Here is a 144179-nt window from a genome sequence, read left to right on the forward strand (position 1 = left end):
TGATGGTAGAAGTGACAGTCCCTGCTTGGCTCAAGTCAGAGCTGACAGCATCCCAAAGTCACATGGGAAGTTGGTGATACGAATCACATGTATGCACAGGCGTGTGGATACATACATGTGGACACCTATGTGCTCACACACTGGCACATTCGAAAGCATATCTAGAGAGTGGAGACCCTCCTTGAGTTCTGTGCCGTGTTCTTACCAAGCTGTCCAAGCCTGAAACTGTGGCCAGGCAGTCAGACACAGGTGCAGGTGGCCTGGGGGTGCTGGAACTGGCACCCCGAGTCTAAAGTGGGGGTGATTCTCACTCTGGAAAGCTCAGTTGCAGACCTGATGCTGGGTGCCTTGCAAGGAGATGAGGGCCAAGCCAGGTCCACTGGCTTGGGAGCCTTTCACTGCTGGGACAGGATAACCCCCTCCTCTCCACGCCTGTCACACCACGCAGCAGGTGCTCATATCTCTTAGCTCCCCAGAACTTAATCATCAGCTCTTTGAGGAAAACGACTGTGCCTTCTCGGTTTTACTGCCACTGCCATGTTTGGTGGGTGTAAGTACACGTGCTTAATGAATTAATAGCTAAATGGCCGACTGCCGGGTGCTCATCACTCAGACCGCGATTTCTGCCCCACGCCTTCCGTCTGCATCCCTCTTTCCTGCACAAAGCGGGGTAATTGCTCCGCATAAGCGCGGCTCTCTCCCAGGTGCACTCTGTGTTCTGCTGAAGAACAGCGGCTGCCGGCTGCACGGGAGAGTCATGCCCATCAGCCCCGTGCCTAAGGAGAAATGATCTATTTGACTTCATGCGACCAGCCGAATGCCTGAACTTCCCAGGCTTGGGGCGTGCCTCAGGAAGGAGCTGTTCCCCCGCACAATTCTTCCTGTGCTTTCTGTCTGCTTTCCAGAAAATGGACCAGTGCTGTTTATAATAAAGTCAGGGACCACCAGAAATCAGTACGGACAGAATGCCTGGCACACAGCAGGGACGTCTGAGTGACAGCTAAGCAGTCCCTCGCTCAATCTTTTCTGCTTTCCACTCCCTTGCCCCTCCCGGGACAGGAGTGTGCCTCTCTCTGGAGCTTGCAGTCAACTCAAGACAAGTCTGAAAAGGGAGAGCCCAGCTTGGACATTCTAGAATATTCCAACCTGCCTCCAGGTGACTGCCTCCTGCCCCTTTAGGCTTTGGGGAAGAAGGCATACTTTAAGGATATTCTCTCTCTCTCCCCTCTCCTCCCTTCCTCAGTTCCTTCTACCCCCTCTCCTCTCTCCTTTCGCCTCTCTCTCCCTCCCTCTCTTCCTGCAGTAGCCCCGCCTTTCTTCTCCTGGAAAGGGCTCCACTTTGTGCTCTGCCATCCTTCACCTCTGCTCTGTGGTCATTTCTTCAAGGTGGTGTTGACACCCTCCTTTCTTAGACGGTAAGGCTCCTGATCTAGTCCAAATGTCATAAGAGCTATTAGAACAGTGGGGAGAGATCTCTAAGGAAAGAAACCACAGAAGTGTTTGTCAAGACTCTGTTGCAGACATTTAGCTAAGACTCCTTCCCAGTGATTCTGTGCTGCACACTCAGCAGGTCTTTCTTAAAGCACAATTTCCTTCCTCAGGCAGCAATGGACTTAGTAGGGGAGCCAGGCAAGTGGGAGGAATCTACAAAGTGCCTCAGAAAACTGGGCATCCCTGCTTCTGTAGAAGAAGGCTCCTATGACATCAATCTTCATGTCAACTTGATTGGAATACAAAGTATCTAGAGCGTTGGTGGTTTACAACTGTGGGTGTGTCCGTGGGGGTATTTCCAGATGGAAGAAGATCTAGTCCAAACGTGGGCAGCACCATGCCATGCCAGGGGATCTTGGAATGAATACAAATGGTCCGAGGGCATCATGAGACACAGTTCAAAGAGTGGAAGCCCTGGTCACATAGCCCGACCAGCTGAGTCCCAGCCTTAGAGCGAGTGTGGAAGGAGAGCACTGACTTCAGACGGTTGTCCACACTCATGTGCATGTGCACAATAATAAGATATTTTTAGCCAGGTATGGTGGTACACACCTTTAACCCCAGCACATGGGAGGCAGGGGCAGTTGGATCTCTGTTGTGGAAAATTAGTTTAAGATGTGTTACATTCGTTTATGCTGTGGACTATTTGTTTAATGATGCAAAAATGTGTTGCATTCTTTTATGCTGCATTTGTTTAACTCTGTGAAGCTGTGTTACCTTGCCTGCCTCAAACACCTGATTGGTCTAATAAAGAGCTGAATGATCAATAGCAAGGCAGGAGAGAGAAATAGGTGGGGTCACCAAGCAGAGAGAAGAAATCTGGGCTCCAGAGCGAGAAAAGGAGGAGAGGAGGATGCCAGGGGCCAGCCACACAGCCACCTAGCCACCCAGCAAACCATGGAGCAAGCAAGAAAGGAGGTATATAGAATAAAGAAAGGTAAAAAGCCCAGAGGCAAACGCAGTTAAAGAGAACAGGATAATTCAAATTAGAAAAAGCTGGCTAAAAATAAGCCAAGCTAAGGTCAGATATTTATAAGTAAGAATAAGTGTATTTATTTGGGAGCTAGGTGGTGGGCCCCCAAAAGAGAAAAACAAAACAACAACAACAAAAAACCCTACAGATCTCTATGAGTTTGAAGTCAGTCTAGTCTATATAGTGAGTTCTAGGACAGCCAGGGCTACACAGTGAGATCCTGCTTCAAAGAGCCAAATATAGTGCTGGGCGGTGGTGGCACACGCCTTTAATTCCAGCACTTGGGAGGCAGAGGCAGGCGGATCTCTGTTCAAGTGTTCAAGGCCAGCCTGGTCTACAGAGCGAGATCCAGGAAAGGTGCAAAGCTACACAGAGAAACCCTGTCTCAAAAAACAGAAAAACAAAACAAAACAAAAGCCAAGTATATATAATTAATGAGTAAAGAAGAAAGCCAGCTGATTCCTCTAGAACTCCTCCTTTCTCTGCTTCTGGACCCGTCCAGATGTGTGAGCAGCCTTGAACTCCTGCTGCCAACCAAGGGCTGCTCTAGCCACACACTTTCCCCATCGTGTGGACTCTTCCTTGAAACCATGAGCTAAACTAATGCCCTTTTAAAGTCATTTTTTAACATACATTTGGTCACAGCAAGAATAGTAACACCATTTCTAGCCAGCTCTCAGGATGTGGATATATGATCCTGATCCAACTCTTAGAGAATAGGAGATAAGAGGGGCATGCTGCCACCAGAGCCACGCTGGTGTGGGTGGCCTACGCTGCCGCCTGGGGCCATGATGTCATCCAGACCCACGCTGCTGCTGAGAGCCATGTCTGGGTTTGTGGTCCAGCTGCAGCTGGGGTCTGGGTTTATGTCTGTGGCCTGTGTCACCTCAGGGGGCCATAGAAACCATTCATGACCGAATCAGAGGGCCATGCTGAGCTGTCCCCACACTTTGCTGGCCCTGGGAAGGCTGGCCCTGCCTCCTGCTGGACACTGCAGCAAGAGAGCTGGCCCCGATCCTCACAGGGGAGCTGGCCCCTACACTCAGGAGAGACGGCCCCACCCTGACCGGGCGAGGGAGAACCAACACTGATAACATGGACATAGGGGAGCTGGCTCTGCCCACCACGCCCCCCTGAGGGGGCGGTCCCAGTGGTCTGGACTGACCAACTCAGCTACTACCCAGGCCCACAACCAGTCCGTGGGTTGGCCCACCCTAACATCTACCCCATCAAGGACCTGCTGGAGTCCTGTGGAACGATACAGACAGGACCTCCATGGCTGGGGCAGCCATGGGACATCCCAGAGGAGTTTCAGTGAGGATCCAGTGATGATGGTGTACCAGAAACCAGAGGAAACCAGGGGCCTTGAACCAGATCAGTGACTCATTGCAATAAACATTTGCAGTAAAGCGGATGAGACAAAAGGGTCCACTGTGTGACACACCACAGCTCCCAGTGCCACCAGGACGAACGAAGAGGGGTTGGGGAGGCTGGAAAGATGGAGGAGGGGAGGGTTTTTTGTTTTAGTTCTTTATGGTTGTTTGTTTGCTTGCTTGCTTTGTTTGGGTTTGTTTGGTTGATATTATACATTTTTCTTTGCGGAGGCTCTGCAGGTGTGAGAGGAGAATATGGGGAGACTGAAAGGTAAGCAGAATTGGGGTATATGATGTGAAATTCCCTAAGAACAAATAAAGAAATTGTGTTTTTAAAAAATAGGAGGTAAGGCTTACAAAAGTTAATCAAGGTGAGATGAACAATTTAAATAGACCTATAACCCCTAAGGAAATAGAAGCAACCATTAAAAGTCTCCCAACACCCCCCCCCCAAATACCCAGGACTGGATGGTTTCAGCACAGAATTTTACCAGACTTCCAAAGAAGAGCTAATATCAATACTCCTCACATTATTCCACAAAATAGAAACAGAAAGAACACTGCCAAAATCATTCTATGAGTCCACAGTCACCCTGATAACCAAACCACACAAAGATTCAACAAAGAAAGAGAATTACAGATCAGTTTTCCTCATGAGCATAGACACAAAAATACTCAATAAAACACTGGCAAACTGAACCCAAGAACATACCAAAAAATCATCTACCATGATCAAGTAGGCTTTATCCCAAAGATGCAGAGATGGTTCAACATAGGAAAACCAGTCAATGTAATCCACCATAAAGGCTGGCCCTCTCCCCCACACTGGCAGACTTCTGGGCTCAGGTACAGGCCTCACCAGGCAGAAGAACAGATGAGTGACCCACCTGCCAGCTGAACTGCCCCATTCCCTAGATTCAGTTCCCGAAGACCCATTCCATGCCCCCACCCCACCCCACCTGTCCTCTCCTGCTGCTATGCCCTTGACCCCAACTTGGGCAGATTTCTGATGCCCAAGAGCAGACCACACCATTCAGAAGAACAGGTACAGGCCAAGCAAGCTATAAAAACACATAGGGGAACTCAAGCAGAGACTCCTTGCTGGACCAGAGATCACGCCTGCCTCCAGAACCCCAAATAGGCAGCTCACTGGAGGACCTCCACCACTCACACAGTGCCCTCAATCCTCACTCCCTTGGTCAACACCATATCCAAATGCCCAACTGGGGCAGAGACTCCCTGCTGCACCAAAGGGCAAGCTAGCTGCTAGAAGTCCAGCTCACAACTTGGACAGAGACCCCCTACTGGATCAGAAATCATACTGGTCACCAGAAATCCAGACCACAAAGACCAAAGACCAAACAGAAACCAAGGAACAAAACATCCATCTTGCTGTGAGATGTCTTTCTGTACACTGTGAATGTATGTTGTTATCATTGGTTAATAAATAAGCTGCTTTGGCCTATGGCAAGGCATCTTAGAGGCAGGCAGAAAATCCAAGGAAAGAGACAGGAAAGAGAAAAGCAGAGTCTAGAGAGACACCAGCCCGCCACCCAAGGAGCAACATGCCAGCAGACTGGTAACGCCACAGCCATGTGGCAAAACACAGATTAATAGAAATGGGTTAATTTAAGATATAAGAAGCTAGCTAGCAAGAGGCCTGCCATAGGCCATACAGTTTGTAAATAATATTAAGCCTCTGAATAATTATTTTATAAGTAGCTGAGACCATAGGGCCAAGGAGGGCCAGAGAAACCTTCCGGCTACACCATCCAACAAAGACAAACTCAGAAATCTGCATTTAGACCTATTATCATCCCAAACCCAGGTGCCTAAATGCCAGAGTAAGAACATAATCAACAGAGCCAGGGCAATATGGCACCACCAGAGCCCAGCTATCCTATGATAGCAAGACCAGAGTATTCCAACGCAGCTGAAGCACAAGAAAATGACCATAATCTACCATATAAACAAACTGAAAGGAGAAAAATGATACAATCATCTCATTAGATGCTGAAAACACCTTTGGCAAAATCCAACACCCCTTCATGGTAAAAGGATAGACCTAAAATACCTAAACATAATAAAGGCAATTTACAGCAAGCCTATAGCCAACACCAAATTAAATGGAGAGAAACTCAAAGTTATTCTACTAAAATCAGGAATAAGACACAGTTGTCCACTCTCTCCATATCTATGTATATAGTTCTTTAAGTTCTAGCTGGATCAATAGGACAACTGAAGGCAATCAAGGGGATACAAATTGGAAAGGAAGCAGTCAAAGTATCGCTATTTGCAGATGATAAGAGAGTATACCTAAGCAATGCCAAAATTCTATCAGGGAACTCCTACAGCCAATAAACACTTTCAATAAAGCTGCTGGATACAAAATTGACTCAAAAACAGCAAAACAAAAACAAGAAGCAAATAAACAAACAGAACCAGTAGCCCTCCTATATACAAATGACAAATTGGTTAAGAAAGAAATCAGGGAAACAACACCCTTCACAATAGTCACAAATAATATAAAATATCTTGGAGTAACTATAACCAAGCAAGTGAAAGACTTATATAACAAAAACTTCAAGTCTTTGAAGAAAGAACAGATAGAGAGGTTGATCGATGGTATTGAATTGAAAACCTAGAAGTAAATCCACACACCTATGAATACCAGATTTTTTATAGAGATGCCAGAAATGCACCATAGGAAAAAGAAAATCATCTTCAACAAATGGCGCTGGTCTAACTGGATGTCTGCATGTAAAATAATGCAAATAGATCCATATCTATCACCCTGCACATAACTCAAAGCCAAGCAGATCAAAGACTTCAACATAAAACCAAATACATTGAGCCTGATAGAAGAGAAATTGAGGGATAGCTTTGAACTCATTGGCACGGGAGACAACTCCCTGAACAGAACAACAACAGTGCAGGCACTAAGATCAACAATCAATAAATGGGACCTCATGAAACTGAAAAGCTTCTCTAAGGCAAAGGACATCATCAATATGACAAGATAGTAACCTACAGAAGGGGAAATATTTTCACCAACCCCATGTTTGACAGAGGACCAATATCTAAAATATATAGAGAACTCAAGAAACTCGGCATCAATAAACCAAATAATCCAATTTAAAAATGAGGGACAGATCTAAACAGAAAAATGTCAACAAAGGAATCTTAAATGACTAAGAAACACTTAAAGAAATGTTCAAATCCTTAGTCATCAGGAAAATATACATTAAACCACTTTAAGATTCCATTTTCTACCTGTCAGAATGGCTAAGATCAATAGCACAAAAGGACGGTTTGTGCTGGAGAAGATGTGGAGCAAGGGGAACATTCCACATTACTAGTGGGAGTGCAAACTTGCAAAGCCATTTTGGAAATCAATATGGCGATTTCCTAGAAAACTGGGAATCCATCAAGACCCAGCTATTTACCACTCTTGGGCATATACCCAAAGGACACCCCATCCTATCACAAGGACACTTGCTCAACTATGTTCATAGCAGCTTTATTCATAATAGCCAGAAACTAGAAACAACCTAGATGTCCCTCAATCAAAGAATAGATAAAGAGTATTACTCAGCTGTTAAAAACAACAGCATCATAAAATTTGCAGGCAAATGGATGGAACTAGAAGAAAATCCTGAGTGAGGTAAGATCCAGAAAGACAAACGTGGTATGTACTCACAAGTGGACATGAGCTGTTTAGCAAAGGATAGCCAGGCTTCAATCCACAGGCCCTGAGAGGCTAAGTTACAAGGATGGCTCAAGAGGGGACACATGGGTCTCCCTGGGAAGGGAAAATAGGATAGATTTTGTGGGTGGACTGGGGTGTGGGTGGGGATGGGAACAGGAGGGATTAGTCAGGGTGGGGAGGAGTGGAGGGAGAGTGGTCTAGGAGAGAAGACTGGAATTGGAGGGCGCTGTGGAAACCTAGTACAGTGGTAACTCCCTGGGATCTACGAGGGTGACCCTAGAGAGGACTCCTAGCAATGGGGGATATGGAGCCTGACCCAGCCGTTTTCTGTAACCAGGCAAGGCTTCCAGCAGTGGGACTGGGACACTGACCCAACCACAAGATCTTTGCCCTACAATCCGCCCTGCCTGCAGGATGTGCTGGAGTAATGGTGGCACAGAACTTGTGTGAGTGGCCAACCATGACTGGTCCAACTTGAGGCCCACACCACAAGAGGGAGCCCATGCCTGACACTGCCTGGATGGCCGGGAACCAGAGGCTAGACAGTCCAGAGACCAGGATAGGAGTAGGAAAAAAATTCAGTGAAATGATTCCTAGTGATGTTCTGCTATAAATCGGTGCCTGGCCCACTTGTCACCAGAGAGGTGTCATCTAGCGACTAATGGGGCAGATGCAGAGACTCACAGCCGAACACTAGGCAGAGCTGGGGACCCCCACAGAAGAGGGGAGTAAGGGTTATAGGAGCCAGAGAGGTGGAGGACACCACAAGAACATAACCCACAGAATCAACTAAGCAGGGCTCATAGGGCCTCACAGAGACTAAAGTGACAATCATGGACCCTGTAAGTCTGAGCTGAGTCCCCTTCATATGCCTTACGGTTGTGTAGCTGGGTGTTCTTGTGGGACTCCTAACAGTGGGATTAGGGGTGTCTCTGACTCTTCTGCCAGCTCTTGGGACCTTTTTCCTCCTACTGGGTTGCCTTGTCTAGCCTTGATGTGAGGGTTTGTGACTAGTCTTACTGTAACTTGTTATGCTATGTTCAGTTGATATCTCTGGGAGGCCTGCTCTTTTTTTTTTTTTTAAGGGAAATGGAGGAGCAGTGGTTCTGGAGGAGAGGGGAGTTGGGGAGGCCCTCAAGGAGTGGAGGGAGGGGAAATGGTGGCCAAGATTTAATGTATGAGAGAAGAATAAAAAAGGAAGAAAAAATAGGAGGTAATGAAGAAGAAATCCCTGGTTTGGCTAGGAGGGAAAGAGGTGAGTTTCCTACTACCCCACACAGAAACGTCCTACTGTCCAAAGTCCAGCACACTTAGGGGGTTTCAAGTCTGGCATAGTGGTATCCAAGCCAAGAGGGCAGGGAAGAGGCTCTTGTAGGCAACAGGAACAGTCCAGAAGGTCCAGTAACGGACCTGTAGGCATTGAGCCACTTCAACACAGTCTAGAAAGCCATTAGGAGGCTGCAAGGCCTGCACAGGAAGGACAGTTTGGGAACCATTGGTTACCAGGAGGAAATAAATGAGGTTCCATGGGTACAGGCTGAAGGAAATACTTATGCTCAGATTTGTGCAACTGCCCCTTTACACTCTACCCTAGCATTCTCCTGACTTCACCATGATCCAGCTTTAGTGGAGAATATGAACCCACCATGGTCCAGCTCTGGTGGAGAATATGAATCGATGCCCAGATTCCTGATCATCTGCATGGGAACCAAGGTATTAGTGAGAGCCTCAGGCTAGAGACTACAAAATACTGAAGTACCTAACCTACAGCACTACTCCAAACATTGACCTCTCCTGCAGTTAGCAGAAGGGCTCACCACTCAGGATTGTACTCTTGGCGGGCCTTGGCCAGCATGGGAAATAGAATAATGCTTTGGCTTCTGATGAGGGAGGAATTTTATCAAAACAGGTCTTGGCTCCTCAGCACGTGGCCAGAGGTGGGATTTGAACTTAGCTTTAGGAGCCACCAGGTCAAGTACAGTGTCCATCTATGCCCACTGCATCTTAGGTCAGGGTCCATGCTTCTTAGCATTGCTAGCATATTCTGTAGGAGTGGACTTCACCCCTAGTTGGCGTGGCTGCTCTCTAAACCAACAAGTCACAAGCTGGAGCAAAAGCCCCAAGAATTCCCACACAAAGAGAAAACAAAATACATGAGAAAAATGAAGCCTCCCTGAGTTGTGAAAAATTATTGTGTTCTGGGTGTGAAATCCTTGTCTCTCAACTGGTGATGCTGTTTTGGAAAGGTTGTGGGACCTTTTGGAGGTGGGGCCAAGCTGGGGAAAGTGTGGAGGGGTTCAGTATCTAGCCACACCCACTTTCTGGCCTCTCTCTTCTTCCTGGCTGCTGATGCAACACAGCCAGTCATCTCAACCTCCTGCTGCCACCGTCCATCAATCTGCTCCTGCACCATGGCTTCTTCACCATGATGGCCTCTGGCCCCTCAAACCAGGGGCCGAAATAAACGCTTTCTTCCTCAAGCTGCTTCTTGTCTGGTGTTTGGTCACAGTAATGAAGCCTAATAACCCACAGAGACTGGAGAACCTTGAGGCACAACACTGGGCACAGCTGGCCTCCTCGGGGTTCAGTCACAGTCTCCTTTTCTGAACAAAGTCAAGGGTCTTCTCTCAATAAAGACTTACATCTCATGGAACAGCTACTGCCATAGTGCAAGCATTTCATCTGTTCGCTTTCATCCTTCAGCAGGCCCAGGCTGAAGGCAGTGACAGCGAGACGCAGAGAAATCCATTTGGCTGCACACAGGCTGAACCCGGCTGAGCTGGAGTTGAACCTCCTATTGTCTGGTCCTCGCAGAGTGGATACACAGCCCTGCAGCCTACCACCTCTCCTGGGTCTGAGACACAGGAAGACAAGTGGCCAGCCTTTGCTTCTCCACTGAGGCCTCCTCCCAGGGGAGCACATCCCAGGACAAAGAGGCTCAGCCTCCCTGAGGAAGCAGTTCCAGGTCTTCAAGCCTTATCCTGGGGCTGCTCTGAGAAGGTCTCTGTTCTGCAGCACACAGTCGCTTCTTGCTATAATTTCGATTCATTGCTTCCTGTTGAGTCTAGTTGGAAAAAAAAGTAAAAGAAATGAAATTAAAGTGTTATTTTTAAAATATATCTCCACCCTTCATCAAAAATAGTTTCCCTTTTCTCTTGACCCTTTGGCAACAGAAATTCATTTCTTACCTCCAAGATAAATCCCCAACTGCTATAAATAAAATATTTTTGACTACAAAATAAAAATTATTCATTGCTCAAAAAATCATTTTTCCTCAGGGATAATTCATGGAAAATGGTCTATCATGCTTTCCTGGTGGCTGGCTCCCTGTGTGTATGATTTTTGTATTGCTGCATATACTTTCCCACATGCTAAATTTGAGGGTGTAATCACATTCCATGTCCCCTCACATATGTTTATTTCTAGTGCTGGGGTGGATCTAGAGCCAACTATTCACAAATGAAATTTTCATTGTGAAGTTTTCATTGTTTTATCTTCGAAGAAAAGAAAAACAAATTGCTCTGTCTCGCTGACATGAGACGGTAGACCTTGACATTTTTAAAGGTTACTCGCAAGTCTTTGACAAACCTCTGCTGCTAACATGTAAGAAAATCCACACTGCCTCCTGGTTACCCTCCAAATCATATTTATCAAAAGGCATGCTTCCTGTCTTCAAGTCTCTCATGAATTCTCCTTCTGTCCAGATCGAATGCCTTGTCAACATTACACATTAGAGACCTTTCTGGCATTCCCCACTTTAACTCAGGCTTCTAATCTCTGGCCAACCGCACTGACTTCCTCTTGGAAGTCAACATGGAAGCCACTTGCACACATTTTCAAAAGGGGCATCAAATGATGGAAATGTGATGAACGAAAGGGGGAAATTCAACACATTGTTCATAGAAATACCCATTGTCAGTTGAATTGTGGTGCTCACAGATTCATTTGTTGGAGTCCTCACTTCCAAGGTGATTGTTTGGTGATGGGGCCTTTAGGGCCGTACTTGTCGAAGGGAAGTCCTGAGGTAAAGCACAGACAGAAAGGACTGGTGTCCTCATAGGAAGAGGCAGAGGCACAGACTCGGTCAAGAAAGGTCACATGAGGACGCAGACAAGTGCCTACAAGCCAGGAAGAGAGGCCTCATCAGACACCAGCTCTGGTGGCTTCCTCTTGGACTTCCGGCCTCCAGAACCACGAGAAAATAGGCTTCATTGCTTGAGCCCTTTGGTGTTCCGTCAGTCCGAGGAGGCTAATCTAACGCCGCTAAACTTCTTACCCAGATCACTCAACCAGCAAAAGTAGGAGTGGAGAAAGCTTGGGAAACAGGTTTGAAAAAAGCTGAGCAATCGGAGGAGCGGCTGTTAGCAAGCCAGCTCAGGTTGTTGATAGGTTTTCTTTTCTAGAGCAATTTTAAATTATAGCAGAATTGGGTGGAAAACGTGAAGATCCCTCATGCGCCCACTGTGCCCACACACAGACTCCACCACCATCAACATTCGTCTACACAGTTCTTCTGCTCCAGTCGATGAACCTGCGTAGACATGCCATTACCTCACTAAGCCCATAACTTTCACCAGGTTTATTCTTGGTGGCGTACCGTCTGTGGATTTGGACAAATGTATATAATATATACTTACTGTTATAATATCCTGGTACACCTTGATTCAAGCATGGAAATGCAACAGTCTCCAGGAAATGTCCACATCTAAGCCACTCTTACAGTTAATATGAGGCCAAAGGCACAGTGGTTGTCAGTACGTGCAGCCCAGGCTGAAAGCAATCCTACAACTTCACCAGATGCATGAATAATGGAAGGGCTGGGTCAGATAAATCCTTCTAAGGTAATGAGTAAAAAGCCAGGCAAACAGGCAACAGAGGGAGTTAATCTGATTACTGTGGATCCCACTAGGGCAATGGTTGTCAACCTGTGGGCCGAGACCCCACAGGGGTCCAACAACCTTGTCACAGGGATCACATATCAGATATCCTGCACATCAGATATTTATACTATGATTCATAACAGTATCAAAATTACAGTTATGAAGTAACAATAAAAATAATTTTATAGTTGCAAGTCACCATGTCATGAGGAACTGATTAAAGGGTCACAGCATTCGGAAGATTGAGAACCACTGCTCTAGAGGAATGCCAGGCAGTAGAAACTACCCTGAGATGACCTAGTCATTGCAATTAGCAGAAGAACAAAAAGCCACGAATATAAATATTCAAATAATTTAAAGGAAAATGTATTTATTAACAAATGAATGACTCCTCAGAAAAATAGAAATTGTTTTAAAATCTCAAATGATAAAGAGAAACAATGACTTACAGAACACAGCTGAGTGACCAAACAGAGGGTCGGGCTGGGCAGGGTAGGTCATGACTGTGGTCCCAGCAGGCTGAGGCTGGAGAGCTGAGGGGCCGTTAGGCAACAGCCTGTGCCCAGGCAATGCTGACAACCCATTCCCAGCAGGCCAATTAAAATGCAAGTAATACCAGGAAAAGGAGATTTATTCAGCCAGGCGGGATATTTGAAAGGGAAATTCCAGAAGACAGAAGACTGCAGAAGGTCCTGAATCCTTGGCTTACCATTAAAATGTGCCGACGGTGGAAACCTCCAGGGACCAGGCTCAACGGAGGAGAAGGTGGGAGCTGGAAATTTTAAGCAGAGAAATCTCAGTGTCCTAAGGCAGCCTAACTCCACTGCAGTCTGTCTCCCTGGCTATAGATAACAATTATTCTTGCTGGTATTATATTAACTTATTATACTTTTTAAAGAAAGAAAGAAAAAGAACTGCCAACCAAGAATTAGGCATGCTCCACTACTACAAATCATGCTTCAGTCCTTGTGGCCATGTTCTCACACACCCATAAACAGGGTTCATCTCAAGCATGCTAGAGCCTTATCGTACTTAAACCACTGTGAATGTGAGGTACCATGACCATGGAACAAAGCAGAAAACCAAGCAGATGTGGCCACTGACAGAAGTCATTTAACACAATTCAGGACCCACAAGAAATGAAGGGGACACCCTTGGTGTGAGAGAACGTGTCTCAGACAAGCTCAGACTCAGTGATGAAAGACTGAATTCTTTGTACCACACATCAGAAACAAGGCAGGAAAACCCACGATGGGACCACTGTGAGCGTGTGTCTAATTCTAGTCCAGGGATCGTAGGAGGTTGAGTAAATTTTGGCCCTCTGCTTTGGTGATGGGACAAAGAGAAAGCTGCTATGTTGGAATCATCTGAATGAAGAATGTCCACGTTGTGTCTATCAATAAACATAGGCTACATGAACAGAGGGTAGAGCCAGAGCTGGGTGGGGGAAGTCTAGGGGATCTTGCATGGAAAGTTTGTGGAAAGGGCCTCTAGTAAACCAGAGGCTGAGGACAGTTTTCCAGGTATTCAAATGTATCTTTTGTGCCTGTGATTAAAGAGGCATCAGCAGCAGTCTGCAGAGCCACCCAAAGTATCCACAAAGTAACCACCTGCCCACAGCAGAGAGGATGAAGTCAGCCCATCACATAAGAGCCCTCTCTCCCTTCCCTCTCTTTGACTCATCCCTGATTAGGTGGGAATAGTCGAGAGGGTGTTGAAGGATGTAAGAGTAGAAACCAATTGCATCCATGATCCAGAAGGCAGGAGGATGCTGCTGCAGGCATCAGCTAGGGAAGGACATTTGACTGAGGATGAAGATGAGAGAGCTGATTCTTACCTTCAGCATTTTAATTTCTGAACTTAAACATTTGAATCTATATATTTGCCTTATGAATCCATTTACTTAAGAATAAAAATAGTTACAGCACTTACAACGTGAAAAACACTATACATTAAAGAAAATATTGGCAAGCCAGACTTTAAGAGTTAGCATCACTGTTTTGCAGAAGCCATTACTGGAATGATCATCTGATGATGGGTCAGAGCTGAGAACCTCAGGATGAGCTCATGTGCCACGCAATACAAGCATGGATGCAGACATACTCACAGCTCTGTGTTCTGCACTGAGAAGGTCTTAGAAGCAATGACATCCCAGAAGGGCATACCTAGCATTCCAATAATGGATGCCTACAATTTTTTTCCAATCAGTGGAGCCAGTCCTTTTAGAGATATAGGTAATTCTAGGAAAACTCAAGAAATACACAAGGTGAGTCACGAGCATACCACAGTTTCAGAAAGCAACAAAATTCTAAAGCAAATCCAAAAAGTTACATCCCGACCTAGACCAAAGGGAGCATGCCAAACAGATGTGGGGTCTTCTAAAAAGGCCTGAGACTTAAGCAGTAAAATAAATGAAACAGCATTGCTACAGCCCAGACAGAAAACAGCTACAGTCTCTGGTGACAGGAAAATGGCCAAGAAGTAGAAGGATGAATCTTCCATGTAACAGAATTACAATGTGTGCAGCCTTTCATCTTCTAGGAGGTGGAGGGCAACTGTGTTACTTCCTGTGGACTAGGCCTGGTAATGCCCTTCAAAGGGACACTATAAAAATAGGTGGACTATAATGAAAGGTTACTTTCTTAGTCACTGTTATTTTGCTGTGAAGAGATACCATGACCAAGACAACTCTCTTTTACATATAATTTTTTCTTCCTTTTTAAAAATATTTATTTATTATGTAAGACTCTTTTTTAATATTTTTTATCTTCTTTCTTTTTTAAAAAGATTTATTTATTATGTTCTACCTGCATGTCAGAAGAGGGCATAGATCTCATTATAGATGGATGTGAGACACCATGTGGGTGCTGGGAGTTAAACTCAGGACCTCTGGAAGAGCAGCCGGTGCTCTTAACCTCTGAACCATCTCTCCAGCCCAACCAAGACAACTCTTATAAAGGAAAGCATTTACTTGGGGTCTTGCCTACAGTTTTAAAGGGTCAGTCCATTATCGTCTTGGTAGGGAGCATGGTGGCAGGCAGAAAGGCATGGTGCTATAGCAGTAGCTGAGAGCTTTACATCCTTATCCTCAAGCAGCAGGTGGGGAAACTTCAAAGCCCACCTCCAGGTGACCCACCTCCTCCAACAAGGATGTGTCCTATTCTAGCAAGGTCACACCTCCTAATCCTTCCCAGCAGTTCAACAACGGGGAACTAAGCATTTAAATACATGAGCTTATGGGAGCCCTTCTTCTTCTTCTTCTTCTTCTTCTTCTTCTTCTTCTTCTTCTTCTTCTTCTCCTCCTCCTCCTCCTCCTCCTCCTCCTCCTCCTCCTTCTCCTTCCTTCTCCTTCTCCTCCTCCTTCTTTTGGTTTTTCAAGACAGGGTTCCTCTGTGTAGTTTTGGTGCCTGTACTGGATCTTGCTCTGTAGACCAGGCTGGCTTCGAACTCACAGAAACCTGCCTGGCTCTGCCTCCTGAGTGCTGGGGTTAAAGGCATATGCCACCGCCACCCGGCTTATGGGGGCCATTCTTATTCAAACCATTACAGTCACAATGGGAAATCCTGGGAGCAGAGGCTCAGTGAGACAACCATAATTACTATTGGTGGTGGTGACTCACGTCCAGTGTTCAGCTTTGGTAAGATGTAATGAGAACTCACTTTGTGTTCATAATCTTTCTCCTAGGGAATCATGGGAAATATCACAGAAATCCCAGTCAAGTGACATTCTGCACAAGCCCTCAAACAGTGCTCCTTAAAGCTACTGAGGTCACCAAAATCAAGGATAATCTGATACTGTTCTCAAGGAGGCTCAGAATATAAGTGAGCTGTAGTATTCTGATGGGCTCCTGAGACAGAAAATGGCTGTTCAAACAGTATGCATAGCTGGCATGGTATTGCAGGCCTGTAAGGCCAGCACTTAGGAACCTGAACAAGAGAAAAACCTGGACCACAGAGCAAGACTGTCTCAAAACAAAACCTTAACTTGTTAAGAATGACTTACCAATATTAGATCATTAACTGAAACACATACGATGTTAGCATTCAGGAAAATTAGCTATGGTATATAAGTGAGAATGAATTGTACTGGCTTTATAATTTCCCTCAAGTCTGAAGTTTTTATTTCACAAAGACATGAAACCTCTCCATGTAGGAAATGGGAGAATGACATAGTAAAACTTAAAACTATGATAGAGTGAGGTACTAAAGTTGAGTAAATCACAGGGCTATTCATCAACACTGTTGATTCATTCATCAGGGCACCTGTGAGAACCTGGTGCCTCCAGTCTACAAAAAGCAATTCTTGCCCAGCTTGATCATCACTCAGGGATTTTAACACAAAATGACTGAGCTGTTGCAAGGGATAAGGGGGGAAATACTTTCTATAAACAAGGAAAGGAAAGAGAAAGCATAGACGTAGTTCAAAAATGAACTATGTAGCTAGGGGCTGGAGAGATGGTGCCTCGATGGAGAGCACTTGCTGCTCTTGCAGAGGACCAGAGTCCAGTGCCCAGCACCCACACTGGGCAGCTTATTACAAAGGGATAGGATGCCTCTGGCCTCAGTACCTAAACACACACACACACACACACACACACACACACACAGGAACACGCAGGCACACATGCATGTATGCATACAGGCACACACGTACAAATCTTAAATATGTAGTTATACTAGGAATATGAAAAAATATTTAAATTTTAAAAATGAATAAGGGGACTGGATTCAGGCAAAGAAAATGAATTAAAATATTATTAAAAATCACAGAGGGTACAACCCAGAGACACACAGAGATGGAAAAGAAGTGAGGTGTCCAAGAGGAAACAGCTGTGCTAGTGAATGAGCACCTGGAGGGAGGCAGGAGGATCAGGAGTTCAAGGTTATCCTTGGCTACAAACGTGAAAAACTAAACAACCACAAAACAAACAATAAAAAAAAATAACAAGAGCTACAGAATGAGAAGAAGGGAAAGCAGGAAGAGCTAATATTTGAGGTGATGTTATCAAGTGAGTTTTCAGAACTGAGAAATAAAAGACAAATCCTCAGGGTGAAGGATTAAACAGAGCTCTATGCAAAATAAAATTGAAACAAATACACACCCACAAACTTAGTAGCAGAAGTCTGAATGTCAAAGACAAAGAGGAAAAATAAATAAAATAAAATAAAAGCTGCCTACGAGGAAGCTGGCAGGCATGTTAAGTGAAATAAGCCAGGCACAGAAATAAAATGACAACTTGTGGCCCTAGCTTGTGGACTCTAAACATTGGGCTCACAGAGCACAGAATGGTGATTGCTGCGGGTGAGGGACATGGGGACGTGAGAGAACTGTGATGTCAGTTAAAGGGTGCAGAAGTCCATATCAGGGACAACACAGCACAGTGACGTCAGCTAGCACCAGCAGACTACAGACCGAGAAATGCTAAAACAGTAGATAGGAAATAAAGACTCACCACAAGCAAATGTGAGGCAATATCTACATTTTTGATGGCTATATAAGATTAGAAAATTAAAAAAATAAAGTAACATAAAACACTTTCTACAAATGAATGCCACTCGGGTAGCAGACCCTTGTCACAAACACTGTCAGAAGCAACACAATCATGTCTTCCCAGGACTTAGGGAAAGTGGCAGCCAACTTTGTCTTCACTGTGCAGCCGATGTGTCAGATTTCTGCTACTCTAACAAAGTACTCGAGACAGTCAGCTTACAAGGAGCAAAGGTTTATTTTGACTCTGATTTCAATCCATTGCTGGCTGACCTGTGGCTGTCGAGCCTGTGACGAGGCTGTAGATCATGGTAGGGGTGGGACATGGTGTGGAGCAGAGCAAAGGGAGAACAAGAGAAGACACTGGACGCCCCACGTTTCCAATGACCTACCTTCCTCGTGTTAGGCCCCACCTCCTAAGGTCCCCACTTCCAGAGAGAACTGGAGTCACTGAGATCAACCCTCTGACATGTGAGCCTCTGGGGACCCTGATCCAAATCATAGCTTGTTAAGCTGTCATTCCAGAACAAGAGGTCCTCCTCCTAGAGGAAGGGTCTTGCTAAATTCCCTGAGCTAGCCTTGAATTCTCTTTGTAGCTCAGGTTTGCCTTGAATTAGCAACCTTTGTACCTCACTTTCCAAATGCTGGATTTCCACTTATGTGTCACTGTGCCTGATAAGTCTCAAGCCTCCAAAGAAATTCTTTCCATTAATCTCTGTCATGTCAAACGTATCAGAGCAGTTTATCTGACACCCATTCCCACTGCTTTCTTATACTACAGAGGCCGGAACAAAAAAACCGAAAAACCACCACCCCCCACCCCACCCACCCCACCCCCCCCCCCCACCCCCCCACTGTGTTCTCAACTCCTTTGCAGTCAGTGATACACACGTCATGTTCCGGAATGGGAAACAGTCATGAAGTTTAGAGGGCAAAGTGAGCTTTCCGAGGGCAAAGCTGTGTTCAGGTCAATGAGCGCTTCCCAGAAGCCCTGGGGTGGAGGAACCTGCCTCACCCATGGCAGCTGTGACAGAGACTTGCTCTCCAAGAGCTGAGTGCTGGCCAGCAGGGTTTGTTCTTCACACACCAACCGGGTAACTGAGCACATCTTCAAGCTGCCTCTGCCTGTACAGCATCCAAACCTCATTCCGCAGTAATCCCAGAAGTCCTGCGACCTCTCTGAGACCCTGTAACAAACTGTGCTCAGATTTCAACTTTCAGAAGCATTGTTACAGCTTTCCCTTGATGTGATAAAATACCCATGAAAAATAACTTAAGGAGAAAATATTTTGACTTATGTTTGCAGTGGTTCCCCTCTCAATGGCCACTTGGTTTTATTGCTTTGGGACCTGTAGTGGGGCAGAACCAGGAGCCTGTGGTAGAGAGAGCCGCTCACCTCATGCCATCTAAAGCTAAGAGCACGTGTAAAGGCCTGGAGACAGCCCGCACTCTTCAAGACTGTGCCCTTAGTGACATTCTTTGTCCAAATGGCCCCACCTCTACAGTGTCTGCTGACGCCCTGTAGTCCACTCAGCTATGAACACACCGAAGGTTTAGCCATCATAAAATCTGAGCCCTCATGATCCAGTCACCTGGAGACATCGCTGCTCAGAGAACCAAACCTCCACCACAAGTCAGTGTACCCGAGCTATAGACACACACACACACACACACACACACACACACACACACACACACACAACCAAACCACCGATAAACAACAGATTTGTCCCCCACGTGGAAGCAGGATATAGACTTTCAAGAAAATGCATCCGGAGTTGCCTTCCTTCATGGATTTTGAGGCACTGAGGATCAGGATGGCATTGCTGGATGAGGAGGCGCTGGTCCCAGGGCACAGAGTAAGCAATGTTCCCTCCAACTGACTGACTTCTGAGGTCATAGGGTCAGGAGAGCTGGGCTCCTGAGCACTCACTATCTATTCTGTGATCGACTTCTGAGCTGCCAAGCTGAGCTGAAATACCTAAGCAACTGACAGATTCCAAGTGTGAGAGTGATTCATGCTGGGGAGAGGTCCCTGAAGTCCCCCTTCTCTTGAAAACAGTGGGCCTTGAAGAACCATGGCACCTGTGCCAGCACCCACTCCTGAGCAGTGCAGAGACAAAGGGAAGCACCAGGTTCTGCAGCAGGAGATAATGGAGCCCCATGCTGGTGGGCAGAACTGTGGCCTTCCCCCCAAATGCCCACCTTTCAATGTCCAAGCCCTGAGAATATTTTCAGGATGAGGTGGGTTATGTTTGTAAATGGATTGAAGATTTTGAGTATCCTGGATTACCCAGGTGGGTGGAATACAGTCACACAACCCTGAAAAATGGTGATGGAAGATCTGAGAGAGTCCAAGGGAAATGTGGTCGCAGAAGCAGCTCAGATTCAGTGCTGTTGCTTAAAAGTTGGAGGAAGGAAGCCAAGAAACAAGGCTTGCATGTGGCCTCTGGAAGCTCGGAAGACCAGGAGGCCTCCCCCGGGACCAGCAGAAAGAAGCACCCAGTGTGTGTCAGACTTTGCAGCTTTGATGAGCAATTTTGTTGTTAAAGCCACTAAGACTGTGGTAATTTGTTATAGCAGTAATTTAAAACTAATTCAAATGCCTTCAAAATTGCAAGAGAAAATGATTTTAACCCATTACCTAAATTCAGACACACTACTGGTTAAGTATGAATTTAAGCCCATTTTCAGACAAATAAGGTCTCAAAAAATCTGAGCTCCTAAGCACCTTTTCTTGGGGAAAATGTGGTCTCCCAAAATAAGGGAACAGACGGAGACAGAAGGCACAGAAGCAGCTGGCTTACCCTGGAGCAGGTAGCGTGGAGGCCCTCAAGAGCAGATGTGGGTGTGGAGAACAAGCCTGTCACCCGGGGCCTGGAGGAGGCCGTGGGAGCTCTGATGGGCCCAGCAGGGTACTCGGCCTGACTCTCACGAAGGCTCCTGTCACACAACGGATTTTCACTATTGTGAAAGGTCGGGGGAAATCAGTGACAATGACGTAGAAGCCAAGCAAAGAGCAGAGGCAGCGTCAACTCCAGGCAAGCAGGTTGTTTGGAGAAGAAAGAAATGATTGCTCCATCCCTGTTGTCATGACAGTGAGCTCTACTTGCACATTAAAAATAGTTTTACCAATTCTTTGAGAATTTCATACCCCCCAAACCTCCTTCTAACTTTTTTTTTTTAAATCATCAAATCCAATGTGTGCTTCCTATATACTCCTGGGTGTGGGGCCATCGCTGGAACATGGTCGACCAACCAGGGTCACACTCTTAAAGAAAACCAGCCCTCACTCTCCCTTAGCAACGATCAGTTGCCAATAACCCCGTAACTAGAGTGGGACTCCGTGACTCCCTCCGCACTCCATTCTGGGATTCTGTCAGGCCAGATCCCCGCACAGGGCTTGTGCATGCTGGTAGAACACTGTGACGGATTTGTATGTTCAGCCGCCCCGCTGTGCCTGGGAAAACACTGTTTCAACGTGGTCCTCTACCCTCTCGGCTCTTACTGACTTTTGAGCTCCTCTTCTGATATGATCCCTGGACCTTAGGAGAAAGGGCATGATTGATTTGTGTATTGTAATGATCCAGGTGTGGCCTGGGCCTCTGGCTCTCTGTTTCAGTGGGTCTGCTATTTGGGCCTTTTGTTGGTGGGTTTGATGGTGTACAGGCCACAGAGTCATGATGAGGTTAATTGCAGTCCTTGGTCTATGGCACACTCTAAGCAGAGTCCAGGCGTGACTCTGCTCTTTCCTATCTGATTAGTGATTTGATTAATTACTTTTAATACATAATAGATCCCCTACTTCCCTAAGCTAGAGCGAAAACCTGGAGAATAACTCCTATCTGGCACTATGGTCCACATCCTGTCCTGAGACCAACTCTTCACCCCCACTGTGATGCTCAATGTCATGAGTTTCCTGTCTGTGGTACCTTGCTGTCTCCTCGTATGCAAACTGAGCACCTTAAACCCTTCACCAGTCTGACAATGGTCCCTGATGGGCTGGAAACAGACATACAGGAGAGGTTGTGGAAATCGGCCACCTTGCCCCTTCAAAGCTGCAAACGGCACAGTCTGCGAGACTGTCTCTGACAGCTCAGGACGAGACTTAGCCCAGGCTTTGTTGAGGTGAAATACCGTTGTTTTTTGTTTGTTTGTTTTTGTTTTTTCTCTCTTCCCTAACTTGAAATGAGAGAGAACTGGCCCCAGAGGGAGGATGGAGATGCTAAAGATGCTAACAGTTGGTCTCTCCAGCTCCGGAGCCTGGCAGGGTGGGCTCTGTTAGTTACTTTGCTTCTTGATGTTGCCAGATACTTGACCCAAGTAACTTGAGGACCGGTTTGTTTGGGCTCCTGGTTTTAGGATGTAGCCCATCGGGGTACAGAGGCGCGGCCCACGGCTCCAAGGTGGGCACAGCTGCTTGCTCACGTCACAGCAGATCGGGAGGAATGGAAGGGGAATGCTGGCACTCCGCCAGCTTCCTCCTTTCCTCTCTTCAATCAGTCTAACCCAGCCCCGCCTCCGCCCAAGGAATTATGCTGCCCACCTTAGAGCAGATCTTCCTTCACAGTAAATCTTCTCTGAAAGACCCTATGGATACACCCAGAGGCTCAGGGTGGTTACTGACCTTAGCAGCCTGCCAGTGTCTCACAGGTGCCAGCAACATGGGGATGATTCTTGCTAGGCCTGTGTTCTGGGAGCAGCCATGCCATGCTGCCTGACCCCTGACCTGCTGATCCCTGATCAGTGGAAGCTTTAGGACTCATTCAAGTGTTTCCCAAAATATGTAAATCAAGCCCTAGTTTTTAGGGTTGCTAACATGTGTTGCCCTCAAAATAAAACCTTGCCATCAAGACACTTTGGAGAATATGGATCAAAATAAAAACACAGGATTCTTTTCTACACTTTCACAGAACTTGACTTCCTAGATGGCAATATTTTTCAGTTTAGAGTGTGATCTTCAGAAAGTTATCTAGTTTGCTGAGACTCACTTTCTTCCTCCACGACACAGAAATACTGATGCGCAGCCCACAGAATGCAGGGAGGGTGTCACGATGAGCTTGAAGGCTCTGGCATCCACTACACGAGGAAGCCTCTGCAAATCTGAGTTTCCATCTCTATCATCTTTTGCTTTTCTTTTAAATTTTCTTCTCGGTCATTGGATCACCTTCACTTACATCTGTCTTTAAAACTGACTTTAACGGTTGCATGGGATGGCATCAGGGTATTTCTCTACAGAGGAACTCCAGGCCTCGGATGGCATCAATCACAGCACACCCAGGGGAGGCTGTCCACTGTGTACAGCTGTCGAGCAGCCTCCAGTAGGAGCTGTGAGTCTCTCCATCAGCAGAGGCAGATGTTCAAGCAAACAGCACAGACGTATCACCACCAAAGCGGACATGGCAGCTCCTGACAGTCAGAGGTCTCTCTACCCTCTCTTCACCTTCTCTGTGCCCAGACTTCCTAAGCTAAAGTCCTGGGCTTTGCATTGAGAATCTCCATGTACTCTTCGTGTAACCCATGCCAACCCCGGTTTTTAAGGTTACCGACTAGACACGGTCGCCACTCCAAGAGGTACAGCCTGCACACAGAGTAGAGCTTTTACTGAGCAGAGAGTGATTTACAATAAAGCACACTTTACAGCATGTTGGACAAACTCGGGCTTCACAAAGACCACATTCACAATTACCAGTCACGTTTGCTCGGAAGCATATAGGGACCAGGGCAGGGAGCAGACGGGCACCATCGGACCTGAGGCCTAACTCTGTGATATGGCACTATCTCTAGCTGCCCTCAGGAGGGCGTGACTGGAGCTTTTCCCACAATTCCCCGGGGAAGACACACTGTAAGAACCTGCTGCCTGTCCTCAGACTAGTAAACTCTTTATGGTCACATGGAAAATGTAACTCACAGCTACCAGCTCAGATCACAGAGACCAAGACAGATGCAGAAGATGTGGCCCCCAAACCCACTTTATATTTAGAAATCTCCTTCTGCCCTCTCCAAGACACTAAAAAAAAAATTCTGCTGTTCTGTTTTTTGTTTGTTTGTTTTTGTTTTGTTTTGTTTTTTAAGTCTTGGGAATTTTCTAGCATTCTTGTGGATAGACTAGTCTAAGAAACTTCCATCGTTCATTACAGGGAAGCAGAGGTAACCAAGTTGTACTTCAGTTAGCAACTGAGAGTTCTAAATAAGTCTTGGAGGAGCCTCTCCTCCCTCAGACCTCAGTTTCTCACCAAGACAGTTTGTCTCTGAGACTTCTCTGTGACGAGACGGAATCCGAACCAAGCACAGCAGCCACAGAGGCTGCTCTGGACCTGAGGGCCCAGAACCTCTTTGTCCCGCCGGACACAGTGCTCTCTGGGTGATACTGAAGCCACTGAGACCACACGCAAGGTGACGAGAACACTGGCTTCCTGGAGTGTGGTTTCTCTGACACACGGGCCCTCACGGGACAAAGTTGCTTCAAGAAGCCTGTAGGTTTTGGAAAACGACACATGAATTTTTCAGGTGATGCTGACAGGGGAATCTTCCTTCAGGAATTGGTGTGAAAAAAATTTCATCTTTCAGACAACAAAGAGAAATGTCCTGTCTAGACAGCTCGGGCAGATGAGGTGTCTGAGTGCAATTATTTCCAGCTTATTGGAAAGCAAGTTCCCTCATTGCCCGTGAAAACAGAACAGTGCTTCGCCGCATCTCATTTCTGGGGGCTGGAGGGCAGGGATCCTACCTCTCAGCTCGCCAGTGCTGCTCATCTTGATGGTTGCCACCTGGGACAGGGCCGGGCCCCACCCACCATTGCCACTTGAAGGAGTCAATCTTCACCTTGCTCTCCTCTCTTCTCTTCAGCTGTGCTGAGGGACCCCGTTCATCATGGAGGAGTTCAGTAGCACTGTGATGTGCCCCGTTTCTTGCTCATTATCACAATCTAAGTGGACACATGTAGTTTAGGATTTTAAAACCACAAACGCACAAGCAGGCACACAGAGGGCCAAGTTACAGACAAATTCACAGAACATTACAGGCATTTTTACAAATTGATGGGCTAACAGGGTGATCTTAGTTCATTTCTGTACTTTCCTGAACTTTTGAAAATGGTAACACTCATTAATGTCTCTTTATTTTAAGAAACTAAAATGGGTCTATCTGGTCACAGATAGAGCACTGCCATTGAAGATCTGTGATTACACTTGGTCTGATAACTTTAGAAAGCCTTTGCGTCCGTTCTTCCTGACTTGTGAAGCTGTTTTCTGGGCACATGGGTCAGGCCCAGCAATAGCATGACTCGGGTCCCCCTGCGGGTGCTCAGTAGTAGGAAGGACAAGGTGGCAGGTGCTGGGCAGCGAAGTGGTGGACTGAGCCAACCTCTGTTGGAGCTGAGGCGGCTTTCAGAGATCTCGCTCAACGATCATTACAACACCTCGTGGCATCTTCAAGATGGTTTGCACATCAGATGGAGAAGGAGGCTGGACAGGTTCCTAGGAACTCAAGCATCTCCCTGCTTCTGCGGGACCTCCCAACACTGTGAGCATTAAGCCGGTTGTGAGCGAGTCCTTCCCCACCTCCTCCTGCTTCTCCTAACTCATCGCCACAATGGGTTCCACAGAAGAAAGATCTGTCTTCCCAGACTTGATCTGGGAAGAGGGCAGGTGGTGATTGGCTAGCGGAGCCCTCCGACCATGGCTCTTCTCTGTCCATGCCACCCTGAAGGAAGGAATTGGGGAGGGCAGCCTGTCTTCCTGAGGTTTGGGTGGCCTGTGGCACATGCTCAGTAACGCCTTTAGCTCAACTCTAAAGTTCTCATTGAGCCAGCAGTAGATGAAGGGGTTGTAGCAAGTGCTGCTCATGGCAAACCAGTGGAAGGCAAAGTAGAGGGCGTTGTTGGTGTGGATGGCCTTGCTGGACAGGAGGAGGACGTAGCAGTTGAGGGGGAACCAGCAGAGAGCAAAGAGGACCACCACAAGCACCAGCATCTTCACAGTGGTCTTCTTCTTGCGTCGCAGGGCCAGGTACTGCTGCGTGGTCACGTCACCAATGGTGTTGCACAGCCACAGCTTCTTGGCCACACGGGCATAGGCCACGGAGATGATGAAGAGTGGAAGGAGGTAGAGCAGGATGAAGGTGGCCAGGTCCAGGTACTTCCAGAAGAGATCAGCTGGCTCTGGGAAGTCCGGCAGGCAGAGGGAGCGCACAATGTCCTCACTGGACCAAAAGGCAGGGAAAAAAAGATGGGGACAAGGCAGACTATAAGTAAGGAAGTCAGTATTACCACTTCCTACCGAGGAATGCTGGCCTCCCTACCCCAGGCTGAGGCACTTCTGTTACGGTCTTTTGACACTGTGGCCTAATCATCCCATCATGCTTCAGTCTCCCCACAAGGTAGGGCATTTTACAGAGGGTGGGAGGACTCCAGACCCTGTGCCCCCTGAATTTGACATCATCCTCTGCACCCAGGGGGCCCCACAGGTATTCATGCAATGAATCAATGAATAATGAATGAATGAATCAATGAAGGAATGAAACAGCAGTGTTCCTGCTCAGAAAACGAGCACTTTCTTGGGGAAATCTTAGAGTCCTCTTTGTACTCAGCTCTCACCCCAAAGAGAAACTGACAAATCATTAAAACAGATGAAAGGTAGGGAAAATACGTGGTAAAGTAAACATGTCTCTAGCTGTGTCTGTGACTTATTAACTTTTTACACATTCTAGAAAAGAAATAGAAGAAGGGAAGGATCTGATTCACAGGGAATTAACTGAAACCACTCAAAGCTCCTGCTTTGTTCACGGTCCATGCATATGAACTGTAGGTCTGTGATGATGTGGACACATGAACTGCAGGTCTGTGATGTGGACACATGAACTGCAGGTCTGTGATGATGTGGACACATGAACTGCAGGTCTGTGATGATGTGGACACATGAACTGCAGGTCTGTGATGATGTGGACACATGAACTGCAGGTCTGTGATGTGAACACATGAACTGTAGGTCTGTGATGATGTGGACACATGAACTGCAGGTCTGTGCTGTGGACACATGAACTGCAGGTCTGTGATGTGGACACATGAACTGCAGGTCTGTGATGTGGACACATGAACTGCAGGTCTGTGATGATGTGGACACATGAACTGCAGGTCTGTGATGATGTGGACACATGAACTGCAGGTCTGTGATGATGTGGACACATGAACTGCAGGTCTGTGATGATGTGGACACATGAACTGCAGGTCTGTGATGTGGACACATGAACTGCAGGTCTGTGATGATGTGGACATATGAACTGCAGGTCTGTGCTGTGGACACATGAGCTGCAGGTCTGTGATGTGAACACATGAGCTGCAGGTCTGTGATGTGAACACATGAACTGTAGGTCTGTGATGATGTGGACATATGAATTGCAGGTCTGTGCTGTGGACACATGAACTGCAGGTCTGTGATGATGTGGAGGCAGTGAGTCAGGTCTTCAACTCAGACAGATCTCAAATTTCAGAATGAACAAGCTCTTCCTTCCATTCAGTCTGCATGGAGACAGGCTATAATGAAGTAGATTGTAGTTTCTTAAACTGAGTGTTTGAAAGAAGGAGTTTCTCGTTTGGTGAGAGTATATGTTAAGGACCAAACTGGGTATTGGCAGAGACGCCTGTCTCAGAATCCTGCCTCAGCAGCATATACTCATGTTTATTTTGATTCTAAGTTCTGCAAGACTTGGAATCTTGCTCATTTAAAGCAAGGCAGAGTGGAGACACATCTCGGTCTGTATGAGCACACGCCTCCTGGTGGCAGAACTGATAACAACTTCCTTGTCCTTGCCAACAGCCTGGAGAGTAAGGCAGAGCTAAAGTTAAGAAGGGGGAGGGGGTGCACAATACAGAGACTAGGCATGGGCTGGGAGCTGTAAGAACAACTCGGTGAGGCAGGTACACCTAACAGGAAGAGTCATATCAGGGGGCTCCAGTCGGGTCCCTTTGATTGTGGTCCAGGTCCATTCTGGAGAAGACCAGCATGGTCCCCCGCTGCTCCCCGGAACATGTCTCACCTGTACTTGAAGGTAAACAGTTTCTGGCAGATGGCATGCGGCAGCGAGAAGAAGGTGGCCATGACCCAGATAACAGCAATATAGATGACGCCCTTGGTGATGGAGATCCGAGGCTTCAAGGGGTGCATGATGACCTAGGAAACAAGTGAAAGGCGTCTCCGCTCGAGCTGGAAGCAGATAAGAGGGCAGGCAGCAAGACTCACGGGTCAACTAAGGCAGGTCTTATTGACGGAAGGTTGAGCACCCTTTCCATTCCTTGGCGGCCCCTGGGCTGCACCAGGAAGCTGAGGCATTGAAGGGAGGTCCCTCTCACCACAGCTCAACTCCAGGGATGGGAAGAGGGCTTCGCGTGGACTCCGTGGCTCCAGGCAGTCCCAGGGCCTCTTGTGAGTGAGAAGAGCAGGGTGCAGGGAGGAGGGTACAAGGTTGGGAGAAGAGCCCCGGGCTCGGCCCACCTCCTGGAGATCTGACCCATCTTTCAGTGGCTCCAGACCCTGGGTGCTATCTAAGGTTCTGACCACAGGGAGCAATTTCTTGTCACCCACTGCAGAAAGCTGATTTGATGCCACCACTAAATCCCAACACAGACTGGCTTCCATGCACTTAAAGGAACCAGTACCCCAGGGGTGGGGCCAAAATGCATCTTGGAATTGACACTGTGCCAGCCAATCAACTCTCTAAGAAGCTTAAATAAAGATGGAAGTTGAAAGCATTTTCATTTGTGAGGCTGGGTCCTGTGGCAAAGGTATGCAAGAGCTCTGACTGAATTACTGAAGGTTGGCCAGGGATAAGGAGCAGCTGTGTGCAGACTTTTCTCAGCTTGCTTTGATGCACCTGCAATGTATGAAGACCTGATTCTAACATGATCATGGCATTTTGGAACTAGAGAGATCTCAAATTTGGGCAGTCCATTCCTCGTCTGATGGGCAAACTCCTTCAAGAATATCCTTATCAAGTTGTCATCCAGATGCACTTAGATGTGACTGGTGACATGAGACACTGTGTCCTAGGCAGCTCTGTCCACTTGGACCATTTATTTCTACTAGAAAATCATTCCTCACACTGAATGATGCTTTGAAGTGTGAGTCTTTGAAGCCATTTCTCTGTTGGCCATTAATGCTTCTCGGGTCATCTCAGAGCAAACCTTCGTTCTCTTTGTCCTGAGAATACTTACCTTGTGGGTCTGCTTAAATCATCACAGAGCAGGATAGACTAGTAGTCAGACCATGTCTTGGAGCCAGACAGATGTTGGTCCTCATTTTAGTTGTTCACATGGTCATGGGAAAGCTATGTGTGATACATTTCTGAACCTGTTTCCTGATTTAACATGGTCTAATCCAGCAGTCCTCAACCTGTGGGTCATGACAGGAACTGAAACACCACTCAGTAACAAAATTAAGTAGCAATGAGCAGAGTAGTGGTGTCACAGACCTTTAGTTCCAGTACACACTAGGGAGACAAAGGCAGGCAGATCTCTGTGAGTTCAAGGCCAGCTAGGTTTAGAGTGAGTTCTAGAACAGCCAGGACTACACAGGGAAACCCTGTCTCTGGAGAGAGAATGAGGAGGAGGAGAGAGGAGGAGGAAGAAGAAGGAGAAGGAGAAGAAATGGAAATAATTTTATGGTTGTGGGTCACCACAAATGAGGAACTGTATTAAAAGGTCACAGCATTAGTTAAGGCTGAGAATCACTGGATAATCAACAATGTGCTCATGGGTCATGGAGTTGGTAAGTGCAATGTACCTGGCCCAGAGATGGCCTCTTTCACAATGAATGTTCTTGGGTCCTCTTTGAGTGCCTATCACCACGGGGCATTAGTCCATATGCTCACTCCTGTGCTCCCACACTTGCTCCTGGTACTGGGACACCCAGGCTTCTGCTCCTCCCACAGTCTGGGCCAGAGCCTCTCCCTCTACCACTTGACAGCCTTCTCCGACCTGTAGTTATTCACTTCTTCCTTTTCATCTGTGATTTTCTGGGTTTGACTTTCTATCACCAAAAAAATTCATTAAATTTAGAGGTGGGAAATGCCAGCAGTGAGTCTTCACTCCCAACAACAAAGTGGAAATAACCTTTTGCAACTACCAGTTTAACATCCCTCATGTCCTCGCCAGAACTGATCCTAAGGAGCTAAGTGTATACACTGACAGCTGGGTTGAATGAGTCATGAGAGTATTCCCTACACACGCCAGGCAGGCACAGCCGGAGAGGGGAGGATGGTCCAGGGTAGGCCCTCACCTGATGCCGATCCACAGCAATGGCTGTCAGTGTCAGTGCTGAGACATGCAGAGAGCAGTACTGGGCAAAGCGGCTGACGTGGCACATGCCCTTCCCAAACACCCAGGTGCTGTTCACAAAGCGGACCTGTGGGTAGAATACAGGCGTCAGGGGTGGACAGGCCTTGACTGATACCCAGTTCCACCTCTCAGTGGTCTCTGCAGAGCATCTCTTCAGGAAGCCTCTCAGCTCTCCCAGCCAAGGAATCTTGCAGCTACTGTGCCAAAGCACGGACCACACGGCTCTCCCAGCCTAACCCACTCTTGCTCATCAAGTTCACCAAACCCACAAGATGGCCCTGGCCCTCAGGAATCAGAAGAGCTTGGGAAGAACATGGGCTCTGGGGGCTGGCCTTTCCCCCACCACTCATTGCTCTGCGGCCTTGGCAATAAACTCCGATAACCTCAGTTTTCCCACTTGCAGAAAATGGTTTCAAAATCCTTACCTGAAAGGCTTATTATGAAATCTGTAAAGATGGGAGAAATTGCCCAGCAAATTGTTAGAAGGTGATTATTAAAAAGTGGAAGCTGACATTTTTAAATGTAATAAAATTCTTGGCTGAATGGAACCCAGCCTAATGGGGAAACATCTCCAAAAAGTCACAATATACCAAGTTGACTATGCTTAGAAGGTGTGTGTGTGTGTGTGTGTGTGTGTGTGTGTGTGTGTGTGTGTGTGTGTGTAAGTGCTCCAACTCAGAGCCACACACAGCGTGCAAGCAATCAACCACTGAGCTACACCCCAGCCCCATGTCTATGCCCATCTTGAGACACCTGGAAAGGTGAAGGTTAGGGTGGAGAGAAATGGGACCCTGGGGGGTGAGGACAAGGTCCTACTTCAGCAGCATGCAAAGCTCTATGCTCACTCAGGCCTGGGGCAGCTCCTGTGAGGAATGTCTTGTGCCCAGGAGAGATGGAGCATCAATTCTGACCAAGGCATGTCTGATCCAGGAGGGGACTGAATGTAGAGCATGCCCAACAGAGGGTCAGATACAGGGCAAATGGGTCACCAGGTGGGGGGGGGGGCAAAGGGAGAGATTGACAGCAGAGACAGAGGAGGCGTTCAGCTAAGCAGGAGTTCCTCACCACTTGGATTTACAGTGGAGGGTCTGCCACTTCCTGCCGTCACCTTAGTGGACCAGGAGGTGACAGACAGATCAGAGGGTGGACCAGCCCTGACTGATACACAGTTAGGCCTCTATTTGGTATCTGAGGAGCATCCTTTCAGGAGGCTTCTTAGCCCTCTCAGCAAAGAAATATTCCAGGTGCTGTGCTGAGGTCTCGACCACGAGGCTTTCCCCAGCATGGCTTATCATGGCCACTCTGGGGTCTCTGAGTCTTCACCCTTTGCGTCTGTGAAGCAGGCTCACACTTTCACATACAGTGATGAAAATCATGCCTGATAGAAAACAGGTGTAGAGTAGGTACAACATGCCTTCATTAGCAAGTACCTTAGCATCTAAACTGCCATCACGACTACGCGGGGGACGTGTAAGATGAGCAAGGACTCGTATGTGGAAACCAGGATAAAATCCATCAACTGTGGATCAGGGGCTGTTGGGAAATGTGGAGTGGGGTGTTTGCCTGGCATGTGTACAGGAAAGTTGGGTCAAGTTTGGCTACATCTCCACAGGGAGACAGAAAATCCAGGGCTTTGTCCTGTGGCTGGGAGGAGCCATTGAGGCTACGGAGCAGGACATCCATAGCCCCTCTGCCTCCCACCCACAGTCAGCAAGTGAGCAAACCTAAATCTGACGGGCCACCCCCTTGCTACCTCCCAGGAAGCCCCCCCACTCTTGATCTTGCTCCCACACATCGGGCAGAACCCTGCTGCTGGCTGTGAGACTCACCAGACAGACACGGATGCTTCGGGAGGTCCCAGGCCTGACGCACCTGGTCCAGCCTCTCTTTCTGACCCACCTCAGCTTCCCTTGGCTCACTCTGATGTGCCTTTTGTTTCTGCCTCTCCACCTTCACCCAGCCACTCAGTGTCCTCTCAACACAAGGTGAACTTGAGTGGCTCCTCTCCTGTGTTCCCTGCCCCCTCTGTACCTGTCTGTACCGGTCGTTCACCTCAACCCAGGAGATCTGGCTCTTGCAAAACTGTTGAAATGTCACATCCTTTGCAAAGTCTCCTTTGACCCTCTGGTGAGTCAGAATGAAGGCCTGCCTCCTCCAGGCTCCGCTACACTGTCTGCGTGTCTCTGTCATGGGAACCATCAGCAAGTGTTTGTTACCATCTCAGTGAGCAGAGCCAGTCTTTGTGATGACTGCAGTGAGGACAGTGGCTGGAAGAGGGGCCCAGGAGGAGGTTACTGTCACCAAGCAGCCAAAGGCAGTGCCTCACCCTGTGGGAAAGCTGTGCTGAGAAGGTGGAGGGATTTGAAGACCCCCTCTCCCAGTACTCATCACCTGTGTGCACATGGCGACACCCTGGAAGCTCTAAAGGAGCTTGGACTGGGGAGGTTCCACGGGTCAGGTTCAAAGCCAGGCTGCTCTAGTTTGTCATGTAGGAAGGGCAGAAAGTCCCTTCTCACAGGAGGTCCCTGGAGCATTCAGCTCTCAGTTGTCACTGCTTCTTGTCCCCTTGTGTCTACGTATATCTGACCCTGCAGCCTGCCCCTGAACAGCAGTGACAAAGCCCTGGAGCCTTGCAGCTCTTATCCAAGACCCACCCCAGTTTGTCCTTTCTCTGGTGAGAAGCCCAGGGAGAAGCCATGAGAGCTTTCCTAAGCATCAGGAAGGCACAGGGGCATTATTGGGAAGCCCTTATGTCCTTGGTCGGTGCCTAGAAGCTGAGTGGCCACCGATCGGTCAGTATAGGCTGAAGACAGTTGGTGTCTTAGAGCGGTGGAATCAGAACATGGGTCATGAGTCCCCCCTCCCACTGGTGGCTTAGTGGACACAGCAGTGGACTTGAGTGCAGTGGCACAGTTCTCCTGGTCTGCAGGTGGCTGCGGACAAGAACTGGACTGCTGTGCCTTGGTTTCCTCATCATATTATGTGAATATGCTCTCATAAGAGAGAGTGGGAGAGAGAAGGAGAATGCTTTGAAGATGGAAAATTTGGAAGGACATCACATGAGCCAATGGACTTGCAAGAATCCATCTATTCATCTTTTCGTTGTCTATTATTTGTGTAGATTAGATGGATAGATAGATAGATAGATAGATAGATAGATAGATAGATAGATAGATAGGGAGAGAGAGAGAGATTCTGCTTGGCTAATGACTCTAATAACAACTCATTCTGTACGTTGAAAGGGATGTGATTCTGCTATAGAGATGAGCTGTCTGTCCCTGGGATGCTCAGGCACACCCTCACTGTTTCAAACCATCCACGAGCTCCTGATCACTAAGGACAGAAGCAGCGCCAGTAATGCTGAAGAGCAGAGGCTTGGAGAGGGAGCCACTTGCTTACCCTGTGCAAATGTCCCAGGCCCCAGGCTCCAGGCCACCTCCATGTTATTCCCTCCCAGCACAAGCCTCCCACAGGGCCTCCCTGTCAAGCCACCAAGGGAACACAGCTTAACCCACCAGCATGGAGAAAGATGTTTCAGACTCTGTTAACAACCAACACTTGCTGCTTCTGATAACCCAGCCAGCAGCACCCATTACGTGGGAGACAAGAAGTGACCTAATAACCTCTGCTAAAATTTCGGGGACCTGGTTTACTGTTTGCTCATTCCAAGTGCCGGTGACCAGTGAATGGTCAATCCTTCAGAGCCAACTGCAGACACTTGACTGTGAGTCAGTGCTACCAACTGCAGAAACTCTGGCTTGGAAAGGAAGGGGGAAAGGAAAGAAGAGGGGGACGTCAGGGGTGGAAGGAATATTGGTGAGTGACAGGAGAGAAGAGACGCGCAAAGATTAAGACATGAAGACAAGACCAAGGCTGAGGTGGCAGAGGCTAGGAGGTAGAAGGAGGAGGGTGGAGAGCCTGGGGACAGTAGGACTGGACGAGACAGAATGACAGGAGAGAGGGAGAGAGAATAGACCCGATGCTTCAGGAAAACAGAGGCAGCCCTGGAGGGCCTATCCTTACCAAAGTGAAGGGCGTGTTGAGCAACGTAATCATGATGTCAGCCACTGCCAGGTTGACGATGAAGAGGCTGGTGGCGGAGTGCATGCGCTGGTTCTTGAAGATGACATGACAGACTAGGACATTGCCAAAGAGCGAGAAGATGATGATGAAAGAGTAGGCCACGATGAGCAGGGCTTTCACCGTGGGGTTCTGGGACTCGGCCCCGTAGCGTCTCCTGCCCACGAAGTTCTGCCAGTCGGAGAAAGTGTAGTTGGTCCAGAAGTGCGAGGCATTGGGCCCGGTCAGGGATGCCTCCATGCTGGGATGCTCAGTGCCGACCTGCGGCTGCTCAGTGCCTCGTACCGAGGACAGGAGAAAGAACAGCAGGACAGGAGGGACCGTCATGCCCAGCCACTGCGGCTCTGGGCGCAAGGGTCAGACTCCCCACCGGGCTCGGTGCGTGAAGGCTGGGCGCGGGGCACTCAACGCACCGGGCTACAGGGCTCCGCAAGGCAGAAGGAACCAGGACGCGAGGGGCGCGGAGCACAGAGGAAGCCCCGATCTCTGAGGAACCTGGGTCCCGACTGGAGAGGCAACGGAGATCTGCGGGAAGTCGGGACCGCAGAGGGAACTCCGGGACGCAGAGGGACTCGGGATCGTGCGGACTGCCACCCGTCTCTGTCACCCCAGCCCTCGTGGCGCTCGCCCGTGTCTCACAGCACTTTTATACCTCTGCTCCCGCAGCGGCCAGAGCGCCTCCGCCTATAGGGCTGTGCAGCGTCTCTCCGTTCCCGTGACGCGCTCGGCTCCGGCTGCCCCTCTCTCCGCTTGCGCTTGCCGCACCGCAGTCCCCAGCGCAGCCTGCACCGGCCCCCCAGCACTGCAGCCCGGACTCGGGCCGCCCCCTCCCTCCCGCTCACCAGCCTTCTGTACAGCAAGCCAGGGAACAGGTGTAAGCAGCCTTGGGGACTATGTGAGGTCACACTGCAAGGCTGGGTTTGTGCAGTCCAAAGGATCCACCACCTTGGTTTCCATCTGAACTGTAGCCTTGGCACATCCCCAATACTGAGGTGGCTCCTGATCCAAGTGGATCCTGGGATGTGGCAAATCCTGAAATAGACCTGGAATATTTCCTCCCTAGCTAGCCCTTAGACACACTGGAGGGCGTAGTAAAGGCCTATGTTTCACTGACAGCCCTTGGGAATGTGACATGGGTACTGATGGCTTTAAAGGAAACTCCAAACACTTCTTGACACATCCAAGAAACGGAAGAAATAACACACAGTGGGCTCTGTGTCCACTCCTCTGCAAACGGTAGCTTTGCTGCCATAGAGGTCGGGAAGCTGCCCTAAAAGGGAAGCTGCCTCTCAACCACCCACCCGCTTCTCCTGTCAGACTTTTTAAATTCTGTTAAAAATTATAGTTAGCACACAGAGTGGGGGGTTTCATTATGAGACTCTCACGCATATATATATCACACTTCATTCTTGCTCACCCTCCTCCTGGCTTCCCATCACCCCTCTTTCCGGTCCCCTTCCTCTGGCAAAATAGTTCTTCCCACTTGCACATCATCCGTACTTTGATTTGCTCTCTCGTCCCTCACGGCTCTCCAGGGCCTCTAGTCCCCTTTTTGCTTGTGTATCTACCTAATCTTGACAGACAGTCCTCAACTCCTCATTCTGCCAGTTAACCCCCTGGAGATTTTCCAGTGTGTCAGTTGGCTCCGGTGAGCAATCCTCAGGTTGGGACTGGAATACAAACGTCTCCAACACAGGTGCCCTTGGGTCACTTGGACCCACGAAAGCATGCATTTTGTCTCACTCAAACCCTGAAAAGCCGGCCCCTTCCATCAAGGCTTCAGTCATGGACCTTCTCCTGGAACCGTGGGCATTACCCTGTGCACTTTCTGTAGCTCCAGGGACACAGGCCAAACTGTCTTGCTGATAAACAATTTGAAATGGGTCTATTAAATGTCACCATCCTAAAATACAAGATGCACTTATCTGGGTTGAAAAGAGTCAGGGAAGTCCATGCTGAGTGACACTTAGCCCAGTCCTTCAGGAGACAAGTCATGGCAGAGGAAGGTGGGTAGGAGAGAGTTTGGAGGAGGCAGTAGTGTGATACAAGGTGGACCTGCAGACATGTGGAAGAGAGGGCAGGGACCCAAACGTAAGGGTGCGCTAAGGATAGGAACCATTTCCTGAGAGTGATAGCAATGAATCTTGAGCTCGACATGATCTGATCTGCATTTTGGAAAGGGCACTTCAGCACGTGGGTGGGTGTGTGCAAGGTGTGACTTAGAACAAGTGTGGAGGCTGTTCAAGTGGCCGAGGAGTGCAGCTGTCATCTGGCCCTCAAGGTGCCGGCAGGGGTGAAAGGATGACAGACTGGAGGGAGGAATCAGGATGGCTGTCCGATTTTCAGTTTGGTTGCAGTAAGTCCAACATAAAAACCATAAAGAGGGTGAGGCTGGAGAGATGGCTCGGTTAAGAGCACTGGCTGCTCTTCCAGAGATCACGAGTTCAATTCCCATCAACCACAAGGTGGCTCACAGCCATCTATAGTGGGATCTGATGCCCTCTTCTGGCATAAAATTATACAGGCCGGGCTGTAGTATCACACACCTTTATTCTCAACACTCAGGAGGCAGAGCCAGGTGGATCTCCGTGAGTTTGAGGCCAGCCTGGTCTACAGAGTGAGATCCAGGACAGGCACCAAAACTACACAGAAAACGTTGTCTCAAAAAAACAAAACAAAACAAAAAAAAAAAGTACATGCGGATAGAGCATTCATAAACATAAAATGGACAAATAAATCTTTAAAGAAAAATAGTAAAGATTTAAAAAAAAAAAAAAACACTAAAGGATCCTCCTTTGATCTCAAGCCTCCCTGGAGTTTTAGTCCACATTTCTCCATTATTTTATCAGCAAGTTCCAGAAAATATTCTCATTTTCACATTGCATTCATCTTTTAAGCCACTACCCTTGGGAGTAGGACGGTGAGAGGAGGGGAATCCCCCAGTCCTGCAGATGGACCTGACAGGTCCTACAGGTTCCTCAGGCTTAGAACAGGGGGATTGTGTGGCTAATCCTAAGGGAAAGAAAGCATCAGACAGAATAAGTAAAGTTACTTAGCCAAAGTGGGTGTGGGAAGCAGAAGGCCCCTGGGTAAGTCAGTTTTGGTGCTGGGGGATAGAAGCTGCACTGTTGTACTCTAGGGAGAAAGGATCTACTGAGCATGCCCAAGAGGAGGCATGTAGTCCAAGCTGTTTCCTCCTCCTGCACACAGTTAGGCTGGACCTCTGGGCACTCCACCATCCCTAGCATAGCAACACAGTTTACCCTGACTTGTGCAACTACCTGACCGTTGACAAAGCGAGAGCATCCCTTCGCCTAACCCCACACCAAGGCTGAGCTAGTCCATCTTTCTTCAGAAGCTTCTTTGTTAGTCTGTTTCCATCACACTGAGCTGATGGGGAGACAGGAGCTAGTCTTAGCAAAGGAGCCAACTCCTTTTGTGCATTCTGAACGGAGAAAGTTGAAGATGTGCATATATGCAGTCAGAATGTGAAAGTGGTCCTTAGACTTCTACATCTCTAGTCATAATTACACAAGCAAACACGCCCAAGTGCAGAGTCTAGGGTTTATTTTAAGTGATCTTGAAGAATCATAGTCCATCACTTTGTAAGACAAAAACTTAGAGGATACCACACAAAGGTTCAAAGAGGTGTTTCTAAATTATAACAATAAATAAACACTCGGTAAGTGAAAAGAGCAAAAAAAAAATTAAAACAAAGAATTTTCTGAGAATCACATCGCGGCAGTTGGAGTAAGAACGCCCCCACACACTCACATTTGACCTGGTCCTCAGGGAGTAGCACTACTTGAGAAAAGGAATTAAAGAAAAACTTAAGCACTGAAGGAAATGATTAACAACAGAAAGCTTATGCAGATGTAATTCAAGGAGCGGCCATGTTCCAGCCCCAGCAAGGAGCAGAACTTGGCAGCTTCAGCCACGTGGTTCTGGCTTAAGAATCAAGGATACAATAAAGGGACTGTGGAATCTCCCTTTGAGGCTAAGGAAAGCTACCGAGGCCAGGCGTGTGTCAGGGGTGTCCCTGCATGAAGCTTTGACAGTGAAGCCTGGATGATGGTGGAGACCCCAGATGTTGGAGAAGTGAGAGCTGGGCTACCTGCCAAGGAGAGCTGCTAACAGGGAGCAGAACCAGACCAAGAGAAAGAAGTGCTTTGCAGTCAACAAAGCTGAAAGGAGTTGGAGATCTGAAGATCTCTTTGATATCGGATATGAAGTGCAGAGTTTTGAGTTTGCCCTGCTGGTTTTCAGCCTTGCTTTGGTCCGGTATTTCCTCACTATGCTCCCTTTCCTCCCTTTTGGAATGGTAATGTATATTCTATGCTATTGTGTGTTGGAAGTATTTGATCTGCTTTTTTATTTTGATTTTACAGGGGGTTACAGTTAAGACATTACTATAAGCCTCAGAAGAGACATTGGACTTCAGACTTTTAAACAGTGTTGAGATGGTTATAGACTATGGGGACTTTTGAAGTTGGACTGAATGCATTGTTGCATTATGTTATGGCTACAAGCCTTTGGGGGCCAGGGAGTGGAATGTGGTGGTTTGAATAAGAATGGCCACCATAGGTTCACATATTTGAATGATTAGTCATTAGAGAGTGACACTACTTGAGAGGTATTAGGAGGTGTGGCCTTGTTGGAGTAGGTGTGGTCTTGTTGGAGGAAGTGTATCATTGAGGGCAGCTTTAGGGTTTTAAAAGCCCATGCCAGGCCCAGTGGCTCTCTCTTCCTTCTGCCTGTGGGTCTGGGTCTAGAGCTCTCAAAGCCTGCTCCCAATGATACACCTCTTCCAAGGCCACACCTATTTCTTCCCAAACAGTTCTACCAACCGGCGACTAATTATTCAAATATATGAGTCTATAGGAGCCATTCACATTCAAACCACCACAGGGGATTTACTGTTTTGGCTCACACAATTGGAGGCTAGCCAGTTTGCTGGGTGAAGCAAAGAACCTGGAGAGCTGCTTAGTTCAGAAGCAGGAAGCCTCCAGATGTGGGAACCAGTGACCCAGCTCAGCATGAAGCCGAAGGCCTAAGACTGTCTGGAGACGTGCTGTTTGGAGTCTGCAAGGGAAGGCTGAAGAAGCTGGAGTGTGCTGTCCCTGGTGACGGCAGTGGACCAGGCACACCTACTCAGGAAGAGTGGGGCGTGCACCTGCTGCCTGACAGCCTCTTCTAGTTTTACCCATCTGGGTCGCCCCGCCTAAGAGAATGGCTCGCCCACATGCATGGTAGGCCTTTCCCCAACAGCTTCGCAGCATTTCAGACCTCTCCAGAAATGCCTCCACAGACACACTGTGAGTTATTAATTCCCTCGGCATCTTTCAATCCAGTCAAGCTGACAATCACGATTACCCATCACAGGTGACAACATTCCTGCAAAGGAACCAAATAAGCCTGAAATACCAAATACTACTGAAGAAATGCTCAAAGACATGCAAAAAACATTAAATAAGCCCATGGAGAGGCCAAGCAAGACACTGGAGCCAGAATATAAGAGGATGCTTAGCGTGCAGAAAAGGAACTATACCCAAGGCCTGCCTACAGTTCGTGCATCCAAATTGAACTGGACATGGTTAGCACATTCCACCTTGGGTGAGTCTCACTCTGCAATCTCAGTTGGCACAGAGCTTGCTCCACAGAACAGACTGGTCCCACATGTGTGGTGATGCTTCTACCTCTGCCTCCTGAGTGTTAGAATTACACACGTGTGCCCTCACACTCAGCACTAATTTGTAATATATTAATATATAGAGAAAATTTTGTGGATGTATGAATGATGCTTGCATGTGCATGTGTGTGCATGAGGGTGGTGTTCAGGGTGCCATGGTATGTGTGTTAGGGATGTATGAATGATGTGTGTGTGTGGGGGGGGTGTTCAGGGTGCCATGGCATGTGTGTTGTGGATGTATGAATGAATGATGAATGTGTGTGGGTGGGCGTTCAGGATGCCATGGCATGTGTGTTGTGGATGTATCAATGATGCATGTGGGGAGGGGGTGTTCAGGGTGCCATGGCATGTGTGTACAGGCCAAAGGACAACCCTGAAGACTTGGTTCCATCCTTCCACCTTTACTTGGGTCATGGGGATAGAACTCAAGTCACCAGGGTTGCATGACCATCACCTTTACACACTCAGCCATCTCACAAGCCCACTTTCCATTTTTACGTGTAAGTTTTATAAATGGTGGCATGAGTGTTGAGCCAACTCACATCAAACTATCTAATCAGCGAAGTGGCGTAAGGGATTTGCATCCACAGCCTGGGTTTCCAGGGTACCATCCTCCATGATCGGCTTCGCTTGGTTCAAATGTATCTTTTGGGTAACCCCAGCCACCTCTATTGGCTTATCATTCCATCACCACCAGAGACTCACGACCTGTATCCCACTGGCCATCTCTCTGCAAAGCCCAGACCTGTACTTCACACTGGTAGCTGACTGGCCATTTTCACCCGAAATACTCACACTTAGTGGGAAGCTGCAAACTGGATGCCTCCTCTCCCATCCTTCCCTTACTTTCTCCTAGCTCTCCCTTCTCCTGTCTAACCTAGTGAGAATTTTGGATTGCCCGCATCTCATCAGTTTTTTGATGCACTTGAAAATGCTGTTTCTACACTATGGTCTTGCCTCTGCCATGGGTGGGCCAGAAATATCCTTGTTCATTTTGTGTGTGTGCAGGTGTGTGTGCATATTTGTATACATGTGAGCATTTGTATGGAGGCCAGAAAGCAGCCTTGGGTGTCAGTCTTCTGGCTCTATTCACCTTGGTTTTTGAGACAGGACCATCTTTCTCTGGGACCTGGAACTCACTAGCTTGGCTAGGCTAGTTGGACAGCAAGTCTCCAGATGTCCTGTGGTGGGATATCAAACCAACCCTTCTATGAGTTCTGGGACTCCAGCATGTCCTCAGGCTTGCACGAGCACTGAGCCATCTCTGCAAACCAATTCTTCTCTTTTTCAAGACCCGGTTCTAACGTGGCCTCCTCTCTGAAGAATCTCTAAACCCCTTTACTACCAGACTGAAGGACAGGAAGGCGAGGGCTCTCAAATCACCCTGTGTGGTGGTACTCTAACACAAGACCCGTCTCTCACGCTCCTGTCCTTGTCAGCTTGCTGTAGCTACGACTCTTTCCCACCTCACTGTTAGTTCCCCCAGGTCCTAACACCATCTCCTACATGCGGTGCAGAACCCAGGCAGAGGCATATCCTGAGGCAGGCAGGTACCAGGGTGAAAACTATCATTTCTGACACTTTGTCTATCAGGTGGGCTATCGTGTTGCAGATGTAAGAGGACCAGAATTCAAATCCAAGCACCCATAAAAGCCAGGTGTCGTCCTATGGATGACTGTCACCCCAGAATAGGGGGTGGAGACAGGAGGATTGTTGGGGAGCTGGAGATTACTGGCTGCCAGTTTAACTAAAAACAAACAAAGAAATAAGAAATTAACCATGAGTTCCAGGTTCCGTGAAAGACACCGTTTCAAAGGAGTATGGTAGAGAGTAGCAGCGGATATCTGGCTTCCTGTTTGGGCCTCCATGTGCATGTACACCTGTACAAATATGTGTGCATATACCATACACATGTACACTCCATACACACACACCACATACATATACCTCACACACACATCATATACCCCTACATACTTGTGCATGAAAAAGTTAAAAAGCAGATAAACCTCCATCTTCTATAAATGACTATTTTTCTGATTCTGCTGCTAGTTAACCACTTGGATACTTATTGACTTGATCTTGGATGGAGCAAAGACACAGTCCCTCTAAGGCAGAGCCCTGGAACTGATGTCACAAGGAATTGCAATTCCATGTTGATGCGTGCTCTTCAGCATCAGCTCTGATTTTATGCTAATTGCCATTGAGCTGTTTTTCTCCTTCAGTTATTCCTGCTGTGTGCTTTGTTTCAAATATGGCCCTCAGAACGTGAGAGGATAATCACCCGGGGTTTAGGCCACTTGAGTAATGCTGCATTTCACAGAGGAAGAATGGTGATCAAAGTATTTTAAAAAACAACAAATCAAAATGTTGTTAAAGCTGTTTCTGGGTGGGGCCAGGGGGATGGCTCAGTGGGTAAAGCGGCTTGCTATGAATCCCGAGACCTGGCTTCAGTCACGAGTTCTGATTGCTGACAGTTGTTCTCTGATCTTCACGTGGCACGCGCGCGCGCACACACATGCACACACACACACACACACACACACACACACACACACACACACGCGCACACACACGCACACACTGAACAAATGTAATTTAAAGGTAAAATGAAAATATTTTCAAAAGCTGTTCTAGGAAGCACCAATGGATAGACGTGCAGTCATCCTCTGAAGATGAATCTACAGCTGTCATGACACACGCTTTAGAAAAAGTGCTTTAATAAGACTTTTTTAAAAATACCATTTGGGGGGCATTAATTCTGAACTCCAGGAAGGAAAACTTGTCTTTTTTCACATTCATTTTATAGACTTCTATTTTAGAAGATTCATCTATGATAAAGACAAATTCTAGCAATTATATCTGGGACTCCTGCTTGCAGGCAGTGGCCTGAGAATGGCCACTATGGGTTGGAAGCCTGATGGCCATGTTTCAGAATTAAGAAAGGCTCACCATGCTGCAAACACAGATCAGAATGGGAGTCAGATTTTGGCCCACCAGTCAGACTATTCCAAAAATTCACTTGACATTTTGAAGGACTCTGATTAAGGGTAGAGTAATAAAATATAATTTAAATTATGTGAGAAAAATAACCATACCACTTATATGACATCTAGTGGCTTAATTGCTAAATAAAAATTCTGAACACCAAGTGAGTTCCTCAAAGCTCCTGGACCCCCAGTGGGACTCACCTGCCCTCTCCTCCTGGACCCCAGCTGGACTCACCCTGCCCTCTCCTCCTGGACCCCCAGCTGGACTCACCTGCCCTCTCCTCCTGGGCCCGGCTGGACTCACCCTGCCCTCTCCTCCTGGACCCGGCTGGACTCACCTGCCCTCTCCTCCTGGACCCAGCTGGACTCACCCTGTCCTCTCCTCCTGGGCCCAGCTGGACTCACCTGCCCTCTCCTCCTGAACCCAGCTGGACTCACCTGCCCTCTCCTCCTGGACCCCCAGTGGGACTCACCCGCCCTCTCCTCCTGGACCCCCAGTGGGACTCACCTGCCCTCTCCTCCTGGACCCCCGTGGACTCACCTGCCCTCTCCTCCTGGACCCCAGTCACCCGCCCTCTCCTCCTGGACCCCCAGTGGGACTCACCCGCCCTCTCCTCCTGGACCCCCAGTGGGACTCACCCTGCCCTCTCCTCCTGGACCCCCAGTGGGACTCACCTGCCCTCTCCTCCTGGACCCAGCTGGACTCACCCTGCCCTCTCCTCCTGGACCCCAGTGGACTCACCCCCCTCTCCTCCTGGACCCCAGTGCACTCACCCTCCCCCCCCTGGCCCCCCCCCCCCCCCCCTCCTCCCCCTCACCCCCCTCCCTCCTGACCCCATGGACTCACCTGCCCTCTCCTCCTGGACCCCCAGTGGACTCACCTGCCCTCTCCTCCTGGACCCCCAGTGGACCCCCCCCCCCTCCTCCCCCAGTGGGACTCACCTGCCCTCTCCTCCTGGACCCCCAGTGGGACTCACCTGCCCTCTCCTCCTGGACCCCCAGTGGACTCACCTGCCCTCTCCTCCTGGACCCCCAGTGGACTCACCTGCCCCCCCCCCCCCCCCCCTCTCCTCCTGGACCCCCAGTGGGACTCACCTGCCCTCTCCTCCTGGACCCCCAGTGGGACTCACCTGCCCTCTCCTCCTGCCCCTGACTCCCTCCCTCCCCTGGCCCCTGGACTCACCTGCCCTCTCCTCCTGGACCCCAGCTGGACTCACCCTGCCCTCTCCTCCTGGGCCCGCTGGACTCACCCTGCCCTCTCCTCCTGGGCCCCCAGTGGGACTCACCCTGCCCTCTCCTCCACACCAGCCTTCTGTTAGTTACATGGTGTAATAGCTGGCTTTGGTGGCTTCCCTCACAGCTTTCTCAAGGGGAGGCACACTTACTGTAAGAATATAAGAAACGTAGACTCTGTTGAAAGAAAAGCATGCGAAGTGTGCAGAGACCCCCAGCAGAGCTGCTAACCCCCCCCCCCACCCCCCCCCCCCCCCCCCCCCCGCCCGCCCGGCCTCTCTGAGCACAGATGGCTGTGCTGTAGGAAGTGCTGGAATAAACTAGAAGCCTCTCTGCAAGCCTCTCCTGTCAGAGTATTAAAAGCCTTTTTCCCTGGATATAAATGGTATTTGTAAAAAAAGAAAACCCTAGAAATACCAAAGAACATAAAGAAAACAATCACGGGCTGGAGAGATGGCTCTGGCTGAGAGCATGGCTGTATTCGTAGGAGAAGCCCACTTCCCAGCATCCACCAGCTCTAACCCCGCTCAGGGGCAGTGACGCCCTCGTGTGTCCTCCTCAAGGCACCTGCACTCAGGCGCACACTTGAGCTTTTTTGTTTTTTTAAGTCCCCACAATCTTACCACTAACATTTTGGTGTTATTTTAATGTTTTTTTTTCCCATATACTGGAAATGCAATTTTATCAGTTTCATGTCAGGGTTATATTATTCTTAAGCATTTTCTGCATTCTCAAGTTTTTCTCAAAAATTTTAATTCAAAGATTAAAACTTAAGAGAAATGAAAATTTTCTTATAAATGGCTGGATAGGCTAGGTGGTGGTGGTGCACGCCTTTAATCCCAGCACTCAAGAGGCAGAGGCAGGCGGATCTTCCTGAGGTCCAGGCCAGCCTGGTCTACAGAGCTAGTTCCAGGGCTATACAGGGAAACCCTGTCTCAAAAAACAAACAAACAAACAAAAAGCTGGATAGTATTTTATCTTGTGGAATACCACAGCATAATATAGTTTTCACTGTAATGAATAATGCTTGGTAATGTTTTCATATCATCTTTCTAGACTTCTTAATTGGAGACATACATTTATCTCCCAGTCTCATTCATTGCCTTTCCACTGGCCTAGATTAGAGGCTGGGATAGAGTCCAAAACACACAATTCTAGGTAACAGAGATGAAATGTTCTAAGGCTTATGATAATTTGTTAGATTGCTTGGTAGGAAGGATATATCTTTTTACACCTCCACCAGCAGCAGGAGAGAACACCTCATTCACTGTACCCCACCCAATACTTCATCATTACCCGATTCAGTGAAATGCATTGTAAAAGGATGCTTCTATCCATTCTGGGCTCTAAAATCCTTCCTCACCCATAAGCTAATGGTGAGATGGCTGGTCAGTGAGACCTGCGTGTTCACCTTCCGGAAATTAGAGTTGTGTGATTCATCCAAGTCAGTTTTGGAGCACTGCTTCCCCTTAGTCAACAAAAATTCTCACCCTAGTGGGCTTTGTGGTGATCCAGGGCAGGTCTGGCTCAGAGAAAGAACGCAGTTTTATTAATTGTTTTAGACTAAAAGCTAAGGCTCACTGTTGGCTATTTTCCTAGTGCCTGGTGCACAGCTGGTATTCAATATTGAAGGACAAAGCTGTATATTCATTGTCTTAGTTAGGGTTTCTATTGCTGTAAAGAGACACCATGACCATGGCAACTCTTATAAAGGAAAACATTTAATCGGGATGGCTTTCAGAGGTTTAGTCCATTGTCATCATGGTGCGTAGCAAGGCAGCATGCAGGCAGACATGGTGCTGGAAAAGGAGCTGAGTCCTACATCTCAATCCACAGGCAACAGGAAGTGAACTGTTACACTGGGCATAGCCTGACCATAGGAGACTTCAAAGCCCTCGCCTACGGTGACACACTTCCTCCAACAAGCCCACACCTACTCCAACAAAGCCACACCTCCTAATAGTGCCACTCCCTTTAGGGGTCATTATCTTTCAAACCACCACATTCATGTTATGGTTTGGACCTGAAATGTCTCCCAGAAGCTCCTGTGTTGAAAGCTTGGCTCCAATGCAACAAGTGACCCAAGGTGGTCTTTGAGTTTCTCGAATTGGGAGAGATCCATCTTCATCGATGTATTAACCACTGGTGGCTTCAATTCTTCATGGGAGATGGCAGAAACTAGGAGGTGGAGCCTGGTTAGAGGAGGCAGGTCCTGAGGGACATGCCCTTGAAGGATATATTTGGTCCCTAGCCTTTCCAGCCACCATGAAGTGAGTTTTTCCCTATCAGAGAAAGCTACATGATGTTCTGCCTCTGATAGATAAAGGCCAAAAACAATGGAGCCAGTGGGCCATGGGTTCCAGCCTCTGAAATTCTGAGGGAAAATGAACTTCCTTCCTTCATATTTTGCCAGTGGTGAGATGCTCACAGACAGGCAAAGGTGGTGTGCTACTTAAAGTTGACAAAGTCCTAGGCTGGTTAGCTATTTGCATTTCCAGTCTTCTGTTTTACCTTCATATCCTTTTGTTATTCAGCCAAGCAATGTGATGAGTCATTACTACATCTTTGAATACAACCTCACACCAAGACCAACACTTCATATCCAAGAGTATCCTAAAGGAACTTTCATATCCTAAAGGAACGAGGCAGTGTGGTGATATATTGTGTACCCTAATAAACTTACCTGGGGATCAGAGACAGAGCCAGCCACTAGATTAGACACAGAGGCAAGACAGTGGTGGCGTATACCTTTAATCCTATCACTCAGGAGGCAGAGATCCATTTGGATCTCTCTGAGTTCAAAGCCACACTGGAAACAGAGCCAGGTGTGGTGGCATACACCTTTAACCCTAGCACTTGAGATCTCATGCCTTTGCTACCAAGTATTTGGGAAGCACACATGCCTTTAATTCCAGCACTAGGAAGGAAGGAAGATGGCAGGGCACAGAAAGGTATATAAGGCATGAGTAAACAGGAGTCTTGCTCTGGAGGCTGAGAGTGGGTAAGGTGAGATTGGCTGTGGCTTGTTCTGTTTCTCTGATCTTTCAGTTTTCACCTTAATATCTGGCTCTGGGTTTTTTCTATTAATAAGACCATTTAGCAATTGTGTTACAAGGCAGCCATCCACAAACACACACATCTATTGTTAATCCCAAAGATAGGAGGGAAAGGAACACTGACTAAAATCATCATGGCCAAACTAATTTACGCAAGCCACTAATTAATGAAAGCTTTTTATTCATGTGCACAGGCTGCCTCCCCATAAGATGGAGTTCAAGAGGTCAGGATTGGATGTGAGGAGAGCAAGGCTTTTACAGCTCATGGGTACAGGTTTCCACATGGAGGATTTGGTGGGCAAAACAGATGGGGTCACAAGAGCAGAATCATAAGCATAACTAGTTAGTGCTATCGACCCCTGAAACAAAGACATGGTTGCAAGATGGGCATAACAAGGTGGTCATAACAACAGGTAGTCACAGCAGCCTTTTGAAACAGAGACATGGTTACCGTTCCTGGAACAGGCAGTGCAGACCCATTTGTAGTTAAGGTCACAGGTGGGACAGAGCCCAATCCTTGAGAAACAGATTTAATCATAAACAGGAATGGGCCTAATTTGTCTTTACTGTAAGATGACTTTCAAGCCTAAAATGGAGGCAGGCTGGTTCTTGACTATCCTTCTACATGCTTCTAGTTCTTTTTGGGTCTTGTAGAATACCACATATTTTTAATATTTAGGGGAAAACCAATAAATGTGATTACACCGATTACAGACTCATCTAAACCAGCTGGCTGCTGCTTACATCTTCACCGCTTATGAGAACTTGGTGAAGAGCACCAACGGTTCCAGCTTGGTGTTTGCTATGCAGCCCATGTCATCTGAAATGCCTTTCTCCAAGAGACAGCCCTGTCCTCATTTACCTTACACGTGCCAGGTTCTGCCTTTAGAGATGACTCATGGTCATAGGAGCACTATTTTTATTTTCTGCATAGTTTCTGTTCTAATTTACTTTTGGATTTGAGGCCAATGTTTTCAGTTATGTCATGATAAGTTATGTTTCAAGCCTTGGTGAACTGGAGAAGTGTGGCCATATGAGAAGAATGGGACTGGTGTGGTAGTGCATGTCTGTAGCAAAGGTTTTAGTCTAAGGCTGGCTGGGCTGCACTGTGAGATTTTGTTCCAAAAGTGGGGTGGGGATATGGAAAAGGCTAGCTGAGCAGCAGTATGCATCTGAGTCCTGACTACAGAAACAATGTGACCATCTGCCTCAAGTTCTTGTCCCCATGCTTCTTCTGCCATGATAAACTGTATATACCCTTTAAAATGAGCCACAGTAAGCCCTTCCATGCTCAGGGTGCCTTGTGCCAGACATTTGACCAGAGATGAGAAAAGTAATTGATACATCAGTCTCAAAAGAACAGGGGAGGACAGCAATGCTTCACAGGGGAGGGAGGGGGATGCAATGCTTCACAGGGGAGCATGACAGGGGTGCAATGCTTCACTAATGCTTCACAGGGAGGGAGGGGGATGCAATGCTTCACAGGGCGGGAGGGGGATGCAATGCTTCACAGGGAGGGAGGGGCAATGCTTCACAGGGAGGGAGGGATGTAATGCTTCACACAGGGAGTGCTTCACAGGGTGGGGCCAATGCTTGATGGCTTCACAGGGGAGGAGGGGATGCTTGAGGGGGATGTAATGCTTCACAGGGGCTGCAGGGGTGCAATGCTTCACAGGGCTGGGAGGATTTGATGTTTCCATGGCTGAGAGGAGGGAAGGCAGACAAGGTCTGGCCATGAGAAACTACATAATTCTCTCAACTGGGCTGTGTTGCAAATGGGCAAATGAATATTAGCTAGTCAGTGGGGCGGGCAGCATTTCAGAGGGGAAGTGGAAAGAGTCCAGTCAGGATGGAATGCTGCTAAGCCCACACTGCAGGCTTTAGCCCTGGGGAACACATTATCTTCTCTGTCAAAGGAAATGTCTAGTAAGCCCTGGGAACAAGACCAAGGGTTAAATTAAGCAACTGCAATTGTCAATGACTATGAACCATAATAAAGCTGAAATGCATGAGATTTTGTTAAAACGTTTTATTAGGTCACAGTAGTACATGCAATTATTAAATGTATTTGAAAATCTAAAGAGCCCAGAAGTTCCAAGGCGGCTTTTAAGAAAAACAAAAGTAGCAAAGAGTAGTCTCTCAGTTAAGCACTCATTATAAAACTACATTAATTGTAATTCATTTCAAATAGCCTTGAGGAAGAAATAGGATTAAAAAACATTGGTGTACACAGGAACTCAATAACCGAGGCAGCCCAGCGGTTCACAGGAAAGAGTGGCCGTCTCAACACACGGTGCCAGTGAATCATCTCTGTGGAATAGAATGGATGAAACATGATCCCTACCTCACACCACACATAAAAATCAATTCCCAGTTAAACAGTGAAGTGTAAAAGGCAAACTTTAGATAGACTCCCAGAAGGCACATTGAAGAATCACCTTTATGGTAGGGATGGTCTCCTGAAACAGATGTAAGAATAGTAGTCATTAATAAAGTGGACAAAAATCCAACTATGAAATTAAATTGTGAAGATGTAGGAACAAAAGATAAACCTGACTACATTAAAGACAAATTATTAGGGGCTGCTGAGATGGATCACTAGGGAACAAGCCTGACAACCTGAGTTCAATGTCCAGGACTCATGGTAGGAGAGAACCAACTCCTGAAAGTTGTCCTCGGAGCTCTGTGCACGCAGACATGGGCAAGGACTTTCTGAAAGGACTTGAATAGCATAGAAAATACTCCCAAGAACTGATAAATGTGATTATCAGAAAATTTAAACTCTATACATAAAGAAAACAACCACCAGAATGAAGAGACAGTCAATGGAATGAGAGCACACATCAAACAGGGGCGCTGATATCTTTAAGACAGTGTGAAAATTAAACACAAAAAAATTCTAATAAATAAATTCTAATAAAATTCAATAATGGGTTAATGAATGGATAACCAATTCTCAACTAAAAGAAACAGAAATGGCCAATAAATACTTCAAAAATTGTTTGGCACCTTTAGCCATCACGAAATGCAAACTAAAACCACTTTCTGATTCCATCTCAACCAGTCACAATGGGCACAGCCGAGACAACATAACAACAAACGCCCATGAGTGTGTAGGGAAAGAGGAGCCCTCACCCACTGTCGGGGGTGTGAACTGTGCAGAGCTGTAGTGTGTAGGGAAAGAGGAGCCCTCACCCACTGTCGGGGGTGTGAACTGTGCAGAGCTGTAGTGTGTGGGGAAAGAGGAGCCCTCACCCACTGCCGGGGGAGTGTGAACTGTGCAGAGCTGTAGTGTGTGGGGAAAGAGGAGCCCTCACCCACTGCCGGGGGGTGATGTGCAGAGCTGTAGTGTGGGGGGGGGGTGGGGGGGGGGGAGTGTGAACTGTGCAGAGCTGTAGTGTGTGGGGAAAGAGGAGCCCTCACCCACTGCCGGGGTGGTGTGAACTGTGGCAGAGCTGTGAACTGTGCAGAGCTGTAGTGTGTGGGAAAGAGGAGCCCTCACCCACTGCCGGGGGGAGTGTGAACTGTGCAGAGCTGTAGTGTGTGGGGAAAGAGGAGCCCTCACCCACTGCCGGGGGTGTGAACTGTGCAGAGCTGTAGTGTGTGGGGAAAGAGGAGCCCTCACCCACTGCCGGGGGAGTGTGAACTGTGCAGAGCTGTAGTGTGTGGGAAAGAGGACCCTCACCCACTGCCGGGGAGTGTGAAACTGTGCAGAGCTTGTAGTGTGTGGGGAAAGAGGAGCCCTCACCCACTGCCGGGGGTGTGAACTGTGCAGAGCTGTAGTGTGTGGGAAAGAGGAGCCCTCACCCACTGCCGGGGGAGTGTGAACTGTGCAGAGCTGTAGTGTGTGGGGAAAGAGGAGCCCTCACCCACTGCTGGGTGTGAAACTGTACAGAGCTGTAGTGTGTGGGGAAAGAGGAGCCCTCACCCACTGCCGGGGTGTGAACTGTGCAGAGCTGTAGTGTGTGGGGAAAGAGGAGCCCTCACCCACTGCCGGGGGAGTGTGAACTGTGCAGAGCTGTAGTGTGTGGGGAAAGAGGAGCCCTCACCCACTGCCGGGGGGGTGTGAACTGTGCAGAGCTGTAGTGTGTGGGGAAAGAGGAGCCCTCACCCACTGCCGGGGGTGTGAACTGTGCAGAGCTGTAGTGTGTGGGGAAAGAGGAGCCCTCACCCACTGCCGGGGGGAGTGTGAACTGTGCAGAGCTGTCAGTAGGGGGAATTCTCAAAAACTACAGTCGAACTATTCCATGGCGTGCTGTATCCCAGAGACTGCTGACATGTTCACTGGTCCACTAGTCACAGCAGCCAGGAAATGCAATCAGCCTAGGGGTCCATCAGCAGATGAATGAATGATAAACATTTTTATCAACTGTAATTTTTTCAGTTGTAAAGAAAAAAGGAGATTATGGCATTTGTAGAAAAATTGATGTAACTGGAAACCACTGTTGAGTGAAATAGGTCAGAAAGACAGTGCCATCTTCTCTTGCACGTGGAGCTGTATTTAAAGGGGTGTGTGTGTGTGTGTGTGTGTGTGTGTGTGTGTGTATACGTGTGTGTAGATCATGAAACGAGAAAGGATACCAGAGGAGGGAAGAAGTCATCCTTGGGGAAGAGAGGGCAATAGAAGGCCTGTGTTAAGAAGGCTTTGAGGGACTAACAGGAAGGATGAACCACGGGGTGTGTGCAAAGGGTGCAGTGGGGAAGAGCAAATGAGAACCAAGTGTAACTACATGGATGACCACGCCATGATGACGTTCCTCACCCTGCAATCTAAAAAAAATCAGTAAACTCTGAAAGTGAGTACATGGATGACCACGCCATGATGACGTTCCTCACCCTGCAATCTAAAAAAATCGGTAAACTCTAAACGTGCACAGACGTGCAGCCGGGGTCGCAGCAGCTGCCCAGCAGACAGTGCCAGGGTTCAGTCCTGAACAGACAAAGCGGAGACTGACGGCACTTTCGCCCTTTGTTATAGACTCAAATGAGGTGATGGCTTCCATAAAGAATCATCAAAGGCAATTAAAAGATCTACCCACGTAACTGGAAAACTCTGTGAGGGAAAATTAAAAAACCAACACCAAAAGCCCTCGGACTACTGACATTTCAAAAAATAAATAAAAATGAAAAATCAGGAAAATCATAAGATTATCAACAATATCAATATATTTTTCTATCCAATGGGAACTAAGATCTCCCCCAAATGGACAAAATACCTGACTGCGCAATCCCCCAAGAGAAACAGAAATGGCCCCAGACACATTCAGCATGCTCACTCACGAGAAATGCAAGACATGGTTGTACCGAGAAGCCGTTCGGCACTGCTGGTTGAGAACTAAGAGCATCATCAGAGACTGGGAGGTGTGGGGCACACACAGCCTCACACAGTTGCTGCGGCCTCTGTAACGGGAATTCAGCAATACCGAGCAAAACAACATCTGCATTTACTCTTTTATTAAGGGATTGAATTTCTCAGAACTTTCTCTAAAGAAAAAACTTCAAGCCCAGCAGTGGTGGCACACGCCTTTAATCCCAGCACTTGGGAGGCAGAGGCAGGCGGATCTCTGTGAGTTCAAGGCCAGCCTGGTCTCCAAAGTGAGTTCTAGGAAAGGCACAAAACTACACAGAGAAACCCTGTCTTGAACGCCCCCCCCCCAAAAAAAAGAAAAAAAATAACTTCAAAAATTGTGAATACACTAACACAACACTAGCATTTATAAGAACCAGAACTATCATAATGCACAAACCCAGGATAATAAAAACCACTGGTGTTTAAATTCAAGTGTATATCCAAAGCTACAAAAGTGAGGAAGATCTGTATAAGATATTAAGCAATTTGCAGGGCATAATACTCAGCTTTAAAAAAAAAAAGGCCTCTATTATAGCAAAAATCTTTTGTGTACCAAAGGGAAAATGATAAAAATAATTCTAATTATTTTGGCAAAAAATATAGAAAAGGAAAATTTAAATGGAGCTAGTAAATGATACTAGGTCGGCAGAAAGGGGTCCAGAAGATCTGGGTATATATTCATTGGTTCAGAATTTAAAAAGTATGTTAATGTCTTACATAGCCAAAAAATAAAACTAAACCCAAAAAGAAAAATATGCTGTGCGGGAATTCCTGGGAGCAACTGCTTTTGAGATCCACTATTCCATGGTTATACACAGGAGAAATCCTTGCTTCCTGAGAACATCCAATGCAGGTGAGAGGCAAGAAGTGGAGGGCTTCAACCTACTCTCAAAGATCAAAGTCATACATGCATCGATGTATGGATATGTCTGCAGACAAGTCATATATGCCCTATGTATGGATAGAGCTGTACGTAAGTCAGACATACTGGTGTACAGACATAGCTGTAGATAACTCACACACCTATGCATGGCTATATCTGTAGATAACTCACACATACCTTATATCTGTAGATAACTCACACACACACACCTATGCATGGCTATATCTGTAGATAACTCACACACACCTTATATCTGTAGATAACTCACACACACCTATGCATGGCTTTATCTGTAGATAACTCACACACTTATGCATGGCTGTATCTGTAGATAACTCACACACACACCTATGCATGGCTATGTCTGTAGATAACTCACACACACCTTATATCTGAAGATAACTCACACATACCTTATATCTGTAGATAACTCATACACCCACCAATGCATGGATATAACTGAAGATAACTCACACACACCTATGCATGGATATAACTGAAGATAACTCACACACACCTATGCATGGATATATCTGAAGATAACTCATATACACACCTATGCATGGATATATCGGTAAATAAGTCATACATGCACCTATGTATGGATATATCTGTAATACTCACATATATATAGTAAAATGGGAAAAATTTTAAATTAAATTTAAATGAGGGATTAAGTCCATTAGTCTCACCAACTTTCTATAAAATTAATATTTCAAAAATTTTAGGGAGCTAAAGTATAACTCAGTGGTAGAGTCTGCAGTGAACCCTGGGCTCCATTCCTAACAAAACCGGAGCAATAATAAACTATCATCTGGAGTTGAAGCGTCCATGCAAAGCTTACAGATGAACACTGAAATGAGAAGTCGTCGGGTCTTCAGGGGGGAGGGGCAGGCTAAAGCACTTAATGTAAAATACACACTCTCATTTCCTGGGTCCTATTCAAGAGAAAAGCAGCTGTGAGTCTCACCCTACTGGCTATGCCCTTATTTATGTATGTATTTCCTGACTCTGGAAAAACGAGCTGAGTCAGGCATCTGCCGCCATCACTTCAAACACATGAACAAGTAGAGGGCATTTTAAAGATTGTGGCATGGGAAATGTTTCCCCTTAAATAGGCTCTAACAAACTTGAAACTAAACAGGTCTTGTGGTAAAGGAACTTAAGCAGTCACTGGGCTGCACAGGAGCTGACAGAGTGACTGTCAGGGCGTAGCCTGGACTGCCCCAAGAGATGCAATGCCCCACTGGCGGCTACTGGACTGTACGATGCCCAGGGCCCTTTGAAAACTGCCTTCACTTCTGACATCAGGTACGCACGTCACACCCTTCCATGTGACAGATTGAACAATGGCACTTAAATCACCTGTCAGGAAATAGCGTGGTTGTCCTTAAGACAGCCCGCGGTGGTTTAAAACAGAGGCTTCTTTTGTAACGTTTTAATGTCAGCTCTTAAAGACCTCAAAGCACAACCTGGATTTAAGTGTCTGACAAACAAAAAAGGACACCAGCTCAGTTTAAAAGAAATGTTGCTTCTAAAATTTTACATTAATTTTTTTTTCATGCCAGGAGACCATTTTTACTCAATTTTTCTAGTGAAGGATTTTTTTTTCCCTTTATGAAGGCATCAACTGTCAATTCTTCTTAAACCTTTACATGTAAAGCTTACCTAATGAGCCATTCTATGTCATGGGTGGAAACAGGTGAAAGACAACCTGCACACACAATCAAGGACAACTGCAGCTTCGCTACAGATTCTCAATTGTTGCAAAACTCAGAGATTTGCTGTTGAAACACCCTAAGTGCCTCCAACAGCACAAGCATGCCCGTGCAGCCCGGGCAAGTGCTTTGGATTGCAGACACGGGCTTCCCAGTGGCCATCACATCCCACTGGCTCCAGGCAGCAGCACCTCCAGGTCTCACTTCATAGTTAAAGGCATGGCTTTTCTATAATTTTGTCATCAGCACTTTTAAAACTTTATGAAGTAAGTCTTCTGTGTTCCTGGATTAAACTTTGCCTGTCCAGAGGCTTGACTTGTAAGCAGCGAGAAGCACAGTGCACTCTCCACATGTCCTCATAGGAAGCACTGCCCAGGGAGAGATGGACTCTTTGGTTAGCATAAAGGACAAAGGTCTTCCTCATCGTGGATCTATCACATCCTCCAAGAGCAAATGGAAGCGCTCAAAACCCAGCCTGATCCAAGGCATCCTCGGGAGGCCCCTATGAAAGGACTCAGTGTCAAGGAGCACCACCCCCTCTCCACTAGCCTCCTCCCCAGAGCCCCACACTCCAGGTCCATTCCATTCAAATCTGGGAAGACTTTGTATTTAAAGTGGTAAAGTCGTGGGAGAACTACCTGAAGGGATGTCACAGGACCAGGCCTTCTGCTGTCAATGCTCCCTGGCTGACAATCCTGTGCTCACATTAGTTACAGAGCATGCTCTAAGCAGCTCATTAGTGTTGGGTTCTAGTTCCGACTCAGACCACTTCCAAGACATTGTGGTACAGGGGCACTCCTGTTAGGTGCTGGGCTCCAATACTCGGCGAGTTCCAGACAGGATGAACTCGATGGTCACGAACACTGCTGAGCCCAGGCACTAGTGTCTATGAAGAACGCCACGCTGCTGTATCAGCAGGATCCACATTTTCTCAAGGAGTGGTTGAATATATTTGCCTCACAGAACGAAAAGGACCAGCAGAGGTCTTTAGAGGATGGAAGAGTGAATGAGATTATTTAACTCAACTCTGAAGGGGTAACATTTTTATTTCCTTTCTAAAACAAATATGAAAATATAAACTTGATATAAGGTGTTTTAGTCAGTTTTCAGATCGTCTATTCAGAGATGTTTTGTAACAGCCAAAACCATGATAAAGTATTGCTGGTGAGGAAGCTTGGCATTCATACTAGGTAGCTGTTCAGTATGTCAGTCTGACCCAACCACAAAGGTCAGCTGGCTGCTTTGCTTAAATTAAGCTTTTCAATATTTTTAAGACAGAAAAAATTCTCTAATCCTTTTCCACCTGACAGGTATATGAGAGAGAAAGAGAAAGTGTGTCATTAATGATACAGATCAAGAAAATGACTACCACTCAATGGGAATATAACCTGAATCTCTGCTACAATGTGAACAGAAAAACATGTACTTAACAAACACCTTACACTAACCATTGAAATACAAGGTCCTTCTAGCCCCCATTCTCAGGGGCTGAAATCCACACCTGGTGACAAACGCGGGCTCAGGCCGCTCTACTGAAGGGCCTGGCTTTTTGGAGATCCAGGAAAAAATTACAACACGAAGGGCCAGGTCTGTGAGCTTTCCTGTGAACTCCACCAGCTGTGGCACAACAGGCTGACAGTCTTTGATCATGAAGCAGAAACGAAGAATGGAAGGTTTTTCTCTAATCCTCACTCAAGAATGGCATTTTAGCAAAGCTCTGACAAGCAAGAAACAGTTATGTCAGGAAGTTAACATTCTCAACATGGCAGGGCATCCCCAGAGGGTGCCAACAACCAGATTAAAGACTAAGGAGAAGCAACAATCTCCTTACCACTGGGCTAGGAAATGGCTTAATGGAGTCACGTTTGGAAACAATGAAGTATAAGCCCTATACACTAGCTTCCCGTCGGCTGACTTTTCAGACTCCTTAGCTAACGGCACAGTTAAAACATCTTCAGCTGCAGAGTCAGCATGCGGTGCTTCGATTTCTGCCTGCGTTACGAAAATCAGGTTCCATTAAAAACATTATCTTCTGTTTCTTAGAGAACTACTGCTCATGAAAGGGTCGTCGTCATCATCCTGAAATGACACAAACATTAGGTCAGCGACCACTCATCCTGCTGAGCCAAGACAGAAATTCTTCTTACGCAAAATAGCATCAAGGAAATCACATTTATTTCACCTATCTCCTCTGATACTGTGAAATGTAAATGCTCAATTCTTTATGTATTAGAATAAAAATCTACCAGGTCCTGTGTGAGATAATATATCTATAAAATACAATGCACACATTTCTCCAAGTCACAAATCTTAATAAAGGCAAACAAGGTGTGGGAATTCCAGGACAGGAAATATTCAAGTCATTTCTATTCCGTTTGTGAAGTTTTCTCACTCGCATTATTATTATTATTATTATTTACTATTATGTATATGTGCATGTACACACATGCATGGTTGTGTGCCCTGTCAGGACAACTTCATGAAGCTGGATTTCTCCATCCACCTTTTGTGGGCTCCAGGGCTCACACTCGGCTGCCAGGCTTGGCTTGTGCAGCAGCGGCTTCACCCACTGAATGGCTGGCCTCAATTCCACTTGTCACTGTGTCTGCCCCAAGTCTGAAGGACCATGGTTCTCGTTTCCTGTCACCCACTGCATGACAGAGAAGATGGCTTTCAGCCCAGTGGAGGAAAGAGCCGAGCAAAGCTGACTTTCAGCTTCTGCAGAATAAGGTAGATGGTCTATTTCCGGTGTTCCCAAGCTAATGGGATGTCGGCTACAAGCATGGTAAGAATAAATACGAATATCAGCCATTAAGAACTTAATGAGAATGAGAACAGCTAACTAGGTCTGTGGCACAGGTGTGTCATCCCAGCTGATGGGAGGCTGGGATGAGGCAGGAGGATCACACGTTCAAGTCCTGTTTGGATACAGAACCAGTTCAAAGCCTTGGTAGCTGTGTGAGGCCCTGTTTCAAGGGAAAGACAAAAAAGGCTGGCGTTATAGTTCAGTGGTTGAGAGCTTGCCTAGCATATGCCAGGCCCAGGGTTCAAACCCCAGTCATAAAGCAAAAAACAGCTAGCAAGCCTTATATAAAGCCTAATTATATAATCTGATGAAAGACAGTAATAAATGAATGGTACTTTAAAGCTACATATTTGAAAGGCAAATTTATGTTTATAAATTTGTTTCCATTAAGATGTTAGCAAAAGCAAGCGACTATTTAGTATTAGACTTTACTTATGACATGAACAAATCCATGCTTTATGAAGTTCTCTAGTGAGAAATGGATGCCTTGAGGGTCACAAATTCAACTGTTGCTGATTCATTTTCTGTACTATGAAAGGCAGGCCTTGCCAAAGACACAAAGGAAAACTGATAATGTGCCTTCAGTTCTCTGTAGTTAAATGCCAAACAGTATATATCCATTTTCTTTTCTTCTGTGTGTATGCATTTTTGTGCTCAAGTGCATCTGCTCATAAGCCCCTGGGATCCAGGCGTCCCCGTTCCCAGTACTGGACTACAGGGGTGTGTGGCCACGCCCAGCTTCTGTGTGAGTGTCACCCATGAGGTCTCAGGTCCCCTGCTTGTGCAGCAGCCATCAGATCATCCTCACCCCTTGGTGTACTCATCTTAAACCACCATCCATGGACATCAGATGTGTCCCCAGTGGCAGCAACATGTCACCGCTCGACAGGCACACTGAACTCACAGCCCAAGGGCCAGCAAGCCTGGCAATCAATCACAAACTCGCAGCTAAGACACAAGGAACAGGACCACAACAGTAGATGCTCTGAAACAGAGTCAGGACACACACCATGGATGAAAAGGAAGGGCAGTCGCAAGTGGCATAAGCCAATCACACAAAAATCGCTGGGAAATTTCATGACACAAGGATGTACAGCAGATAAAGTCAGAGAAGGGAGAGCACAGTGGTGAGTGCCAGGGGCCGGGACAGCGGTAGAGACACTGGGGTATGTTTAAAGGACATACTTACAGTTTTGTAAGACAAAAGTTCTTAAGGTCTGTTTTACAACACACATCTGTTTAATACTACCAAGCTACATTTAAAATGGCTAAGACCTGATTTTCTGTTATGCTTTCTCACTACAATCATAATTTTTAAAAAACTAAATGAAAGTGAAGACAGGCTCAACAAAAAACATCTTCTACAAAGCTTGCAGCAGTTCAAGTGGCAGCCGTATGGGAACAGGAAAGGCCAGGGTCCTGTGTCTCACAGCTATGCCCTCTTCATTAAACAACAGATGAACACGGGAGAGGTGCGTGCACTTCCTCCCACTCCTCGTGAGTTCAAGCCCGTGAGAGCTGGGTGTAGACCACACTCTGTCCTTGCCGCGTACCTGTGCTGAGGAAGCATTCTGTCCAGGGTAAGGAACCGGGGGGTGGAGTGGGGGGTGGGGGGGTGTTGCAGGGAACATTTCACTGGGTAACCTTAAAAGCCCTACACCAGCATCACCCCACTCTCCAAATAGAAACAGCAGAAGCTAAAAGAAAAAAGCCAAGCCAGCTCTGATCCGTTAATGGGACAAATGAGAGCAGAGTGAAGATTGTGCTTTAAAAACCCACAGGCCTTTATGGGTAATTACACTGATGGGCACTTCCTGACTTTCAGCATTACAAGTCACAGCGAGGTTATCAGCGAGCCTAAAAATACAAGCTGCAGTGCTTAGCCGGTGGTCTCCACTTACATTTCATAGACAGTTAAGGGAAGAAAAAGCCAATGACATGACTATTACCTCATCTGATTCAAAGTCAACTCCCTTGGCTGTCTGGCTCTGGGACATCCGTTTGCTAGATGTTGTGCCTGGCCACCTGAGGAAGAGAGAAAAACCAAGAGTGAATGAGAACACTGAAAAAATGTACTACTAGTTAGAAGTGTTTAATCCCATAGCAACCACTGAGTAGAAACAACACCCAGTTCCCTTTAGTATCTATAATAATTTACATATCTATGTGCACTAAGAGATGATATACTACATAGACACAGTGTGTGTGTGTGCATCCTACAAGCTCTATTTCTCTGGGGAGTCTGAAGAACAGCACTACCTACTTCTCAATTAGTGAACATTACAATAAACATTTTCTAATAAGAAACAAAAAACCTTAATGGTAAGAAAACCATTTTCTAGCTTTGTTACCCCTTCTGCACCTAAATTTCCTCATCTGTCAAGTGGGGAAATGTTGGTTTTTTTTAAAGAGCTATGCGCTAATACGCTGAGGCACTAGGCCATGGTCTGACATGTTAGCACCACCCAAGTGCCGCCTTGTACCACTACCATAGGACCAGCTCCCCTTCACAGCTGCAAAGGATCTCGGGACAAGCTCACTGCTCTCCAGAGCATCTCGGCCACATCCCACAACACTTGTTCTCTTCCATAAGCACTCACAATCAAGGGCCTGAATCACAACATTTCACACAAAATTCTGAACTAATTCAATCATCCTTAATGCAGTTGTCTGTGTTGAACCCCTTTCAGAACAGTTTAAGTCACCTAAGTCTGCAGCCAAAATCAAAAATCTGTTATGTACCAGCAGACCTAATAGAACATGAAAACAGTAAGTGTTAACAAAAGAAAAGGGGGCTACAGATGATTTTCTTTTTAAGGAAAATGCATACAGGATATGTATGTACCAGGTACATACAGTGTCCGGAGGCCAGATGAACCCTCCTGGAACTGAACTTACATGGCTGTGAGCTAGCATGTGGACGCTAAGAACCAAACCGGGTTGTCCACAAGAGCACCAAGTACACCCAACTAGCGAGCTATCTCTCCAGCCTCCTTGATCATTTCCTATATAAGTAGAAATTGTTAATAATTTTTAAGTAACGGTATTTGCCCAAAATGTTAATACACAAAATTGTGATTTTTAAATAGTTTAATAAATATTCCAGGAGTCAATTAAGTACTCCAGAATTGAGTAAGTCTACATCAGCCTCTTAAGTACTCTAGAGTAACTCCATGTCAGCCAGGTAAGTATTCCAGAATAAGTCTATGTCAGCACAAATGTACTCCAGAAGAGGTCCAGCCACCCACATAAGTACTACAGAGGAAATCTAATCAGACACATAAGTCCTCTAGAGTAAGTCCACATCAGCACTTAAGTAATCTAGAAGTCTAGTCAGATACATAAGGACTATAGAGGAAGTCCAGTCAGTCACATAAGTACTCTAGAGGAAGTCCAGTCAGTCACATAAGTACTCTAGAGAAAGTCCAGTCAGTCACATAAGTACTATAGAGGAAGTCCAGTCAGTCACATAAGTACTCTAGAGGAAGTCCAGTCAGTCACATAAGTTACTCTAGAGAAAGTCCAGTCAGTCACATAAGCACTCTAGAGGAAGTCCAGTCAGTCACATAAGTACTCTAGAGGAAATCCAGTCAGTCATATAAGCACTCTAGAGGAAGTCCAGTCAGTCACATAAGCACTCTAGAGAAAGTCCAGTCAGTCACAAATAAACTCTAGAGGAAGTCCAGTCAGTCATATAAGTACTCTAGAAAAAGTCCAGTCAGTCACATAAGTACTCTAGAGGAAGTCCAGTCAGTCACATAAGTACTCTAGAGGAAGTCCAGTCAGTCACATAAGTACTCTAGAGGAAGTCCAGTCAGTCACATAAGTACTCTAGAGGAAGTCCAGTCAGAAATATAAGCACTCCAAAGTTCCTATCAGCATTTTCATGTGTTTGACACAGCTCCATGCACATAAAGCACAGAAAAATTTACATAGCAATGAACGAAGCCGAAATCCAGAATTAACAAAAGCATTCTCTATTACTGAGAAGACAATCTTTCCTAAAGAAGGGAGCTGGGTAATAAAGACAAGAAGACATGAATCACAGGCTATTTTCAGAAGAATACACACAGCAATGCTGAATCATACTATTTTTCATTTCTAATATTATGCTAGATGAAAAGAATTCTATTTATCCTCTCTAGCATAGAAAGATATAAGGGCATAGAATTCTGGATCATTGTACTTTTGTTTTTGAAGGAGGTCCCTGGCCTACCTTTGATCAGCCTTGGAACTGGTAGGAAAAATGTCCTCTTCATCAGATTCATCCACCTCAATAGTCTACAGAAGGGAGGAAACAAAGCAACAAGTTCATACCAACATATGAATTAATGATAAAATATCAAGACGCACATGTAGATATGTATACAGACAAACTACACAAACGCCTGTGATCAGCACAAAGCTCAGCCATGTGTGTGTGTGCACGCGTGTGTGTGTGCGCGTGCATGTGAGTGTGTGTGCGCGCGCGCGCGCGCGCGCGCGCGTGTGTGTGTGTGTGTGTGTGTGTGTGTGATTGAGTGTGTGTGTGTGTGTGTGTGTGAGTGTGTGTGTGTCTCAGTGGTAGAACAATGTCTAGCAGTGAGGTCTGATCTCCAGATCAGGGAGAAAAAGACCCAAGGTCCCTCTTCCTTCATAAATGTAATTCACTGCTCCAAGGCCCACTTCTCTTCAAGCAATCACGAGCCAGGGCCCCTAAAGGACACAGAATGCCGAGTGGCTTACACAAGGGCTAATACATCCCTGCCCTGCAGCTTTCTTCTAGGTTCTGATAAAGTGATGGATTTTCAGTATTTCAGCTCCAAGATTTTCTCTTCTTAAGTAGCCCAGGCTAGTTTCAAACTTGCAATCTCCTGGCTTCTGCCCATTGAGTGCTGAGATTATTGATTTGTGCTACCAAACCCACTTATCAGATCCAATTTTAAGTAAGGTTTCAGATCAGGAAGTAGCAGATAGGCAGATATTAAGTGTTAAGAGCCAGTAAAGATATACATAATTCTATCATGCTCTATGTTTTGTGTTATCTTGACATGTGACAGGTATGTGCTGTGTTTTCACCTAACTAGAGTGCAGATGAGGAAGGAGCCAAGGACAAAACTCTAAAGAGCAGCACGCAAGGTCAAGGGCTCTGCTACACACCTGCAGGGCACAGGATGTGCCTTCCCCAAGCAGAACTACCTGGCACAGGAAGAAGCAGGACTTAAGATACATGGATTCCTACAGTGAGACAGCAGATCAGACCTGTCCCGAATTCTCTCTCAGAATCCCAAGGAGCAGCAAGGCCCATGTTAAATCTGTAACGGGCACAAGGGTCCTGAGACTTTGGTCTGCTCAGTCTTTAGTCCCCACCAGTATGAAAAGAGCACCTCCACCCGAGGAACACACCTCTGTGTCAGGGCGTAAAGGTAGGGCCTTTAGTTCAGCACTGTTGCCCTTTAAGATGCTACCATACACACAAAACTAATGGCTTTCTAATAATGTGAACCACTGGGTTTTGCTGTTGGTTTTAAAAGAGCCTAAACAATCATCAAGTTCTCACCAGTGTTGATGTTCACACTTCGTCCCCATTAGGAACTCCATAACCCAGAAAATAGATTATTAAAATCAAATCTCCAGCAGTTTTCTTACCTCTGAGTAATTCTTCGTGGCAATGTTTCTGGAAGGTTGCTGTCGAGTAGATCTGAAAGCTATCATGGAAAAGATGAAATGCCTGTTACAAAGTTCTTAAAATAACTCAAAAAAAAAAAAAATCTGCTCACTTCCTCAGCTGAAGGATTTTAAAGTCCTACCTACAAAAACCTGGACTCATCAACTAGAAAACCATTTATATCCTGGAGTCTGAAAAGCTGTGAGACGATATCCACTTGAAGAACACAGAGTCCGCCTATCTATCTATCTTACATTTTCCCAGCTTGTTCAAATACAGTAACAAGCAGGATTCATACATACACTCGCATTAGAAACACTTGATAAAACACACCTGGAAGATGAAGACTTGTCACTCAGCCAAGTGAACTAAACTAGCCACCCCACCCTCGCAGCTGACGCAGGTCCTGAGGCCTCATTAGCTCTCACTCCTCTCCTTGTACCACACTGGGCACATGAGAACAGAGGGAGTTCAATGAGTCACATATCCTTGACACCTGATAAAACTTTCCTTAAACCCTTACATTCTGCTTTACAGAAACCTGAGGTGTGGCTAACCTGTCCCCTTCTTGTCACTTGACATCAGAACTTTCCATCGATCCAAACACCTGGCTGAGGTCTGTTTTCTCCTAAGCACATCCAACACAACTTCCACTCTCCACAGGGCAAAGACAGCCATTTAAAAGGCAAGGTATCCTCAGAGTGGAGTCTTTCTATCCAGCCCAATGTTATTACTGCTCGAGCTTCCGACCTCACACTCCTGTCAGATCCTGTGCTGAGAGGAAGGTGAAAGGCCGACGCCCATGTCCCATCTGCTCACTGGCCTCACCCCATGTGCTAAAATGGAGAAACAGGGCGAACGAACAGAGAGCCGGGGAGCATGGTGCTTTCAGAGAAGGCTGTCAGTACTTACTAACAGTCCCAATCCCGAGGGCCTGGAAATCCAGAAAACTTTCTTTTGATCCCTAGTGTACAGCAAAGGATGAAGGATGCTTAGGAAACCAGTAACGTACCAAAGGCACACTAGGCTTTGTAATGAAGGCCATGTGCTTCAGCAGTTCAGAGGTCTGGCCCTGGAGCCGGACCCATTCTGACTTCCAGCCCCAACTACTGCCAGGTTCCTTGGCTTATTCGAGTCTCATTTTCCCCACCTGTAAAGCAGTGCCAGTCTCTCACACTGAAAACCGCTGAGAGGATCAAGAGGTGCTTAATGCAAATTGCTTTGGCAAGCGCCTGGCAGGAAGCAGGCGTCCATACACAGAGCTATTGGCACGAGAACGAACAGGGGCTCAGGGCAGTAAATCACAGAGAAAGGCAGTGGCCACGTGTGTTTTTATCTGCTCAGTCACCATCCTCTGCTGACTGACTTCCGGGAAAACATCTGGCTGCCAGCTCTTATTTATAGCATTTAATTTCTTCTTTTCCCAACGGTAACCAATCTTGTGTTCCGTGGAGCTCGCCTAATTTCACCTGTCCACTGCTATGCCTACAGTGGACATCTAGAAGGACAATTTCAAGGATGTATCTTCCTGGGGTGCTGACAGCCAGCACCTCCAGGTTAAAAACATCATGTACATATATACATGTAACCATTAATGAAAAAAAATTTGAAAGAACATGAGGGGGTATAGGAGAGGGTTTGGAGGGAGTAAAGGGAAGGGTGAAATGGTGTATTTATAACAAAAAATAAAAGAAATAATTGAAAAAAACATGGAAGATAGAAATATGAAAAAAAATTCACCAAACTTAATGTGATAAAACCGTTTTGTGTATCCATGCTAAAAAAATCAGTCATGTCTCGAGGAACAAAGGAGACTAATGGGATCGAGGAGGGTGACAAGGAGGTGGAGGCGGGGGATGTGCTGAACAGCGAGACAGGGGTTCAAGAGCCCAGCAGAGTATCTGAGGGGTGACAGCTAAGGCTTTTCTAGACACAATGAGACGCCTCTCTATGAGCTCAATGAATTCTAAACAGGATAGAGAAGAACACCATATTTAGATTTCATCGCAAAACTGCACAAGACCAGAGACAGGAGGCTGAGGGAAGGAGAGGTTACTAGGAAAAGGCAGCAAGCTTAAGTAGGAGCTGATACCTTAGCAACAATGGAAACATACAAACAAAAAAGCACTCTTTTTCTGCATGTCACTGTTTCCTTTTTTTTTTTTTTTATGCAGCATAATTTTTTTCTAAGTGCCTGCTGGTGCACCAGGCATTGGGATCCAACTGTTTTACCAGACAGGTTTCTCACCTCTGCTCAGTCCCTCATGCACACTGAGAAGGTCCGAGGACATCCTATCAGGTAACTGACTTCTGCCGCCTGCTTCTCTCATCCTCCCCACCCTCGCTGCCCTCATTTCTCTATGTATTTGGGAATCTGTCAGAAGGGAAGTGAAGCTATACTGCAGAAGTTAACAATCCATTAAAAAAGTTAGAAAGCTCCAATAACTCTGATGCATGGCAAAGATTTCTCAGTTTTTCATTTTGTTTTCTCAGTAGCGTAGAGATCTACTAGAGCTTCGCACATGCAAGGCCATCGCTCTACTGCAAGGCAGCAGCTCCAGCCCTAAGAAATATCTCTAAAGAATAATCCACCCTGTCATCGCAACAGCTACTGACTACAGCGAATGCACTACCAGTGAGAGTCACTAACGAGGCCCCTTACCTCTCCGTGCTGGACTTACAAACGTGTCACCACCTCTATACTCACCGTCTAGAATGGACATATTTCTAGACGTCGATGTTGTGGCCTTTGAGCCCCTGCCTCGAGTAGCCGACTCCAGCCCAGTGTCTGCAAGTAGAATCACAGGGTTCAGTAACAGTCCCTTGGCAGCTCAGTGAGCACAAGGCAGGAGGAAAGCTCAGCAACAAAGCACGCAGAAAGCCAGCAGTGCAGGTGAAGAAGCCCCGAGCCTGAGGGGCAGACTGCAGACTGCGCTTAGCCACTCTGGTCCTCCTTTACAGCTTAAGGACACACACACACTGTAAATGTAAAGATGATAAAACTGATCACGGACAGATTCGTCAGAGCTCTTGGTTGGTTTGTTTGTTTGTTTTGAGACAGGGTTTCTCTGTGTAGCCCTGGCTGTCCTAGAACTTATTATGTAGACCAGGAGGACCTCAAACTCACAGAGACCACCTGCCTCTGCCTCCCAAGTGCTAGGATTAGAGGTGTGCACCACCATGCCCAGCTCCACCATGCCCAGATCTTCAGAGCACTTATATTAAGTCACAATTTATGGTACCAGCTCAAGTCCTCACAAATATTCTTTTTAAAAATTTTTATTGATCTCTTATCTTTATGTGTATGTGAGTGTGCTTATGTAAGTTTATGTGCCCCACATGTATCAGGACCCTGTAAAACAGAAAAGGGCATAGGGTCCCCTGAAACTGGAGTTACAGACAGTGTGAGCTGCTGTGTAGGTTCTAGGAATTGAACCCAGGTCCTCTAGAAGAGCAGCCAGTGCTATGAGAGCCCCTGAGCCATCTCTCCAGCCCTCCCATGGGTCAAGGTTCAATAAAGACAACTAAGAATTGTTCCTAGTGATAGATTTATGGATCACACGAGGAAGTCACTGGGTGGCCATGTTCTGTCATCTGGGCCACCTCAGGACAACAGTGCCAGCAACGGTAAGTTATGCTGTGACTGCCTTTAGAAATCAAGTTGTTTAGTTACCATTTTCAAACAAGCTCCTGGAAACTCTAAGCATGTAAGTGTTTCTTCTAATAGCAGCAGTGTTTTTGCGACCTGGAGCTGCAGTTTGCTAGCCATTTTCCTTCATTCCCATTGTGTCATTCATGCTCTCCATCCATGAGAAGTGCACAGTGAGGTTCTTAAGCACAGCTTAGAACAACTAAAACCCTATGGTGCATGCGGCCAGTTACGATTCATCTGAGCCAAGGGTGCATGTCACAGCTGCACTATAGGCAGCTGCTACACATCAAGAAAAGAACTAAACAAAGAACTGTTTTAGAAACAAAACCTCATTCAGAATTCAAATCTGACCAAAGGACACGATTTGGCATTCCTCTTCTAGCTTTGCAAGTCTGAAGTGTTAAAAAGCAGAGATGAATGCTGACCTCGGCCTCTCTGAGACCCTCCTCTTGGTGCGGTGCTCTGCCCTCGGCCTCCTCTTCGCCCTCGGCCTCGGCCTCGGCCCCGGCCTCTGCTCGGCACTGCTGACAGGCTGTCGTCAGAGTCATTCGCTGTCTGTTCTGTTCCATCACAACTCAGGTCATCAGCACTGAAGGCCGAGGCGGAGTTCTCTGACTGCTGCGATCTGAGGGCCCGGGCCCTGCTCATGGCCTGTGCAGCAGGGACAGCACATCAGAGGAAGTAGCAGCAGCATCCTCCTCCCCACCTCTCATCCAGGCACATGACAGGCATCCAACCCTGTCTATACTATTCCCACCAATACTGCCCTGCACACTGAGTGTGCTACACACGCGTAAAGGACTGTTCTACCAATCACGTTCAGTTACCTGCACTACAGCCTGCAGGAGACCTCTTACAAGGGTCCCGAGAAACTCACTTTGTCGTCAGCACTTTCAGAACCAGAAGCCATGCTGGACATTGCTCCGCACCCTACACAATGCTTGTAAAGACAGTCATGAGCTTCGTTTTCAGAATGAATTCAGAAGAGGAAGAAGAGGAAAAGGAGGAGGAGGAGGAGAGGAGAAAAAAAAACACTTGCAGAAATAGCTCTTACTTCTGAGAGGTGAAATTTTAGGGTTCATTTATTTTCTTTGTTATTTTTGAATATGACATTTCCACCTAAAATAATACTTTTATACTCAGAAACACATGAATAATAAGTAATCTTATAAATTGTTACAAAAAAGGCTTCTGAGAAAGAATTAACATCTTAGAATGAAGAATATCCACTTGCTTCATTTTGTAAGAAATCCAGAAAAGACAAATTTGAGATTTAGCCAAACATTCTAACTCTAAAATGAACAGATTTTTCATTAAAAATAGAATGAAAGCAAATTGTGCCCTGACCTCTTCACCAAATCAGTCAAAAATATAACAAAGGGAACAAACCCCAAATAGGTTTTTAATAAAACTAGAACACAATTCAAGCCCACAAAGACTGCCTCTGAAGAGCGTTATTAAACCAGGCACCTGGGGAAGCCGAGCAGTGAGATGTCTCAAGTGCAGAAACACAGCTCCCCAGCCGCTACAACTGTCTAAGAGGAGGAGCCCAGGGAATTCTCCTGCTCCAGCAGGACACCACTGGGATGAGAGGGAAGATGTGTGGGCAGAAGGCAGGCAGGCCAGGAAAGGAGTGCTGAGTGAAGCTGCAGGACACGGGGTAGGCAGGAGGTGGGTTAACTCAGTTTCCACAGGTTAGGAAGGCTCAGGAGATGGATGGCGCAGTAGACAAAGTCAGGATCTGAGCTGAAGTCCCAGCAACCATGTGGAAGCCACACACAGTGATCCACACTTAGGACTCCAGCACTGGGGAGGCCCAGACCTTGGAGCTCCAGGCCACCAAGACATGCTGTCTTGTGTGGGGGTGTGGGGGTGGGGGAGTGGGGTGGGGTAGGGAGATGGCTTACTTGGTAAAGTGTACAAGCGTGAGGACCCAAGTGTGGGTCTCCAGAACCCACATGAAAAGCTGGGTACCACTGCATATGTCTAGTGTCCTTAACACTGGGGAAAAGGCAGACAACCTCGGGAGCTGGCTGGCCCAGCCTGCTCAGTGCAATCAGTGAGCTCCAGGTTCAGTAAGAGGCCCTGTCTCAAAACATCAGGTGAGACTCAGAGGAGGATGCCCTATGTCGATCCCTGGCAGACACACGGAAGGTAGCACTGAGGAAAGGCATCCAAGATTGTTCTCTACACACATGTCCACATGTGCAAACACAATGCTAAGATAAATAAATAACTTGTAATGCAAGTCCTGAAAACAACCTAAAGAGACCCAAGAAAAACAGATGGCATCAACAGTCTAATTATACGAGACATTTTTGAGAAAATTATTTAAAAACACCATCCAGGAGCTGGAAAGACAGCTCAGAGGTTAAGAGTGCTGGCTGCTGATGCAGAGGACCTGGGTTAGATTTTCAGCACCCACAAGGCAGCTCACAAGCATCAGTAGTGCCATTTTCAGGTAGTACAACTCCCTCTTCTGGCCGACCTGGATACCAGGCAAGCTTGTGATTCAGACATACATGCAGGCAAAACACCCATACACATAAAGTTAAACAAACAAACAAAAAACCACCAAGAAAGTTTTACAGGTGAGCTAGGCAAATTTCCAAAGAACAGAGCTCACTGCTATTTCAGCAGAGCTGAAGCACAAAACAAGTGCCCGGTTCCCCAATGCCAGCCCAACAGGACACAGACATAGTGCTGACATATAAAGAGAAAACAACCGAACCGGACTTATGAATACAGCAGAGTCCAGAGTACCCAGGCATGTAACTAACAGGTTTACAGAGTGACAGCAGGACAGGCAACACGGGGTGAACACTGACACAACCCCACGGACAGAATGCAGAGAGGAAGCCCCATGTTCTCCCTCCCCAGATGCCAAAAGGCTTTAACTTTCCACTAGTCCGGATTTAAGCCAACGGTCTTCAGGAACAGGTGAGTATTTACTCTACATGAGAAAAAACACTAAGTATGAAAAGGAAAGGAGAGGGTGGGGGGAAGAGAGAGGGAGGGAGGGAGGGAGGGAGGGAGGAAAAAGGGGGAGAGGGAGGGAGTTATCCTCCACCCCACTATAAGCAGGTGCTCCACATGCATACTTTATAAACATTAAAAAAACTGCCCATTGGGGATTTAGCTCAGTGGTACAGCACTAGCTTAGCATGTCCGAGGATCCAGGTTCAGTTCTCAGCTCCAGGAAATGGGTGGGGGAAATGCTCACTGTTAAGAAACAAACACAGCACCAAGAAAGAAGACCTTGCCCTAAGATGCACAAATATCAAATCTGTAGTACCACAACATGATGAGAGGGCTCTGGGGAATATGCACTCATGGACGCCAGTGGTTAGAGGCAAACAAGTACCACACCTCTGCAGTAGCAGCGATATCCAGCAGCATTTAAAACCCCCATGTCCTACTGCGATGTTTATTTTTGAGTGACCAACCACAATTTCTGAATTGTCTTTTTTTTCTTTTTTCTAAATACCATCTTTATAGTCAGTATTCTAATTCTCCATTTCTGTGCAACAGCTCAAAATTTACTGACTCTAGGATTTATTCTTCATCTCAAACTGAAACTCCCCCAAGTCCCTGGGGACCCCTGGTCTGCTCCAGTCCTGTTTTTCATCCATACAGATGAAATACTTCCTTGTCCATTTGAGTGGCTTTTTCCCACTCAGTGTGCACTCAGACTTCATGCACAATGGCACATGTGTTAGACTGTAACGATGTGCTAACATTCCCTTGCAGGATACATCCTGCTTATCCAATGGGCTATTGACAGACACCTGGCTGTGTCTAACCTGGCTACTGTCAATCACACTCTAAGAGCACTGCCATGAGTATCCATTTGAGACTCTATTTCCAATCCCTTGGCTGTGTACTTAAGCTGGAGTGTATGGGGACCACATGGTAATCCTGTGTCTCATCTCTCTCAGTGGAAGACATATTGCTTTCTGCCCCAATGACAGCAGGCAGGTCCACCTACCAGGAGGTGCAGGGCTCCAAGCTCTCCACACAGGTGTCAGTACTCATACTTGTTCTTTCCTGTTCGTATTCTCATCTCTCTCCCTGGGTTTCATTCTTGCTTCTCTTATGTGGGTGGTGCTATTTCTCTGCATTATGAATACTTAGAATCCTAAGTGCTGGTGGAGCACTTGAATACCTTTGAAAAGATGTATCCAAGGCCCTTGTTCATTTTTAAGTTGCTGTTTTTGTTGAATTTTAGAAGCCTTTTTTAAAGTAATGTAGACACCAATTTCTTGTGTGTATAATTCATAAGTATTCCCTCCTATCCTGTGAATCCCCTTTTACTCTGGATGGGGCTCAGCATCTAAATTCATCAGCATCTAAATCTCATCTAAATTCAGACAGGACCTAAGAATTTATCAAGACTGTGCGCCAGACTAAGAATAGCCTTATATTTTTAAAGGATTCTAGTATGTAGTATGGAGATCATGGTAGCCTATAAAACCTGATCTTTACTGGACCTGGTCCTATGTTTCCAAGTCAACTTGTGTCTAAAGAAATATCTGAGTTTTTCCCACATGAACAAGGAGCTCTATGGAATGTATTTTTTCCCCCTCTTAATAAAAGGACTAATACTTCCATTTGTCTGTTAAAATAACTGAAGCATGGTACTAGGATTCATATTCTGAGCTCAAAGATGCTGACAAAGCTGTGAATTACATCTTGGGAAAGTGTCAACTCTATTACTCAAATCCTAAGTAGGATGCTGAGGGTGAACCCTCGGTCAGCACCCTATACATTCTGGAAGTGCTTACTGCTATGGTTTAATATGCTCTCCAGACTTCAGTACTACAAACGTCATCCACAAAGTCACACATATCAACAGCATGGGCACTGCATCATGACGTCAGCCCTCATGAATGGGTTAATCTATTCATGGGCTTGGTGGATCCATGAGTTTTACAGGAAGCGGCTCTGTTATGTATGAACGAAAGCTAGCACATTCACTACCTCACTGTGCCATGCCATCTGACACATCAGAACCCTGAAGGAAGACTCTCATTAGATGCTGGCACCATGTTCTCTGGCCTTCCTAGCTTCCAGTACTGTGAGTTCAAAAAATTTTTATAGTTTATAAATGATGTGGTCTCAGGCATTTTGATACAGCAACAGAAAAGAGACTAAAAAGCTCAGGAAATCCTGTTACCTGTAAATGTTTTAAAAATACAGCTAAGTTTTAAGTTAATTTTATTCCTCTGAAGGACTCCCATTTGAAATGTTACATTTCCATAGAAAGTGTTCACAATCCCTACTACTTATTTATTTCTTTTTACTGGTGATAGGGATGAATCTCACACCCTCACACACACTAGTTAGGCATTCAACCACTGACTATGCCCTCAGCCCCAGCTCCTACCCCTTTAAAAAGACTAATAAGAAACTAAGGTTAGTGGCTTCTATCCCAACGGACTCAATATAAAAAGTATTTTCATTATATGTTCAGTTAAAAGGGGAACCGAGATGAACCAGATGATCTAAGAATCAGGAAGTATTTCTTTCTAGCACATTCTTTTCTATTTTAACAGCACTTTGTAAGATGAATACAAATGGAATAAATGTAAGTGAACCAACCCTAACTAGTTGTTTTTTCCCTTAAATTTCAGAACACAGCCTACAGAGAGCACAGCAGGTGCATCTTGGCACATTACTAGCGCTGGTTTTGAAGGGCTCAGAAGCTTTCCGATTTTAACCATTCACTGGCCATGCAAAATGTTATGATAACCTGGACCCTGGAAAAGACACTGGCTGGCACAAAGTCAAGAGTTCAAGGCAGAAACATGTTCAAATTCCAGTACTACCATGTGACCTTGAATCTGGTCTCAGTCTCCTCATTTGTAAACTAGGAGATGACAGTGTAAGCACAGTACATTGTACAAAATGTACAGTACACAGTACAAAAATAATTCAATAAATATTTCCTTCACACACACCTCACTGACTGCACAGGAAACTCTGTGGTCAGAGACCAGACCTCTTCCATACGTGTACTCCTAGTAAAAAGCAGGATGCTCACCACAATAGCCACAAAAACTGCCAATGGAAAGTAATCTAGACAAAACCTTGGGAGCCAATAATGTGTGAAATAACCATGAAATGGTGGCAGTAATCAAAACATAAACACACAACCAGAAAACTAGAGTGTACATTTCAATCATGATTTCAGCAAGCACTAGACAGAGGCCCGGAACTTCAGTAAGCAGTTTCAAACCTTCCTTTCCTGACACTCAAGGAGACTAACTCAGAAATAACCCTAGATGTTATTTTCATTAGTGAGGACTCTGAGTCTGCCCCACCACACGGTCAAATACATTCCAACAAGGGCAGAAGAGAGAACGGCAATGACAGCCACACACTTGTCACTGACGTGAGCTGAGCTCCAATCAACCAAGGGCAGCCAGAGGCTTCACTCCCAGCCAAACCCTTGGGCAAGCTGTCCAAATATATCCACTGGCTCTTCTGGTTCACAAACCAACCTATGGCCACAATACACTACAGCCAGAAAATTACCTCTCGAACTTCATCGTCTTCTTCGTTGGTATTTCTCTGTCTGCTTTCTCTGAAACGCCGGACCTAGACCACAATAAAGAAAGTTAGAGCTGGGTAGTGGTGGTGCATGCCTTTAATCCCAGCACTCAGGAGGCAGAGGTAGGCAGATCTCTGTGAGTTGAGGCCAGCCTGGTCTACAGAGCGAGATCCAGGAAAGGCACATAGCTACACAGAGAAACCCTGTCTTGAAAAACCAAAAAAAAAAAAAAAAAGTTATTTAAAAAAGATAGAAAGTTAGACACTGTGTATGTCCTCACAGCAGAGCCAATCAGAATACAGGTGACAGAAGGACAGAGTCATGGGCAACTTGATGGTTTTTTGTTCTGTGCAACTGAAAGACTGAAGCATCCACTAGAACTCTACCAGAAGAGCAGGACAGAGAATGGGTGTTTTGCTTGGGAGATCTGTTCATCATATACAAGGAAGACACTGTGAGCTGTGGACATCTGAAACTCAGAGGAAAGGCTTGGGAGAGAATTGTGAAAAGTCACCACCAAAGCCAAGAAGCTGAATGAAATTAGAAAGCAGGGATGTAGATGGAGGGGGTCCAAGGACTGAGCCCTGGAGAGCCTAGCTTAAAAGGACGGAGAAATGAAAGTTACCAGGAAAGAAAATTCTCCATCAAGGAGCGAAGACAGCAGCCCTCACATGTGGAGTCCTGTAAGACCTCTAAGTTCAAAGTGCCTCGATAAGAAGAAGTTTGGCAGCAGTCAAAGTAGGTAAATGAGTCACAGAAAACCGTGACAAGAGCAGCTTCACTGGAACCGTGGGTCAAAAACCAGCATGGGAGCCAGGCATGGTGATACCCATCTTGAATCTCAGCACTTGGGAGGCAGAAGCAAGTGGATCCCTGTGACTTCAAGGTCAGTCTGGTCTACATAGTGAGTTCTAGGGCAGCCAAGACTACATAGAGAGACCATGTCTCAAAAAAAAAAAGGCTGACACAGTAAGGCATGGTGCTGTGGGCACCAAGAGCTGTCATTCACAGAGAATGCAGGTGGAGCAGGCAAAACTAGAGGGCGCTGGGTCAGGTAGGAAGCAAACGGCTAGCCATTGTTTTGATCCTCACAACTGTGGAGGAGATTCTATTATTCATCCATTTTACAGATAAGGCACAGAAGCGTAGAGAATTCAAGGATCAGCACACAGATGAGGCTTTTGACTGAGCACAGACAATGTAGTTCGGAGGCCATGTTCTTGGCTACCATGACATAGAGACACAAAGACACAGACATACACACTGTGCAGCTCAGAAGTCAGTCAGTGTCACTAAAGACAAAACAACCAAGCCAACACATCTAGAGTCACAGAGTGGCACTGGGCACGCACCTGCTCTGACTTGAACAGCACTTGGCAATGAACATGCTATTTACATATAACAGCAAAGCTTTAAGAGGGCCATGCTAAATGCATTAAGATGAAAGGTGAGGAACTATGCTTACAAAATAGTGTTTTGTCCTATAGAGAAGGTAATCCAAATCTGTAACCATGATGCCTGTCAGTATGTTTGGAACCTCCAAGTATCTACTCACACTCATGTGTGTGATGAAAATGAGTGTGTCAGTGTGTATGGCTCTGCATCCTTAGAGTCCTGTTTGCCTGTGACATCATACTGAAAATACTTTTCCATGTCTTCCAAACACATACTTTGTTTATTTGAGACAGGGTCTCATGCTGGCCTAAAAACCATTATGTACTGAGGATGGCCCTGAACTCCTGATCCTCCTAAATCCACCTTCTAAACACGGGGGTTACAGGCATGCCACTGCACCTGACCAAAATCCTAATAGCTCACAGCTATGAAAACTTGAGATTTCTACATGACAGTGCTCAGTGAGACAAGGTTCCCAGCTATTCCCCACTGAGGACAGCACCAGCAGTAATTGTTCTGTCTTGCGGTTTTTCAGGACAATCCCCAGGCCACGCTATGGAAGGACTTTCTCAGCTTCCCAGTGCCCACAGCCACGCTGCTCTCACGACGCTGTCCCAGCACGTCTCTCCAGCAGTGAAGTCAAATTGGACAAATAGAATCCATTTAATATTAATGGCCTTGGTTGACTGTGATTAAATACCACCTTCTCAAGCTTGTTAGACATTTCTATTTCCTTGTGAACTCCCTTTTCATGTCTTTTGTTCACGGCTCTACTGAAATGTTTAATGTTTTCTAAAGCTTTATACGAGCCTTTTAATACGATATTGAAAATGTTAGCCTTTTCTTTTGTACAGTCACAAACATTTTCTCCATGTTCACACCCTTTAATTTTTCTTTTTGACATGCCAATATTTATATTTCGATGTAACCCCATGGAAGCCTTTTCTCTGTCGCTCCCTGACATGCAGAGGGAAACATGCTCTAGGTGAGAGACTAACGAAGAAGTAAAGGGGCAGCAAGTCTTGTCTTCAAGCTTCACTCTGAAGCACTCTCGGGAGCTCTGACAGACACTGTCTCTGGATAGAGGCCACCTGGACTCAGCATCAGCCACATGTCAAACTCTCCTGGGTGCTGCCGAGACACTGCCTCACTCACTCCTCATTTTATCCCCTCAACTTCACAGATGAGGACACCAAACACAAAACAAAAGCTGGCTGTCCACCAGCAGCTTACCTCTTCATCGATCTTGTCTTCCAGGGCATCGATATGGCGTTCTTTGAGAAACCGCTGTGTTTTCTCCAGCTGGTACTTCACTAATTCCTCAATGGCATCTTTCTCCTCCTTGTCCACAAACTCTTGAACTGCTTCACCCATCCCTCTTTCTGTCAGCAGTGAGAGCTGAACATTCTGCATAGGAACACACAAGCTGTTCGATGCCCAAGCTCCTCATGCAGTCACTACCCAAGAACGAAAATCAATCTGTTATGGGGAAAGATAAGCTGGGGGTGAGGATCAGCAGGCAGCACTCGGCCAATGGCTAAAAAGTAAAGAGCCAGAAACATGGGAGGGCAGTCAAAGACAGCTGCAGCCTGAGAGGTCTAGATGGCTGAGAGTCCCCACAGAGCCCGGTATGATGACGAGAATGAGGCAAGACCATGGCAGGAGGCAAGATGATGGATGTCAAAGTCTCCCACCTCACCCTGGGGACCTCTGACTATGTTTGATGGTGAGAAGTCTGAGGCTGCAGAGGGCAGTGTCTGTTCATCATCTGGCTCTAACTATGGAGACTGTGAGGGGCTCCAGGCAGCCCCACATAATCACAGGGTTTCAGAAAGGAGACGAGGGAGGCACAGGTGGGAAAATGGACAGAGATGGAACACTGCTGGCTGTGCACATGGACAAAGGAGACTCAGCCAGGACAACTGAGAACTGCTAGAGACTGGAACGTTAAGAAACTGACTCTCCCTCAGAAGTGCCGGAGGGAACGTGGCCCTGCTGACACCTTGCTTTCAGCCCAGAGACCAGTGCCATTTCTAACCTACACAACTGCCAGGTAACAGATCTGTGTTTTTTCAAATAAATATGACTAAAGACGTCCAAGTGGCTTTCCTATCATATGGTTGTCTCAGAAAGAAAAACATGTAACTAAGGAAAAATTACATTCGCACATAAGATAGAAACTTAGGTCAAGACTTAGAACGGAGACAGAAGAGCAGCACAGTGCCATCAATTGTTCTGTTAATTATATCAGAATGTCCACCCGACCCTTTGACACGGTCTACCTCACACTGCGTACTTCACAGAAGCACTGTGGAGTTACTTTACTTAGGGACTGTACACACGCCCCACTAAAATCTGCTGTCAGCCATGCTTAGAGCTGTGAGCTGTAAGGAATCACCTTCTCTGCAGTCTGGAAATACTGCTTCACCAGGTCTTCCACTCTGAGTGTCGTTCCTTCCGAAGCAGGTTTTGTGATAAGTTTCCCAAAGTTGATCTCTTCACCTACAGGAAGGGGGCCAGGAAGAAACAGCAACTTCTATAACACACAAATAGTCAAACTCTCACCATCCTTAGTGGCTCCACATCAATTTTGAGGCAAAAAAAAAGGGGCCTCAAATTTGCTAATTGCCTTGCTGTTATTTTGGGTTTATTCCCTTCTCCACACCGTCCATACACTCTCTCCCCATCTTTGAGGACATGGCTACTGCCACGTCCTGATAAGATTGTCCCAGACCCTTCTCACCACATAGCCCTTCAGAAGTATGAGTCCAATCACTCTCACAAGAACAGAGACATCACTTGCTTCTTCCACTGTGTGACAAATACACTGTGACAGAAAGGGGGCGGGCAGAACTTCCAGGGCCCATGATAAATCAGAGTACCCAAAAAGGCTGCTGACGTCACCACCACACCCAGTTCAAACAGAGGGAGCCAGTTTCACTGACAATGCCTCTTATAGACTGGCTCTCAGCCCTAAGCACCTGTCAGCATTCTGGGCGAGCACTAGCAGGAAGCAGGCTCAACGCACTTCTGCTGACTTCCTGTGCAGGGCAGTCAACCAAAGCGCAGCAGACACACAACAGTGCCCTCAATGCAGAGACCACCTGGTGCACTGCATCTCTTGCCAGATGGACAAATACCTTTTTAAGTTCCAAAAGCGTTGATACTTCTTTTAAATACAATGACTACTCTGTATTTGCCAGACACTGCGTTCAGGCCATTTACAAAACAAGTCCAGTTTTATGCATGAGGGATCTTAACAGTGGAGAAGCTATTAATTTACACCATGTCACATATGTAATAAAGTGGTCAAAATAAGAGACTCAGTTAAGACACACCCACGTGACATCATTTCCACCAAACAATTCAAATTTAAATAAAAAAGTATTCCTAGGCCAAAACCTACTGGGGATAAAACTCAAACAGGACAAGGTTCTTGTCAAGGAACCAACAAGAAGTAAGTGACAAAACTCACATCCAACACAGTTCTTGCATGTGGCTTTCTGTTCCCATAGCAACACTGTATGACCTACACTTCAATATCTGAAAGATGGCTTCAGGTTGAATTCACAGCATTTGTAAGTTACTTTTTTTTTTTTTTTTTTTTTTTGGTTTTTCGAGACAAGGTTTCTCTGTGTAGCTTTGCGCCTTTTCCTGGAACTCACTTGGTAGCCCAGGCTGGCCTCGAACTCACAGAGATCCGCCTGCCTCTGCCTCCCGAGTGCTGGGATTAAAGGCGTGCGCCACCACTGCCTGGCTGTAAGTTACTTTTTTAAGGATTTTATTTATTTTTTCCTAATGTGTATGAACATTTGCCTGAATGCATGCCTGTGTACCATGTATAAGGAGTGCTCAGAGGCCAGAGGAGGCATTGGATCTCCTGGAACTGCAGTTAGAGACAGTTGTGAGCCACCATGTGAGTGCTGGGAACTGAACCTGAGTCCTCTAGAAGAGCAACCAGTAATCTTAACCTCTGAGCCATCTCTCCCAACCCATTATTCTTAATTTTTACCACTGCTGAAAAGTTTCTTACTAGTTATAAAGGGAAGGACTTTCTATAATGAACATGATTGATACTTCTTATGAAAAAGTATTATTTTAGTTGATGACTTTGTTCTATGGTTAACAGGACACTAAGTGTTTATAAAATTTAATGGAAACGAACTACTCAATCATCAAAAATACCAAACTACAGGACACTTTTGACTTCAAAGTGTCACTACTAAGTCAAAATACTCCATGGTAGGAAATATGTATTGTGAAGAATAGACACCTTAAGTCTGAGTACTGTTACTTAGCACCACTGTCTAAAAAAGCTGTGTCTGCAGACAAAGCCTTCCTCCAAGCCATCATTAATGACCACAACTTTAAAAGCTGAATACAGTTGGGTGGGACAGTGCAAGGCCGCAGTCCCAGCACTCAGGACACTGGAGAAGGATCTAGAGTGTGAGGCCAGAGGCTACAGAAGAACAAGTCAACAAACAACTAGAAAATACCCCAAATGCTCATTTCAAAAGATAAAATATTGCCTTGCATTTTTTTGTCTAACATTACAAATACTAAAATGTCTACTACTATCTTGCATTTACTTTACCAAAGACTGATTTACACAAATCCCACCAGAGCGTTCTTTAACTTTTTAAAATAACGAGTTTACCTGTTTTTTCCTTTTGTTCCCTGTGCCTGAAGAAGTGGATGACATCTTTGGGGTTAGCTACGCGATCCACAAATTTTTGGCTAAAGCGAAGAACACTGAAAGGTTCAAAGCCTCCACTATAGTCCACCTGGAAAGACAGGAAACAGTGTACCAATTTTTGAGAAATGCACCTTTTTTTGCATCCACAGTTTAGAATCTATAGTCTGGTATCTATAGTATTTATATCACTCTAAAAGCTCAATACTTGTATCTTTCCAAACTCATGTTCTATGTGTAATGGTCATGATTATGTTAAACCACTTGTCCTATTGACAGAATCATACTCAGAAGGTGAGGCTTATACAAACACACTTCTTGTTTAAGAGAACAAGGCAATGCCATCCCAGCATGCTGAAATGTACTCTTGTCTCCTGTGACAGCCGAGGTACCATCTGAAAACAAGGTGGGATTCTTAGGTCAATTTTTCAACTTTCAAAATAAAGGGATAAACCCTGTACTGGCTGGTTTTGTGTCAACTTGACACAAGTTAGAGTCATCTGAGTAAGGAGCCTCAGTTGAGGAAATGCCTCCATAAGTTCCAGCTGTAAGGCATTTTCTCAACTGATGACCAATGTGCTTGGGCCCAACCCAAGGTGGGTGATGCCATCCCTTGGCTGGTGGTCCTGGGTTCTATAAGAAAGCAGGCTGAGCAAGCCATGATTAGCAAGCCAGTAAGCAGCTCCCCTCCACGGCCTCTGCATCCGCTCCTGCCTCGAGGTTCCTACCTGTTTGAGTTCCTGCCCTAACTTCCCTCATGAAGAACAGCAGCAATATGGAAGCCACACAAACCCTTCCCCACTTGCTCTGTGGTCATGGTGTTTCGATGCAGCAACAGAAACCTTGACTAAGACTCAAGTAACAAGATAAAACACCCTCAGTACACATGTCAGCTTCTTCATCCGTGTCCCAGGGAGACGTCTCCAGACTGGACCCAGACAAGTGCTAGCACAATGCAGGCAGTGAGGAATTCCACGTCCGGGCTCTGAGAAACGACTACTTAGAGTGCTTTGAATGAGATGTCCCCCATAGTCTCAGGCTTAGCAGGTGTGGCCTCGTTCAAGGAAGTATGTTTCTGGAGGAGGCTTTGAGAGTAAAAGGCCTCAACTACTGCTAAGTGCACTCTCCACTTCACAAGACAGGAGCCCTCAGCTTCTAGGACGACCACCATGCCGGTCACCTGCTGCCTCTGCCCCAGCAGCATGGACTCTAACCCTCTGAAACCAATTTGTCTTTACTGCCGTAATTACTGTGGGAACCGCCTCCGCAATGTGGACGGCACTTTCTGGTAGGAGCGCAGATAAAAAGGCAGGAAGACCATCACTGTGTCCTCACTTGCCCTTCCTCCTTGCTGCTGAGTTGATTCATCCTGTTCCTGCTGCTGTCGAGTCCCTTGCAGCTATTAATCGAGCATGGACTGCAGGCCCGGTGGCTCTCCAGGAGCCCTCCAGTCTTCTCCGGATTGCAGTGAGGAGGCACTAGCCTCCTGGACTGTGCAATCACAGGGTTCTTGGCCTCTGCAGTGTGAGGCTGTGACTACTCTGACCACCGAGGCACCAGCCTCCTAGACTGAGCACCATCAGGTTTCTCAGCCCCTCGGGTGTATCCCAGGACTTCTCAAATGGTAATGTGCAGATAAATCTCTTGGGGACCTTGTCAGAAGGCAGCAGGGCAATGTGGGAATTCCACATTTTAAACACTGGTGACGCTTAAGGCCACACTTCCTGAGCATCGGGACTTACAGGTAAATAAGGAGTCACTACCAAATGCTGTTAAAACCTTAATATGCCTAGACTGAAAAGAAAGCTAAGAGTCAGGAGGAGCTGGAGATAGCTCAGGGAGGGCCTGAGTAACTCAGGGTCAAAACTGAGGTGAACTCAAAATTAAAGGTTACCTGCTCCATCAGAGCTTGATGATGGTGACCTGCCTGAGGAACAGAATGTCAGGAATGCAGGCTATGTGTGTCTGAGCACATGGATGATAGTCAGAGAAACACAGCAGGGCTGGCGGGAAGGAAGACGCTTTGGGACAAATGGAAGGCCCGCTCCTCTCTGTTTATATCAGGGTGGGAAAGGCAGGCCGACAGTGCAGCGCACACAGCAACCAGAACAAGAAATCCACACAGGGCAGAGAGAATGTAATGAAACCTTTTAGGTTCAGATAACACAAACCATTGGCCGTGGGGCACTGGAGCAGGGGGAGTGAGACTAGAAGGGATTCCTCCCTGAAGCCTCAGCAAGGCCAAAGTGCCCGGAGTGGAGCACAGGCAAGAAACAAATCATTTAGGAAATGACAGACTATGAATAAAGTACCAGACCTACCAAATTCACCTGAGATTACGTCAAGCCGCATGGCTTCCCATTTCAGCCTCTGGGGAGACTATTCTCACTACTTCAAGCACTTAACTTACTACTTTTCAGAAAAGCACGTAAAGTCTGCGTTATTATGAAAACTAGTGAGGGTGAATTCACAAAGGACCTACCCGTAGTCGGATAAGAGGCTTCTCTGGCTGTAGAGGATTCCCCAGCCGTTCGCGCTCAGCATTTTCAAGCATTCCTTCAATCTCAAATGAAATGGCAAAGTGTTAAATTCTGTGTAAATTGGTTAACATAGTTTATATTACTGCTACTGATGGACTGGCCTGACTCCATCTTAAGGATGGAGGCCATTTAGTTATAAGGTCAGAACAAGTTCATTACTGTTTGCTGCCAAAGTTGACCATGCTTTTTTAACTGTTTCTGGAATGTGACTTGCTCCCCACCCCATGGAGTTGACTCACATACTGAATACACCCTGATAAGATCAGATGGTCTGCCAAATTATGTTAAAATATTCAGTTCCTACGTAGCCAAAATTCCTCTGGAAATCCTCCATTCCTCGAAAACCCCTTCACATTGCAGTTTGGGGACTATATAAACCCTACACTCTCCTGTGCTCAATTCTATTTTCAAACCCCACTTCAGGGAGATAGCCCTATCTGGCAGAAAATAAATCTTGCTTGATCTGATCAAGGAATGGGCAATGGTCTTTACTCTGTTCAGTGGGATTAACACCACGGAATTTGGCAAAACTCCATGGCCACCGTGGCTTCCCACGTCACTGGCAGCATCTTCTGAACACCCCTTGCCATGCCATCACCAACACCACCCCTTAGCATTTTTCTTTTTCAAACTTTCTCAGCAATTTTTCTATCTCTAATGTAACTCCTTCACAAGAAAATGTAAACGCTGATTCTGTTCCAATTTGCTACTCATGTTTCAACATGGGCTCCCTCGCCTTAACTTTAAGCCAAATGAATCAAGGTTTTCAGTGGCATCATAGACTGCAGAGATCTATAGGATCTTGGAATGTTTACCTCGGAAAAGTTCAAGTAAACAAGATGAGTGTTTCTAATACCTGAAGCTGCCTCGTGCTGTACCAGGTCAAGCTTATGAAGTCTCAGAGATCCAAAAGCAAAAGCACTTGTCCTATATTGTCTCAGAGAGAGAGAGCCAAGGTCTAAGAGGCAGATTTTCATTCCAACATGTCTTCCTAATGGCTGCAGTAGTTTGTCAGCCTGAGCTCCTCTCCAAGTCTGAGATTTTATAATGCTCTACTACTCTTCCTGCCTCCACCTGCCGCACTCTGGGATTACAGGCGTGCAGCACCATGCCCAGCTCCTCAGCAGCGACTTTACCTCAGCAGTATCTGGTGCTGCTGCCAGAAAGCCTACGGACACGGGGAACTTGAAAAGCAGGTAGTACAATCGAGAGAGTGGTGTGGAATGTCTTACAGTCTGCAGCCACCTGTGCTGGTGACTGACTGCTCCTGGCCACAGAGAGCTTCAAGAGTGAGGTCTGCTCAGACAGTCTGCAGTTCCGCGAGCATGCATGAGCACCCATGAGCCAGGCAGCACAAGGGTACACAGAAGAGCTAGGTGGCTGGGCACAGCGGCACCCTGGGTCCCCACATTCCAGAGGCACAAAGACAGAGTTTAAGGTGTCAGAGTGAGCTCTAGGCCAGCTTAACAACAGAACAAGTCTGTTTAAAAAAGAAAAAAGTTTAAAATACAAAACACTTCACACATGGCCTTGTCCTCACAGGCGTGACGATAACAACATGACTACTGACCATATCGGAACGGCCAAGATGCACACAGCTTGAGTCTCTGCTGCTAGCAACCACTCTCCTCTCTGGGTTCTTATGACTCTCCTAAGGGTGGGGCATGCTGGGAATCCTGGCACTTGAGAGGGACAGGCAGGAGGTTCACAGCGAACTCACATTCCTGACTAGCCAGGCCTCAAGTCAAGAACCCATCTCAAAAAAGAAAAAAGAAAAAAAGAAAGCAAACAAAATTGGAATTTAGGAGCAGGGGTTGCAGCGGAGGTGATTTCAACCCTCAGAGAACAGTTCACAGCCTGTCTTATCACGACTGTGGGGAAAGGGATCGTGATGGCTTGTTTTACATCAACTTGACACGGCTAGAGTATTCTGGGGAGAACCGCAAGTAGACAGGCCTACAGCCCTAGTCAGCCGGATCTGGGAAGCCAGTCACTGTGGAACTGCACACACTAAAGCTTTTCAGTTCCGCAAATCACACATGTTGCTCCTTCAGCTGTGACACTGGCCAGCTGCCTAATCTGAGGTCCAGTTTGTGGCAGAGAACATGGATTAGGAGGCTAATGCAGTCAATGGCAGAGAAATTGTCTAACATCTGTAAAGCCCTGGATTCAATTCCTTGAAATAACAACAGGAAAAGGAGGAAGAGGAGGAGGGAACAAAGGAAGAAAAAAAAAGAGAAAATGGGAGGTAGAACCTATCCACATACAGCACTGTGAACGGATTAAATGATACCTGGAGGCAGCACACAGAGGCAGTTAGTACGCACCACTGACCGTCATCATCCCATTTCTTACCTTCCATGAGACTACAAAGTAAAGGCAAAGCTGGCAGCAGCATATGGACTGAGAATGTCAGCAGTTCAGGCTGTCAAGCTGCCGGTCTGTATGTGATAAACTGCACAGCCCAACTACGGCAGGGCACCCAGAACCTCGGAGGCTGAGGGAGGACAGCCAGCTACAGCACAAAGGAGGCTCAGTTTTATTTGGAGTAGTTTTCAGGGTGGAAGGAATGTGTAATGGAGATAAGGTGTGGGACCATAGTGTCCTCCCATCTCCAAAGTCAATGTCTGCCTTCACAAGGAAGATGAACCAGCTATCAAACACAGATCAAAGTGAGGAGATGGATGGGTATGCTCTTGAAAAGAAGTTCTGGGAGAATCAACTAACATCTTCTTTGGATCTATCATTCTTCTATGTAAAAAAAAAATCTACTTAGACTTCCCCCTCTAAGGCTCAGGGGACATCGAAGAAGAAGGTGCAGAAGAATGTAAGAGCCAGAAGACAAGAATGGCTGCAAAGAATCACCTTGTGGGCGTAACATAACTATTACGATCATAAACTCACTGCGGCTGCATCAGGCTTGCACAAGACCAATAGTTAGTCATAGATCAACTGCTGGATACTGACGGATTCTGGGGAAGGCAGGGCAGTCATCTTCAGAGCCCACCAGGCACCAGGGCAAAGCAGATGGCCCCATTTAAACTCAATGAGTCACAAAGCAAAAGACACAAATGTGGAAAGACTTTGGGGGAGGGGCTGTCAAGGGGAAAGGGAGAGAAGGGGGACATTATATACATGTGTGAAATTGTCAAGGAACAAATTTAATCGGTAAATAATCTACTTAAAAAAGGAAAGAGCTCACTTCCTGAGCGCCAGCGGGGCTGCAGCTTCCCTCTGCTCTGCGCAGCCCTGTGACGGAAGCTCAGTGAGTTCTCAAACCGCACGGACAGCACTGCTGTTCTGAGAGAGGTACCTTCTCCAAGCAGAAGCTCTGGATCGCCTGGGTCACCTTAGGGTTGTCGGGGTTGAAGAGGCTCGGGTGGTTAGCCAGAACCACGTCCTCCATGAAGAACTGGCGCACTGTGCGGAGAGGCAGCTTCTGCATGTTCATCTTCCTGCCTTTAATGCGCAGCAAACCCACGTGTCTGCGGAGGAACCGGGAGCTCAGGCACAAAGGAGACGTCCTCAGCAGGACGGACACATCACAGCTATCAGCCAGACGTGGGGCACATGCCTGTGATCCCAGCACCCAGGAGACCGAGGCAGGGGCACAACAAGTTAGAGGCCAGCTGCGACCCTTCTTAAACAAACAAAAGGCTCCATTTTTCTTAGTTCTTATAAAATACTCTTAAAAATAGATGTTTCTGTCAATTTAACTTTAATTTTTTTATAGTAGAAAATGGCAAACATTCTTCATTGTAAGAATAAAATGTACTCCCCTATCATCTCCCGTCTGAACACATAGAGTTTCCTAAAGGAAGAAACCTCACAGCAGAATACTAAAATGCTATCCAGACAATGACAGAGCCCCAGGGAAACCCACAAGCACACACTCCACTGCCATGCTCTTTATCCCAACGTTAAGATAACCATCCAAACCTGAGCAGATCACTGGGTAAGACCTTCCACAGAAGCCCAGTTCACGAAATGTCAACAACTTAAATCGAATTAGAAAGCTAGGCACCATAACACTTTCTTGAATCCCAGCACTTGGAGGCAAAGACAGGAGGACCATGAGTTCGAGGGCAGCCTGTCCATACTGTGAGACACCATCTTAAAAGCCACCTCCCAGCATGGACCCGAAAGAAAGTAGATATGCCCCAACAGTATATTTATAACCAGAAAAGGCTCGGCTAAGTGACTTTATGAGAATGTGCTTATGCAGAGACTTTGCCAACTGCCATTTGAGCTGCCCAAATCTGAATCTAATCACATCTGAGTGGAAATTCCAGGAGTGACCTTGTGCAGCTGCAGAACTGTAGGCTAGAGAGAAGCAGACATCCGGAACATCGACTTGAGGAAGGCCCTGCGTGAGCCAAGGCTGACCTGGGATGTTTACCCCAAACGGCTGTAACCACAGCTCCATTAGAAGAGTGAGACAGACCATGGTGGCTCACATGACTGCTCTCTGTGGTGGTCACCCTGTGTTCCCTGTCACAGAGGAAGAGGAAAAAAAGATCTGAGGCCCAGAAGAGACCTTGGCAATTAACTAGTTCAGCCTCTGCCTTTCCTCGGTAACTGAGCAAGACCACGTCCAGGCAAGCTAAACAGAAGTTGTTCAAGACTTACAGAAACTTACAGAACTTACAGAAAAACCATTTCCCCCATTTTATTGTGGGGAAAAAAAATGTATGCACAGCAAAGTCAGAACTTTGGTAGAGAGCTCATTTTACCCAATTCTTGGATTCTACTGTGAGGCATTTTATTAAATTATCTACTCAGCTACCTACCTACCCTTCCCTATTATCTTCCACTGCATTTTGTATATTTGTCTTTCAAAGGGAACTATGGATATCTGTACTCCTTCTCTTAAAGCAGTGTTTGTTTGATTTTTCATTTTTTTATTTACCTAAAAACAAATGAGACAAAGTGGAAAAAAAGGCCTCAAAACCAAAAAAACAGTGCAACTACAATAACCAACCTTCATACACAATGAGACCTCAGGGGAGGAGGGACGGCCAGTGGGTTCAGCACCTGTCTGCAAGCCTGAAGACCTGAGTTCGATTCCCAGAACCTGAGCAAAGTGGAAGAGAACTGATTCCAAAGCTGTCTTCTGACCTCACTGTGGTATACAAGTTTCCTCTCACATACACAGTAATGAATGAAATCTAAAAAACTAAGCTGTTCCCTACTGTCAACACCATGGATGTGGGGTAAGCAGACTACAGCCAGGATATCTTAAGAACTGACTTAGAAATGTAAGTACTCACTTCTTCACAGCTTCTCCGGGGGAAAGGGAAGTCACCACTGAGCTTCCAGGCTGAGACACATAGAAGAGCTGCTGCTCATTTTTCATTGGGCCAATTTTACACTCATGCTCATGGCCCCAGATAACAAGGTCAATGAAGTCATCCAAAAACTGTTCTGGGATGAAGTTGGTATTTCCATGTTTACTCCTACACCAAGATTTAAGAGCAGAATATAAGTTCACAGGAGTAAGGAAAATTCCATCTTAGGTCTACACAGATCTTTTTTCTCTATCCTTGTTAGAAACTGCCCAAGGGATGGGTATTGTATGGAATTCCAAAGCACAGGTTTACAAACTTGCAGGACATAATCAAGTTAGAGGCCTGCCAGGAAGTAGGAAGAGGCCAGGTCTGCACTGAAAGGAGATGACAGAATTTACAGAAGGAAAACAAGATCTGTCCACTGCAAATCCACAAGCAGACCTGATCACACACTGCAAACCCACAAGTGGACCTGATCACACACCACAAACCCACAAGCAGATCTGATCACACATCGCAAACCCACAAGCGGATCTGATCACACACCACAAAAAGAAGACAGATTAAAAAAGTGAGTTAAGAGGGCTGGAGAGATGGTTCAGAGGTTAAGAGCACTGTCTGCTCTTCCAGAGGTCCTGAGTTCAATTCCCAGCAACCACATGGTGGCTCACAACCATCTGTAATGAGATCTGGTGCCCTCTTCTGGCCTGCAGTCATACATGCTGTATACATAATAAATAAATCTTTAAAAAAAAAAAAAATGTGGAAATAAAGTAAAATGCAAAGACTGAAGGACATACACCCAACTGAGCAGTTTTCCAGAACTCTGACAGATGTAATAACAGCAGGTGTCTGAGAATGAGAAGGGGAAGGAATGGATCTAAGTGTCTATAAGAAGCACACACCCAACGGCGAGAAGGAAGTCAGGAATGAAGCAGCACAGCTTTGAACCTGGCATCCTGACTAGATGTGAAAGGCCATGGACTAAAGTCACAGACACTGTAGTCTAATGTGTTCCTCACAGGGATGCAGGTGAGAAGTAACAAAGGTTCTCTGTGCACTTCATACAAACAACAGTAACCACCAGGACAAAAACGGAGTTCAGCGGCAGAGCACTTGATGAGCATGTGCAAGGGGACACATGTGCAATGCACTAATAATCCAGGCTTCTTCTAGGAAAAAAAGTCACAAATATGCAAAAGAGAAGACAAAAATGGACTGTGCAGATCGGGATTAAATTAGAATCAGCATGAACTTATGGTTGTATTTTTTGTGCACACACATACAGTTGAGAAATTAGATATGTTTAAATGTGTAGTTACTATACTTTAACTCTGTTCACTGAGATGGCTTAGAGATCCAGCATCAGCAAGCATACCCAGAGCTCACATAAACGCTACTTCTAAGTACTGCCAATAAAAGCCATCAGAACTCCTTGGAGAAGTGGATGATTCCAAGGTGAGGGCAAGAAAACACAAGATTGGACTGCAGCATCTTGTGAGGTCAAGAATCTAAGGCCATGCTCAACAAATAAACTAATAAACACAAACACACAGATGTGCGTTCTCTCTCTCTCTCTCTCTCTCTCTCTCTCTCTCTCTCTCTCTCTCTCTTCCTCTCCCTCCTCCGCGCCCCCCTGCCCCATAAAGGCCAACAAACAGCACAAGTCTTATACCACAATGCTAACTGCTGGACACAATCACCCTGCAGGCTCAAGTTAGATACAACAGTATCATGGGAAACAAGGAATTCACATGGTTATAAAGTATCTTCCTCAGATACTAATTTCAGAAGAGAAAATGAGAACTGCACTGAGGAGCGAACTGTAGTACACCCCTCAGATCAGATGAGCATCACCATCTTCGGCGGCAGATGTCAGACATAACCCGCGGCGGGGCTCTCCACCTCCCATTATGGCTTAATCTTTTGGAATAATGGGTTTTCCCTCCACCTTTCCCTGTGTGGTGCAAGGTGAGGTGGAAAAAGGAAATGCTCAGCAGTGGTGTAAAGGGTCAAGGAACTCACGCATACCAAAGCACACTTAAGACACAGTCTCCCACTCCTAAGTCTGCCTCCTCAAGAGCTGCACTGACCCAGCACTTAGCCTAAATGACTCAAACACACTGCATGGTCAGGCCCACATCCCTGGAGTCTTCTTCAGATTCCCAGCTCTGTCTCTCTCCCCTTCCGACTTCCTGCAATCACTCCTACCACGGTGTCTCACTTCTCCACTGTAAGGATCACAGGACACACCACGCTTCCTCTGGTTTCCCCTCCTCCCAATCTACCGTGGACTCTATGAACAGAATAAACTATCTACAACCACTAGCAAAGACAGCTGATCTAGCTATGTTTCTGGAAGGGCATTCACACAACATACACAGCACACACAAACACAGATGTATAGAGGAAGTGCTCAGTGCATCAAATTTTATAAAGCATAAAATGTGAAATAAAATGCTCACTGACAGAAGAAAAATACAACTACAGATCAGTAACACTTCTAAGTACCAGGAAGGATGAAGTTCAGTAATGTAATATTAAACACTTGCTATCTAGGATACACGGCGATTCCTAATATACTAAGTATCTTCTGTGGATAATACAGTAAAGCATATGGAATGATTAATTCACAACAAAAATAGTGTTTCCTAAGGGATATGAGGAAGCAGATGGGATGGGGCAGGTTGGCAATGTCCCACTATTCGCTGCAGCAATGCATCTGTTATGGTTACTCTTCTGTCCCAGCCATTCTGGGCAAACATTCTTTCACAGGTATTAATTCTCATCAACTGGCTTCAGTCTGAAGTCACACAAAGCAGTGAAGCCCTCTTGAACTGATCCTGGAGACGGTGAAGGAGTCAGGCCTTTACTAAGGGCCTGTGCAAACAGGTCTTGAGAACCTTGGTGCTTCACTTAGCGTGTTTTTACCTGTTCTGATGAATCACAAATAAGTTAAACCATGAGTGCTCATCTTCCTTTGGTCTCAGCATTGTTACTTTTTTATTGACAAACATCCGATAGAGCCTTTCATCTGGAATGGACCCTGTGGAGGAACACAACACTATTTTAAAACTGTTTTCCTATTGTGTATTTAAAAGGTTGAATAGGTTTTACTTCTAAATTACGTATTTCTCAAAGGACTACATTTTTCTGTTCAGATATAGATCTGAATTCTGGAACCACACGAATAAATGGTATCTACCAACAAATGCTCCAGGCTCATGCACAACAGCATTCAGTTGCAGACAAAGAACACTTTCCACTCTGGGAAACAGGATAATATGTAAAGATTCCCATGCTTACATTCCCACCAGAATGTCTGGTAACATCATCTCTCATCCCTTCACATGAATGTTAAGTAAACGCGCTTTTCAACTCTGATATGCCATATAACATGCACAGAAATGAACACTGAAGGGGAGGGGAGTTTCTAAAATGTACTTTAAGGTATCATACTATTATATATACTGAGTCTGTGCTTTTTAATAATTCAGTGATTTTAAGGAACTCTTCCTATACTCAGAGGCTTGCCTTGGTCTAGTAGAAGACACCAAGAAAGCAAGTAACAAGTAACAAGACAGTAATAAATTGTCATCGTTATGTTAGAAGGAAAGGCCAAGACACGATCACAGAGAGTCACTGTGGAGCTGGGGAGGGCTGAACAAGGCTGCTACTCCACACTCTGACGACAGAAGAAAGCCAGTGACCGGATGCAGAGACAGCTGAGTATATGGAGTAAACAGTGAGGTGGACACAGGACCGGCAAGCCCGGCACACAAGGCCCACAGCACTGGTAGGAAAACCCGCATGCTGAAGAACTGCCAGTGCTGGAGAAATCTGGAGACCGGCTGAGGGAAACCTCCTGTGGCAGCGGCCTCCCGGGACCGAGGATGTGGACATGGCCGGCTGTCAGCGCAAGGGGAACAGGGACCCCACTTCTGCCCAGCAGCCCCAGGTGTGAGAACTAAGGGGGACACGGGGAGTAGGCTCCAGATGGGCATCACTGAAGGGAGAAGGTGGAGGTGGGGCTCCAGAAGAGTCTGAGGGTGCTGAGAACTTGCTGATAACAAAACATATGCTTCAGGTTTAGGACAGAGCAGACGCCAGTTAAGGACAGAACAGGACGGGTAACTCAGAGGAAAATGGATCACTGAAAAGGGGTGCCCCAGATAACAGCCGAGACACAATCAAATGTAAGAACAAGCCATTTTTCAGGAGACACAATACCCAACACTGCAGACACTAAATCCGCCGCCAGTGTCCTTTTAAAAATGTCTATCCCCTTCATGTTCTATCTCAGATTCAAACTTGAAGCACAACAAATGGGCTTCACACATTATTTCTAGCCTCAAAAAGACTTGATATCAAACATACAGAATTTTAAAAGTGTGTTCTTCAAAAACAGTGTTTAGGGGGCTGGAGAGATGGCTCAGATTAAGAGCACTGGCTGCTCTTCCAGAGGTCCTGAGTTCAATTCCCAGCAACCACATGGTGGCTCACAACCATCTAAAATAAGATAAGGTGCCCTCTTCTGGCCTGCAGGCATACATACAGGCAGAACTCTGTATAAATAATAAGTAAATATTTTTTTAAGTGTTTATTTTTTCCTTCATGTATAATAAAGTCTAGCAAAAAGGCTTTCCTACAGAACACTAAAGAAATGGAAAACAGAAGCACCAGGAGTAGTGGCATACACCTTTAATCCCAGCACTCTGGAGGCAGAAGCAGAAGCAGGTTAATTTGAGTTCAGTCTGGTCTAGAGTGAGTTCTAGGACAGCTAGAGCTACATAATGAGGGCCTGCCTTGAAGAAACCAAAAACCAAACAAATAAAAAAAGAAAGGAAGGAAAAAAGGGAGAGAGGGAGGGAAGCAAAGAGGGAGGAAGGGAGGGGGGAGGAAGAGGGAGGGAGGGAGGACAATGAAATTGACAAAGAGTGTGTGTGTGTGTGTGTGTGTGTGTGTGTGTGTGTGTGTGGTGCGTGTGGTGTCATCGGCTCATGTAGCTGGCTGCCCACTGCGGCTGCCCAGCGATCCCTAAGGCTTTTCCCCTCCTCACCTCCCCAGGGCTGGGATTATAAGCACATAACAGCACACCCAGGGTAAAGCAGATTTCTGAGTCTGCTTTAATAATAAGATGTCAGGTGGAGAGCAGGTGCATAATGTGAGCCACTAATGACCAGATATGATTTTCTCCCAGTCACATGGAAAAACAAGTAAAACGGCAAAATTAATTTTAACGTACATAATCTGTAATAATGGGTCTTCCTCCATCTCTTACGTCCAGAGTGTCACAACTCACAGCAGCCAGATTGTATCTCATGAACTAAAAAGGCCAGTGTCACTGTACTAAACAGGATGCTTGACCTCTCACACACTTCTACGACACCAAATGCAGTTCTGCTAAGCAGTGTGCATGTCTATCATCCAGCTTTGTAAATGTGACTCTAAAGAAAAGGTCCAAAACAATAAACAGAAACTAAGCAATGCTGCTGGGTTTTTTACTATTTTTTTTGGGGGGGGGGGCACCACCCAGCTCCCAAATAAATCACAAACAGAGACTTAGTCTTAATTATGAATGCCTGGCCTTATCTTGGCTAGTTTCTAGCCAGCTTTCCTTAACTTATGCTGTCTACCTTTTGCCTCTGGGCTTTTCCCGTTCTCTTCCTTCGTAAATCTTACTCTTACTCCGTGACTTGCTGTGTAGCTGGGTGGTTGGGTAGATGGCCCCTGGAGTCCTCCTCCTTCTCTGGCTACTACTTCCACTCACTCCTCAATCTCTTCTCTTCCTCTCTTCCTTCTATTTATCCTCTCTCCTCCCAACCCCACCTACCTCTCTCTCCTGCCTTGCCATTGGCCATTCAGCTCTTTATTAGACCATCAGATGTTTTAGACAAGCACAGTAACACAGCTTCACAGAATTAAACAAATAAAACATAAACAAAAATAACACACCTTAAAATAATATCCTACAACTAAGCAAAGTTTCATTTGCTTGTTTTTTCTACCAAAACTTCCATTAAATATGAATAGCTACCAGTCCTTAGAAATACTAAAATCATTTTTACCAAAGCATTCCACCATCTTTTAGTTATCAATAAGGTATAATCAAATTTGTCTGACTTTTCCTCCTTTGGAGCCTCTTGGGTCCAAACTATCTCGAAAATTGCACTTGCCAACCATTCACACATCACCAGCTGACGTGGACAATGGAACAAGCACGTCTGACTCAAGGCAGCCACCTACCTAAGCCGTACAGAGCGAGTTTTGTGCCTCCTTTCTGTAGCAGAACTGGACTAATGTCAATCTTCTCCACAGACATGGACCGCCCAAAGTGATTCACAAACCCAGCACAGCTTAAAATATCCAGGGCGCAGAGGGCATCTGCCTGTTTGAAAGTTTCAAAGAGCATTGAGTGTGTCCACAGAAATGGATGGTCTAGGTGAGAATCATACCACCTGTCTACGGTTTGAGCGAGCATCACACTCCCACATCAAAAGCACACTCTGCAGACCACAGGTTAAGTGTGTCTTGCTCACAAAACTTGGGATCAAAGTGTTTTCAGATTTGGGGTTTTCTTGACTTTAGAATGTCTGTGCAAATCTTACCAGATGAGAATCCCAAGGTGAAAACTCAAAACCTAAAATGATCTATAACCAAAAACTTATGAGTCTTCACTTTGAGATTTTTTTGTAGCACGTTTAGCTTATTAATTTTTGAATTAAGGACACTAAACCTGTAATTACAAAAACAGATTATGGCAGTGTCTTCTCAAAACAAAATCCCAAAGTTGAGCAGTTGCTACCTTCTTCCAACTACAGATTACCCACAGCAGCTGAAAGCATACAGCAGATGCAAAGCTAATATCTGCTCACTGTCATGATACCTTGGCCATTAAATACAAAGTAAGCTATGAAATAAGTGCCTTGGAGCACGAAGTAGGCCTTTTATACAATGGACTGTTGGGGTTTTCTTGGGGCGGGGGGCACAGAGCATATATAACCACAGACTAAACTAATGACTTAGAGTGACGGAGAAGACACGAAGCTACTTTGTATTAGGACTGCCAGTCTTCCATATCAAACGGAATAAAATAATTAAATCTAGATTTAAAATCCTAAAGAAAAAGATCCTTTTTTATGGTAGGAATCCAGGAGCTCAAGTATGCTGAGAGCTCTGGGTAGGCAGTCACTCCTACTGCCAGCGACTCACTGCTGGCAGACTCCAGAGCAGCCAAAGCAAGGCCCCAGCAGGTCCTGCATCAGGGGCTGGAATTCCAGCTACTACAGGCTGAGGCACGACCACAAGCTCAACGACAACCTGGGCAACTTAATGAGATCTTGTCTCAAAATAAAGAGTAAAAAGAGGGCTGAGGATGGTAGAGTTGTCGCCTGGCATGCATCAGGCCCTGGTTTCCACCCTCAGTATTGCAAGGAGAAAATAGCGTGGCTCTCTCATACAATTCTTACTCCATATTAAAAAACAAACAAACCAACAAAGAAATATAAAAACATCATTAATGATAATAAATTAATTTGACTTCATGGCTCAATTTGACTGCAAATTATTAGAAAAAGGGGGGGATGCTTTGTACTAATTCAGTGTCATTCTTAAGATTCCAACGGAATTTGTAATTACCCCTGTGGGATCATCATGGTTGCCATGGATACTAAACACTGGAATGGAAATGTTGAGATTGCCATCCTGATAGTTCACCCATGGAAACCTTAAAAGAAAACAAAGAAGGAGAGTTTCTGTGAGGGATAAAGGCAGTTTCCCCAAAACTTACCTTCCAAGCAGTAATGCACTAGGCAACTACAAACCCTTCCCTGCACACAATCCCCGCTCAGTGCTGGAAATAAACAGTTAAATTATTATAAAGTATATGAATGTCTAAGAATAGACAGCTGGTAACTGGGAAGTTAACAGGCTTCTCCTTATAGCTCGGAGGAGGGGAGAAACAATCTGCGCTCACACAGTGGTGCTGCTGCTGGCCTTCTGGAATGCAAACCACCAAGATTGGTAGCCTCTCAGCAGCTCCACTGCCTCCCCATCCGCAATGCAGTCCCTGCCCATTCCTTCTCCCAGCCATCAGGCTCCTCTTCGCTGTGACAGTAGGGTGAGCAATTCTACTCTATCTTTCGAAATTTTACCTACATAGGTATAAAAAAGTACACTTTTCCTTCTTACATATGTTAGCACAATATGGCTTTCTGTCCCTGCTTAACCTACTTTGAACTCTTTCCTCAGAGATCCTGGATACAAAGAGCTCCCCTCAGCTTTCTGCCAGCTGCATGTACGCACGTGTAAGGCTTACTGTATAGAGTATAAGCAGGTCCCCACCATCTAGACTCTTTCTGGTCTTGTTTTCCAACCTCAGAGATCATTCCTCCCAACCGCAGCAGCATGGTTATTATCAACCCTTTCAATCTACAACAGAGGTTCTGAACTCTGCCACAAGCTCTAATTAGCTAAGGATCTTTTAAGAAATACCATTGCCCATGCCATACTCCAAGAGACTCCCCAGTTGGCATGGAGACTGGACATGAGCACCTCAGAGTCCTAGGTAACTGTAATGTGCATTGAGAACTGTCTGCCTATACCAGTGTCCATGAGCAAACACTTAGGTCGACTCATCTGCTGCCTTACAAATGAGACAGCTCCTCTTGACAGACATTAGTGCTATTCCATTTCTGTGTACGTTTTAGAAACTAATGGACTTCTTAATCAACAGAAAGAAATATTCACTGGAAATTCAGCCTTAATTTGTGCTGAGCTACAAGTACTCTTCCTTAGTGAACTATGACTTTTAAGTTTGCTCTGGGATTCTTTTGGCATAAATATATTTATTTTTAAGAAGACAAACGTATCAATCTCTTTTTTTTTCTCGCTCCTGGGTTTTGTACATGACCTTTCAAATAAATTCAAACCACAAATAGTTTGTATTATGAAAGAGTGAGTAGCTGATTAGTTAACAGGCCTCTAAGATTTAACATCTTTGTAGGAGTCACTCCCTACAGCAAGGAAAAAGATGCTTTACAAGTCCTCTACCTACAGACTTTCTTTAATACTTAAAGAAGAAAGAAGAAAGAAGAAAGAAGGAAGAAGAAAAAGAAGAAGGAAGAAGAAAGAAGGAGGAGGAGAAAGAGAAAGAAGGAAGAAGGAAGAAGAAAGAAGGAGGAGGAGGAGGCGGCACAAATCATGTCAAAAGATAAAAAATACCACTGGGCAGTGGTGGTGCATGCCTTTGATCCCAGCACTTAAGAGGCAGAGGCAGGCAGATCTCTATGAGTTCAAGGACATCCTGGTCTACATAGAGAGTTCCAGAACACCCAGGGATACACAGAGAAACCTTGTCTAGAAAAAAGAGAGAGAGAGAGAAAGAGAGAGAGAGAAAGAAAGAGAAAAGGAAAGATTTAAAAATACCAAGTTTTAAAATAGAAAAAACAAAACTAAACAAACAAAACCCAGAAGATACCAAAGATGATGAAAAAAATCTAAAAATAAACTTTGGCCCAACAGTAGTTGAGAAATACAAATTAATGAAATGATATACAGAAAATTCAAAGAACTGTATTTACTCTGGGAACTGCCTAGAATGGAGGCAACAGAGATAGTAGGTAATGCGTTGGATGCATCACCATGACACAATCTAGAATCACCTGGGAAGAGTCTCAGCAAAGGGTGGTCTACTGGCTTGTGAACATGTCTGTGGGAAATGTTTATTTACAGTAACTGATAAGGGAAGCTGCAGCCCACTGTGAGCAGCACCATTCCCTAAGTTTAATCCTGGACTGTATGAGACTAGAGAAAGCTAGCTGAGCAGTAAGCACACATGTATTCATTCTCTCTCTGCTCTTGACTGTGGATGCAAAAAGCTACTTGAAGTTCCTACCTTGGCTTTCCCAAAATGATGGACAGTAACCTGGAATTGTAAGACAAATAAACCCTTTTCTCTTAAAGTTGCTTTGTCAGTATTTTGTCACAGCAGTAAGAAACAAAACACAGACATGTATACTATACAGAAATCATACCCAAGAAAACCTTCCCTCAAATGTAAGTGTACTTACCTACTAAAACCAAAGTTGACTGACTGATCACTGATGATCTCAAACTGCACGGGGCGATCACCCATACAGTACTTCCTAAGCAACTCCAAGCAGCTGTGCAGGGTTTTCCTCGAGGGCTTGTTTTCATGGAAAAGATCACCACCTAACAAAATAAAATCCACCTAATCAACAGAAAACAGTGTTAAAACTGGTAAGTTTAAGGTAAAAATTGTTTAAAGTACAGAAGAGATAGATTTCACAGCCTGATGTGATCACTTAAGGCTTCTACTTTAAGAAACCAGTCTTAGCAACATAGTGACATGAGATTACTGGTTCCATTTTAAAAGAGGGGAGGGGCAGCCCAGTGGTGTAGTTGGCCTGCCACAGATGACATCCACAGTAGGCCCTAGGTTCAATCATAGCACAAAAGAATGGAGCTAGACAGAAAGGAACAAAGATTGCTAGTTTTTAATTATTCAGAAGACAAGGAAACAGATCGCTATGGCTGCACTAGTCAAAGGAACTTTAGTATATCAGCTTCGGGGTCAATGAGACTCCCAAAACATAGGGTGGAAAGAAACTGAGGAACACATCCAACATCAACCACTGGCCTCTACATGCACACATGAACACATGTACTCATATACCAAGATGAAATGCACTCTGAAGCACACACACACACACAAGAGCTTTAAAATATCAAGGAATGCCAGGCAGTGGTGTCGTATGCCTTTAATACCAGCACTCGGGAGGCAGAGGCAGGCAGATCTCTAAGTTCAAGGCCAGTCTGGTCTGTATAAAGAATTCTATGACATCCAGAGCTACATAAAGAAACCCTGTCTTGAGGGTACGGGGGATCAAGAAACAAAAGAATAAAATGAGAATAGCTGGATGACAAGGGTCCATATAAAGAGAACTTAAACGTCAAGAATTTAGATTTCAAAAATAAATAGTAAATACAGTAAAAAAAAAAAATCCTGAAAGACAAATATGCATTTGGAAGATCCAGCATGAGAGAGTGTGCAGAGAAGGGAATCAGGAAACGGGGTAGAAATGAACAAAGCAGAAACAGCCAGGCTCAGGGGAGAGGTGTTTTCAGAGCCAGTTACCAAAGAGCATGCTCAGGGTTCTGTGGAAAGGAACAGGCCTCCTCAAGTTTCTCTGACCTAAAGGAAAGGCCCCAGCTTAATATAACATAAAAACAGCAAATTCAGCCAATTTCTAAGGGTTCTACAGCTTCCTATATCCTCTCAAGGTGCAAGTTATGGAGTTCAAATCCACTGGGAAAGACCAAAGACTTAATCTACACTTAGATTAAAACTAAATGAACTTCTCACTGCTAGCAGGACAACAGCCTTAGAACCAAATCAAGAGCATGTCACACCATAAATGGCCAGAGGAAGGGTATTTAAAGGTGGGCATCACAATCATCTCGCTTCAGTGGAATCCAAAGCTGCCTGGGAAAACTGCTTTACCCTCTTCACTGTCTTTCACTCCCGTTACACAGGATAGAGGACACTGCTTTGTACCCTCCCCACAATGATAAGCCGTTTACAAAAGCCAGAGCAAGCACCTGATTATCTCCTAGCAGGCACACATAGCATTCCTTCATTCTTATCCCACAACTGTCATATCATTTTAGGGAGGATCCTAGGAGCCCCTGGGAATTTTAGGGCAAAGACCAACAGCTACTAAGGGGTGACTGGTACAGAGTTAAATTTCTTAGGCATCACACAAAAACACATTACTAAGCAACAGACTTGACTGTCATAGAATTTCTCCCATAGGGGAACAAAATAAGTGATATGTAAACAATAAAGTAATTTCATGAGGCCATAAAAAAAAAAGACAGCATAATGTCACAGAGCACTTGGAGGTATGAAAGAAAATCTCTTCAAAAAGGTAAAATATGGTTGCACATGGTGACAAGTGCCTATAACCCAGCATTTAGGAGGTGGAGAACCAGAATTTCAAAGTTGCAGCCAGCTACAGTATGAGTTCAAAGGCAACATGGACCATGAGACTACCTCAATAAATCCCCATCCCACACACCCCCAAAAGTAAAATGTGAAGTGAGATGTCAACCCTGCCCAAAGCCAGGTGGTAAATCAGAAAAGTTGACTTATAAGGTCATAGAGAAGAACCCACTGGTGTGGACCAGGCAGAGCAACCAGAAACCTGAGCCCTGGGAGGACCAAGGTCAAGTTATAAGGATCCAGACTCCTAGCAGGAACCAGGTAGCATACAATATAAGAATCCAGAGTCCTGGCAGGACCAAGGTCAAGGCATAGCCTTGTATTTGAGTCTGAATCTAGATTCAAATGAAGGCTTCTGAGAAGGTTTTAAGCACAGTGACAGGGTCTGACTGAGGATGACGTTTGCTTTGGCTATGATGCTGAATACACTCAGGAGGCAAGTGTGAAGCAGAAAGACCAACTGGAGTGACTGGAAGCTATGCTGGTATTGTTATGGGCTGGACAGGACAGTGAGGAGGGCTGTAGAACTAACTGCAGGGACACCAGAGGTCTCACACGTTAGCTGAAGGGAATGCTGGGGAGGCAGGGCACCGGTATGTTTATTCTCCTGCTCCCTCCTGGGCTCTGTGGACAGGCATCGGCCTGCTGGGACGCCCCACACGGCAATCTCCAACTCCATCCTGGCGTCACATCAGAGTTCCACACCTTCCCGCACGACAGATTCTCCTTCAGTTAGGTGGTTTTAGCAATGCCACCATCATCCACCCAGGTTCAACAGACTTGACTCATTTTCAAATCCTGGAGTGAATGTATGTACACCTTCTCTTTGTAACTTCTCTCATATTTACTTTCTCTTTTCTACCCCAATACCACCAGTTTTGGGTTTTGTTTTTTTGTTGTTGTTGTTTTTTTTGGACCAAGCTTTGACCTTCATTATTTAAAAAAGCTGCATATTTATTTTGCTTTCTGACTCTGTGCTTGTGCCTTCAACAATTTTCTGCTCCTCAATAAGGAAGCCCACTTGATCCTGTCAGGACACACTTGGCACACATGGACGCACTGGAGGTCCTGCGGACATGCTTCATCTTAGACAACCTCATAAGGACTTTCGGTCTCACAGCACGAACCCCTCGAAGCCTGCCTGGACACACACCACATGCAGATTTAGGTGCTTTCCAACCTTCTTGGTATAAAGGTAAGCAATCCTCTTGCCAGGGGTCCAAGACAGCCTGGTTTTGTTAGAGGCTGTGTTGTAGGAAAGCCTACGGCGAACACCATCAGTTTTTAAAAGCATTAAAATGCTCTCCAATATCTGCTGCAACACCAGGCCACCAGAAGACATTCTACTGCACAGGGCACAAACTGAGTCTAACATTTGCAGCTCTCCTCATTAATACAGTTCAAATACTCTCAGTTCCAGTCTTTCAGCATTTTTTTTTTAATACAGGGTCTCAATCATATAGTTTAAGCTGGCCTCAAAGTCACTTCCTGTCTCCACCCCCTCGTGGCGGGATTAAGGTATGCCACAACACTCAAGTTTTATGTAGTGCTGGGGATCAAACCCAGAATCTTGTGCATGGCACATAAGTACTCTACCAACTGAGCTACATTCTCAGGCCCACAGGCGAGCCAAACCAGTCACCTAACATACTCCATGCTGTCTTACACCTATGCCTTCATTTCTGCTTCACACTGAACGTCCATTCTGTGTCACCCAGCATTAAAGACTGCATTTCCTTCAACACATGTTAAATGTCACCTCCTCAATTAAGCTCATGTGACTAGTCTCAACTAAACACCAATCTCCTCTACCTCTGAAGTCCCAGGAAATGGTGCTTCTGATGGCCTTTCCACAAATAACCCTGTACTTGAATGTTTGGGATTTTTTTGTCTCACATTCCAGTTGGCTATGTGTTCTTTGAAAACTAACAGCCATCTTTTTATTTCAGATAGAAATCGCAACAGGTTAGTATATCATTAAAGACCTTATGTTTCTAAATTTGAAGGCTATTTGTCAAGGCAGTTTCTGTTCCAATTATGAACACAAAGTACTCAAAATTTTAACTGGGCTTTTAGTACATTGATATTTAGCCAGGAAATGTGACTGTGTGAGATTATGCAATTAACTCTAACTTAATGGAAAAGAGCCTGTTACCCAAGGAAGTACAGTAGAGTACACACAAATGTAACCCCAGCTCACTTCATTTTCCAGGGCAAGCCTTAAAATTTCATCAAGTGTCACAAATGTATCATTTCCTCTAACTGCATCTTTCTCCATAAATCCAAGATGAATATCAGTAGCAACCAGGATTTTAAATGTGTCTTCATCATCACTGTATAAAAAAAACAAAATTCAATGCAATTAAAAGGATATTCAAGCAAATGGAGACCTAAACATAAAATAAATACTAGCAATTGTAAAGCAAAATCATTTTTCTAGCCTCAGACTTGGCATGAAAGTTTGCAGTACTCAACAGATCTTTAACATCACAGTTTTTCATTCGGAATTCAATACAGAGCAGATATGAATGACATTTCTAAGTGTTCCCTGTCTGCTCTGAAAATTCATAGCCCTGTTATAACCAGTTTTATACACTCTCAGCTCTGTTCCCTACTTTACTACACAAAAACCCAAAGGCTTTGCTCCCTCATTATCTGACTTACACTTTTCTGGGAAAGTCATTTAAAAGTCTTCCTCTCAGTTTAAGAGTAGATTTTATACTAAAATACTAGTTGCTTACATCCCAAACCCAGAAAACATCTGCCTGACTCTGCTCTCTACAGTTTTTTAATAATTTCACCAAGTAACAAAATAGAGTTGTTTAAATCCAAACAGTTTGATAAAGGTATTTTCATGTGAACCAGTAGCTTAACTGTTACTACTCTCTCTTAACCATTACAACACTCACTAAACTTAGCGTTAAGTTTAGTTCTTTAAGATAATTTCATATCTAAGATCTCATCTCAGTCCCCACATGGAAAGAGGCAGGCATGGTCACTATCTCTGAAGAAGAAAAAGGCCAGACACGGAGATAACTCATTCACCACACAACTAGTAGCAGAAACAAGACAAAAGGGAATTAAAATGTAGGCTATCTCCACTGACTTATCATGCATTCAAAATACAACTCCACGACTCAGAAGCGTCAACAGTTGTGTGCCTGAGTCCTGGCTGTTCCACAAACTTCTCAGCTCACACTGCTACACTCTTCCTGAGTATGTGCATTTTCACATAAATTCTCTCAATTATTATAGTTATACAAATGAAAAACAAAACAAGGCAAGCCCCAAGAATTGCTGACCTTCCTAACAACACACAGCCAGTTTTGACCAAGAACTTGAAACCAGAGGGGAAGATCCCATCCATGTGCAAGCTCCTCCCCCGCAACTTAACTTCTATAGTCCTTTTATTTATTTCCATTTCATTCAAATTAATTCCAACTTACTCAGTACTACAGCAACTTACTCTAAAAGACTAGTTATAGACTCAGCAATTTAAACAAAGCATAAGAGCATGAGTTTTCCTGCACGGCCATGTAATAAACTACTGCAACACACTCCTCTAACAGCTCCATATTATCTTTTTGATAATAAGCACACAATATGCTCTTTTAAGCATGCCAGGCATGTTTTTGGTGATACTTGGTTCATTATTAAGTTCTGTGCTGTTTTTGTTAAAGTGCCAAGTTTTCTCTTAAGGTCATCACAGTTAATATGTCAGGCTTACAGTGGATCTGTGGGACTCATTTTTATGGTAGAGCTCCTCTGGGCCAGGTTCCTCTCCAAGTACCCTGGGGTCCTGTGTTCAGGTATGTCAGAAAAGCCACCCGATTCCAAATTCTAAAAATAAATATTAAAATACACATTTTATAAAGGTTGCATGTATTTCACTAACGTGAGTTCAGCTGCGGGGTAAACTTCTTAAATAAGCACTGGCAATTTTGAGAAAGACTAGTTTTCATCTTCAACGCTTACTATAATTGTTTCATGACCTAAGACTAAGAGAAAGTCATTATCATGACTACTTCTCTCCTGTTTTCCTCATGAGATTGATGTGTAGTAAATCCCTGGACAGAGAGGTTCAAACGTCACTTTACGTGCATAAATTTAAGCTGCAATTACACGGGGCTTTGGAGGAGAGGCCACCACATACACTTAACACTAATAGGGCTTTTATGGGGCAGCCCACATTTAAAGCTAGAATAAATAACCGAACACGTGGTCTGCGTGGAGCAGCTCTCAGAGCCAAGGTGACAGCTCGGAGTGGTCACTGCGAAGCCGGCGCTGCCACCACAGACGACCCCGCACCCGCGGGACTCCGGGCCGGAACGCAGAGCCCGCAGCCCTCCCGGTCCACCCGGCCCACCCGGGCCTTCTTCCTCAACGGCCCCACGCACTCGGGGCTTCCGCCGTGAGCCCCCACGCAAACACCGGAACGAGGCCTAAGTTACCCCAGCCTGGACTCATCAGAGCCCACCAGCGAGACCACAGGTCGTCTCCAGCTCGGAAAACAAGGGCGGGAGTCACCACAACAAGAACACCGCAAGCAGAAACCTGAATTAGGCGCGGGAGAGCCGCGTCCGTCCTTCTCGCGAGATCCATTGATGACGTCGGCGGCACAGGTCTTCCTTAGTCTCTCATTGGCTCCAGAATGGCTCCTCCCCGTAAGGAGCCAATCACAGGCAGCAGAGGGGCGAACCCGGAAACGATGTTCTCTGCGAGGTTCTCTCTGTGGAAGGTGAGGCAGGTGTCCGGAGCGGCGGGGCGGGCAGCCGTGGGTGGCGGGCCACGTCGGAGGTAGCACCGAGGCAGCCTCTTCCATTTGGGATTCGGAAGCCCTCTCCCGCTAGACGAAAGGCCTTTCTTCCCTGCTTCCCCTGACGATCGCCCCAGAATCCCCGCCTCACCACATTTGCCTTGCTTGCTTTGTGTGCTGAGAGAACCGTGAGGAGAGTGCAGTAAAAATAATGTGGAACTTTGAACTAGATCAGACCCCAGCAGGTCCTGGTCTTAAACTGTCAGAATCTCAGCGCAGTCCTCCGAAATGGGGCGTGGGGCTCCATCTCACTGAGATGAGAATCGGAACAGTTCGTATCTCTGAAAATGTAGGGAACACCCTATTCCTTCATAATAGTATGCATCAAGTTTTATACCTTGAATCAGGAGAGACATCTGGATTTTATTTTTAAATTAAATATACCAAAATGATTATATATAGCTTACATCTGAAACAGTAAAGTCAGAATCAGTATGAGTTTTCATAAGGAAAGCTGTGGGAAGGGGGCTGAAACCTGTGCTGTTATATGTTGGTAATGACATGTTAAGCGTTTAATGAACTGACCTGACATATGGTTACTTATTAGAAAATAGTTTAAGATGAAAGGACATGAAAACTGCAAGAAAATAGTTCGGATAGCTCTTTTAAAATATGAGTCTGGTCAAGACCTTACAAACCCCTTAGTGGAATTTAACATTTTACAGTACAGTTACAGGCCCTAAGAAGATACAGTCATGATTTTGGTGTTCTTGTCACTAGCAATGAAGCTTACTAGGACAACAGAATGTTAAACACATGAAATTAAGTAGAAAAAAAAAATCATGAGGAGTATGTATAACTGACTAGTTCCTGTTAGAGGCCATTCAAAGCAAAATTAAATGATAGGTCTTAAGTTCAATGATACAAGTAGTTCTTAATGCAAGTTCCATACAAATGGCACAGAAATCTAAGTTGAAGATGGTGTATCCTCAAAGCGTTAATGGCAGAAAAATATAAGACATAGCACCTCAGAGAACAAACATTAGAGAAATCTTAATTGGCTCAAGAAACAATGAAAGTGGTAACATTTGAAAATAGCAAAGTTCAACAAATATAGGTAAGAGACTGATAAATGGTTTGCAACATAACTTCTCGATTTCTTTAATTGAAGTTTATATTCTGGGTAACTCTTTAAGCTGATGTCAATTTCTGAATTAATGTGGCAGGCTAGCAGAGTAATCATCTCTGCCCGCAGGAGCACTTACATCTTTTAGGACTGGGTGAATTATGACCCTCCTGTGTACTCACTGTACCTGGACTCCATCCATCTTAACATACCTAAATTAATAGAGTCAAATTTAGATAGTTGTAACCACTTAGTAGAAGAAAACATTTTTTTTAAAAAAGATAAAGACTGTAAATGATCATAAATAACAAAACCCTCTGAGGTCCAGTATTTAGTACATCTAATGGGTATTATGAGAAAGCACCAGAGTTATGACAGCGTTTATTTGTCTTGTCTGCAAGGTTGGTATCCATGTTGATGCCTGGTTAACAATGTCTAACACTTACGTTTGTGTTTTCAGATTGGAACGAGTCAAACAATGCAGACATAATTTATCTCAAGAAAGACTGCCATAGTGCTTGAAATGCTTTTTATTTAGAATAGTAGCAAAAATGGAAAAAGAAAAAGTAAGGGATGGTGAAAAACCAGACCCAGAAAACTCTTTGGACTTTTCTGAACAGTTTAATCAGCTTGAATTGTTGGAAACCCATGGACACCTGATTCCTACTGGTACTCAGAGTCTCTGGATAGGCGATTCAGATGAAGATGAGGAGCAAGAGGAAAAACATGAAGAGTGGTATCAATTGCAAGAGAAAAAAATGGAAAAAGATCCAAGCAAATTGCTTCTTTGGGCTGCTGAAAAAAATCGGGTAAAAAAAAAAAAAAAAAAAAAAAACATTACAGAGCTGGAAAAGCATTTGGTTTGGAGTCCAAAGACCTGCCCCCGAACCTCTGTCTTTATCTTTGGGCATATTCCACCATTTCTGACCCTTTCAATTTCTTGTCTTTAAAAATGACAGCTTAATATTTGTCTCATGTAGGAGTGTCGAATGAAATAGTGTGTATAAAAGTGACACACTACATTATAAACTGACTAAGTGTTGGGAGGTTTGGGGGTAATTATAAACAACCCTCTGATTAAATCATTAGGATCACTCTGTAGGTAAGTATAGCTAAGGATAGGTAAGATAGAAATTAACTTAGAGGACAACTCCATCAAGTGTCTAACTGCACTTATTTAGTCCTCACAAAGCCCTACAAGGAAGGCAAGGCATGTTTGCCCAGTCATCCAAAAACAGTACCCAAAATCAGTTCTTCCCACTTGGCCATTTGTACTTAATTTTACTAAGTTCTCCCATGTCTGTGTTGGTAAACTAAAAACTGAAAGGGTTTTACACTTTACAATAGCTTTTTGATCCCAGAGCACAATGTATTCTACCAGAGGTCCATAGACCAGACCTAAGCTTGATGCCCAGTAACATGGCATGTCTGTGAGCTTGTCTGTAGGAGGAGTTGAGCTCTTTAGTCTCTGGGCTGCTGAAGCATCACTTTATTCTACTGTTAAAGGAAGTTTCGTTTTTATTTTTTGGTTCATATACTATGTATATTGATATAATCTGTTATAGGAAGGTTAAATTTGCTTCACAGGTGAAATATACAGTTAAACTGTTTGTTCATCTAGGGCCAAAGCACTGGGTAATAAATGTTTATTAGAGTAGGAGTAATGTATGGTGTGATATTCAGAGAATCATTCTTTTTTTTGGGGGGGAGGTGTTCAAGACAGGGTTTCTCTGTGTAGCTTTGTGCCTTTCCCGGATCTGTAGACCAGGCTGGCCTCGAACTCACAAAGATCCACCTGCCTCTGCCTCCCAAGAGTGCTGGGATTAAAGGCGTGCACCACTGCCATCCGGCCAGAGAATCATTCTCGAGATGCACCTGCATGTAATGAGCTGTAACTTGTTCATCATTAGTTACCTTCTCCCCCTAAAAGAGAATCTTAAAGACTAAAGCCACTGGATGATGTAATTATCTTTGTTGATTGTTTTGCTTTGAGTTGGACATTTTAAAGTTCTCTTTTTCTTCCTTAGCTTGCTACAGTGCAGAGACTACTTTCTGAGAAGGCCACTGAAGTGAACACTAGGGACGAAGATGAGTATACCCCTCTTCACCGAGCAGCCTACAGTGGACACTTAGATATTGTTCGTGAGCTAGTCGCTCAGGGGGCAGATGTTCATGCAGTGACTGTGGATGGCTGGACACCACTGCACAGTGCTTGTAAGTGGAATAACACCAGGGTGGCCTCTTTCTTACTTCAGCACGATGCAGACATCAACGCCCAAACAAAAGGCCTCTTGACCCCTTTGCATCTTGCTGCTGGGAACAGAGACAGCAGGGACACCCTGGAACTCCTCCTGATGAATCGCTACATCAAACCAGGGCTGAAGAACAACTCACAAGAAACTGCTTCCGATATCGCCAGGAGGACAAGCATCTATCACTACCTCTTTGAAATCGTGGAAGGCTGTACAAACTCTTCACCTCCGTCTTAATGGCTCTAGTGATTTTCTTAAGCTTCAAAGTACCAGTGCCTCCTATGTATGAGATGTAAAATACCCCATATACAGAGAGCAGATGTCTCACTACAGAAATTTTGTTGTATGCATCACAGTTTTCTTCCAGGTAACATGCCTAACCTTGATGTCAAATGTATTTGAGAGGAGTTTGGATGCATCTGTGGTGAATGATGCAGAGCTTGTGATTTTTATCAGAGATAACTTTAGCTGGACATGGGTAATACAGAAGCAAAGGATATTTTTTTGGTGCTGATCCAAAAGAAAAGTATTTTTAAATATCCCATACCCTGAGTCTTTGTTCAGTGTTTAGCATACTGACTTGTATTTTTATAAGCTAAGATGACTCCAGATTCTCATCTTCCACTGGTGCAGCTCCGCTGTCTTCTCTGCATCTCCAGCTGCTTTCATTCTAAACAGGAAACACTAACAAATTAGTGACTTCCATCTTTCGAAGTTTCAGAAAATAGTGGAACGTTTAGGTGTTTTGTAAGATGTAGGCCATTTGGAGGAAAGCAGTTTAGGGAGATGTCTAATCTTGAATGTTGTACACTGCCTCCCCCACCACATTCCTCATAATCCTGTGGACAGTCCTACCTCACCCTGGTCAACCCATGTGATCCTTCTTTTATGACCAGTCAGTGTCTCCTCTTAGACATGCACAAAACTGAACCTTGGTCCAGGAGGTTAAAACTGCCCTCCGACGGGTCCACCTATCTCTCTCCCTGCTGGATCGGGCCTTCCTTACCTAGACTCATGAGTTCCAGGAAATGTCCACCACTACCCCCACAGCCCTCATTTTCTACAAGCCATGACGAAGGGACAAGGACTTGGAACGGTGAGGAGTGATTGTCACACAGGACAGACTGACAAGAGGCTGAGGCTTTCTTACAGAAGCAGGCAGTATGGATGGCGACACGGTGTGTAGAAATAGAGTGAGCTCTGACGCTGCAGGAGGCGTGAGTTCTTTTCCACCTTGATAGAACTTCCCGGCATCTGTGGCACACTTTTTCAGACTACATTAACTTTCTCCTCCTGGTGCCTGCAACATAGTTTGTGATGGACTCCCTAGCCCCTCTGTTCCCAAAGGGTCTTCTCACCGTGAGAACTTGGGTCCTAGGGAAAGGCCACTGGGACTCATCCTTGTTGTCAACTTAGACTTGCCTAGGAGATGCACCGCTAGCATGTCTGAAAGGGAGTTTCTAGAAAGATTTAACTGAATCGAGAATACATACCCAGATGTGGATGGCACCATCACATGGGCTCAAGTCCCAGATTAAATAAAAAGGAGAAAGCAAGCTAAGAACCAGTGTTTGTCTCTGCTTCCTCACTAGTACGGTGTGACCAGCTACCTCACACACTGCCACGCCTTCCTCACCAGGTACCTCACACTGCCACGCCTTCCTAACTGGTACGGTGTGACCAGCTACCTCACACACACTACCACGTCTTCCTCACCATGTCGACTGCCTCTTACACCATATGATACATTTTTCCTTAAGGTGGATTTTGTTTTGTTTTGTTTTTTAAGTGTTTGGTCACAGCAAGAAGAAAAGGAACACACTAAAATAGTTGTCCTTTCTAATGTCATTTTTAAATGTTGACCTAATTTTGTCTTTTGGGCTAACCCGTATAACTCTGTCAACTTAGATTAAATAATGATTGTTTAATCAAATATATGTGGAGCTGAAGAGTTGAGTCAGTGTTAAGAGCACTGGCTGCTCTTCCAGAGAATCCAGACTCAATTTCCAGCACCCACATGGAGACTCAACCATCTATAACTCCAGTTCCAGGGAATTTAAAATCCTATTCTGGTTTCCGTGGGCATTGCATGTACCATGTGGTGCACAGACATTTGGCTCTAGCACTATTTGGAAATGGGCTGTATGCCTGCCTTTATCTTACCTTACTGTGTAAATACAGAGCCAAAGAAGCCTCTGTATTTAAAATGTTTAATTTTGGCCTTTTAAGACAGAGTTCTGTGTAACCCAAACTGGCTGTCTATCCAAGGATGATGACCTGGTCCTACCTCCACACTTTCCTTATTCCTAACAGGAGCTGATCTGACTACTCGTTATAGAAAACAATGGGCATATAGAAGTCCATTTTCCCAGAAGTCCATTTTACTTGTTTGTGTCCTTAATTTTCTTTTAACATTTTGGAGACTCCTGTCCACAAAAGGCCCTCACTTTGGGTTCTGTTACATACCTGTACTTTCCAGTTTATGCAGGCTGAATAGCTCAGTTTATAAGCAATCTTTAATCTTAGGGAATTATTCCAAAGAAGTTTAAAGTCTTAAATAACTAGGGGCTTAATTTTGATTAACGTAAATGCTTAAGGAAGAAGTAACTTTTGTTATTGTTCAGTGGAAAAAAATTCATAGGCTCACAGTAAAACTAGTTGGTGTTGACCTTATCAAGTCTGACACAGTTCCAGAGAGTCTTCCAGCCCAAAACCTATCACAGTGATGTGATTTGTGGAATCCTTACACTAGAGATCTGAGGGCATTATTTCTAGTTGATGCTAAAAATAGGACCAAAAGAAGTCTAGAGGCTACCTGAGACACAGCTCTCTTACCAAACCAAGTCTCCAGAGTGACTCCATCACTCATGCACACAAGGATGGATGATTGATAGACTGACAGGGAGATGACAGGTTCTCTTCATCCTACCTGAAGTGGCTCTAGAATCTGTGGAGCTGGCTGTTCTGTAATACGGTCCCCAACTCATCCACAGTGCCTTTTTCTCTAATAAGGGGATGGTATAATCCTGTGGGGTTCCTAAATGTTCATGTAAGACAGAATACGTTCTCTAAATCAACTTGAAATCTGTTAAGTTCAGAAGAGAGAAATGATCAAGTGTAGACACTGGTGGTTTTAATTACTGAAACTTGCCTTTAAAACATCAAATTTTTACTTCTGAGAACCTAAGTAGAACATCTAAGTCAATGCTATTTGTGTAGAAATATAGTATAAGCCTCATAAATAGCTTTAAGGGGATTTTCCTAACAGCCACAATAAGTGACAAACAGCCAAAGTAAGTGACATTAATTTTTAAGAAAACATATATGTAAACCAGTACATCTAAAATGCTCATTTCAACATGATCTGCATAAAAACTGAGGACCGGAGAGACAGCTCAGTTGATTAGGGGTTTACCACCAACCCTGAGAACCTAAGTTCGATTCCTGGGACAAATATGGTGGCAGGAGAAAACTGACTCCCAGAAGCTGTCCTCTCCTGCACACATGCAGATAGCAGACACACACATAAGTGAATGAATAAATAAATGTGTTATTTTTAAATGGACACATTTTGCTTTTCATAGTACATTTTCAAAGTATAGTGTGTTTGTTTTATTGCACATCTTGATTCACACTAGCCAAATTTCCCATCAGCCACACTAGGGTGCTGGCTACTGCATGGAACAGACAGGTTTAGGTACTCAACAGAATCCCTAAAGCAATGGTGGGTCTCATATCAGATATTTACATTATGATTCATAACAGTAGCAAAGTTACAGTTATGAAGTAGCAGCACAGTTTTGTGGTTGGGGTCATCACAACATGAGGAACTGTACTAAAGGGTTGTAGCATTAAGAAGGATGAGAACCACTACTCTGGAGGCTTTGCAGGCTGTAAATGGACAAGCCTGAGATTAAGCCTGTGTTTAATTGTGATTGTATGTGACTTCAGAAAAATAAATACAGGTCTTTCTTTACCTTGTTGAAATATTTCAAGGAATACATGCAAAATAAAATGCTTATTCGTTGCATTCTAGTTGCTTTTGCCGGTATTTCAGGAAGACATGCCTTCCCAACCTAGGCATTTGCATCTTTGAAGACTGATGACAACTCTCCTTTCTCCTGCTCTAGTTTCCTCTCACACATTTCCAGTAAAATTAGCAGCATAGAGCTGCTCTCAATAATTCAAGTAACTGGACTTAAAGAAAAAACTCCTACCCCAGTTTCAAAGGTTCCAGCCATGTATCAAAGGTTTCTTCAACAGAAAAATTAAGGGAATGAACAAAATAAGAAAAAAGGAATAAGCAAACATTTTAAAAGGAAATAATTACAAGGACTGGAGAGAAATGAGATTCTGAGAGAAAATGTACCTGTAGGGAAATGCCAGGTCTTGAATAGGTTATGGCTGTTTGCATCTTCCTGAAGCCCCTCCCCCCCAATTTTCCCCCATTTTAAAGATGGATTCTTGTTAACACAGAGCAAATGAAAAAAAAAATCCATAAAAGCATTCATTTCTGTTTCATCATTTTATTCATTCAAAACGTAGCTTCATTTAGTAGTCCTCAATGTGAATTTAGTGACACACGGCCACATCCTCCAGTCCTCACTGTGGACTCAGGGACACAGCCACATCCTCCAGGCCTCACTGGATTCAATGACATGGCCACATCCTCCAGTCAGTCTCATCTCTGCAGGGAGATTTGTAAGCTTCAGAACAGGCTTAAGGAAAGAGATAGCTCTCCCAGGCTGAATGCAAGCTGCTACTTCTTTTGTTTTTCTTTTCTTTGTGAGTACCACATCCTCAGCATTTCATCTCTATGAGAGGCACGGTAGTTGAAACTGGAAACACTGGAGAATTGTATTGAGCTCAGGAAGGACATGGACCTTTTGAGATACCATGAGCTCCATTTTCACACTTGGCCACCCTAACATGAGGCATTTTAATAATGAAAAAAATGAGGGTCTGGGGAGATGGTTGAGAGGGCAAAGTGCATCCTGTGCAAGCAAAAAGAGCTGAGTTTGGATCCCCAGAACCTGCATAAAACGCTGGGTATGGATCATGATGGCACACACCTGTAATCCCCACACTAGTAAGGCAGAAACAGCAGAACCCTGGAGCTCACTGCATCCAGTCTATCAGAAAAGGCTATTTTCAGGGTAAGTGAGAGACTCTGTCTCAAAAAATAAGGCTGAGTATGACAGAGAAGATATGCTAACTCGACTTCTTAGACGAGGTCACATGCACACACACATAAATTAAAATAAAAGAGACTTTCTTTCCCAAGTTGTTCTTTGTCAGGATGTTTTGTCATGGCAACAGAAATGGAATTAGGGCACTAATTACACACTTTAAAAATCAGATAATCTGCGATTCTACTTTAGATTTCTTATATTTCCTTGATGAACTTGTTTAAATACATTCAAACACCAAGCTAAAACATACTGTTAGGAAAAGAATCCTGCCCAATACAAGGTGTTGTTTGGAAGGAAACATTCCCTACTTCTAATTTTGGCCTCTAGGAAATTTATCCCTTAGGTCAAATGAGTTTATTTTTAGAAAATTCTGATTTCTGTGATTCAATAGAGATCATAGACACATCCTGATTTTCGATAATTTGCATGATTAGAAATGTAAATTTTATTGTGTTACTGAATAAAGTTGCAATGAACTTTACACGGACTTGTCTCTTTGAAAAAGAAAGGGAAGATATTAGCCAACAATAAGTGTATGTTGTTAGTTAGTCTGCCAGAACACAGAATGGAATCCACTCCCTTTCACCCTGGAAACTGCATTCCAACCCCACATCAATGAGCTTACTTGTTTTAACCACCTCACAGAAGTACAATTACACAATAAGAAGTGAATTTCACTTTGTGGCATAAAAACACAAGTAAGCAAAAGTCGTTGCAATGAAAAACAGCTGGTGACTTACACTACCTGGTTTCAGGATTAGCAATGGGACAGCAGTATGAAGCAGAGGGGCATCGTCTCAAGATTAGCAATGGGACAGCAGTATGAAGCAGAGGGGCATCGTCTCAAGATTAGCAATGGACGCAGTATGAGGCAGTGGGGCATCAGTAGGTGGTAGCAGTCAGCAGGATAAAGCCAAATTTTGAGAGCCACTGGTAGTGAAAGTCCATGGAGTATACAGCAGTGACAACTAGAGTTCAGAAGGTCAACCTATCAGGACTAAGGGTTCTGTTAGAGGAAACCATCACGCAAGGCATTATGCGATTACTGCCTTTTGAATGAACTGGCTGTCTCTTATTGTAAACTTCCTGTGCAGTAACAGCTATGAGTCTCCCCATTTACCATGCATCTCCATGTTATGTGTACATGTAATCTCACGATTGCATCTCAGTCTTGGGCACAACTTTCCCTATATATTTGGGATAATTGGACAACTGTCCCCAGCTGCGTTTATTTTTCATTAACATATATCTGGCCAGGGCCATTCTCCAGACATAAAGTATTTCAGCAAAGATGCCTTTTTCCAAGGACAAATGCAGAGAAATAAACATTAGCTCATCTCACCCACAGATAGAGAAAAGAACCACTAACAATTAAATCCTCAACCCCTTACCTTCACTCCAGGTTATTTACACAAGACCTTAAACTTAAGAGATTTACTGCTCACATTCCTGGGATGATGTTTTAGCCATTTGCTAGATACTGAGTTAAGGAAGTTACTTCCCACTGAAGGAAGGAGATTGCCTACATGCTGTGGATATTGCTCTATATAAATAAAACACTGATGGCCAGTGACCAGACAGGAAGTATAGGTGGGACAAGGAAAGAGGAAAATTGGGAAAACAGGAAGAAGGAGGGAGAGACACTGCAGCATGTAAAGATGCCGGTAAGCCACCAGCCACGTGGCAAAGGTATAGATTTATAAAAATGGGTTAATTTAAGATAAAAGAACAGTTAACAAGAAGCCTGCCATGGCCATACAGTTTATAAGTAATATAAGCATCTGAGTGATTATTTTATACATGGATTGTGGGACTGTGGGGCTTGGTGGAACCTGGAGAGAAGCCCTCCAGCTACAAATGGTGCCAACAGCTCGAGTTTCCATCTTAAACTGAGAATATTTAATAACCATTCTAAACAGAGCCAAAACCAGGTTCTTGCTTCTTGTCTCATACGGACAGCTAGATGGTGCAAAACGCAGGTTTGAACACTGGCGGGTTCCTGGCGTTTGTGTTTGACCGGCAGTATGGTGGTAATGAGGTGTCTGCAAGCGGCACATTATGCTGTGTGGTAGATTTAGTCTTTACTAGTATTAAAAAAAAAAAAGCTTTCTGGGCTACATGCTGCTTTGATAAAGGCTTAGACCCACTATTTCTGAGACTTGATGACTCACAGAACTGGCAGAAAATGCCATGTTGGTAAACTGAAATGGGTGGAACAGCAGCCACAGCGCGTTTCAGTTTAGAATACTGCAGTTTAAAGCAATAGATTCACAGTACGTAAGCTTGAAAGAGACAAAAAAAGATAAATTAATATAAAAAAGCCACATAAAGATAAATATTACACAGAGAATCTGGATTGTGTTGTCTTTGGGATTTTTAACTGCAAAAAAACATTTGATTAAAAAAGATGTTGAATTAAACCAATATGTATATTTTAAAGGTACCTTGACTTCAAAATTTGGATTTAAGAATATGTTGCTTTGGAAAAGAGGTTCTGCTTTTGTTTCCACAGAAAGCCAGAGGCTGCGGATTTGTTCCAGATTAAGATACATCAGGTTTCACCAGCCAAGACCCCCTGAAAGGTCTTCGATGACACCATGACCATGGATGATCTAACATCCAGAGTGGTTTCAAGGCAACTGGTTCACACAATACAGCCTCATGGACTACCCCATAGGCCTAAAATTTTGTGTCCCCATAAGATACAGTGCCCCCTCCAGCAGGAGTAGTAAGAGATGCTACGCCCAAATTCCCAAATATACCAAGCTGGCTTTAGAGGTGGAATTGGCTCACTCCCCCTCTAAACCCAGACATATTGTTTTAAAAAAAATGGTTAAGAGAATCTTGTGTCCCAAATCACAAGAGCCCTCTGGTGTGGGACAGAGAAAAACCAATATTTTTATTTAAAACAGGTTGATTATAAATGTGATCTCTTTCTAAAAAAGAAAAGGGGATATGATATAGATATATAGGAGGATATAGAGATGATAAGATAAAAGGGTAGATTAATGAACCTACTTTTAAAGAACAACTTGTTTAAAATGTTTTACATTGGTATAGATTTTAGTTTATGTTTAAAATGTTTTACATTGGTATAAATTTTAGTTTATTGATACAAACTTGCCGGGCGGTGGTGGCACACACTTTAATCCCAGCACTTGGGAGGCAGAGGCAGGTAGATCTCTGTGACTTCGAGGCCAGCCTGGACTACCAAGCAAGTTCCAGGAAAGGCGCAAAGCTACACAGAGAAACCCTGTCTCGAAAAACCAAAAAAAAAATACAGACTTGAAGTTAATTTTGTTATACTGTGTGTGTATATATATATATTTCTATTCTTGTTTAAGGTATTATGTTTATGTAACTCATTTAAAATTGTAATGGATAATTAAAAATAGATTAATAATTAGTCATCTATGATAATCATATTTGTAGTCATGTTAGTTAAGTCTTCTAGGTATACATAGATATATTTCAGATAGATAGGTAATCTTCAAACACTTCATAGACCTAGAGAATATGGCATTTAAATAACTTAGAATTCTGTTGACGTGAGACACAATTGCTCCTGGCTGCACCAATTTGATCTGGAGAGAATGTTGGGCTTCTAAGACATTTCCATTTGGAAGTTTGTCTTCTTGGCACAAAATGGCGTACTGGGCAAAGAACTGCCCTTGCCTTGATGGCTGACAGTACGAATACAATGCTGTCCTTTCTGCACAAGCGGGACACAAGGAAAGCGACCACTGTGCTCTGCCAAGACAGGGTAAGATGGTCTTTCAGAATTCCTGCTTATGAAAATGGTCTGTCATATAATCTAGGCCTGTAGCCAATTTGAATGCACCAATAATGCTGAGAAACAGATGACTGTCCAGGCTGCCAGCTGTCTTGGTCTACTCTTGCAAGATTCCCGAAAGTTGCTTGCATCCATCTACCATTTCTCAGGTACCATTATGTTCCTTCTCAGGTCCTTGATGTGGTTAAAGACTAGATAGTTGTAATTTCCTCAGTTATGATAAAAGATAAGTTAGATATAAAACCTTAAACTCACAAATATAAGATATATAGGACATCTTCTTTAATATTGTAACTGTAATTCTTGCTCAATAATTGTTTTGTTATATGTAATTTTACCATGTTAAAGTTAAAACCTTCCTTTTTAAAAAAAAAGAAGAAAAGGGCAAGTGCTGTGGATATCGCTCTATATAAATAAAACACTGATGGCCAGTGACCAGACAGGAAGTATAGGCAGGACAAGGAGAGAGGAGAATTGGGGAAACAGAAAGAAGGGGGAGAGACACTGCAGCACGCCAGGACAAGCAGCATGTAAAGACGCCGGTAAGCCACCAGCCACGTGGCAAGGTATAGATTTATAAAAATGGGTTAATTTAAGATAAAAGAACAGTTAACAAGAAGCCTGCCACGGCCATACAGTTTATAAGTAATATAACCATCTGAGTGATTATTTTATACATGGATTGTGGGACTGTGGGGTTTGGTGGAACCTGGAGAGAAGCCCTCCAGCAACACCTACAAGGCCAAACAAGCAATAGGTGCCAAGCTTCTTTCTTGTGCAAATTAAGTTTTTATTCCTCCTCAGCCAGGTGCTGTTCCTAGATTTTCTCCTCAGCAATTACTCTGAGTGAACGTGCTTTTTTTAATCAAATACTACATGTTCTTACATAGGTTGTTTAGCCACCTATCAATGTCCCCCTCCCTATCAGAAAGCAGCTGCAGCTGGGATGAGCGGGAAAAGTGGCACCAAAGACAGTTTACTTTCTTGTGACTTATTGACCCCTACCATTTTACCTAGCCATTTCTAGATTATAGTTTGAGCACATAAATTCAGTAATTGATCTTAGCCTTTAGTTGACCCTACCAGAGAGCTCCCCTTTAGTCACTCCCCTTTTGGGTTGTGATTGGAAGCTGACCATTAATTGCTTTATGTGTGGGTCCTTATCACCTCTCTCTGCGACCCTGAAAACATCAAACCTTGCATTGCTTTGCCAAAGAACTACTGTGTGGGTATATATACTGGCTCTCTGAGAGCTCTGAGAGAATAGGATTGATGGAAAAGAACAAAGATGAGGACAGAGATGGAAATAACTAGGTAGAATGATGAGAGAACAGCAGGAGAGACTGAGAGGAGCTGAGTAAGAGAACAGAAAAGAAACTGTGTAGATAGAATTGCCATAGAAGAATTAAGTGAGTGGACTAAAGACCTCAGTGTGCTTAGATTCATTGAATATCCCTCAGATTAGAATCCTCAGCTGGTTGGTAGGACTCTTCCCGGACCCTGGAAGCAAACAATATAGGCTGGACCTAATATTGTTTGCATTAGCCAAAATCCAGATGTAGATAACAAGTTGACTTTTTTTTCTTCAAATGCATGTTTCTTTGGGGTCGGGGGAAATCACTCATTTACAGACAGAAAGACAAATCCTAGATTTGTCTAGTGAAATGGATAACAGTCAGAATGCAGACTGGCTGGACAAGGGAATCTCAAGGCTTGTTAGAACTTTCTGCCTACTGATTATGGAGGTCTTTAGGCAGGCACGACTTTCAAAAACCGTTTGCTTCCACAGTCCTTTGAGCAGAATGCAGGTCTTGCACAGAAAGCATAGTGCAATTACATTGGTTTCTTTTTTGTTTTTTTTTTTTTTTTTTTTTTTTTTTCTTTTTTTTTTTTTTTTTTGGTTTTTTTTTTTTTTTTTTTTTTTTTTTTTTTTGTTTTTTGTTTTTCTGTTTTTTCAAGACAGGGTTTCTCTGTAACAGTCCTGGCTGTCCGGGATTCATCTTGTAGACTAGGCTGGCCTTGAACTGCACAGAGATCCACCTGCCTCTACCTCTCAAGTGCTGGGATTAAAGATGTGCACCACTAGCGCCCAGCACATTGGTTTTGTGAGATAGTACTGGTTGGCTTGACCTCATGGCTGTCTGCTTCAGCCTACAGAGAAGACTGGAATTATAGGTATGGCCACCACACCCAGTTTCAGTGAGGATGATTTTTGAAGGTAGATATCCAAGGATGGCTAATTTTATCCGTTTATTTTTCTATAGCAAGTAGGGATGGACACGTGATGACCTCCTGTCCAAATTCTAGGAAGTATATTTTCTTGGATGCTTTTGAGTTCTTGCAAGTTACCAAAATATTGTATTTTACCAATTCACTGGAGTTTTAAAATCCCAAGCAAACAAGCCCTTGTAGGAAACAGCTTCCCCATTAATAGATGAGGAATTAAAGCCAATTGCCCCGAAATTTAATCCACTTGGAAACTTTCAATAAATTTGAAATGATGGCTACTGACTATAGAAGGATGATTGGTTGGCTTTGAGAGTAACTGCGGACTGTAGGAACTGAGATGAGACGCTGACGCAAGTACAGGATCAACTTCTCTGAAGAAATACAACAGCAGGGAGTACCCCATTACTTACCCATTTTCAAAACCTAAACAAGCAGGTAAGAGTTCTTGAGACCTGTTCTAAATCTAAAGAATTAAACATTAATTTAAATGCATCCACCTAGATTTTTACTCAAATACTATAAAGCCATGTGATTTAATATATTAACTTGGATAATACAATAGCCTTTGTTTCTTTTGCTAAAGACTGAGTTATATGCTTGTGTGCATTTGTGTGTGTGTGTGTGTGTGTGTGTGTGTGTGTTGTTAGATTAGGTCTTTGGTTTTGTCTCCACCTAGTGGCCATTTTGGTCTTTTCCGTTTCATTACAAAGAGGGTAAACCAATTACCCCGTTTTTATAGCTAAAATAACGTATCATATACTTTTTTTTTGCCAATAATTTATACACAGAAGAGTTTGAAGTGGCATACACATATGGTGATTGAAATTTTTTTCATTTTTCTTTATTAATAAATTTTCTACTCTATGTACCACCCACAAATCCCACCTCCTCCATCCTCCTACCCCCCATCCCTCCCTCCTAAGCCACCCCACATTCCCACATCCCCCAAATCAAGGTCTCCCATGGGGAGTCAGCAGAACCCAGCACACTGAGCCTAGGCAGGTCCAAGCCCCTTCCCATGCACCAAGGCTGCACAAGGCATCACACCACAGGCACCGGATTCCCGAAAGCCTGACCATGCACCATGGACGGATCCCAATCCCCCTGCCTGGGTGCCCCCCAAACAGTTTGAGCCAAACAACCATCTTCCATATCCAGAGGACCTAGTCCAGTCCCATGGGGCTCCACAGCCACTAGTCTACAGTTCATGGGTTTCCACTAGTGTGGCCCGTCAGTTGATTGGAAAATTTAAAAGACAAAGCCATAGGAGAGAGAAGAAATAAATTACCTAAATTAATGCAGTTACTGCCACCGAAAATTAAATAACCTCCAAGTTTTTGATGTTGGAGAAAATAGGAAACAAGAATTGTGTGATTCTTTATATTTAATCAAATAAACTACATTTTTTTTATGAGTAAAATTTCAGACAAACTTTTGTTTTCTAACTAAAATATGCTTAATTGTTAACCTGTAGAGATACACCAAACATACAAGAAATTTAGAAACCTTGATGAACTATACAAAATGAACAAAACTTGTATCTACCCTCAGATTAGGTGCAGAATATAGTTGGGGTCCCCAAAGCCTGTCTCCCACACTCTCGATGTTTCCTTAAAGCTAGCCACTGTTTTTACTTCATCGTCTTCACTTAATTTCTACTACACCATGGAATAATTTACAGTGTACGACATCACATCTGCGGAATTCTCCCACATTCCTACATAAAGAAGGAGCTTGCTCTTTTTCATTGTGGTATTCTAAGAACACAATAATTAACAGGTGGTACATCTTATTTCAAATTCTTCCTCGAGCCTTAGGGCTCTGGTGAATGGTGTTACTGGGAAAATTCTAGTGAGTGTTTTTGGTGCACCCATTCCACAGTTTAGTATGTGTCTGATATTAGGACCCTGAAGTACTTACATTCTTCTTTAGTAAAAGCCGAAGGGGGGGCGGGACGGACACGGGACAGCTCTTCAAACTGGTCACATAAACTTGGACTTTTGTTTTTGACAAACTCTCACTATGTTGCCCCGGCTGGGTGCAAACAATCCTGCCTAACCTCCATGGCCAGCTCAGATGTCCCTCAGCAGTAGAGAAGGAGAGCCCAGTTGCTATGGTGCCTCCAAGCCTGGCGACTGCTGCTGGGACTGTTTCCTGTTTGTGGGTTCAGCAACCACCCTGGTGTGGGGAAGCCACATCTCCTTGCAGCTTCCATAGCTTGGCCTGATGACAAGCGGTGTCTCGTGTTCCTCAGCTATTGGGATCTCCTCTTCTTGTCATCTATCTATTTGTCTGTCTTTCTCCATGCTCTTACTGAGTTCCATGCCCTATTCGTACTGATCTGTGAGAGTTCTTTATATAATCTGGTCCTGATTGTTTGTTAGCTAATTGTGTTTCGAAAATGTTCTCCCACTCTGTGACTTGACTCCCCACATTCTTAATAGTGACTTTAATCAAGAGGGTATCTTAATTTTTATGTTCTCTGACTTGCTGTTTTCTTTTGATTAATGTCTTTTATTGCTTGCATAGGAAATTGTTCACAACCCCAAGGTCGTGAACATGTTCAACAGATATCACCTAGAAGCCTTGGTATTCCACCTTTATGACTATAATCCATCTAATCTGCTGTTTGTGTTTATAATACACCAGGAGTCAAGGTGTTTTCCAGAGGAACAACCAATTCATCTAACACCACTGCTTGAAAGGCTCTTCTCTCTCAGTCACACCCCAAACTCACACACACTTTTGTTTATATCTGGTGCTCATACATGGTTAGGTCAGTTTCTAGACCATTCTCTCCCACCAATGTGGTTTAACGGTTGCAAACATGAAATTATCAATTAAGAATAAAAGTGGGCCTGCGGTGGTGGTGTAGGCCTCTAATCCTAGCACTCAGGAGGCACAGGCAGGCGATGTCTGGACTCAAGGATCAGTGGCAGATGTGCAGCATGCATGTGCAAAGGTTTGTTTTGGAATTTAAAGATGGGAGACAGGCATGGTGGTGCATGCCCTTAATCCCAGCACTTGGGAGGCAGAGGCAGGCAGATCTCGATGAGTTCAAGGCCAGCTTAGTCTACAGAGAAAGTTCCAGGACAGCCAGGGTGGTTATACAGAGAAACCCTGTCTTGAAAAACAAAACAAACAACAAAAGAAGAAAAAGAATAAAAGTGGAATGCAGTAAAGACAGCCATATGGGGGGAGGGCATCTCCTGAATTTGTTAAAAGCCTTGTCAAATTATTTAACTTTCTAAGATAATTTAACTTTGCACATTTAACTTTGGTAAAAGTAATGCAACTTTTTAATAACTTCAAAAAGAAAAACAGAATTAGCCGCTCCTTCAAACAAACTCGATTTTCTGACTCACTTCCAATTCTGTGGGCTTGTCACCTGTAAAACTGGTGATTTTGTGAGCTGACATAGACTGTGAGTACAAAACTCGGAAACTACAGTTATTTAGTAACTCACGGCCCCAAAGTTATGAATTCATAGTAGGGAATCACGGTCGTGGGCCGGTGGCCTATTCCAGCACTCACACCTTCTATGTCCCAGGTGGTGACCAACCCTTGGGGCTTTGGATCAGACTTTGCTGAGTCACACCCCAGTTTTGTGGCCTTGGGCACTTTCCCAAACCTTTGTGGCTCTCGGTTTCCCAGCCACGCAACTGAAGCACCTCTCTTGAGAAGCTGGGTCCTTTGCGTGGCTCTGTATCTAAGGAATCGCAGCGCCCGACTACACGTGGGGTGTCTGCTCACCCAGCCCGGGAGAAATTAGCAGAGCCCTGGAGGCCCGGAGCATCCGCGGTCACTATGGCAACCTCAGACGCCTCGCGTTCCAGAGCAGCCGGTGGCGGAGTTGGGAGGCCTGGTGGCCTTGGGCAGCGGAGACCCCAGTGGCATGAGGCGGCAGGAGGCGCTGGTGGTGACGGCAGGGACAGCAGCGGAGGCGGGCCGCGACGGGGAACAGCCGAGGCCCACAGGGCTGGGGTGCAGGGCTCGTATAGAGCCCGGCGGCCCCCAAGAGCCCCGCCAACAATGTAAGTTAAGCTCCAGCCTCAGACCATGGCCATGGGGTCGTGGGGCCATGGGGGACCAGTGACAACAAGGCTGGGGACCCCAGGGTGGAACTGGGTGGAGCCCTGAAGATTTCTAGGGAAGGGGTGGAGAGCTGCTGTTTGGCAAAGACAGAGATAAAGACACTGCCAGAAAGCACCCCATCCTCTGGTGCGGGAGCCTCCAGATGCTCTGGCTAATCTCCAGAGAGGCAATCAAGGAGAGGTGTGGTGTGTGTGTGTGTGTGTGTGTGTGTGTGTTGTGTGTGTGTCTGTGTCTGTGTGTCTGTGTCGTATGTGTGTGTGTGTGTGTGTGTCTGTGTGTGCTGTCGTGCAGGCCAGAGAACAACCCTAGGTGTCATTCCTCAGGTTCCATCCAAGTTTTGTTGAGACAGGTGTAATGATTGGAAGTATGCGGTAGGGATGTGACTGCTGTTGAGTGCTGTGATAGTATCCACCCTCCAGGCTTTCTATAAAAATAAGAGTATAAAAGTAAAAAAAAAAAAAAAAAAAAAAAAAAAAAAAAAAAAAAAAAAAAAAAAAAAATGCAGATAACAAGGAAAAAAAAAAAAAACCAGAGCTACCATTCACAGTCCTCCCCCCATTGTCCGCATGACAGCGTATGACATCATAGCTGATGAGCATACGTGGTTCTTTCTTTTCTTTCTCTGTCTCAGCTTTTCCTTTTCCTTTTTCTTAACTGGGGACTCCCTCACTAGCTTTTTATCTCAATTTTCAATCCAAATTGCGTTTTGGGTTTCTTGGTGCCATGCAGTCGACAGGGGGCTGCATTCTGAGCAGGCAGCTCCTCTCGTAGAGCATTGCTCCTCTTGCCCAGTCACTTCCTGTGAAGGTCATGATTCTTCAGAGAAAGTCTAAAGCAGGCTAAGTAACACACTGCTTCTGCTCACATGACTAACTTCAGGAAACAAGAGTGAGGATCTAAACGTGTCTGGCCGTACGGTTTTTCTGAGGCCCCATATCAGAAGTGCCGGTCTGCACTCAGGACAGTACCTCCTGCTCTCTGTGCTTATCAGAACAGAGAGATTAGTCAAGTCTTAAATATGTAAAGAATTTGTTGAGTTCTCTAGGGCTCCGATTGTGACAGGAAGCCATGTTTACAGACGTGTATGCAGCGGTGTGGTGCTAGTCTACCTGAAATAGCTCTGCTGTCCGTCTCTTAGCCAAGCTGGTTCTAAATTCCAATGGTGAACAGAAAGACTTCTGCCTCTAAGTATTGATGGCTGGTTTTCAAAGAATCAAGAACGAAACAACAATAAATAAAAAGAAAAGAAAGGCTATAGGCAAAAAAAAAAAAAAAAAAAAAAAAAAAAAGACGGTTCTGGCTTGCAGAACAGGGAATCTTCCCAGGAACTGACATGTGTAAAGCTGACATTAAAATGTGAGTGGCAGTTCCTTAGGTAAAAAAGTAGGAGAGAGGCTGGTCAGGCAGAGGTGACATGCAGGTGGGTCTGATAGAAGGGCTGGGGAGGGACTGAGCCTGGAGAGCAACAGTGAGGGGAGTCTGCAGACTCCCCAGGCCAGGAAGCACATGGCGCTTTTGTCTCCGAGGTTCTGCTCTCTGGGAGATTGAAAGGAGGCAGCAGGGCATGGGAAAGATGCAGTCTGCTGGGAGAGGTAGCTGTGAGAGGTGGGGCTAGCTAGGGCAGAGAGAGTCCTGAACTTATCTGTGGTTAGTCTCCATGGGTTTTTCGCTTGTTTATTTTTTATTCATTGTTTGAGGGGCTGGTGGGGGTGGGGGGGGTGGGGGGGGAGGGGTGTGGTTCGGGCGGGTGGGCTGTGAGCCAGGGGGGGTCAGAGATGTTCTCTACAGAGCAGAAACATCGTTGTTTTTTTTGGAGTGTGCTGGGGAGGCTAGAAGGGCGGGACTGAGCTGGAGGCTAGCTGGATGAGGACTGGGAGAAATAAATAGACAGAAGCGAACAACTAAGGACTAAAATGAAGAGGCTGAGGAGGCTGAGGGGAGGCTGGGGAGGCTGGGGAGGCTGGGGAGGTGAGGAGGCGAGGGGGGGGGAGGGGGGGGGGGGGGGGGGAGGGGGGGGGGGAGGCTGGGGGGGGGGGGGGGGGGGGGGGGGGGGGGAGGCTGGGGAGGCTGGGGAGGCTGGGAGGCTGGGGAGGCTGGGGAGGCTGAAGGTGGAGGCTGGGGAGGCTGAGGGAGGCTGGGAGGTGGGAGGCTGGGGAGGCTGAGGGGGGGGGGGGGGGGGGGGGGGGGGGGGGGGGGGGGGGGGAGGCTGAGGGGAGGCTGGGAGGCTGAGGGGAGGCTGGGAGCGAGGGGGGGGGGGGGGGGGGGGAGGCTGAGGGGAGGCTGGGGAGGCTGAGGGGAGGCTGGGGAGGCTGGCCTAAGCATTTAGCTATGCAGGTGTGAGGACCTGAGTTCAAACCTCAAGAGCACATAAAGCCAGACACAGAAGCGTCCATCTGTAATTTCAGTGGTGAGATGGGAGGCTAGCACAGGAGATTTCCTGGAAGTTTCCAGAACACATAGCCGGGCACATGCAGTGGCAAGTAAGAAAGAGACAAGAGACCCTGTCTCAGGCAATTTGGAAGGAGTGGACTGAAATCTGAGTGCCCTCTCGTTCCACATACACACTGGAGCATATGTACTCACACACACACACACACACACACACACACACACACACACACATACACTCACCTGGAGTGTAAAATCCAGGCACAGATCTGGATTTTACCTTACTCTTTACTCTGTCCTCATCCCCAAGGAAAATGTCAGGAACAGAGTAGGCCTTTAATCAGAAGTCATTGCTGGGCATGGTGGTACATGCCTGTAATCTCAGCACCAGGAGGCTGGGCAAGATGGTCTAAGGTTCTACAGCAGGCTGGGAAACACAGGAGGACCAGTCACAAAACAAAGCCAACAACAAGCCCCGGACCCCTCCTATTGATAAGTGAAAGTTCACGAAGGTAATGAGAACATTATGAGAGAGAATCCTGAAGCTTACCCCGCACACTCAGGAATTACACAAAAGTATGAAGTCCTCCAAACCAGAAGTAGTGATGAAAGAGATCATCCCAGCTGGGCAGTGGTGGCGCACGCCTTTAATCCCAGCACTTGGGAGGCAGAGCCAGGTGGATCTCTGTGAGTTCGAGCTCAGCCTGATCTACAGAGCGAGATCCAGAACAGGCACCAAAACTACACAAAGAAGCCTTGTCTCAGAGATGATAGATAGATAGATAGATAGATAGATAGATAGATAGATAGATAGATAGATGATAGATAGATAGATAGATAGATAGATAGATAGATAGATGATAGATAGAAGCCATCCCAAGAGAGAGCCTGCAATGCAAGCTGTCTATTTCTAAGGGATGAGAGGCTGTTTTTTTAAAAAGCTATTCATATAGGAGTAATGGCTAAAAGGCTGGGTAAAGCTGATGATAAGCTAATTATGAATACCTTTCCAGGGAAGACATTTTTATATTGCGAGCCCCATAAAAGAATCAAGGAGGTTTTGGAGGAAGAACTTTCTATCAAGAGGGATGAATGCCATGTAAAAAGCCCACCTGCTGGTAAGCCACAAGGAAGTGTGTTTGCTAAATGGATATGAATTTGTCTATTTGATGGCAGCGTGGTTATTTTATTCGTGATGAAATGATAACCATCAAGAGAAGTCAGTTCCTGGAAAATCTTAGCTTTTTTTTTTTTTTTTTCTTTTTTGCCTATGTCCAAATCTACACGTAGAGGAAAACGAAGTAGATTTTCAATGTATGTTTTTCTGTCCATACTTGTGAATGATGTTCTTTCTATTTAATAGTAAGTAGAATGTTTCACATGCTTGGGACACACCGTAACATTTTCAGATTATCAATATAGATTTGCTCAATGGCAGGGGTTCCCAAATGTTACATTGTATTGGTTACCTGGGAGTTCGTTAAAAGCAGCTTCCTGGACATGCTCGACTACCGAGTTCCGATGGTCGGTGCTCCTCATGCAGAGACCCTCCCAGCCAACACTGTTCCAGCACACTGTGAGCCACCGAACTAGGTCAAATCACCATGGATCATTTTAGAAATACACAGTTCATGAGTCACTGACAGTTCTCAGGATAGGTCATATGATGCCCATACTCTCTTACAGACATCATCCTGAGATGACAGGCCCCTCATGTCCATGATTTCTTTTCAGCAACTGATCATTTGGAAAGTACTTCCTGGCTTTCAAATAATCATGTTTTCATTACAATGTTCACGGGGTCCTGAATTTGCCAGAGAAAATACCTGGGTCAGTAAGATGGCTCATAGGGTAAGGTATCTGCTGTGAAAGAAAGCCTTGTTGACCTTGGAAGTTCAATCCTTGGAACCCACAACCTCTAAATTCCCTTCATGTTCCTGGTGTACAATACCCCGACAAAAGAAACTTCAGCAGAGAAAGCTTATGTAACTCACAGTTCTGAGTCACAGTGCACGGCAAGGATGTTGAGGCAGGAACTTGAAGCAGCTGGACATATCCACAGTCAAGAGCAGAGAGAGAAAATGCATGCATGCACACCCACTACTCAGCTTGCCCTCTGTAATTTAGTCTAGGACTCCAAGCCCAGGGGATGCTGCTGCCCATTGTGTGGCTGGGTCTTTGCATGTCAATTAGCATAATCAAGACAGTCCCCACCAACATGCCCACAGGTCAACCTGATTTTGACAATCTCTCATTGAGAGTCTTCTAGGTGATTCTAGGTTATGTAAAGTTGAAAATTAGAGCTAATTCATCACAACATATAAAGGTGGAAAGAGAGAATCAACTCCGTAAAGTTGTCCTGTGCCCTCCACATGCATGCTAAAGCACATACATTCCTTCACACACACCATGCACACATACATACTAATAAAACGTAAAATAAATGGAGGAACCATGAACCTCAGACTCCAGTGTTCAGAGAACTGGCCATCTTCTGGGGTGGACTGTTCTGGGAAGGTGGGGCCCAGTCCCCTTACGAGTTTCTGACAACCTCAAGGTGTATCATCTAGACCCCAGCCCACTCTGTGTTTCTAAGGAGCCATGGTGTTTACTTTTGGGACTTACTGTATTACCAATGACACAGAGCATCTTCAAGAAGAGCTTTAAATCTACTCTACATGCTGTGAATAGATGTAGAATGACCTACGGAGCCTACGTGCACTATGTTCTTGGTGATTAAGCAACTTTTTCCAAGTAATTATAGCAGTTTGGATTCAGCTTTGTTGTTTTTAAGGACCACACAGAAGCTATTTGCCTTACATAACATATTTGCCATTCTCTGAGGAGGAAACAAATGTTGTATCATTCTTACTGAGTGCATTTGACTATAAGACAGCCTAAGAGAATAGGAAATAAATATTCATTTTTCTAAGTATTTTCAAATATTCATTTAGCACGCAGCTATCCAGGCTGCATTTTTATAGCATCCACCAGAGGGCGCACAAAGGTACTATTTTGCCTAGAAAACTTTCCAAGTGTTTTAAAGGGCTAGTCCAGAATAAGGAACTAGTACCCAGAGAGGGTGACAAACTCCTCCTGCCTAGCAGCAGTGTGGGCAGCCCCTAACTAGTCACCAGACCTTCTAGCAGAGTGTGCGGGGACAGACTGATCTTTGAATACCTGATGACAGCTGTATCTTCTCACACATCATTACTGACAGCCCAGATTCTGCATCCAGCTTTCAAGTATGCGGTAGTAGCTATGTACAGATGCTGCCAGTGAGTGCACGTGGCAGGCTGCCTCCGTGTCTTGGTCATCCTTTGTTCCTCCTCTTCCCTGTTGTAAGTACAGTTTGGTCCCCATGAGTTTGCAAACATTTCCAGGTTGCAAGTAACCTTTGAAGACCAAAGCCTGTGACTCCTCCAGCACATTCATATTCCCAGTGGCATCTGACACCGACGTCTACTCCTTTTTTCCCTCTGCAAGCCTCAACGTGGCCTCGGGGCCACCAAGCCCCACCCCTGAGCTCTGCTCCTATCCCCTCTCCACCTTTTCTCCCTGACTTCTCTGCCTCCACTTGGCCTCTAAAATATGGGTAACTCAGCCCCCTTCTTCTTTTTCCAGACAGGGTCTCTCTATGTAGCCCTGGCTGTCCTGGAACTCTCTGTGTAGCCCAGGCTGGCCTCAAACTCCACTGTGGTCTCCTCAGTCTGTTCTCGACACAGAAACCAGATGGTCTACAAGATGAATCATGTCAGCCACACTCAGACCTCTACAGTGTCTTTTCACCGTTTAAAATTAAATTCTGGTACTTGGGAGGTAGAGGCAGGAGGGTCAGGAATTGAAGGTCGTCTTTGGCTATATCACAAGTTCAAGGCCAACCTGGACTACAGAATATCCATCTCAAAATAAAAAAAATGAAAAAGGCAAACACTAGAGTAAGTCACATTCTCCTGCTCTGGGGTCCTGAAAGATTTTTGGGTTGTCCCGAATTATGCAGTAAGTGGCAGAATCACACTCTAAATTCAAGTCTGTCCCAAACCCATTGACTTTCTACTCAGGATGGTATCTGGTGACACACAGCCATGACCAGTGGGGTTTGGGCCACTCCTCACCGACTCAGCGTTTAATGTGCCGGATGCTTCTTCCCCAGGGTCTGTGACTCTAAGCTGTCCCGGCTTTCTCCCTGGAACACCTGTTGTTGTTGTTGTTTCTTAAGAACTCTTGGTACCCCTTGGCCAGCCTTCGGGTTTTCCAGGGCGATGTCCACCTCTTCTGGTCTTGTCCCACTCACTGTCCCGGAGTTCCTCCACAGTGACCTTACTAGGACACTCTTGACGTTTGCGTCTCTAGGCAGACTCTCTCCCGGGTGGCCCTTAAGCCCTCAGGATCAGCATGTCTAGGACAAAACTCCTCCCTCCTGACCCCACCACACCTGGCCAGCTTACCCCTCCCCTGCATCAGTATCCACTAAGTGACAGGGCCACCCCAAAGCCCCTCCTCCGCAGGCAGCTACAGCCCACATCTGATAAGGCTTAGTTTGGCTCAAGATCTCAAACCATTGGCCATATGCTAGGTTCGCCCGTCAAATAGTCTATTTTTCTCTAGAGTACATACTTTATCAGAACCAGTTGTCAACATTAAAAAGTCAGGCTCATGCCTGCAATCCAAATACTTGAGTGGAAGTGGGGATAAGCAGGGTTCAAAGTCATCTTGGCTACACAGAGCCTGAGGCCAGCTTGGGTTATATTAGACCTTGTCTTAAAGAACCAGAAAAGGTGGGCTGAGAGATGGCTGAGCAGTTAAGAGCACTGGCTGCTCTCCCAGAGGACCCTGGTTCAATTCCCAGCACCTACATTGTGGCTCACAACTGTCTGTGACTCCAGTTCCAGGGAATCTGTCACCCTCACAGACATACATGCATGCAAAATACCAATGCATATAAAATAAAAATAAATAATTCTTTAAAAAAAATAAAAGAAGACTCAGAACCAGAAAAGGGCCTGGGATACAACTCAGTCGTAGAGCACTTGCCTAGAATGCACAAGGTGCTGGGTTTGATCCCCTCCCCCAAAGTCCTGTAGATTCGTGTATCTGTAATGTATAAGGGGTTCGATACATACCAGCTGTCAGGTCAAGATTCTGGGAATCACTGAGCAGAAATCAAATCTCTTGAAGTTTTCCTTCCCCTGGTCAAATCTCTGAACATGTTCACACTGGGAGATATGGCTCAAAACCGGCCTTTCAAGTTCTCTCTGTTCATCTCTCAGTCCACACACAGGCAAAAGAATCAAAACATATTTTTTTTTTTTTTTTTTTTTTTTTTTTTTTGCTTTTTCGAGACAGGGTTTCTCTGTGTAGCTTTGCGCCTTTCCTGGAACTCGCTTTGGAGACCAGGCTGGCCTCGAACTCACAGAGATCCGCCTGCCTCTGCCTCCCGAGTGCTGGGATTAAAGGCGTGCGCCACCACCGCCCGGCTCAAAACATATTTTTAAAGATAAGTTTAACTTCCCAGTGAGATCAACCTGAGACAATGGCTAGACTCTTTGGGGGTGGGGAAAGCATGGGTTGTTTTATAATTTTTATTGTATTTTATTTCACTACTTAAAATTTTTATCTTTTTTAATTATTAAATTTTTTAAATTTATTTTACATACCAACCACAATATTTCCCCTCCCTCCTCTCCTCCCGTTCCCTCCCCCACCTCCTTTCTACCACCCCCCTCCACTCCTCTGGAAGGGTAAGGCCTCCCATGGGAGTCAACAAAGTATGGCATATCTAGTTGAGACAGGACCAAGCTCCTCCCCACTGCATCAAGGCTGAGCGAGGTATCCCACCATAGGGAATAGGTTCCAAAAAGCCTGCTCATGTGCCAGGGACAGATCCTGGTCCCCCTGCTAGGGTCCCCACAAACAGACCAAGCTACACAACTGTCACCCACATGCAGAGGACCTAGGTCGGTCCCACGCAGGCTCCCTAGCTGTTGGTCCAGAGTGTGAGCTCCCACAAGCTTGGGTCACCTCTCTCTGTGGGTTTCCCCATCATGATCTTGCCCCCCCTTGTTCATATAATCCTTCCTTCCTCTCTTCAACTGGACTCTTGGAGCTCAGCCCAGTGCTTGGCTGTGGATCTTTGCATCTGCTTCTATCACTTACAGATGAAGGTTCTATGATGACAATTAGGGTGGTCACCAATCCAATCACAGGAGAAGGCCAGTTCAGGCACCCTCTCCACCATTGCTAGGAGTCTTAGCTGGGGTCCTCCTTGTGGATTCCTGGGAGTTTCCCTGGTACCAGGTTTCTCCCTAACCCCATAATGGCCCCTTTTGTCAAGTTATTTCCTTCATTGCTCTCCCTCTCTGCCCCTCCCCCAACTCGACCATCCCCATCCCTCATGTTCCCATCCCCCATCTCTCTTCTTTACTGCTCCCCCACCCCAGTTTACCCAGAAGATCACATCTATTTCTCCTTCCCAGGGTGATCCATGTGTCCCTCTTAGGGTCCTTCTTGTTAGCTAGCTTCTCTGGGGTTGTGGATCGTAGCCTGGTCATCCCTTGCTTCAGATCTAATATTCACTTATGAGTGGGTACATACCATGTTTAGACTTTCAGATCTGGGTTACCTCACTCAGGATGATTTTTTCCCTAGTTCTATACATTTGCCTGCAAATTTCATGATGTCATTGTTTTTCTCTGCTGAGAAGTACTCCATTATGTAAATATATGACTTTTTTTTATTCATTCTTCTGTTGAGGGGCATCTAGGTTGTTTCCAGGTTCTGACTGTTACGAATATGCTGCTATGAACATAGTTGTGCAAGTGTCCTTGTGGTATGGTGTTTTAAAATTTTTAAATTTAGGATAAAAATCCACAGAAAAAGGTCTCTGGATAGAAATGATCCAAGGATATGAGGAGAGAAAAGAATCTAGAAGGTTCTAGGACAGGATCTGCATCTTTTGTGCCTGCTGCTCTCTTCCCTCCCTAGACAGGTGTGCCAGCTCTGAGGTCTTTCGGCCCTGCCCCTGCCTGTCCTCTGGCTACCTTCTTAAAGCTGCATGCCTGGAACACAGGGAGGTCGCTTCCCCCAAAGGGCAGCTGCCGCTAAGGCTTCAGCACTTCTCTGTTCCACTTGGATACCTCAGCTCTGGTAACTTCTTCACCCAAACACCACATCAGATAAACAGTGTTGTTAGTAGTTTTTCTATCAGCCTCCATCTCCGAAGCAGTAATCACTTGTGCACAACTGCATTTGACTTGGCGGTTTTTTAACACTTCTTAGCATCTTCATGTGCATTTTGAGTGTTTTCTGTTCCCTTGTAACCGTTAGCACCCCGGTAAGGTGCATCAGAGGAGCAGAGCCAAAGAAGGCTGGTGCAACACTTCATATCCAATTCAGCGTGGCCAGTCTGCTGAACCCTGCCTCAGAGCCTGGACTGCTTTCTACCGAAATAGGGCAAATCCGAAGCTATTATTGGTCTCTCACGGACTGTCTTCACCTGCTCTTGGGAGCAGCGGCTGGGAGAAGCCTTTCCTCTCTCTAGACAGGACAGAAGAGGAAACCGGCTTGAGCAGGAGAGGAGATTTAGGTTAGATACGAAGAACCCTTTTGGTTTTGTAAGATCTCGACAGAAAGAGATTGTGAAGTCTTCCTTTAAGGACCTAGAAAAAGGATGACACTCATCTCGACAGGCAGCTTTGGCTACTGCCCTGGGGTAGCACTCTGTTTGGCAAGTCCTCTGAGCTGCGGCTGTGGAGATAGAGCCAGAGGCCACACTGGGACAGCGAAGTCACTGTCCTCGTGAAGATGATAGCAACCTTTTATTAAACACAAAGCACTCTGTATCCATCTCATCCCCATCCGAGAAGAGCCTTCCGAGGTGGTGGTATTCTTCTTGTTTCAAATCTCAGGAAGCAGACACAGTAGGTTTGAACAGTCGGTGCAGGCCTCACGGCTGCTGCGGGGAGAGCTGGGCCTGAAGCCCCATTCTGCTCTGAGCCCAGAGATGGCACTCCTTCCTAGGCAGTACTTACTGTGCAACCTTTTAGGGAGATGCCAAGTGTCGTGAGAGTGTCAGTGAGACCGCCGTGGATGCGGAGCCCTGGGTCTGTGGAGAATTCTCAGCAATACAATTTGCATGCTCAAAGTCAGAACAAGAAGTCAGCAGCTCACCTGAGTCACTACCTCAGTCAGCGTCCTCAGTCAGCGTCGGCTGCGCTTTTCTCTGTGGTTAAATTGTCTTAGAGAGGGTTGCTGTTGCTGTGATAAACTCCATGAGGAAAGCACCTGAGGAGGCAAGGATTCTTTCAGCTCGTTACTCTCAGGTCACACTTCATCCGTAAGGGAGGTCAAGGCAGGAGCTAATGCAGAGGCTGTGGAGGGACATTGCTTCTGGCTCACTCTGTGCTTTCTCATATACCCCAGGGCCACCTGCTCAAGTGTGACACCACCTACAGTGAGCTGGGCCCTCCCTCATCTATCATCCATCAAGAAAATGCCCCCCCCAGGCTTGCCCAGATGCCAGTCTAGTGCTGGAATTGCTCAGTGAGGTTCCTCTCCCCCAGTGACCCTAGCTTGTGTCTCACCAACATAAAGCTAGCCAGCACAGAAGTTAAAGAAAAACATAAACAGATGATTTTAGGATACGGAGGGGATCCAAGTACAAAGCATTAGCACACAGCATTAGTAATGCTTAGACATGTGCTAATGTGCAGACACCCTTTTCAGGACTCCAGACCTGTCATTTGCCGGGTGACAGTACAGACACCATTTCCCAGGTGTTCAACCGTAACAGCAGAGCCAGTGAGCTGTGGATTTTTCATGGGGACTTTAAGCCACACCTGGCTCATGGCTTTTAGGAGATTTCCTCAGTCTTGTGAATGGTTTTCTTATTTGTGGAAATATTTCCACTTATTGAGGGAATTGAATTAGAATCAGCTATGGAAAACTGAATAGTATACAGAATGTATTTTATTTATTCTTGATTCTTTTGTTTTGCAATATGTTACTGTATTGACTTGCCATGTCTTTGTGGAGACTCAAATGTAACAGCATATAGTGATTTAATTCCATGTAGTAATAGTTGGATGCATGAAACGTGTTAAAGAATAAATAGATGAGAAAACCCTAGGGTGGCTTGATTAATTAAGTCAAATATACCTCTACCCAATTAACTGAAAGGAAAGTACTTTTGAAACACTTTGTGCTGGGAAGAGAATACACTACTCACCATCATTGTCTTGTTTTTAAAATGTTCACAGTGGCCCTGGATGGAATTTGGAGCATTAAAAGGAATCTCCCTGTGGGAGGCATGATACCAGGACAGCAGAGCAGAAACAGTTCACTCCCACAAGCCAAGTACTATTCAAGGCACGGAGGGCTGAGAAGTAAGACCCCTGTTCCCTTGACTCCCGCAGGGGCCCTGGGGGACTGCTCAGCTTGGGAACAGGTGGCGCACCACGAAGACCCTCAGCCAAAGCCAGCCTCCCTGCCCCGCTTCTGTCAGGTCACACTTTACTTACCTGCTTTGTCCACCTGGGACTCACGCAGTTCAGCTAAGAAGCACACCTCTCCAGACAGCAGAGAAGTTCATATCTAGACTCACACATCTGACTCTTTCCTTTACTTCTTATGCACAAGAGTTACTGGTACACAGCCAGGCTCTAAGGGAGGCATCATGGGCATCCCTTTCTTCTGAAGGTGATGAAAGGGAGGTGAGGGAATTAAGGAGGGGCTGGGCAAGTCTTTTGCCCAGGCGAAAGTTTCACCTCACTCGAGGTACGTGGGTCACCTGCATAGTGCACTCTTCAGAAGACATAAGCTCAGAGAGAAGCTTCCTCACTCCTTACGGTCACAGTGTCTATTTGTCACAACATCTGTAGCAGAATATGGAAAGGAGACAGGGTCTGACACGGGAGCAATGTGCAGATAGTGTAGGGACACACAGCTGGCGCATGAGTCTTGAGTCCTGCACATCAGTCCACAACTGGGAGGTGACCCTGGGTGGAAAAATAGCAGCACACAGAAGCCAAGCATGGGCGTCCCTTCTTTTCTTTTCTTTTCTTTTCTTTTCTTTTCTTTTCTTTTCTTTTCTTTTCTTTCTTTTTAAAGATTTTTAGTTATAAGTGTGTGTGTGTGTGTGTGTGTGTGTGTGTGTGTGTGTGTGTGTCTGTGTCTGTGTCTGTGTTTGCTAAGTGCCCATAGAGGTCAGAGGTCAGAAACAGGATTAAATCTTTTGGAGCTTGAGTTAAAGTCATTTTATGATGTAGATGTTGGGATCCACACTCCAGTCCTCAGTTTGAGCAGTGCATGCTCTTAATCACTGAGTCAGCCCCAGAATATGTGTTCTTTGTTTTCTTTTTCTCTTTTGTTTTTTTAAGACATGGTTTCTCTGTGTATCTTTGGAGCCTGTTCTAGAACTCACTCTGTAGACCACCAGGCTGACCTTGAACTCACAGAGATCTTTCTGCCTCTGCCTTCCAGTGCTGGGATTAAAGGCATGTGCTACCACTGCCCGGCAGAATATGCATTCTTAACCAGGATATGAACCATCTCAGCAAATGCTATAAACACTATTGTTTCAGATTCTTAACATGTTATTTTATTTAAGCATTACACCAACCATAAGGAATCGACAGAATCCATTTTTCAGATGAGGATATTGAGGCACAGAAAGGCTGAAGAATTTATCCGGTGCTCCTTAGCTATTGAGAGGAAGTCCTTGCTTTGAATCCAGGAAGCCCATCTCCAGAGCCCATGCCCTCAACCATGAGGTGCTCCTGTGCCCAGAGCCCAGAAACTGGGTTATCTACTGACCCTAAGTGACATGTGGGCACAACACAAGTACCACAAAAGAGAAGGCGGGGATGGGTTTGTGCAATATGAATGATGCAGCTACCGAGAACTAAGACAAAAGATTGAAGGATAGAATAAAACAAGACTCAGCCACGGAGCATGGGGTGGCAATAATAAAGCAGTTGCCATTATTTACCACATGCGAAGCAGGACAGCAAGCATTTTACATAGTTGTATAGCCCACATGATCAAAAGTTGAGGATGATATGCTCCATCTTCCAGGCAAGAGAATTTGGTGACAGGAAGGACATGGTCCTTGTTCTGATAGTGTAGTGGAAATTACCAGCCTAAGCCCCTCTGGCTTTCCAAGACTGTGCTGTAATCCACTGGCTATCGTTACAGAGATTCTGGTCACTGGACAATAGGGTGGAGCCATCAAGTCACATAGCTGTGGTTAACCAGGCACAAATACCAGGGCTGTGGCAAGGCAGCATTAGAATCTGAGAGGTGAGCACATTTACAACCCACAGAGAAATCAGTGACTTTAGTAAACCTGATTTAACCTGTAATCCCTGGAACTCACTGGCCAGGCAGCCCAGCCAAATCAATGAGCTCCAGGTTCAGGGAGAGACCCTGTCTCAAAGAATAAGGTGGGGACAATCCAGAAACACCAACACTGACCCCTGGCCTCCATTGTCACATGTACACGTGTGTACACACAGTCTCATGCATACCTCTCCCCCAGTGTGTGTGTGTGTGTGTGTGTGTGTTCAAGATAGTGTGACTTTCCCAAGTTTACAGTTATGGCTATTCAGCTAGTCCTGAAGCCTGCTGTAGGGACTCCACAGCACCTGTCTCATCTGTCTGTCCTCATCACATCCCAGGGTTTGTTCACCTGCTCTCATCACTTGCTTAGTCTGCATCGTGCTAACAAACCCAAACAGAAAGGAAGTCAGTTAGCCACTGCTAAGCCTGAACATGCTCATGAATTACGTGGGTTCCTTATGACAACTCGATTGTGCTTCAAGTCAGGTGGGGTCCCAGGCGATTTCAGGACAGCACCTGAGCAATGCTGGCACTGCCCAGAACCACGCTCCAGCAGGGGCTCAGTGGCTGGCTGTGGCTCAGAACGCAGCACATGGCTTTCCTGCTCTGCTCTGCATGTGGACCACCGTGAGGAGGGTGCTGCTTGGGTTCAGTCTAACCAAACTTGGGTTGAAACGGGGTTAAAGATCATCTCCCCAAATAAAACACATTTGCTCACATATTCTTTTTCTCACTCTAGGATAAGACGGACACATCCTTCCACAGAGATGGAACTTTCGTTCTCCTAATGTCCAAAGACAGAAAGAAACTCAAGCTTGTTTCTCAATCTAAGATGTATGGAAAAGAAGTTTGTTAGTCTGTAATACCAATATATAAATCAGTCCAAGCCACAAAATACTATTGGGAAAATGTGCTAAGAAAAATATACTTGTTTTTAGTTTTCACAGTTGGGATGTATTAAGCTTCTGTTCAGCTTATTCTATTAAATGTATCAAACAAAGGCACAGCTCTTCATTTCAAGTTAAACATTATAAAGTCGAAACTCTACTTGTAGTGCAATGGGCTAACCCATTTCCTGTTTGGTATAGAGGGTGGTCCAGACATGGGTGACCCAGAGCAGAATGCACATAGTGAACGACAAATGAAAGATCTTTGGTTCAAAGACAGTTATTTTCTTACAGCTCAGTAGAGTTCACTGTTTCTCTAGAATTTGCTTACTAAGTGGTGAGGAGCCAGGCTATCTATCTATTACATTTACATGAATATATATAAAGTCTTATGAGTTTGAAAAGAGTTTAATGAGAGGAGAAAAATTCTTTCACCCATTTCACAGACAGGGTCACATGGTTTGGAAAAATTGGAAGATAAAGAAACGTGAAGGAAGGCAGGAGAGACGGCCCCACCATTGAGAGCATTTGCTGTTCTCACAGAGAATCCAATACTCACACAGTGAATCCTAACTGTCATTCCAGTTCTAGAGAACCTGACACCCTCTTCTAGCCTCTATGGCCACTACAAGCATGTGATACATAAACATACATGCAGACATAACATCTACACACATAAAGTAAAAATAAATTTTAAAAAATTTAAAAACTGTAAGCTGGGCGGTGGTGATGCATGTCTTCAATCCCAGAAAAAATTGTGAAGGAGGCCTACCTGGGAATGTAACTTGGTGGATAGAGTCCTTGTCTTGCATGCCTGAAGCTATGGTTCTGTGGTAAACATTGGGTGTTACAGCGCTTGAGAGGCAGAGGCAGGAGGATCAGAGTTAAAGATCATCCTTGACTACACAGTGAGTTTGAGGCCAGTGTGAGCTACATGAGATTAACCCAAACAACAACAACAGAAATACAAAGGAAAAAATGTGAGCTTCCAGAGTCATGAGCAGCACACTGCGACATTCTACCCTCTTCTTCTACGCTTATTTTGGTACTGTTTGACATCATGCTGTAGAGCAGTGATTCTCAACTTGTGGGTCACGACCCCTGTGGGGCCAAATGACCCTTTCACAGGGATCACACATCAGATATCCTGCATATCAGATACCTATATTTGATTCATAACAGTAGCAAATTTACAGTTATGAAGTAGCAATAAAAATAATTTTATGGTTCAAAGTCACCACAACAGGAGGAACTGTATTAAAGGGCCATTAGGAGGGTTGAAAACCCTGAGTATATACATTTATTATTCTATTTAATGGAACAATGCTTAACTTCCAATTCATTTATGCATTATAAATAATTGCACAAAAATGTGTATAAAGTTGAATGTGGTTACTCCAGCCTGTAATCTTAGTACTTGGGGGCTAAGGCAGGAGGATTGCTAAGAGTTTGAGGCTGGCTTAGGTTCCATGGTGAATTCTAGGCCAGCCCAGCGACAGAGGGAGACCTCTCAAAACAACAGCACATTGTACTTAATTTACTCATGTGTTGGTCTGTTTGCTAGGAGTTTGGGCTTTTCCGGTTTTGTACTATAATATCAGTTGTGATTTATCTGACAGTAAAGACTCTGTCTCTCTCGAGCTTTCCAGTTTGTGCTGCTATGTTCTCCCCCCCCCCCCCGAACATAGGCTCAATTAAGTCCACTCAGTTCCCATTCTCAAGTCCAGCTCTGCTTCTAATGGAATGAAGTGAACATCAATTTGCTCTCTGTCTGCCCTGCCCCTACGTAGAAGTATCCACACTGAAACAGTCGGTGTCTTGAGTCAAGATCCAAACTTTTCCAGGCTAAATACAAAATTTTCCATTTAGTTAAAGCGCCCTGAATGAGGTGTGTGTGTATGACAAGGGGTGGGTATGGGTGTGTCTGCAGCCACCACCATGTTCCGAACTCGTCATCACTGTTTACTTCAAAAACAGCACCGTGAGCCAGAAGTGGAAGTCCAGAGACTGCGTCTTCAAGTGGTCAAGAAACACCAGAAACGGCTGAGAGTTAGGGCAAAGCACCGACATCCTACAGGTCTAAAATCGCAAGCTCCCATCTTTCTTCCCAAGGATGTCCCTTTCTGTGAGTGTGTGCACGTAGAGAGAAGACACACCAGCTCAGAGTCACCCAGCAGAAATGACACCCTGCTCCTACTTAGGTTCCCAATGTGACTTTACAAACATGCTCAGAGATTTCCGTTCTCACTACTTTACTAATAAACAAGTCCTCCACCCCACATCCTGAATTTCAGGTTTGCTGCCTGCTCTGATCTGCCTCTAGTGCTGGAGCTCCAGGCATGGCCTTCTGCTTTCTATCCTTATTGCTCCAGGGCCAGGCTGCTTTTACAGTTAAACACCATACTTACAGTCACTGCCTCATTTCCCAAGCAGACAGATACACAGGCTTTTGAAAATCAGCATCATTTATAATATCAAGTAACAAAACCACCTCAATGTCCAGCACATGGGTGATTTTGAGGATTATGGTTTGATGTAATACTTTGTTGTTGCATTTTAAATAAACATCTCAAAATAAAACATGGGCCAGAGAGACGGCTCAGTGGGTAGAGCACCTGCTGTGTGAGCTGATGTCTTGTATTTGATCCCTTGAACCTGTATAAAGCAGATGTGGTAGTGAGCATCTGTAGTGCTGGCACTCTCAGGGTGAGGCAGGAGGTGGAGACAGGAGACTATCCCAGAAGCTTGTAGGCCAGACAGCCTGGAGAACAGAGCAGAGGAGCAGAAATAAAGAGACCCTGCCTCAAAGCAAGGTGGAAGAACGCACTCTGGAAGTTGTCCTCTGACTGGTCATGTTCTTCCCGGCAGGCTGAGCCTCTTCAGCTCCCACCAGAGTGTTACCCAGCACTGGGAATACACCTTCCTCCCAAGGGCTTAGCACCATCTCCAGTTTAGACAGAGTACCCACAAGTCACACAGAATAAAGATGAGAAGTAAAATCATAAAACCCAAACAAGATTCCTGGCTCATTTGGACCGAAAGCCTTTGGAAAAGCCGCCTTCAGAGCCTTGCTTTGAAAGGGCTCTGCACTTTGCACACTTTGCACCTGCATTCACAGCTGGAACACTTTTAGAGATGGAAGTTATATGAAGAGGTTTGGGATTTGTATTCATAAAAATATACATTATGCTTTATAGCGCACACTTTTTTCCCACGCAGCCATTCATTATGACTATTTCCCTAGGTGACATATGCTTGCCTTAATTGTGATTTTATATGTTACATGATTTCATCTATTTTCTGTGTTATATACTATGTCACGGTATGACTTTGCCTGTGTAACCATGTAACCCTTCTGTAGGGCCTTCTACCAACGTTTCTAATCTGACATTTTAATTTCCCATCCACGTAGGGGAATCACTTCAGTTTTCTTCAGTTCATACTTTGAAAGGAGTAAGCCAGAAGGACTTTGAGTGAAGACAAACTAATTAGGCTGCAAGGAAACACTGGTCATCACACAACTCCCAACTCCTTAGTTCTCAGAATGCTACAGGCTGGTTACACACACACACACACACACACACAATGTTGCAGGCTGGTTTCTAACACACACACACACACACACACACACACACACACACACAATGTTGCAGGCTGGTTTCTAACACACACACACACACACACACACACACAATGTTGCAGGCTGGTTTCTAACACACCCACAATGCTGCAGGCTGGTTTCTAACACACACACACACGCACACACACACACACACACACACACACACACACACATACACACACACACCACAGGGAATTGGAGATCAAATGAATAAACCTAGTGGACACAATGGCACATGAAACAAGCCCATTCATGGAGTGACCAATTTGTCAGGATTCTAGTTCTTTTAAGAATTTAAATAGTAGCCGGGCAGTGGTGGCGCACGCCTTTAATCCCAGCATGCGGGAGGCAGAGCCAGGCAGATTTCTGTGAGTTTGAGGCCAGCCTGGTCTACAGAGTGAGATCCAGGACAGGCTCCAAAACTACATAGAGAAGCCCTGTCTCGAAAAACAAAAACAAAAACAAACAAACAAAAAAAAGGAAAAAAGAAAAAGAAAGGAAGGAAGGAAGAGAGAGAGAGAGAGAGAGAGAGAGAGAGAGAGAGAGAGAGAGAGAGAGAGAGAAAGAAAGAGAAAAAGAATTTAGATAGTCAAACACGGAAGGAGAGAACTGACTGTGGCACCAGGTGCTGAGGCGGGGTGGGAAGAGCACAGCTAATCAACAGGTGTAGGAACTAGGGATCTGACTCAGACAAAAATACAAATTGGCTTTGTGAGGATCTGAGTTCACATTCTAGGTACCCACATAAGACCTGGGCACCAGAGTGCGTGTCTGGAACACTAGTGGAGACAGGAGGATGCCGAGGACTCACTAACTAGCCAGTCTAATCTATGGGTTCTAGCCTCAGTGAGAGACTCTGTCTCAAAGAATAAGGTGGAAAGCAGCCTAGAAAGACACGATACGTACCTCTGGCCTCTGCACACTCACACATGTGCGCCCGCGCACACATGCACACACCACCATCACTATCACCACCATCACCAAAGTTAAAAACTTTCAGATGCAGGATGAGTTAGTTTTGTGTATAGCTACAGACAGCATTATTGTCTCACATACTTAAAAACCTGTTACAAGTGCATACCTCTTGTTAAATGTTCTTACTACAATAAAATAAACTTGGAAAAAAGTCACAGGGACTACAATTCTGATTCCACCTCATTGTGTGTGGACAGGGCTCATTGGCTGGTGGACTTCCCTGTGTTTTAAAACTGAAGGACTCCTCAGCTGGCTTTACTTTGCTATTTTAGTTACAGTTCTTGCCTAGAGCAGGTGTGTGGCCAAAGAACTTCCTTCTAATCTATAATCCCTCATTTCATCTCTGTAACTAAAGCTGAGAAAGGACGACTCTGGCCTCCTGCCTCCCACATATGAAACTTGCTCCCTTTTAACCTGGAAGTTTTGTTTGACCATCTGACAACCCTTGCTGAGAAGGACGTAAAGGAAGCTGAGCACACATCGAGACGGGTGCCTAATAAAATATCTAGCCAGGCACATTGGCATGCCTGTAGCCAGCTACTGGGGGTGGGGGGGGGGGGCGAGAGGATGTCTTGGGCAGCAATAAAAAGACAAATTCAAACTACAAAACAATATTGATCCATGGCAACGAAGGAGTCAAGGTAATCAGGGAAGTCAGTCCAGGGGTGGCAGAGTTCCTGGAGGCTAAGCCACGCAGTCGGCCTTCAGACTCCCATGCGGCACGGCTTCTAATGTAACCTTCAGACTCCCATGCGGCATGACTTCTAATGTAACCTTTAGACTCCACATGCAATTTTTTTCTGAAGCTGTGACTCTGATGAATGGGGTGAATGTGACACCATGTGCTGTGAGGGCAGAGATTTCTGTTTGTTTAGTTACACCCCATGTGCCTGGCACCTAGCTGGCTTATGCAAATTTGTAAGCTGAATGTTTAGAAAATGTTTTTCACCCTTGGCGAGGAGCCGTCTGCATTTATTCTGCCATTTTCTGTGTCATACAATAATTAATAGGTCTGTCATCTTGTTTGCTTTAATCCAACAAGTGCTTGTTGATACCTAAGTGGCCGAGGCCCCTTTTGGAGTGGAGGAAGGACCACAGGAATGGGTGTGAAGAGGCCCAGCCAATCCTCCTATCGCGCTTATTAGCTGCTTGAGAGAGAATCATCCAACTTAGCAGAGGGCGTATTTTTCCATTCTCTTTTCCCTGATGTGTGTTCTGGGTCTGTGGGAGAACTGGAGGTCTGACGGTAAGAGGAGGAGGCTAGCCAAGACCCAAACCCCCATCTACAGATCACCAGGTAGGTGGCTGTCCAAGCTGGGGCTAGCCACCTCAGGGAACACAGCTGCATTGAGTGGTACACACCACAGGAAGTCCAAACCAGGGTGGTCTAGAGTCCCGGAACAGAATGTGTGTCAACTCAAGGAGACTCGGGTTGAGGGATCACTGCTGATTAGGTTTGGTCAGTCATTATCGTTCTTTTACCCAACACTTACGAGGCCCACGTGTAGCCTTCGTCATTGCCTTATAGTTTAAAGCCTTTTGCATTATCTGAATACCTGCAGAAATTGAATTACTTAACTAGTACCTCATGAAGTACAAAATTAGTAGCAATGCTCACTCATTTATTTGGTGCGTATTCATTAAGCACAAGCCATGTGCTTCACTGTGTGACAGTAACTCATGT

General features: G+C 45.4%; 4 protein-coding genes and 1 pseudogene across 8 annotated transcripts; 2 read left to right on the forward strand and 3 right to left on the reverse strand.

Moving 5' to 3' along the window:
• Positions 1-23440: 23440 nt before the first annotated feature.
• On the reverse strand, positions 23441-35035 carry Gpr83 (G protein-coupled receptor 83). Its single transcript, XM_028859599.2, has 4 exons — positions 34269-35035; positions 30187-30312; positions 27950-28083; positions 23441-26116 (listed from the first exon to the last, which is right to left on the reverse strand). The coding sequence occupies exons 1-4, from the start codon at positions 34650-34652 to the stop codon at positions 25492-25494; spliced, it is 1269 nt and encodes a 422-aa protein (XP_028715432.1). The 5' UTR covers positions 34653-35035; the 3' UTR covers positions 23441-25491.
• A 21237-nt stretch (positions 35036-56272) lies between these two features.
• Positions 56273-104460, reverse strand: Mre11 (MRE11 homolog, double strand break repair nuclease). Of its 4 annotated transcripts, none has more exons than XM_028859579.2 (20): positions 104398-104460; positions 103571-103683; positions 102044-102176; positions 97889-98049; positions 95457-95544; positions 94065-94206; positions 90750-90864; positions 87801-87986; positions 85844-86015; positions 82473-82553; positions 79955-80081; positions 77696-77799; positions 76531-76704; positions 73887-73949; positions 67775-68000; positions 66405-66485; positions 63679-63737; positions 62267-62331; positions 60000-60075; positions 56273-57323 (listed from the first exon to the last, which is right to left on the reverse strand). In XM_028859579.2, the coding sequence occupies exons 1-20, from the start codon at positions 104443-104445 to the stop codon at positions 57270-57272; spliced, it is 2268 nt and encodes a 755-aa protein (XP_028715412.1). In that variant the 5' UTR covers positions 104446-104460; the 3' UTR covers positions 56273-57269. The 4 variants fall into 4 exon arrangements, with proteins under 4 accessions (XP_028715412.1, XP_028715413.1, XP_028715414.1 ...); XM_028859580.2 differs by having other exon boundaries at positions 104295-104444; XM_028859581.2 differs by having other exon boundaries at positions 104241-104444.
• LOC114685001 lies at positions 98849-102037 on the reverse strand (annotated as a pseudogene).
• A 14-nt stretch (positions 104461-104474) lies between the features above and the next one.
• On the forward strand, positions 104475-109910 carry Ankrd49 (ankyrin repeat domain 49). 2 transcript variants are annotated; one of them, XM_028859584.2, is made up of 3 exons: positions 104475-104581; positions 106186-106534; positions 107753-109910. In XM_028859584.2, the coding sequence occupies exons 2-3, from the start codon at positions 106277-106279 to the stop codon at positions 108212-108214; spliced, it is 720 nt and encodes a 239-aa protein (XP_028715417.1). In that variant the 5' UTR covers positions 104475-104581; positions 106186-106276; the 3' UTR covers positions 108215-109910. The 2 variants fall into 2 exon arrangements, with proteins under 2 accessions (XP_028715417.1, XP_028715418.1); XM_028859585.2 differs by lacking the exon at positions 104475-104581 and adding an exon at positions 104595-105716.
• Positions 109911-122993: 13083 nt separating this feature from the next.
• On the forward strand, positions 122994-138053 carry C7H11orf97 (chromosome 7 C11orf97 homolog). Its single transcript, XM_028859600.2, has 4 exons — positions 122994-123225; positions 126688-126792; positions 134932-135057; positions 137751-138053. Exons 1-4 carry the CDS (start codon positions 123087-123089, stop codon positions 137753-137755), a joined length of 375 nt encoding a protein of 124 aa, XP_028715433.1. The 5' UTR covers positions 122994-123086; the 3' UTR covers positions 137756-138053.
• The last annotated feature ends 6126 nt before the right edge of the window (positions 138054-144179 follow it).

The sequence above is a fragment of the Peromyscus leucopus genome, chromosome 7 (genome assembly GCF_004664715.2).
Source record: "Peromyscus leucopus breed LL Stock chromosome 7, UCI_PerLeu_2.1, whole genome shotgun sequence".
Taxonomy (NCBI): domain Eukaryota; kingdom Metazoa; phylum Chordata; class Mammalia; order Rodentia; family Cricetidae; genus Peromyscus; species Peromyscus leucopus.

What these genes read in the sequence shown, in the direction of transcription:
- Mre11 (XM_028859579.2), bottom strand. Translation starts at nt 104,445, where the DNA reads ATGGATCTCGCGAGAAGGACGGACGCGGCTCTCCCGCGCCTAATTCAG. An exon ending in ACCATGATGATCCCACAGGG is followed by an intron (nt 94,207 to 95,456) that starts GTAATTACAAAT and finishes ACTTTCAAACAG; the next exon opens with GCAGATGCCCTCTGCGCCCT. An exon ending in ATTTCCAGACTGCAGAGAAG is followed by an intron (nt 76,705 to 77,695) that starts GTGATTCCTTAC and finishes GTTCCTATGCAG; the next exon opens with AATGTTCAGCTCTCACTGCT.
- C7H11orf97 (XM_028859600.2), top strand. Translation starts at nt 123,087, where the DNA reads ATGAGGCGGCAGGAGGCGCTGGTGGTGACGGCAGGGACAGCAGCGGAG. An exon ending in CCAAGAGCCCCGCCAACAAT is followed by an intron (nt 123,226 to 126,687) that starts GTAAGTTAAGCT and finishes ATACCTTTCCAG; the next exon opens with GGAAGACATTTTTATATTGC. An exon ending in TGTAAAAAGCCCACCTGCTG is followed by an intron (nt 126,793 to 134,931) that starts GTAAGCCACAAG and finishes AAATGTTCACAG; the next exon opens with TGGCCCTGGATGGAATTTGG.
- Gpr83 (XM_028859599.2), bottom strand. Translation starts at nt 34,652, where the DNA reads ATGACGGTCCCTCCTGTCCTGCTGTTCTTTCTCCTGTCCTCGGTACGA. An exon ending in TCAACACGCCCTTCACTTTG is followed by an intron (nt 30,313 to 34,268) that starts GTAAGGATAGGC and finishes TTCTACCCACAG; the next exon opens with GTCCGCTTTGTGAACAGCAC. An exon ending in CTGTTTACCTTCAAGTACAG is followed by an intron (nt 26,117 to 27,949) that starts GTGAGACATGTT and finishes CTTTTGGTCCAG; the next exon opens with TGAGGACATTGTGCGCTCCC.
- Ankrd49 (XM_028859584.2), top strand. Translation starts at nt 106,277, where the DNA reads ATGGAAAAAGAAAAAGTAAGGGATGGTGAAAAACCAGACCCAGAAAAC. An exon ending in GGGCTGCTGAAAAAAATCGG is followed by an intron (nt 106,535 to 107,752) that starts GTAAAAAAAAAA and finishes TTTCTTCCTTAG; the next exon opens with CTTGCTACAGTGCAGAGACT.